This window comes from Plecotus auritus (genome assembly GCF_963455305.1).
Source record: "Plecotus auritus genome assembly, chromosome: 15".
Lineage (NCBI taxonomy): Eukaryota > Metazoa > Chordata > Mammalia > Chiroptera > Vespertilionidae > Plecotus > Plecotus auritus.
The window spans coordinates 5,490,617-5,629,562 of record NC_137781.1 but is presented as its reverse complement, the minus strand read 5'-3'; the positions used below and the strand labels follow the sequence as shown (position 1 = coordinate 5,629,562).

The 138,946-nt window shown below is 52.5% G+C and overlaps 7 protein-coding genes across 11 annotated transcripts in view; 3 read left to right on the top strand and 4 right to left on the bottom strand.

The window, feature by feature from the left end:
• Positions 1-9,349: 9,349 nt before the first annotated feature.
• On the bottom strand, positions 9,350-18,738 carry MRPL46 (mitochondrial ribosomal protein L46). The gene is made up of 4 exons (XM_080651702.1): positions 18,467-18,738; positions 15,440-15,626; positions 13,853-14,026; positions 9,350-9,731 (listed from the first exon to the last, which is right to left on the bottom strand). Exons 1-4 carry the CDS (start codon positions 18,686-18,688, stop codon positions 9,481-9,483), a joined length of 834 nt encoding a protein of 277 aa, XP_080507828.1. The 5' UTR covers positions 18,689-18,738; the 3' UTR covers positions 9,350-9,480.
• A 15-nt stretch (positions 18,739-18,753) lies between these two features.
• On the top strand, positions 18,754-29,297 carry MRPS11 (mitochondrial ribosomal protein S11). The gene is made up of 6 exons (XM_080651703.1): positions 18,754-19,081; positions 19,209-19,349; positions 25,183-25,281; positions 26,177-26,306; positions 27,276-27,341; positions 28,058-29,297. Exons 1-6 carry the CDS (start codon positions 19,017-19,019, stop codon positions 28,163-28,165), a joined length of 609 nt encoding a protein of 202 aa, XP_080507829.1. The 5' UTR covers positions 18,754-19,016; the 3' UTR covers positions 28,166-29,297.
• A 14,935-nt stretch (positions 29,298-44,232) lies between these two features.
• DET1 (DET1 partner of COP1 E3 ubiquitin ligase) lies at positions 44,233-56,588 on the bottom strand. 2 transcript variants are annotated; one of them, XM_080651700.1, is made up of 5 exons: positions 56,451-56,588; positions 53,562-54,654; positions 49,880-50,067; positions 48,115-48,306; positions 44,233-44,895 (listed from the first exon to the last, which is right to left on the bottom strand). In XM_080651700.1, the coding sequence occupies exons 2-5, from the start codon at positions 54,642-54,644 to the stop codon at positions 44,706-44,708; spliced, it is 1,653 nt and encodes a 550-aa protein (XP_080507826.1). In that variant the 5' UTR covers positions 54,645-54,654; positions 56,451-56,588; the 3' UTR covers positions 44,233-44,705. The 2 variants fall into 2 exon arrangements, with proteins under 2 accessions (XP_080507826.1, XP_080507827.1); XM_080651701.1 differs by lacking the exon at positions 56,451-56,588 and adding an exon at positions 55,435-56,248.
• Positions 56,589-80,330: 23,742 nt separating this feature from the next.
• On the top strand, positions 80,331-88,193 carry AEN (apoptosis enhancing nuclease). Of its 2 annotated transcripts, XR_013959680.1 has the most exons (5): positions 80,331-80,423; positions 81,949-82,552; positions 83,909-84,109; positions 84,605-85,045; positions 85,081-88,193. XR_013959680.1 is itself a non-coding variant. In XM_080651642.1 (4 exons), exons 2-4 carry the CDS (start codon positions 82,013-82,015, stop codon positions 84,836-84,838), a joined length of 975 nt encoding a protein of 324 aa, XP_080507768.1. In that variant the 5' UTR covers positions 80,370-80,423; positions 81,949-82,012; the 3' UTR covers positions 84,839-86,028. The 2 variants fall into 2 exon arrangements, 1 of the variants encoding a protein (XP_080507768.1); XM_080651642.1 differs by having other exon boundaries at positions 80,370-80,423; positions 84,605-86,028.
• Positions 88,194-90,228: 2,035 nt separating this feature from the next.
• LOC308239069 (protein FAM169B-like) lies at positions 90,229-115,678 on the bottom strand. Its single transcript, XM_080651639.1, has 7 exons — positions 115,638-115,678; positions 106,397-106,527; positions 105,210-105,309; positions 98,220-98,305; positions 96,345-96,522; positions 92,391-92,573; positions 90,229-91,019 (listed from the first exon to the last, which is right to left on the bottom strand). The coding sequence occupies exons 1-7, from the start codon at positions 115,666-115,668 to the stop codon at positions 90,874-90,876; spliced, it is 855 nt and encodes a 284-aa protein (XP_080507765.1). The 5' UTR covers positions 115,669-115,678; the 3' UTR covers positions 90,229-90,873.
• A 4,360-nt stretch (positions 115,679-120,038) lies between these two features.
• PGPEP1L (pyroglutamyl-peptidase I like) lies at positions 120,039-129,007 on the top strand. 2 transcript variants are annotated; one of them, XM_080651640.1, is made up of 6 exons: positions 120,083-120,130; positions 122,236-122,288; positions 122,996-123,118; positions 124,572-124,798; positions 125,672-125,820; positions 127,403-129,007. In XM_080651640.1, the coding sequence occupies exons 1-6, from the start codon at positions 120,097-120,099 to the stop codon at positions 127,450-127,452; spliced, it is 636 nt and encodes a 211-aa protein (XP_080507766.1). In that variant the 5' UTR covers positions 120,083-120,096; the 3' UTR covers positions 127,453-129,007. The 2 variants fall into 2 exon arrangements, with proteins under 2 accessions (XP_080507767.1, XP_080507766.1); XM_080651641.1 differs by lacking the exon at positions 122,996-123,118 and having other exon boundaries at positions 120,039-120,130.
• Positions 129,008-135,267: 6,260 nt separating this feature from the next.
• The window catches only part of IGF1R (insulin like growth factor 1 receptor), a 132,790-nt gene continuing 129,111 nt past the window's right edge, over positions 135,268-138,946 (bottom strand). For both annotated transcript variants that reach the window (XM_080651636.1, XM_080651637.1), the window contains exon 21: positions 135,268-136,404. In XM_080651636.1, coding sequence (XP_080507762.1) covers positions 135,879-136,404 — 526 coding nt within the window. In that variant the 3' untranslated portion in view covers positions 135,268-135,878. The remainder of the gene's footprint in view (positions 136,405-138,946) is intronic.

Here is a 138,946-nt window from a genome sequence, read left to right as displayed (position 1 = left end):
AATACCAGCCACAGCCCCACACTCAGGACAGCCTCTGGACACGAGAACCTGGTGCCAGGCAACCTTCACACTCATTTAAACCTCACAACAGCCCACGTGTATGTCCTATGTGTATCCCCATTATGCAGATGAGGAACGGAGGCACCCCGAGGTCAGGTGATTTGCCCAAGGCCAAGCTATTAAGAGCTAAGTTCCAACCTGGCCAGAGACCAATGAAATGCTTCACCCCGATATGACACTGCCCTTCTCCCCTTCCCCTTCGAACGCTTCAGGGGGCTCTGGGCTTTCTGTCAGTCACAAAAGCAGAGCCCAAACTCCCCGCTACAGAAAGCCTGACTCCCTTCCTCTCCCGGGAGGCGGGGAGGCCCAGGGCTTCAGCAGCCAGCTCCGACTTCTCAAGGGAGCGGGAGACCTTTGCATCTGATCTTGAGACAAACCTCCCTCCCACCACCCCACCCCAGCAATGTGCCTAATGATGCCTTCTAAAATGCAAGGCTGCGTTTTCATTCCAAAACCGGGTGGACCGTCCTGTCGGTAATGAATGGGTTTCCCCCTCCCTGCTCAGGCTGCAACTGCCCTGCCTTGCCCGCCTTCCCCTCTGGGGCCCTGGGGGCAGAAACCACTCGGTCCCTTGGAAAATCCTGGCCTGGCCCCAGGCACAAAGAGCATGCCCCGCCCTGGCCCCCGCCCTGCTCAGGGGCAGAGGCCTCTGGGAGGTCCTGGCTAGAGTGCCAAGAGCAGATGGCCCGGGAGAGGACGGCAATGCGATTTCCACATAATCCATAAACTTGGATGAGCTGGCGTTCCCTCACATGCATTACCTTGTAATCCCAGGGAAAGCCGTGCTGAGCAGAGCCGGCTCTCCCGCCCCACACGCCCCCGTGAGCTGGGCGAGCCCTGCTCTGCTGAGCTGGGTTGGGAGGGCCAAGGAGCCCTGCCAGGGGGCCGAGCAGAGGCTTCCACCAGGGCTATGCTGGCTCTGACATTTGTGAGCAGGAAGGAAGGCCCGTAAGATCCCAGAGACTTCCAGAAGCACCAGCTCTCACGCTGGGACCAGGCGAACCCCATGTGGCAAAAGCCAGCGGCTAGGAGTCAGGACTCCCAGGGTCTCCCACCTTTTTTTAAATATATTTTATTGATTTTTACAGAGAGGAAGGGAGAGGGATAGAGCGTTAGAAACATCGATGAGAGAGAAATACTGGGGATGTGCAGGCAACCAAGGTACATGACCTTGACCCGAATCGAACCTGGAATCCTTGATTCCGCAGGCCCACGCTCTACCCACTGAGCCAAACCGGCCAGGGCGCGTCTCCCACCTTTGCCTCTGGTTCTGCGTGAGGCCTGAGACAAGAGACTTCCTCTCTGGGCCTCTTCACTCCAGATGCAGAGAGGACGTGCAAGCACAGTGATTTCGGGAGCTCCCCTGCTTGCCTGGCACGCCAGGTGCTGCTCGCCAGATAAAATCACCCAAGGCCACCCGGAGGCAGGTGGCCACCCTACTGACTGTTTCGGGTACCCAGGGATGTCCTTCCTGGCTCATTAGACCTGGACTGAAGTCCCAGCTCTGCCGCTGACGAGGCGTGTGACCAGGACGAAGCCACTTCACTCCCCCAGCTCTTGGCTCCCCTTGTCTGTCAATTAGAACACTGCCACCACCCTGCTTTCCTCGGGCATATTATACAGATCACACCAATTCAGGACACGGGCCTACGGGAGACTCTGGCATCGTCGGTCTGCTCAGAGTACAATATATTAAACTGAATCAAATATGTGTGAAAATCCTTGGATGTTGGTGTTATCACTTTTTCCCTGGCTCTGTCTTCCCTGCCAAACTGCACGTCTCCTGCGTTCCCACACCCTCTTCATGATTCTGCGTAACCCTGGGAGCTCAAGCTCATGTGCTAATGACTCGGTTAGTGACTGGTGCCCGCCATGCACCCGCACACAGGGAGGCTCTGGGGACGGGACGCTGGGCTTTCTGACCCCTGGGGCAGCGCAGCTTCTGGCCTGCAGTTCCCCGGGCGGGAATGCATGTGTGTGGTGCCTCCCTGTGGACACCACGCGTACGGCCTGGGACCCACCCTGATCACAGACCCATCCCAGCCCTCACTGGCATTGCTGAGGAAACCGAGGCCCACGGGGGGACACATTGCTTGTCCAGACCAAACAGCTCCTTAGACATTTTACAAACAGAAATAAATGGCGGGTAATAGTCCCCCATGATTCTACACTGAGTGGCCAGATGATGATGATCTCTGAATGCATAATAATCTGGCCACTCAGTGTGTGTGTGTGTGTGTGTGTGTGTGTGTGTGTGCGTGCGTGTGTATTAGAGGCCCGGTGCATGAATTCTGAATTCTGGCCACTCAGTGTGTGTGTGTGTGTGTGTGTGTGTGTGTGTGTGTGTGTGTGTTAGAGGCCCGGTGTATGAATTCTGGCCACTCAGTGTGTGTGTGTGTGTGTGTGTGTGTGTGTGTGTGTGTGAGTGTGTATTAGAGGCCCGGTGCATAAATTCGTGCATAAGTGGGGTCTGGCCAGCCTGGTCAGGGGGAGGGGACATGGGCGGTTGGCCAGCCTGCCTGCTGGTCGAACTCCTGGTCAAGAGGACAATTTTCATGTTAGCCCTTTATTATATAGGATATACTCTGAGTGGCCAGATTAGTATGCGTTCAGAGATCATCATCATCTGGCCACTCAGCGTATAAGCACGAATATTGAAACAAAGAACCGAGTGCCCGAGTCCATTTTAGAACCAAATTTGGGGGCTGGTGTTCAGACCACAGGTGCCCCCGAATCTTTAGGCAAAGAGGAGCACCCCATTCTTTCCTGTTTATCTCAGGCTCTGTGAGTCTCTTGCTTCTGAAACCACATCTGGCTACTGAGGCTCCGTGACAGTCTCCCCGACTCAGGTGAGGCCGCTCACTCTCCACTGCCCAGTGGCTCTGGCTGGGGTGACCCGGCCCTCCCCGAGGCTGGGCTCACTGTTGTCACTGTGACCCATCTAGAGGGGATGGAGGATGCCCCCGAGCCACCCAGTTCAAGGATACAAGCTCCGCCCCAGGAAAATCCCGGAACAGCGAGGGGGCACTGTCATCATTCATTCAGCAAACACTGACCGAAAACCTACTCTGCACCAGGACTGGAGCCAGCAGAGGTCCCAGCAGTGGATAGAGGTGTCGGTCTGGGAGGAGAATATCCTGAGCAGCAGCCAGGGTCCAGTTAGGGAAAGTCGCCCATGCCAGGTATTTCAGAAGAGGGAATTTAAATACAGGGAACTGGCTGCAAAAAGTATTGAAAAGACTGAAAACACAAAAACGGGGGGGTGGGAAGCGACCCCGAGATTAGCAGGAGAAGCCACTACCACCCCTGGAGCTGGAGGGGCATAGGGAGGAGGCGGTGCTGCCAGGAGCCTGACCACCAGCGGGGACTGGCATCATGAAGAAGCCTGGCAGCAGGCGGGCAACAGGACCAGAGGGGATGGATGCGAAGAATGAGGAGATATACCCCGCTTCTCCCTTCATCCCCCCCTCTCTCACCAGCACCTCCTACTGGCCAAACCCAACTGGAATCCAGTAGCAAGAAAGCTTGGAAAAGGTAATTTTCAGGGCTCAGCACCCCCCTCAACACATGTGCACACGCAGGCACACACACACATTGCAGAGCTCAGTGGGAAAGGGAGGGCGCAGATCTGAGAGCAACAGGCAAATGACCTGAACCGTACGTGAGGGGAATATTCAAGCGTCTGTGTGACGTGAATGCTCAAGGATGTTCGGTGTGGTAGGGCATCAGTGTCAAAGGTGTGAGTGTGTGTGGTGAGTGTGTGTGTGTGTGTGTGTGTGTGTGTGTAGAATGTGCAGGTGTGTGTATTGGTGTATGTATGTATCAGATGCACTTCCAGGGACTGTATAAATGTGTGGAAGGAGCAAGCATTCAAGGGTGTGTGTGTATGTGATGAGAATATCGGCAGCTCTTGGTGTGTGTGTGATGTGAATATTCAAAGCCGTGTGACAAGATGTTCAAGGATGTGGGGGGAGGCTGTGTGTGGGGCTGTGAGTCGGAGATCGGGGAGAAACGGGGATGGGAGAAAGGGAGTGCAGGGATGTTCTCCATGGATGTGGTAGGAAACATAGTCGCGGGTCTTTGTTGGAAGACAGATACGTATAAAACACTTCTCACTCTCACATATGCACAATAATGGCTAGGAGGATGCTGTTCAAAAGCGTTGTGCACCAGGTCTGACTACAATATCCTTTTAACACACACACTTTTCCATCCAAATGAGTGCCATTTGCTTCAAAGGAGTCATCTTAAAAAGTCAAACTCTCATTTTATTGAGGGTGAACGAAGTTTGTGGACCTGCTTTCAGTCGATTTACATGCCATCTACGAAATCCACAGCCATTACTACAAGCATCATATATTCTTAGTGGCTAAGGCCAGAATTACCCAACTTAATCACTTCATCACTGGCTTGACTTAAGAACTTTGCCAACACCCGGATCTCTCCCCTTTAAAAAAGAAAATGCTAATGTCACCTGTGGGCCCAGCCTCCTTTGGGTATATGGGTTAAAGCAGAAGCGTTACTGCTTTGATGATTCGCTGCTGCGGGTGGGAGGGTGCAGGCAGCTACCACGGAGTCACATCACGTGCACACTGGACTTTCATGAATGCAAAGTGTTGTCCTGGGATTTCTACAGGAGAGACTAATAATCTGTTTTTGGGCTTTCCCTTCCACTGGGTACAAGCTCGCTGCCCTCAGGCCCAGCTCTCAGGTGAGTGGGGCACTCCACCCTGGATCCCCAATGCCTATCTTTGTGTGAGCAGCTCATGGTGCTGAGGTCACGTGATTTGGAATCCCCTTCATCTTCTCCCAAACTGCCCTCATTTGGGCCTTTCCTCGGGGGGCAGAGACCTGCAGTCAGTCAATGACCCCTGAGAGGTATGGGCATCCTAATATTTTATACTGCATGGCCCCTCCACGGGGTAATCTTGTGCTCAACCAAATACCCCAGGTTTGGTCCCACCCCTGGAGGAAACTGGCCATGTTCGATTCTCCCAACAGGCCTGCGCCAGTCACCGAGGCGATGCCTTTCTAAGACACAGCACAATGGTAACTGTGAACGTGAGCTGTGACTTACGCATGGGCTTTTATTGTATTTTATCATTTTTATTGATTTTTAGAGAGGAAAGGAGAGGAAAAAAATTGACTTGTTTTATTTATTTACTTATTTATTTTTGTTGAGACAAAGCCACCAAAAATTTTGGCTGCCTCCCCCCGCAAAAAAAAAAAATTGGGAGAGAAAGAGATTGTTCTGCTTGTTTATGCGTCCCTGTGTGCGCCCTAACCGGGGATGGAACCCACCATCTTGGTGTACGGGGACGATGCTCTCACCACTGAACTACCAGGCCAGGGCTGCGCGGGCTTTAGAATCCAGCCCCCCGGCAAGATTGGGCTCCACTGTAACAAGAGACCACAGAACTCACGGTCTTGCCTTCAAAGAAAACAACTCCTGGGCTGTCTTGGACAATGAAGAACTTAGAACTGCGCTGGCCGCTGTGGCTCAGTTGGTTGAGCGTCATCCAATGCACCGAAAGGTTGCCGGTTTGATTCCCAGTCAGGGCACATGCCCAGGTTGTGGGTTCCGTCTCTGCAGGAGGCAGCCAACAGATGATTCTCTTTTACATCAATACTTCTCTCTCCCTTTCTCCCTAAAATCAATAATCAATAAACACAAACATATGTGTGTGTGTGTGTGTGTGTTTTAAAAACCTTACAACACTGTAAAATTCCCACAGGCAGTCCACTCCAGCCCCACAGAACTTCCTTCAGGCCTCTGGGGGCACATACTCCTCCCCCGGCTCACTCCCCTATTCCTCAGGCCTCAGCTCAGCCCTGACCAGCCCTCCCTGACCCGCTGCCTGGGTTGGGTGCACAGCACATGTCCCTATGGCATAGTTTGCCTTTCCTGATTGGTGGGTCTGTTTCTTGCCCCGCCATCATGAGGATATTGGCAGGAGTTTTTATTATCATTATTATTTTTTTTTAATTCTGACCCGAGGTTATTTTTTCCATTGCTCTTTAGAGAGACTGAAAGGGAAGGAGGGAGGGGGGGAGAAACATCGATGTGAGAGAGACACATCGATGGGTTGCCTCCTGAATGCACCCCCAACTGAAGCCAGGGATTGAACCTGCAACCCAGGTACATGGCCTTGAGCAGGAACCCCCGACCCTTTATTCCGAGGGACGACACTCTAACCACTGAGCAAAACTGGCCAGGGCCGGCCAGGAGCATTTTGATGACCATTTCCTCACAAATTCTTGTTGAATGGTAACTGCAATGTCTGAGAACGTCACTTAAATGCTGAATAGTCCTCAATGTCAAAGAATTCTTCCCATGTGGCAATTTCCCAGGGTTCCTCCTACTGCATTTCAAGCTCCTGCCCGTCACTGACAGGAGACTGGCCAGCACGCCCTGTGTAAGTAAGGTCCACACTTGGAGACTCCGTCTCTCTTCATTCCTGTCTCCAAATTCAGTAACTTCAGTCTCATTGCTGTCTCCTCCAGATCCTCTTCATATTCTCCCCAAGTGCTCCAGCTCGGCCTTTCAGGGGTCCGTGACCCTGCAGCAGGTTACCTGGAGGGCAGGTGTGCAAACTCGATGATTCAAAGGTGATCGCCCAGACAGCAGGGGGGCAGTGGGTGGCTTTAGTGTCACACAGCTCAGTCCAAACCCATAAGCCTAAATCCAGAGTCCCTTCACCGCCCTGATCAGCACGTGGCAAGAGGAAGTCTCCACACACGGCTGACTTGAGAATCACGGGAGGCGGAGTAAGGGGACGGGCCCACGGATGTCCTGGCTGGCTACACGTCAGCTTCGGGCCGCCCCTCCGGCCCACGGAGCAGGGCACAGGGGGGCTCTTCTCCAAGGCAGGGACCTCAGGCCAGGTGCGGCGAGGCTGCGAGGAACCTGGTTGTCAGGCAAAGCCTGCCACCTTGTGGCGCTCATGCATATGAGCCCAGCCCACCAGCCCTGCAGCCCTGCCTAACCCCCTCCACCTCCTCCAGGCTTCTTCGTCTGGGGTATCCTCTCTGAGCCCTGAAAACCCCAAGGCTCCCTAGCCTGGAGGTGCCCTCCCGAACCCCGTTCTCAGGGTGTTCCCCATTTTGTCTTCCCTACTAGCATTGGGGCTATTTTTCGAATGGTGAACCTGGAGGTCTCTCCCTCCCACCTCAGTCCCTTCTCAGCCGCTCAGCAGTGACTTGGGGCCTGGGTAGCCAGGTTTTCAGGAATCGGTGGTGTTCACGCACTGCCAAACCCTCAACAAACCTGCCGCCGGCTTCTCTGGCCCCTTTGAGGATGACTTGGGGCAGAGTGGCTACTGTGCGCGTGTGTGCATACATGCCAGGTACACACACGCACCTATTCCTGGCTGTCCCCACCCCGGACTCACAGGGGCCCGCCCTCAGCTGCAGCAGCGCTGGCTGCCTGGGCCTACGCCTGCACCTTTACAGCCACACCTGCTCAGGACCCCGCTCCTGGGAGCAGGGGGCAGAGCAGTTTCTTCCTTCACTTCCTGTGGTGTTGGACTTCCCAAGGCAAGTGGAAGGTGACAGACAGCCATGATGACTGGCTCCAATCCAGGCTTCCAGGGAATAAAGCCGAGAAGGGGGGGAACGGGGCTGCCCTAAGGTTTCCAGCACACGGGCTTCGTCTTGCTCTGCACGCCTGCAGCTTAGCGCTCTTAGTGACTGGATTGGCAACCTTTCTGCTGTTTCTTTCTCCCCTGCTGGTGTAATAGAATGGGTCAGTGGGTCTACTCTGGCTTTAGTGCCCCATAAGCCTGTGCTAACAGTGGCTCCGGATTTCCTGGCCCGGGGTGGGGCGGGGCTGACATGCCCAACCCGCTGGCTGTGATGATGGGGCTGGCCTGCCACCCACGCATTTTGAGATTGGCTGTGGAATGAACACACTAATGTCCAAATTACCCATGTCCCTTATCAGACAAGTCAGACAGAAACTCTTCGTTAACATAAAGCCTGGAAAAGGAAAGAATGGGAGAAGAAAAGCGGAAGGTACAGCTGAATCCAGAACGTAGGACTCTAAAGCCTCTGGAAGGAGGAACCACTCGCTGAGTGTGTCTCACAAGCCGCACACAGCGCTAAGTACCTTCACATAAATTCCCACATCCTCTGAGAGTCTCATCAGCGTCTTCCAGATGAGAGGGAAAGCTAAGAATGGCTAAGAACTAGCTTTGCACACAGATCGGGGTTCACTTTGGCCCTGCTACTTGCGAGTTACCCTAACCAGGTTAGCGCCTCCCTCCGAGTCTATGTTCTCATCTTTTACACGGGACGACGGCGTGATGATGCCGGCCTCGCTGGTTTGAATGGAAATGTGTGTTGCAGGTATGAGCCTAGCACTCAGGGTCACACCACTGTTGCTAACAGTGAGAGTAGCTGTAACCTGCTGAAGGTCAGGCTTTCTGACTCCCAAGTTCAGTACTCATGGGGAAAGAAGCCAATTCAGGGCCGGCTGGTGTAGCTCAGTGGTTGAGCATTGACCTATGAACCAGGAGGTCAGGGTTTCCCACTCAGGGCACATGCCCAAGTTGCCAGCTCCATACCCACTGGGGGGCGTGCAGGAGGCAGCTGATCAATGATTCTCTCTCATCACTGATGTTTCTCTCTCTCCCCCTTTCCTTTCCTCTCTGAAATCAATAAAAAAAAAAAAATTAAAATAAAAAATAATGAATAGCCCTGACCGGTGTGGCTCAGTGGAGAGAGCGTCGGCCTGCGGACTGAAAGGTCCCAGGTTCGATCCCGGTCAAAGGCATGTACCTTGGTTGCGGGCACATCCCCAGTAGAAGGTGTACAGGAGGCAGCTGATCGATGTTTCTCTCTCATCGATGTTTCTAACTCTCTATCCCTCTCCCTTCCTCTCTGTAAAAAAATCAATAAAATATATTTTAATAATAATAATAATAATAATAATGAATAAAACAAGAGAAACAGAAAAGAGTGAATGAATTATTCCCTAGGCTAGACTGATACTTCCATCTACCAAGTAGAAAGGGAGAAAATAACCAAAGGGGAAATGGTTAAAAGAAAACTATACAGATTTTGTCCCCACGCGCGCACACACGTGCCTAGAAGCTGTCACAGAACACAAGCCTTTTGGATTCATTTCCTTGTTTTCTCCCTGGCCCAGGAAGCCAGCTGATTCACTACAGCAATGTGACACCCAACCACCAGCTGGGAGAGAAAAGGGAAAGGCACCCTCGGAGCTGGCCCTCTATTCACAGGGAGAGAAGCCAGTCCTTCTCCAAGGACAAACCAGCCAAGACCACACAATGATCAACTCATTTATTTCTCAGAATTGTTTGCTTCTTGAGATCCCCTGCAAAGATGGGGAACCACAAAACGTCCTTGAGGCCCCAGTTGCAGCCTTGTCCGAGCATCATCCACAGGCAGCCGAGTCCATCAGAGGTCCAACAGGAACCTCCTCACCTGGACCAGGTATTTGGGCTGCAAATAGTCACCCAGCTCCTCCTTGCTGACCCACACATGCTGGCCCTTCTTCTCGGCCTGGGAAAAGTCTCCAGTGAGGAGTAGCGCTTTGAAGAAGAATACTTTGGCCCCGAGGCTACTTTCTGTCCGCACTGCCTGGGGGAACTTGAACTTGTAGTGGCCACAGGGTGCGTTTCCCAGGAACTTGGCTTCCATGTTGTGTTCTGAGGGAGGGGGAAAACAGAATCGCAAGATGAGGACACACCCACCTGTTGATTCCGGCCAAGGTCAGAGTAAGAGAAATCCCGGGGAGTGCGGAATCCCCGCGGTCATTCCTCAAGAGCCGATTCACTGGGTCCACTCCATGTGCCAAGCCTCTGCTTTCAGACTGAAGCCAGCAATGCAGCTCCAATACCACTGCTGGGAGTCACGGCGCTGAGCTTCTAGACTCAGCCCCGTCACCGTCTGCTGGTGAAGGACCAAGTCACTTGGTATCTGGAAAGCAAAACTCATCAGCCTTTTAAAGGAGTGTCTCACGGAAAGCATGAAAAGGACCTGATTTGACTTCTGTAGGGTGAACACACCATAACCAAAGTTAAAAGACAAAGGTAGGTAGATAAGTCCTGCAATGTATAACAAAGGGCTTAATAACCCCATCCCAGTATTTCCCCAAAGGATGGGGAAATGATGGGTTACTGAAAGGCATGTGGAGAACTGGCGAGCTAAACAAGAAATAGAAAGCTGGATCTCAGCCCTCATGTCAAAATTGATACCGCACAGACAAAAGATTTAACAACAGAGACTTAAATGTTTCATTAGATTTTTATTCATTTTTGATGGTTTCATGGATATTTAATATTTTCTGAATGTTGCCATATTTTTAAATTTTTCATTTAAAAAAAAAAAGAGACCATAAGAGTACTTTATTTTCTGCATCATTTTTAAGAGAGGAAGGTCTAAACAAAATACAAAATTCAAAAAGACATTTACATAAAAATTAAACCTTTCTTCAAGGAAAAAAACACACCACCATAAAAAAGTCAAAGACAAAATGACAAACTAGAAAAAATATTTCAACACATTCAAAGAGAAATACCTTAAGGTATAAGAAGTATTCAGAAATCAATGAGGAAAAAAAAAACAAATCTAAAAGAAAAATGAACAAAGCATATGAACAGGAAGTTCACATGGAAGTCAGTATCAAACTCATTAAAGTAGGCTCAATCTTATTATTAAACAGAAATTAAAATAACCTATTATTACTAAAGTTCAAAAACTGAGCGGTACACAGCTTGTCGAGGTTAAGAAAACATGGGTACTCGGCAATGGATGTAAATGAGTATGATTGCTCTGTTTGTCAAGGTATCAATTTTACTTACACAGCCCCTGTGATCTAGCAACTCTGCCTGCCCGTGTGAGCAAAGATGAGTGTATAAGGATGTTCACTGCCCCTTTATTTGTAAAAGCGACAGACTGGTTAAACAAATGACAGTACGTGCACATGTGAAATAGCACGCTGGTGTTAAAGTGCGAGCTATGTCTTCGTGTACTGATATAGACAACTAAAGGCTCTATATGAGAGGAGAAAAAAAGTATGTAACTGTATAAATATGCTCTGTGTGGGTAAAAGAAACAGATACCATATGTGCAATTCTAAAAACATACCAAAACTGCTGATGGTGGTTGCCTCTGAGAAGGGAAAACTACTTCTTACCCTGTGATCCGTTTACTAGACACTGTTTGATAAATTTTTCACCATCTACAATGAATTGTCATTCTCCATATTAAAAAACAGTAACACTATATACAAAATGTCAATAGTGGGTATCTGTGAGTGGTGAGATTATATCTGTATGTTTCTTTGTATCTTTCTGAAATTGCCACTTAATTTCTATAACCTGGGGAAAATGGATTAAAAAGTAATCAAATCAAGAAAATAAAAAAGAAACAGTTCGTTACAAACATGAACAAAGAATCTGAATAGGTAGTTCATGGAAGAAGAAATACAAACAGCCAATAAACATGAAAGGATGGTCACTCTCACCAGCAATTAGGAAAATGCCAATCCAAAAGCAGTCATTTTTACTGACTGGATAGGCAACAATTAAAACGGGACTATTTTATGTTGGCGAGGCCTAGGCAAACAGGCACTTCTTTACAACACTCCTGAAAACTGCAAATGTTAGGCTCATTCTGCAGGACCACTGGGCACAGCAAAGTACCCCCACCCCCCGCCCCTTCTATCTGCGTGCTCCCTCTCCTGCAGGCCACACAGGCCCCTCGAGGGAAAGGGTACTTAAGATGGTGGCAGGGCCCGTAAAGAGGCTGTGCACTGATCCTGCCAAATCCACTTTCTCAGAAACACTCAGGAGATATCTCCTCGGGCCAGATACTCTGCTGAAAGCTGGAGGATGGAGAGGAATAGATACTGCACGTACCTTCAAGGCAGTCAGAACTCTGGCTGGGGAGGGAAACGTGTTAATAAACAATCACAGGGCAATGGGATAAGTGAAAGAGCATACCCTCCACCAGCACAGAAGCTCCCAGGGAGCAGGAGTAATGTCCTGTGATGTCATCAGGGTGACCCCACTGCCTGCACAGGGCCAGCAAATGGAAGGCAGAGTGTTTGCTGTACACACTGAGTAAGGCACACGCAGTGCTACGGAGCCCTCAGGGAGGCGTAGCTCTCCCTCCCCGGAGGCCAGGACAAACCTCCACCACAGCATGTTTAACCAACGAGCTGAGACTTAAAAACTGAGCAGTCAGACCAGAGGAGTAAAAGCAGCCAATCGGGGACCAGCATGCGTCAAAGCAGAGGTGCATGAAAGACCACATTATTCAAGGAACGCAAAAGGTTTGCTAGGTTAGAACTTAGACTACACATTAATGAGGTGAGACGGAAGACTGATGAGCTCGCGATCAGAACAGAAAGGATTTGCAGGCCATGCTTGAATGTCCGAACTTCTATGGGAAACCCTGTAAGGATTCTAGGGAGAGAAGCCACAGGGATCTGTTTGAGCAAGCTCATTCCGGCAGCACGGAAGGGTGTGACACAAAGGGGGAACGCATTCGGAATCTACTTCACCCGTCCAGCGCAGCAGTTCTCACGCACCGTGATTTCGCTCCCCGGCTATTACCTGGCAACGTCTAGATCAGTGGTTCTCAACCTTCCTAATGCCGCGACCCTTTAAACCAGTTCCTCATGTTGTGGGGACCCCCAACCATAACATTATTTTCGTTGCTACTTCATAACTGTAATTTTGCTGCTGTTATGAATCGTAATGTAAATATTTGTGTTTTCCAATGGTCTTAGGCGACCTGTAGCGACCCACATGTTGAGAACCGCTATTGTAGAGCCTAAGACCATCGGAAAACACAGATATTTACATTACGATTCATTAACAGCAAAATTACAGTTATGAAGTAGCAACGAAAATAATGTTATGGTTGGGGGTCCCCACAACATGAGGAACTGTATTAAAGGGTCACGGCATAGGAAGGTTGAGAACCACTGCTCCAGATGGTTCTGGCTATCATTTTGGTTGTCACACTACAGGGGGTGGGGATGGGTTAGTGCCACTGGCATCTAATGGGCACAGGCCACAGATGCTGCTAAACATGCCACAGGGCACATCACAGTGCCCACAAAGAATACTCTTGCCCCAAACACCAACAGGGCAAGGCTGAGAAACCCTGGGGAGAAGTCACGGTATCAAAGCCCAAGCTGTGGGAATGAGAATACTTAGAGCAGCCCAGGTAGGTCTCAAGAGTTTATGGACGTCGGAATGCGCTCAAGGATCACTCTGAGGCTTCTAGTTGGGTGAACAGGACAGTGGCGGTGCCAAAGAGCAAGGATACGAAGATAAGCAGGCTGAGAAAATGGCAGGAACAACAACGTTGAATGTACAGTTGATCCTTGAACAAAGTGGTACCCCCCAGGCAGCCACAGTCCACATATAACTTTGACCCCTCCCAAATTTAATTATAAAAGCCTACTGTTGGCAAGAAGCCTTACCAATAACAGTCAATTAGCACATATTCCGTATGTGTGTGGATTATATACCGTATTTTTACAATAAAGTAGACTAGAGAAAACGTTATTAAGAAAACAATACATTTATACATACTTGTTCAAGAAAACCAGCATATACGTGAACCTGCACAGTTCAAACCCATGTTGTTCAAGAATCAATGTACTAAGTTTAAAAATCTCAGTGGGACAAAGACACACTCTCACCTGATCTAAGGAAAATCCTTACCTTTAAACCGTCCTCGGTCAGCCTTTAAATCCTCTGGCTGAGTCCAAAGTGCACCTCATGGGGTTGAGAGGGTGGCGAGAACTCACCTGCCAGCGTGGCCAGGGTTCGCTCAGCTGTTGCTCGGAGGGTCTCCCCCGGCTGCCACTCTGCCTGGGGCAGCACCCAAACATCCTGGTCGCCAAACTTCTCTTTAACCAAGAGAACAAGGTTCCTGTCTAGCTTCCGGTGCAGTGAGGTCCGGTCGTTCTTTTCATCGGCATCTGCGAAGAAATGGGGGTCAGAGGAGACGAGATCATGTGATCTGCCAGAACCAAGGAGATTAGAGCTTTACAGTCTTCCTTTAAGGTAGAGCCACAACGCTTGCTCTCAACAAAACTTAGAGTCCCTCTCCATCTGTGGTTGTGCTTTCTGCCATTTCAGTCACCCGCAATCAAATCATAAATGGAAAATTCCAGAAATAAACCAGTCAAAAGTTTTACATTGCACCGCATTCCTAACAGCAAGATGAAATTGGGTGCCATCTTGCTCCATCCCTCCAGGGATATGAACCATCCCTTTGTCCAGCGTCTCCAGGCTGTATGCTCTCCTGGCCCGTCAGTCACTCAGCCATTTCAGTTATCAGATCAACTGTCACAGTGCTTGTGTTCCAGTAACCCCTATTTTACTTAATCCTAGCCCCAAAGTGCAAGAGTAGTAATGCTAGCCGTTCAGATATGCCAAAGAGAAGCCATGCAGTGCTTCCTATACGTGAAATGGTGAGTACAACACAACAAGGTATTTTGAGAAAGACACACCACATCCACAACTTCTATTACAGTATATTGCTATAATTATCCTGTTTTATTATTAGCTGTTGTTAATCTCCTACTGTGCCTAATTTATAAATTAAATTTTACCACAGGTGTATATGTATAGGGGAAAACACAGTATATACAGGATTTGGTACTATACAGTTTCAAGCACTCACTGAGGGCGGGGGGGGGGGGGGGGGTCTTGAAATGTATTCCCTGAGGATGAGGGGGACTACTGTAATTAAATTACAATCCTGTCCTGACCCATCTCTCTAACTCTGGCCTCGGCCAAGGTAAAGCCTCACAATCTTGAGGAAACTAAAATATAAGAAGAGGAACCCAAAAGCTGAACTTCTCCTTTAGAGAGCAAACCACGAAGTACTTTCAGCTTCTGAAAAACAGGCAAATACCCACACTAATGCAAACCCTGCTCCACTGGTGTTGACGCTGTTTCTGACTTCACTAGCCCCTTTCTCTGTGGCACCCCTCTGTGAAACAGGACAGGAGAACTCACCCCGTGCTTCAGGAGGGTTTCAGATCAAGCACGGGGAGCTAGTGGAAAAGGCTTAATTTCCCCCCTCTCAGTCCACACTAGGAGATAAATTCAGAAGACATTTCTAACGTTTAATTGAGAAAGAAGACTATCCCAACGTCCTTATCTCGTATTCAAAAATACTATAGGCCTTAAAAAATTATAGTAGGGGCAGATGTGAGGAACTGGGGGCAAAATTGTTTTTCTCCCACCGGAAAGACGGATGATTTGTCATTTGCGATTATCTGTTATTTAACACACTGAGCAGGGCTAAGCAATTGTCTTTGTTTGGGAACCGGAACACGCTTCTTCTACTCCTCTGTCCCTTTTCTCCTGAAGAGACCACAAACCTGTTATGCGAGCTCCAGGTTTGAACTGTAGGAATTTCTGCTCCCACATTTCTTCCAAATCCTGTACCAGCAATATATTCCGTTCATCTTCATCGTCATCGAGGTCAGCTTTCCTCTTTGCCAGGCGCTGGGCTTCATCCAAAGCACGAAGCTCGTGGTCTGAATACCGGCTTCTCTCTATCTCGATCTGGGGAAATTAAAAGAGGCAAAATAAAACAGAGTTACAGCATACCTGACAGACTCAGAAGTTTACCACCCAACACAACCAGACATACAATCAAAACACCACGGCGGGGGGCGGGGGGGGGGGGAGGAACGGACAGAGAAAGCACTGCGGGCTTGAGTTACATTTGCTAAAATGTGATCATGGGATTGGAGGTCAAGATGGTGAACAACAGCCTGGCCAGCGTGGCTCAGTGGTTGAGCGTTGACCTATAAACCTGGAGGTCACAGTTCGATTCCTGGTCAGGGCACATGCCCGGGTTTGTGGGCTTAATACCCAGTGCGGGGTGTGCAGGAGGCAGCTGATCCATGGTGCTCTCTCATCACTGATGTTTCTATTTCTCTCCCTCTCTGAAATCAATAACAATACAGTTAAAAAAAAAAAAAAAAAAAAGATGGCGAGTAACAGAGGCCACGCTGCAGTCATGTCAGTCTTTGATGGAAGCCTCACTCACCAGGGACTTCCCTGGCCCATGGAGTTTACAGACGCCGCTCTTTCTTCCTAGTTTTCCCTCCAGGGAGATTTCCTACTCCTCCTTCCGATCTCAGTTTAAATACCACTTTCTTGGAGAGCGATGCCTTGACACCTCTCATAAGATTAAAATTAGGCGTCCCTGTTAAACTCTCTTACAGCACTGTGCATTTTCCTTCCCAACACTTCCCTGCCTCTGCGATTACTAGGTGTACCGGTTAATAATGCAGGTTTTTTCCAAAAGATGGAGTGGCACATATGTTGATATACAGTATATGCGATTTGATATGTATACTATTTTGTTGTATTGACAGCAAGCTTCAAAACTTCATATGTCAAATTTTCTGAAGGTGCTAACATCATAGATATTTTTACGCTTAAAAATGTCGAATTTCATGCCCAAAAAAAAGAGCATTTGCGGGAAGTTTTAATTCATTATTTTGAAGAAAAGTGCTGCTGAAAGTGATCGTATACTTCGGGAAGCTTATGGTGAACATGCTCCATCTCAAGATCCCTGTGAACGCTGGTTTAAACGCATTAAAAGTGATGATTGCGATGTGAAAGACAAAGAACGTCCAGGTCAACCGAAAAAGTTTGAAGACCAACAATGACAAGCATTATTGGATGAAGATGCGTGTCAAACTCAAAAACAACTTGCAGAAAGATTACACGTTGCTCAGCAAACAATTTCCAATCGATTACCAGCAATGGGAAAGATTTTAAAGGAAGGAAAACAGGTACCATATCAACTGAACGGAAGACAAATGGAAAACCAAAAAGCCATCAGTAATATGTTGCTTCAACGGCACAAAAGAAAGTCTTTTTTGCATCGAATTGTGACTGGCGATGAAAAGTGGATTTATTTTGAGAATGCCAAACACACAAAATCATGGGTTGATGCAGGTCAACCATCAACATCGACTGCAAGGTCAAATCGCTTCGGAAAGAAGACCATGCTCTGCGTTTGGTGGGATCAGGAAGGTGTGGTGTATTATGAGCTTCTAAAACCAGGTGAAACCGTTAATACTGATCACTACCGACAACAAATAATCAACTTGGACCACGCTTTGATCATGAAACCACCAGAATGGGCCAGAAGACACGGCAAAGTAATTTTGCTTCACGATGACGCACCATCACACACTTCAACACCAGTTAAAGACACGTTAAAAGATCCTGCCTGGGAAGTGTTAACCCACCTGCTGTATTCACCAGACCTCGCTCCTTCAGATGACCACCTGTTCCGATCGATGGCACACGCACTTTCTGAGCAGCCCTTCAAAACGTACGAAGAAGTGGAAAATGGGGTCTCTGAATGGTCTGCCTCAAAACAAGTCAAGTTCTATTGGGACAGTATCCACAAATTACCCGAAAGATGGGGGAAATGTGTAGCTAGCGATGGACAGTACTTTGAATAAAGCACTTTTGATGTTTCTCTTGAAATTATCGTGTTTTCTTTGATTACAAAATTCTCATTTAACCGGTTGAGACTCAATCCACATTTTTAACCGGTTAACAGTCAATCCGCATTACTAACCGGTACACCCAGTATACAGTCGTGGGATTGATCATCTGGTTCCTGACTGGCCCTCCCCGCCAGCGTGAAGCGCTGTGTCTGTGCACAGGAAGTGCTCCGTGCTTCTCTGTGACTAATGTCTCACTTGGAGAGGAAAGGCGTACACCGAGTACAACGCACTGAACGGAAGCTTTAGCTCTCAGCGGCGAAGACGAAAACCATTTCCGGTTCTGGAGAAACAGGCCACTCCTCGGCCCCCATCTGTGGGGACTGGAGACCCTCGCCGCCTCTACACCCAGTTCCTGCCCACGGCTCCTCACTTGCCTCTCACGTCAACAGTCCTGGGAGGACAACGGCTGGCTCTCTCACGGGCATCTCACGGATGGGCCGCTGCCTTCTCCTAACACGCCTCATAGAGACTTTCTCCTCAAAAAAAAAAAAAAATCCCAAACAAAGACCGTCTCCTCTCCGAACTGCCAACTCTGCTAGCGACCGAGTCCGTCTTGTTCACCACCGCTTCCGTCGTGTGCTGAACGCAAACCAAAAGAAGCGTCTCTAAAGAGCTGCCTAAGGAGACAATAAAGAAGACCGAGGAAAACAAACTACCTTTTACTGAACGCCTGCTATGCACCAAACCAACCACAAAAGGTAGGTGCCATTTGGCGGGTGAAGTACACTGAAGGTCCGAGTGGGGAGGTAACCGGCCCAAGGTCACACAGACTCATTGGTGCCAGAGTCGGGATCGAACCCGAGCCCGCGCGTCTCTGTTGGTTCCCTGAAGGCACCCCGGGGCCCTGACCCCGCGCCTCAAATCTACCTGCTGTAATAGAGCCGCCATCTCCTCCTGCAAAGGGGTCAGCGCCTTGGAGACCACCGGTGGCCGCTGCAGGCACAGTGCACCCCACAGACGCCATGGGGACTCGCCGCTCGAGGGGGCGGCCGCCAGGGTCAGGCTGCGAGAACCCGGGCCGCCGGCCCACAGCGGGCGCCGCCAGCCCCTCGCCAGCCCTAGCAGCGCGCGCGCTCCCGGCGCCGCCATCCCTGCCCTCCCGCGATGCACCGCGGCCGCCGCCTGGCCAATCCCGTGTTCCCACAAGGCAGCGCGGGGACGGCGCATCCGGAAGGGTCAGGATGAACCATTTCCATGCGGAGGGGGAGCGAAGGGCTCCTGTTAGAATTTAGGGGAAAGGAAAGAAATCCCCAGCTGAAAACCACAGCGATGGTTACTATGGAGCACATAAACGCGGATAAGAGACTTCAACGGTCCCGGCGAAGAGGAATCAGGTGACTTTCCCTCGGGGCTCTCCCCCACGGGCGCTCATGGTGCTGGCGCCGCGGACGGGAACTCGTTGGGGTCAATTCAAGTCATGCAGGCGGTAAAGAACGCGGGGTCTCGGCTCCTGTGGTCATGGGCTTGGCCGCCCACGAGCAGGTAAGAGTGATCGCCCCTCCGAACCCACGGCCACCTCCAGGGTACGCTCCTGCCCTCGTCCCGTGAGTCATGGGGACTCCGGTGGGCGGTAGGCCTGGGGACCTCAGTGAGCTGTCCGTCCCCGCAGGATTGTGGCCCGGGTGCCGGCCGCCACCATCCACACGGGCGCCCAGCAGCTGCAGGACGCGGCGGCCAAGCAGAAGGTGGAGGAGAAGACGGCGGTCCCGGCTCCGGCGGCGACCCCGGCTCCGAGCAGCAGCAGTTTCAGGTGAGGGCCGCTTCGGTCCAGCCCTCCCGAGACCAGCACCACCCTCCAGAGCCTGGGAACCAGTGAATTCCCAACTCTGTCTCTTGCCATCTGTGCCACTTTATGAAAATTAACCTCTAAGCCTCCGTTTTCTCGACTAAAAATGGATAAAGTGCCGACAGAGATTGTGAGAATCAAAAGAGATGCTTCTTGAGCATTTGATGAATGAGTGGATGTCAGAGGCGCACAGTAAGATCAGCTCTCTCCCCCTCTGAGAGGGGCGCAGGTCGCACAGACTAAGCAGACGCAAAATGGGACGAGAGAGGGCGCTACACTATGGTATTGATTATTTTACACTTTGGTCTAAGATCTAGGGAGATTTCGTGCTCAGCCCTAGGGACTGGCATCTTGCTTGCCACCACCCCGTGAGCTAGGTGTACTTCACATCCATTTAACGAACATTTACTGAGAACCTACTGTGTGCCACGCACCCATACAAATACAAAACATCGCTCCTCCCCACAGTAGGGAAGGACAAACCTGCAAACATCTTCACCGGAATCTGATGAGGGATAGACTGGAGGTAAGAGCTGGCTGCGGGGAAGTGTGAAGGAATGCGTGTCTAACTCCAGAGTGTATCAGGTGAGACTGCAGAGAAGAAAGTGTGGAGCTGACACCTGTACCGAATGGGAGTTCAGCTGGACAAGATGAAAGGGGTTGTTTTAGGCAAAGCTAACAGGGCATGTGTGTAAAGGCATGTGGTGTGAAAGAACATGGGATACTCAGGTGTGTGTGTGTGATGGCAGATGAGGTCAGCAGGACAAGAAGGAATCAGAATACCAAGGGTACTGTCTGTAATTGGGGCTTTTGGGAGCCTCTAAAGGAGTTTTAAGTCAGGATTCTGTTCTGGTCATTCAACATTGCCAGACACTGTTCAAGGCGTTAGAGACACATTGGTGACCAAACACACAGAAATCCCTGTCCCCGCAGAACTTAAATTATAGGGGATAGGGGACAAGAAACATAAAACAAGTAAAACACGGGAGTATGACAGACAGCAGGAGTGTCTCTAGTGTTTATAAGCAGTAAGGCCAACATGGAGTGAGGAGTAAAAATAGGAGGTGGAAGCAGAGAGGCCAGCAGTGTAGTAGGTACACAGGGCGACATGAGGTCATCGTCCGGACTTCAGCTTTTATTCTGATGGGATGGGAAGCCACTGGAGAGTTGTGAAGAGGGTTGACACAATCATGCTTACATTTTTTAAAGAGTCCCTTTGGCTGTTGTGTTGACATTGAACTGTAGGGAAGCAAGAAGTCTTTTAAGCAGTTAGAAGACCATTGAAATAATCCAGGCAAGAGATGATGGTGGCTTGGACCAGAGTGACAGCTGTGCAGATTGTATAAATGGTTGGACTGATACATTTAGAAAGTAGAAACAATGTGATTTATTAATGTAAGGTGTAAAAAAAGGAGAGGAATGGAGGAACACTCAAATTTGGGGCCTACACAACTAGAAAAATGGAGTTAAGATGGGGAAGACTATAGGAGCTTGGGATTGGGTGGCTAAGTTGGAGATGCTTAATTAACATCCAAGTGGAGATACGATGTTGGCTATTAGACATGGAGTTCGGGGGACAGATCTGGGCCACACATGCATGTGGAAGACGCACCAGAGATGATGATGAGACTACAAGATCATCAAGAGAAGAAGAGAAGCTCAAGAGAAGTCCAAGGACTGAACCCTGGAGCCCTTTGACATTTAGAGATTTGGCAGATGAGGAAGAATCAGCAAGAGAGACAGAAAAGAGGTAGTGGAGGCAGCTGATCAATGATCTCATCATTGATGTTTCTATCTCTCTCCTCCCTTCCTCTCTAAAATCAATAAATATATTTAAAGAGAGAGAGGTAGTGGGGGGAAAACCTGGAGAGATTTTTTTTGTGTGGTTCAAGTGCAAAGGTCAGTTATGTCAAATGCTGCTGATATGACAGTTTGATAGGCTGAAGACCGACTTGCTCCTTGCATTAAACTTTGTAAGTTGGTCAGTGACCTTGAGCACAGCATTTTTGGTGGGGTGGTGGGGGCTGAAGTCTGACTGGAGTGGGTTCAAGGAGCATAGAAGACGGGAAGAAACAGCAGGCACAGTCAGTTCTTTAAGGGGGACGTGCTGTAAGGGTCACAGAGAAATGGCAGTAGCTCAAGGAGGCTTGGGGAGCGAGAGGTCTTTGTTTGCTTTTTGGTTGGGGGAAGGCAGCCTCTTCTGCTGATGGGAGTGATGCAGCAGAGGGGAGAGAGCGATGAAGCCGGGGCGGAACACTGCCGGAGAGATGTCCTTGAGGGGCGCACACACAAGCGAAGGATCAAAACAGGAGAGAATGCGAAGCTCGTGGGCACAGATGTTCGGTAGCGGGAGCTGGAGGGAGCTCCGAGTGCTTCCATTTCTCTGAAGGCCATCAGCTGGCAGTGAGGAAGCAGGTTTGAGGAGACAAAAGAAGGTATGAAACAGTCATCTGGGAGACTGGAGGGACGATTGAGGGGGAGATGTGCTGTGTGATTGCCAAGCAGTGCTGAGGGCCCACTTGATGTTAGAAGCCATTAAAATGAAGAATGGCTCTCAACCTGGGGCGATTTTGCCTCCAAGGGGACTTTTAGCAATGTCTGCAGACATTTTTGATTGTCACAGCCTGGGGGACATGAGGTAGTGGGTAGAGGCCACGGTATGCAGGACAGCCCCCCACAACAATGAATTATCTTATTCAAAATGTCAGTAGTGCTGAGGCTAAGAAACATGATATAGGAAGACCAGTCAGCATTGCCGTCTATTTTTTTTTTTCCAGCCAACTGTGCACGCACAGGCTCAGAGTGGCTGGAGAGATGGCTTTAACCAGGGTTAGGGGTTTGCCCGGAGAGTGCCATGAAGTGGGTAGGGGTGAGGGTGGGGATGGAGGGTGTGTGCAAGGGAGTGATTGATAATGACTGGCCATATAATTCACTTAAGGTCAGGGAAGAACAGAAAGCATCAGGGGTGTCAGGGAAAGGGAGAAGCTGGTAGGATGAGTGGGATTGAAGAGTTCCCAGTAGAGAGAGCCAGTGGGTGCGCCAGGAGGTAGTGGGTGCGCTAGGAGGTGGTGGCCAGCGTGTGATGCTAGGAACCGAGGTTGTGATGGGGTTGCAGGAATGGTAAAGGCAGGGCTAGTTCCCGCGGGAGTAAGTAGCCAGGGTAGGATAGAGGACACAGGATCACGGGAGAAAGGGAAGTCAAGGAACAGAAGCCCAGGGTTAGAAGGCTCTTACTGAAAACATACATAATTATGATGGGGGTAGTGGGCCACGAGCTCGGATCACTGCATCTTTCTACACGTATCTCCGTCTCTAAAGTGCCTAGAGCCGCAGGTAGGAAATAGGCGAAGACCCTGAGGCAGGGCCTCCGCCTTCGGGGCGCAGAGCTGCAGCGTACCCAGAGGAGATTCCAGCACCTGCCACATGTGTCAGGGCCCCTGGGGCTGGATTGGCCCGGGGCTCAGCAAGTTCTCACTCCTGAGGGACAGCAGCAGGAGTCGGCCCTCCTCGCGGACCCTCAGCGGGGAAAGGCGGCTGATGTCCGTCCATCCGCAGCCGTGCAGAAGCGGTGCCATGGGTGGGTCCCCGGTCCACGTGTCCGTGCTCTGAGGATGGCTGTGAAGAGGCGGCAGCCCGTTGCTGCTTCTGTGGGGTGAACCACGGGTTCATTTGTACTGGTCCTGGGAGGTTTCCAGGCCGACCTTATCCGTGCCTTCACTTAAATGACTCGAGTTCCAAGTCCTTGCTGGTTCACAAACCTGTCTTTCTGCATAAGGCCGTGGTCGGCAAACTGCGGCTCGCGAGCCACCTGCGGCTCTTTGGCCCCTGGAGTGTGGCTCTTCTACAAAATACCACGGCCTGGGCGAGTCTGTTTTGAAGAAGTGGCGTTAGAAGAAGTTTTAAGTTTAAAAAATTTGTCTCTCCAAAGAAATTTCAATCGTCCTGTTGATATTTGGCTCTGTTGACTAATGAGTTTGTCGACGACTGGATAAGGCATTGCACTGGTCCATTCAGACTTTAGTCGGCTTAATCATCTTCACTCCCACGTCCATGGGGGAAGCTATCAATTGGGAAGCGGTGATGTTTTAAACATGAATGTCATCTCGGCCTCATCCGTGTGTGTGGGCTGATAAGCCAGAAACCTGCTGAGGTGCTCAATCATCTCTTAGATCAGGCCTAGCAGGAAGGAATACACTTGTAACGCTTGTATCACTGTTTGGTTTTTTAAAAATGTCTCTAGGAAAGTAGGTAGGGCTGAGGGGAGGACTGTTCTCAGATAAGCGTGTCTTTTCTGAACCTCAGTCTGTTGAATTTCATGACGGGAGCAGGTACAGACACAGACCTCATTTGCACGTGTAGGCGGGGGGGGGGGGGGAACAGCGGGTTTGCTCACATCTCAAGGGCTTAATGACAGCTGCGAGTGCGTGAATAAAAGAGCACAGCATGGCCGAAACCGGTTTGGCTCAGTGGATAGAGCGTCGGCCTGCGGACTGAAAGGTCCCAGGTTCGATTCCGGTCAAAGGGCATGTACCTTGGTTGCGGGCACATCCTCAGTGGGAGGTGTGCAGGAGGCAGCTGATCGATGTTTCTCTCTCATCGATGTTTCTAGCTCTCTATCCCTCTCCCTTCCTCTCTGTGAAATATCAATAAAATATATTAAAAAAAAAAAAAAAGAGCACAGCATGGTAAGCAAAGCTCTGACCAGTTCCCAGCTAGCCCTGTGTCCCTGTTCCCACCTCAGTTTCTCCAGCTGAAGATGACGAGTGCTGACCTAGGGCAGCCAGAGAACAGGCTGGGCTGAGGTTGCAGAAGGTCATGAACTCATTGCAGTGTCTGGGCCAGTGTTCTCAGCCCTGGGTTCACCTGGGACTGGCCTGGGGCGTCGTGGAGATAAGATTCCCAGGCCTACCTATCACAGTAACAGGTGCTTCTGCTGTTCAGAGAGCGAACCATTGGTCTAGGGCAGTGGTCGGCAAACCACGGCTCGCGAGCCACATGTGGCTCTTTGGCCCCTTGAGTGTGGCTCTTCCACAAAATACCATGGCCTGGGCGAGTCTGTTTTGAAGAAGTGGCGTTAGAAGAAGTTTAAGTTGAAAAAATTTGGCTCTCCAAAGAAATTTCAATCGTTGTACTGTTGGTATTTGGCTCTGTTGACTAATGAGTTTGCTGACCACCGGTCTAGGGTAGGGGTTGCAAACTACATTCCATGGGCCAGATCTGGCCAGTTGCAATAAAGTTTTATTGGGACAGCGACGTACATTGATTTACTGTTGTTTACAGCCTGCCGTTTTTGCGCTACAAAACCTCATGGCCAACACAGCCTACAATATTTACTTTACGGAAAACGTCTGCTGACCTCTATTCTAAGGGATACTGGATTTTGTTATAGTCATGATAAGTATTATTAAAGTTTCGTTGCCCTTTCTTTATAGAGTCGAATGCCATCTGCAGGTGATGAGATAATAGGGGTTGAACTGCATTTTTAAGTTGCAGAAAGCGGATCCTACAAAGGATTGAAAGTACTGATCTGGTTGCACCAGAAGGGACAAGACGGGTGGAGGCTGGGCTGTATCTCTCCTCTCCTCGCAGAGAGCAGCTCCCTGCGCCTGGTCAACGAGGCGCTCAGACAGGGCGGCAGCCCCAGGACGGAAAGGGAACGCCGGGCGGCCACCTCGGGGGCAGGTCGGGGCTGCTGTTTTCGTTGAGTTTGTCTGTACTGCTGGGTTATTTTCAACCCGGATGGATTTCTTTGATTTTTAAAAATAGGACAACTTTACATTAAATGTTCTCATTGCAGCATTTACCCGCCAGTTCCAGGCCAGGAGAGCCCCCTGAGGTGGGCAGGAAAGAAATTTGAGGAGATCCCCATCGCACACATTAAGGCCTCCTACAACAAGTGAGTGGGGAGGGGGCACCTGGGCAGGTCTGGGTGGGTTCCTCTCCCCTCCACAGGGAGGGCAAGGTGGTGCCCATGCACGTGTCCCCCAGGCCCCCTCCTCTTTATGACGTTCACTCAGATTTCATGAAAATGTCAGCTGGGTGGGGCATATCCTATTGCTGAGATTTGCTTTCCTACACACGGGTCCAAGGTCAGGGTGCCAGCATGGTGGGTCGGTGAGGGCCCTCTTCAGGGTTGCAGATGGCCGGCTTCTCGTGCCCTCACACGGTGGGAGGGGCGAGAGAGCGCTCTGGAGTCCCTCGTATAAGGGCACTGATCCCATTCATGAGGGCGCCACCTCACAACCTAATCACCTCCTAAAGGCCCCACCTCCAAACACCATACTATTTGGGGTTAGGAATTCAACGTGAATTTGGGGGACACAAACATTCAGTCCATAACAGAGCTCTCTAGATTACATGACCTGTCAGTTTTCAGTGTGGCTTAGGCCCTAAGTGGTCGGCAAACTCATTAGTCAACAGAGCCAAATATCAACAGTACAATGATTGACATTTCTTTTGAGAGCCAAATTTTTTAAACTTAAACTTCTTCTAACGCCACTTCTTCAAAATAGACTCGCCCAGGCCGTGGTATTTTGTGGAAGAGCCACACTCAAGGGGCCAAAGAGCCGCATGTGGCTCCCGAGCCGCAGTTTGCCGACCACGGGCTTAGGGGATTGACTCTGACCCTCCCTGGCGCCTCCTATAAGAGTTCAAAAAGCATTTTACTGGTTAAGTTCAGAGGAAAAGCAGCTGACGTGCTTTCTCACTGGGGCTTGTAAGGACTTCAGCTAGCGCTCCCTAACGCCCCTGAATAGTCCCTTTTCTCTTCTGTGCCTCCCCTGCTCTCCTAGCACCCAGATCCAGGTCGTCTCTGCCGCCAACCAGCCCCTCGCCCGCACCTCCTGCGGCACCGAGGGGTTTAAGAACGCCAAGAAGGGCACGGGCATCGCGGCGCAGACAGCAGGCATAGCTGCCGCAGCGGTAAGTATGCGGGGGTGGGGGCGGGTGAGAGTCGTCCCCGGGAAGACGTGGCGTGGTGGATCCCTCACGCAGGGCGCGTCTGAGTGTGAACGTGGCAGACCTTTCTAGACGCAGACTGGCAGTGTGCGCTACTGGCACGTTTATGACCATCTATGGTACTAGGACTGCAGACACTGGACGCTCATTATCTGGAGTCTTCGGAAGACGCCGGTGCTGTCCATGTTTTGAGCCAGTTCACACACACACTGCGACATGCTCAGAGCCACGCAGTCGCTGTAGCTCCCAGGTGTGGTCTGGGACCAAAGCTTGTGCCCAGGTGCAGTGGCACAGGCCTCCAGAGGGTCACACGCTTCTGCCAAAACACGGTGTTTCCTGAAGGAAAACCCTGGCCTGCACACACCGCTCAGTGCCCCAAGCCATCGGCTGCTCTGCACTAATGATCCTCACCGTGTGCTCACGTCCACCCAGGGGCAGGTTAGACCTTGAAAGACGCGTGTCAGTGTTAACAGGGCTTCTGCGGGGCGGGTTCGGTGACATCTGCGTGTTTCCCGGCTTTCCATCACAATGCCTTTGTAATCAGTGAAGAAAAATGTAACTTTCCCTAAATTTGTAAAATGGTAAGAGGACGCTGGCTTAGTGGGTATTGAAGCTCTGCCTGCAGGTCCCGGGCTCCTGGCGGTCTGAGATTCTGCGTCCACCCTCCTGAGGCCCATGGGAGCGATGGTTAGAAACTCCACTAGGTGGCAGTGCTGTCCTGGGCGAAAGGCGGTCGTGGCTGACTCGCAGTCTGTGATTCGAGTGCTGTGCTCCCCCCTGTCTGCCCGCACCGAGGCATCTGTCCCATGTCCTTGCTGCCTTCTGCCTGCTTACATTTGGGGGTGCCTTCCCCCGGGAGCTCCAGGGGCAGGAGCTAGAGGCGTGGATGGAGCAGCTCCCGCTGAGCACTAACCACTTGTTGCTCCTCTCCAGAAAGCCACAGCGAAGGGCGTGACCCACATCCGCGTGGTGGTGAAGGGCCTGGGGCCAGGGCGCTTGGTAAGTGGCAGTGACTGTCCACACTGGTGCACGTGCTTCTGTAGACAAGTGGGCTGGAGCGCGGGTGGGCGAGCGGAAGGGCCTTGCGGTGGATCTCCATGAGGGCTTGGCTTTCTGTCGTTACAACCTACTGAGCTGAAAGCAAGCCCAGGCCACTTAGGAGTTCCGCAGACATTCACTGGGTACCTGCTGTGTGCCAGGCCCGGGGAACAGAAAGGGGGTCCCTGGGGACCATCACAAACGGGACTCTCAGTACAGACTAGTGGGTGCACTGGTAAAGCTGGTGCCCCGGGTGCTGGGAGCCCATCGGGGATGATCAGGAAAGCCCCCCAAGGAGGTGACAGTTCTGACTTTTCAAGAGTAGCGTGGCATTGTCCAGGTGAGGGGGCATTCCAGGCAGAGGAAACAACTTGGTTATAAAGCTGCAGCAGTGTGAGCCTGAGGTGTGCGGGTCACAGGCAGCCTTCATACGTAGGTGGTAGAGCGCACGCAGGTGGAAGTGACAGGTGTGACTACAGTGGGCGGCACTGAGCACCTGGTAAGGGGCTTGGTCGGGAGACCTTTGTGAGTAGGAATCAAAGCCAGGGAACCTCTCCACTCACCCCCACCCCCACCCCCTCCTCCCACGCCCCTTCTCGCTGTCCGGGCCCTGCCTGGACACACGAGGCCATCACTTCCGGCACCAAGCCATCCTCCCGTTCCTCCGCTCCTCCCAGTCTGCCATCCAGGGCCTGACCATGGGGGGCCTGGAAGTGATCTCCATCACAGACAACACCCCCATCCCGCACAACGGCTGCCGCCCCAGGAAGGCTCGCAGGCTCTGATGGGAAGGAACCTGCACCTGAACCTGACCGTGAGGCCCACCTCCAGACCTGCAGAAAGCACCCCCTCGGAGCTCCCTGCAGGGGGCTGTTGGCGGCGCTCAGCAGGAAGGGACAGCTCTGCCTCCTGGCGTGGCACCTGCTTCTGACTGGAGACCCGCGTGCCCAGAGTGAGGCCATCTTCTCTTGGACACATGGGGGCTGTGGCCCAGACCCCAACCAGTAACTGCTGCTCTGCCTAAACCAATAAAAGATCTCTACCATCTGAAGTGACTGTCAGACTTCTGCTTCCAGACTGGCAAACAGTAACCCCCACGTGCTCCTGTAAAAGGTTACGAATTGAGCTGAAACCCTAGGTTGGAGGGTTGAAATATAAACCAGACACCACTCAGGGAGACAGGCCCGCCACGCAGGCTGACCATTACGCAGTCTTGTTTACCTGAAAGCCAGCTGCCGCCCGCTGCCTCTGCCCCTCTCAGCAGCAGCCGGGGTCCCGAGAACACAGGTGGGCCGTGTGCTCGCACTTCCCGCGGGCAGAGAAGAGGCAGAGCCGAGCATCGGGCCCGAACATGGGCACGAGCCAAGTGTTGGCACAGCTTGTGTGGCACGCTTCCTTGTTTCCTGGCAGCGGGTTCTGGATTACTTCTAAGTGCATCTGCAGTTTTGCTTCTGGCGGCTCAAAGCTGGTGGCACAGGCCTGGCTGCATAAGGGAAGCTTTTCTCCCTCCCCTCCCCTCCCCTCCCCCCTCCTCCCCTCCTCAGGCAAAAAGACAAATACAGTGTCTTCCCTTCTTTCAGCCAAGCCATCACCTGACATCAGGTGCCAAACACGCCTGTTGAACACTCTCCCTGGGCGCAGGCAGAATGTCACTCGGCATGTCAAGGGAAACCATTTCCAATTGCCCCAGCTGACATGTCCATGGCTCAGTGGTTGAGTGTCAGCCTATGAACCAGGAGGTCCCAGCTCGATTCCCCATCAGGGTACATGTCTGGGTTACAGGCTTGATCCCCAGTAGGGGGCGTGCAGGAGGCAGCCGATCCATGATTCTCTCTCATCATGGATGTTTCTCTCTCTCTCTCTCTCCCTCTCCCTTCCTCTCTGAAATCAATAAAAATATATTAAAGAAAAAAAAAAGCATGGATCCCTTTCCCTGGGCTCCCTTATTGTTTTCCTCTATTCATTTTTCCTCTATTCTGGATACACACATTGTTTCTGAAACCTGGTATTATCAGCCCAAAGAGATAGAGCAGTCACTGCCACAGCAGAAATTGCCCATTCGACCAGACCGAGCAAACAGGGGGACTGAGCAAACAGGCCGGGCTCCGGGGAACAAGCAGCTGTGACTGTCCCTGCTCCCCCCAGGCCCACGGTCTAAGGGAGCTGGACATGCCTGTGGCGGGCCAATGAGAAGGTCCATGAAGGAGGCATGAGTGCTCCCGGTGTCAGTGAAAGGTGCTCCCCGCAGCTGAAGGGATGGAAGGGAAGCTTTGTGGAGGAGGTGGAGGCGAGACAACCAAATGGGCCAATGGGTGTCCTTAGGGTTGGAAATGCAAACCATGAAGATGCCCATCTGATCAGGGAATTAAGATGCATGACCATCGGTCCCCAAACAGTGCTCACGAATCGAAGCCATGGTGGGGGCGAGATGGCTCGGAAGAAAGCAGACCGCAAGGAAAAGAAGATGGAGTTGTAAATGCTGCCAGGACGAGACTGCAAAGGACGAGGGGTGGAGCGGTTAGACTGCAGGTGCAGTTCGAGAAGGAAGGGGCAGCCCTAGCCGGTTTGGCTCAGTGGATAGAGCGGCGGCCTGCGGCCTGAAGGGTCTCAGGTTCGATTCCACTCGGCACATGCCCAGGTTTCAGGCTCGATCCCCAGTGGGGGGCATGCAGGAGGCAGCCGATCCATGCTTCTCTCATTGATAGTTCTATCTCGCTCCCCCTCTCCCTTCCTCTCTGAAATCAATAAAAATATATCTTAAAAAAAAGAAGGAAGGGGCACAGTGCAGAATGCACCAAGAGGAGGACCGGGCAGTGCCCGAGGGATCTGGCGATCTGGATGTCACTTCACCAAAGGGAGGGAAGGGGGAGAGGGTGGGAAGTGAGGAGATGGAGACTGGCTGTGTCAGGGTGACAGGGAACGCACGAGGAGACAGCACTCTCCCCCGACAGGGTGGACATGAGCCAGGGTGTGGAGGGGCCCTGGACCTGGGGGAGGAGAGGCTGTGAACGAGCGGGGGAGGGGGGGGGGCGGGAGGCAGGCCTCGGACACAGCGGTGCGGGGCTCCCTGAGACAGGTGTGCCCCTTGTAAGCTGAGAACAGCCGTGTCTGCCTGAACAGCACAGTGTGGGCTGCGACTGCAGAAACACAATGTCCCTGCATCAGTACTCACAGACCGCTTCTTTCCTCTCCTCCCCCACTCCCCCCCCCTCCCCCATTCCACGTAATTGTTTGGGCTTGAAAGTGCTCTCCCTGTCTGAGCCCTGCCTGGGGCCTATAAACAGCGAGGGCCTCTTCACAGGGAGAGCTGGCAGCTGTCCACACCCAGGATGTGCAGGCCTCTGGCTCCCGATTCCCTCCTGGGAGCGCGGCGTGCAGAGCGCGTTCAGCAGAACCCTGCCCCGCGGCCGTGCTCAGTCCTGTGACCCCCGCACTTGAGTTGAGGACCTGGACTTGCGGTTTCATTCATTCGAGTTCATTTAGACGCAAACACCGGCATGTGGCTGGCGGCCGGCAGCCAGCTATTCCTTCCCGTGTGCAGCAAGTACGCAGAGATGTGTGCTCACTGAGAACTGCCGTAAACAATGGGAACCCAAATGTCCGTCAGCGGGGGCTGGTTAAAGGAATGACGCTCCAACCATATAATGGAATGTCAGCCCGGACACAAGTCAAGACGTACTGCTAAGTAAAAATAGAAGCGGGAGGGGTGCCTTGGCTGGGTGGCTCGGTTGGAGCATCGTCCCACCCACCAAAAGGTTGTGGGTCCGATTCCCAGCCTGTGCATCCAGGAAGCAAGTGACCAATGTTTCTCCCTCTCCCTCTGCCCCCCTCCTCTCTCTCTAAAAATCAAAAGGGGAAAAAAATCCTTAAGTGAGGATTAAAAAGGGAAGGGAAAAAAATGTAAAAAGGGCGGGAGGACAGTGTGCACAGTACAGCCACCGGTGTTTGCAGGGAAGGACAGGATATATGTGCCTAAATGTACGTGCATTAAGACTCTGGGAAGACATTCCCCACGTGGTAGCGTTCTCTCCAGGGAGAGAAAATGAACGAGTGGGAAACGGGCGGAAAGAAGGCGTAACTTAAGCCTTTTTAACTTTCAGGAGAGGGTGCTGAGGACATTGTTGCTTAGTCAGATTAATTAATGAACCACTTAACTACAATAAAAACAGGAAAAAAGAGCTGGCTTGTGAACCCGTACAGAAGCTGCAGTCAGGCATTATGGAAATTACGGAAGCGTGCACCTAGCATTGTGACAGCCGTCTGACCACACGGACCCTGTACGTGCCCCCACCGCCCCAAGGGCGGGCCACTGTTTGGGGGCCGACTCCGACTTGGCTCGGAAACGGGCTCTGGCAGTTCATCCGGCTCCCCCCGCGCCCACCCAGGTTAAAGTTGAATTGCGCACATGCTCTGCGGTTTAGCACAGCCAGCCTTGCCAGGAAGGCCAGCCTCGGTGTCACGACTGCTGGCGGCAGGGAGGGGAGGGAGGGGCGGACAGCACTGTGCTGTTTCCATAGAGCCCTGAGCAGCTTAGCCGCCTTGGATTTGTGTAATCCCCTTGAACCGGAGGAAATGTCAACGGAGGGTCAGCGTGGTGTCCCGGGCCTGGCCGGCACCACACCTGCTGTCTAGACCCAGCTGAGCACAGACTCGGGGCGCAGGCTGCCGCGGGCCACACGCCCCTCCCAAACTGGGCCTCAGTTTCCCCTCAGGACAGAGGCAGCTGGGTGGGATGGGGCTCTGGCACTCAGGAATGAGGGGCGTGCGGTGCAGCTCATTCACGGCTGGGAGGACAGTCCAGGTCCTCACGTACGAGTGACTGCAGCAGGCGAGACCCTCAGGGGGGGACGGAGGTCTGATCGGGTGCCCCGGAAATGCAGTCAGCTCTCCTCTGTGCCCTTGCCACGGCTCCCCGGCCGCCCCTTCCTTCCAGTCTGCTTGGGGGTGAGGGCTGGGGTGGAGACACGGCCTGGGTTGGTATCCCAGCTCTGCATCAACCTGAACCTCAGCCACGCCCACCTCCACGGCCCGTTAGTCATTTGTTAAGATAACTGTGTACTCTGCTGTATACAGCTGGCGCTCATCCAGGGTGCCTCTCACACTGCTCCTCAGACTCCGGTGGGGACAGAGTGTGAATGCAGATGCACAACCATCTTGCTGCTATTGTTGTTGTTATTATTATTACTATTACTACTACTATTAAACCTCATTTTCCCTGTGATTTTAATCAGGAAATGTTATGTAAGAAAAAGAGAAAATGTTATGTAGAAGCCCATCACCCATCCTCCGACATCTTTTGGCCAGCCAACTGTAGATTAAGCCAGATGGTTAAAATCTGCAGCCAAAAATGAAGTTAAAAAGCCAAATGACTCAAGAATCGTTCCTCAGGAGTCTTTCTCGCCTTCCTCCTTCCTCAAAAATCTATTGACACTCAAATAAAATATGTCCAAAACCTGGTAACTGCCCTGAGTATCTTCGAGGCGAATGGGGAGAGAGAAATTTTTTAAACTCCATTTGAATACTACCAGTGCTAACACAGAACAAGGCCGTGTGTGTGTGTGTGTGTGTGTGTGTGTGTATGTAAGAAAAATAAAGAGAAGGTGGTGAGAAGAGGTATCCAGGAGCCCTTCCCAGAGGAAGTGACACCTGAGCTCAAAATAAGAGGGAGTGTTGAAGTAGCAGTGAGGGCCCAGGGCGATGGGGGCCGTTTCCAGCGAGGGGGTGGCGTGGACAAAGGGCAGATGCAGAAACGGCACAGACGGTGCAGCGACGTGCAGACGGCATGATGTGAAGCGAGGTGGCTGCACAGACAGGGTAACGGCCCCCAAGGATGTCAGACCCTAACCTGGAACCTGGACACGTCGCCCTCCGTGCAAACAGGGTCTCTGCAGGTGTGTTGCAGGCCACATCCTTAAAATGGGGAGGTTATCCTGGATCACCTGGGGGGACCCTAAAGGAGATCACACACGTCCTTACGAAGTGGAGGCAGCGGGTCTGACCACACTGACAGAGGGGGAGGCCATGTGACCACGTGGGCAGGGATGAAGTGATGGAGCCACAAGCCCAGGGCCGCCTGCAGCTGCCAGAAGCTGCAGAGACATGAACAGAGATGATGAGACGAGGGAGGAGAGGCAGGCGGAGAACAGCAGCAGGCGGGACTGTGGGGCAGGGCCAACCTAGGAGAGGTTTAGGAGGCGAAACGGCTCTATTTTGTTGTTGTTTTTGTTTGCAACTGCTTTTTGGTTGAAGAGGGACAAGAATCACCGAGGCTGCCACAGGGACGTCTAACAGAAGGGGCGTCACAGGCGCCCTGGCTGGGTGTGCCCTGCCTCTGGGGGGGCCGATGGGCCCCTTCCCTGGCTTGGCATACTGGCCCTCAGTCGTCGCAAGGACCCCACCCCAGCCGTGAGGCTGTGGAGCTGGGCACAAAGCTAGTTCCGGGAAAGGACACTGGGGATCCTGACCGCACGTCCCTAGGAGCAGGCAAGAGACGTGTTTTGTGCTGGTGGGGGTTGGGATAATTGGGGCACTGACAAGAAAGCATTTCTCGCCGTTGTCTGTCTGATGAAAAAGTACGTGGCGGGGATTTAGAGCCCTCACAGCCCTATCCTCAGAGCTCACATCGCCCAGACAGCGGCAGGAGACTAACTGGGTCACCACGTGGGCTCACAGCCAAGACACAGCGAGCAGAGGGCAGGCCCTCGGCCTCCTGCGCCCCCCGCTCCCAGGACATAGGCAGCCCCCTGCGTGAGGGACAAGTTCCGGAAACATGCTGACCTTGGAGCACTAACAGCATCCAACTTTATTTTTCTCCTGTCACTGCCTCAGATCAACTATGTCTGATCGCCCTTTTTTTTTTTTTTTTTTTTAAATATATTTTATTGATTTTTTACAGAGAGGAAGGGAGAGGGAGAGAGTTAGAAACATCGATGAGAGAGAAACATCGATCAGCTGCCTCCTGCACACCCCCCACTGGGGATGTGACCACAACCAAGGTACATGCCCTTGACCGGAATCGAACCTGGGACCCTTGAGTCCATAGGCTGACGCTCTATCCACTGAGCCAAATCGGTTAGGGCTGATCGCCCTTTCTATCTCCCCGAACCTCCATCTCAGGAAGAGTCCACGGCAGGAAACAGAATAAGATGAAACCCTGAGCCCCAAATCCTGGGGGGACAGAAGCCATGAGGGAAGTGCCAGGAGAACACCCCAGTTGCAGGCTCGGTGCCCAGCACCCTAGTCTCACACCTTCCTTCCCAGGAGGCCGAGGTCCTCAGCATCTGGAAGCAGCTCATGGGCCATGGGCCATGGGAGGTGGGAGATTCCAGAGCCTGGGATGGCCCTTCACCGCCTGCTGCCATGGGGACGGAGATTAACAAGCACTAAGCGGGCTGGGAGGGCCCGTCAGAAGGGCCCACTGTGTGTCTCCACCCAATGGTCACTGCGGTTGCTAAGTACACCTAATCCAGCTGTCACCAGGCACCCACCCTCCTCTGCAAACAACAGCTGGTCAGGGCTGGGCCCGCGGCTGCCCATCTGCCACCAGCCCTCCCTGGCCAGAGCTGTGCTGTCTCTAAGACAGCCCTTATCCCACGGACCATCTCCCCTCGTTCCCGCCGGTGTGGCTCAGATGGGGATTTTCCACCCCACCCACCTGGCCGCTGCGGGCACTGAGTCCCAGATATGCCATCTGTCCTCCTCTGTGCCCGGTCCCTCCCCGGGCCCCGCACCAGGCTGAGTGACAGGCTCTGACGTCCGGTTTGGATTCCGGCACCGATTTTGTGACCCTTGGCAGGCTGGTCTCTCTGTGCCCAAGCTCCTTCTCATGTATCATGTATAAGGTGGAGACAACACGGGCCGGCGACTTTCAACCTTTTCCTTCTCATGGCACACATAAATTACTAAAATGCTGCAGCACGTCAAAAATGTATTTTTTGCTGATCTGACAAGAAAAGGGGTATGATTTTGATTCACTCACTGGGTGCCTATGGCTGCGCTGGCCATGGCCCCTCGTTTATTTCCCAGCCTGAGGGGAAGAGCTCCGTGTTCCTGATGAAAGGCACCTGTTGCACGTTTTAGCCACGCTGTGGCACACCAGGGGCAATCGCTGACCGAGCACGGCAGAGCCTGGGAGGCTCAGCCAGGTCACAGGCACAGAGCATCTTACGGGGTCTGGCTCACGGGCCCAGGAAACACAAGCTCTTTTTCGCCACCTGCAGGCCCTCTGCCCCTCCGGAGGTACCCCGGCAGCAGACCTCCCTTAACTCAAACAGGGCCTTCACCTCCGTCTGTTTGCACTCAGATAAGGAGAGCAAGACGCAGTTTTACAACGCTCCTCAGAAAGTGCCTGAAAACTACGAATGGACCTTAGGAATCGAGTGGAGCCTGGACTGTGTGGCTTAGTGGTTGAATGAGGAGGTCACGGTTCAATTCCCGGTCAGGGCGCATGCCCGGGTTGAGGGCTCGATCCCCAGGAGGGGGCGTGCGGGAGGCAGCCGATCCAGGATTCTCTCTCATCATTAATGTTTCTCTCTCTCTCTCTCCCTTCCTCTCTGAAATCGATAAAAATATATTTTTTTTAAAAAAAAACACTCACAAAATGTAGAATCCACAAACCCTGAAAGAGGTCCGAATGCTGGGAGACTGAACAAATGACAGTGTCACTCGGGGGTATGAAAAGGAGAGCCTGGGGGTGGGCCCACTCATGTCATTGTTTAGGTGGACGAAGGCATGAACTTGACACTGTGGGGAGCCTCTTGACGCGGGTGGCCTCACTGTGTGGTGCTGCCGTGTGAGACGCCCTCGGTCCCGGGCCCCGGCAGCACCGAGTGGCCCGAGCACAGCCACACCCTGTGCTTCCAAGAGACGGTGTGGGGAGGACACGGCCTCCCACGGCCTCCCCCGGTACGGCTCCCTGTGGCGCGGCTCCCGCAGTGTGGAACGCACACCTGGAGGGCAGGTGTCTGCAGGCTGAGGCACGGCGGCCTTTGCCTGCACAGCGGGGACCTGAGAGGTGGTGGCTTCCTATTCTCACCTCATCGATAAGCAGCAGCTGGAAGGGGAGCCAGAGCAGGGGTCTTCATTTCCCATGGCTCACGAGAAAGGGGGAAAGCGAGTCCCTCTCACCACGGGGAGACGGACTTGAAAATGCCAGGTTAACCCTTCAGACACTCACTTGCATCTGCCCAGACCCAGGGAGAAGCCGTGTGGCCCTGAGAGAGCAATGCCTGGCCCAGCGGACCAGCACTTTCTACCCATGTGTCAGGGGCCAGACGTGCAGCCTGTGTGTGTGTGTGTGTGTGTGTGTGTGTGTGTGTACACACATGGAGAGGGGGAGAGAGAGAGAGAGAGAAACATCAACGATGAGAGCATCTCTGCCAGAAGCCTTCCTGGGCCCCACCGTCAGGGCCGGTGCTCTGGCCTCCTGTGTACTGCCCGGCACCTCCTCTCAGTGAATCCCCAGCCCGCCTCCTTGTCCGCTCCCCCATCCTGTCCATAACCAGGGACTTGCAGAGACACACCTTTCAAAAGCTCAGCCTCTGCTCCTCAGAAGCACCTCAAGAGATGCTTGTGGACCAAATGAAGGAGGAAATACCAGGGGACCCCGCAGACGCAGCCCCACTCACCACGGCGGGTGGAGGGGGTGCAGGGGCCACCCCTGAGACAGGCCGCTGGATGGGCGGTGGGCTGTGCAAGCCGGAGGCTCACATGCTCAGTCCGAAGGGGCCCCACGTGGGACGGTGGCCGCCAGACGGCAACATGAAGCAGCAGCTGCCCGACAGTCTTCACAAGTGAGAACACCGCGTATGCCGAACGCAGCGTCACTGAGCGGCACCTCCTCTGAGGCTCCAGCTGCAGCCTCTGCAGAGGCACCTGGGGAGAGTGGGGTCTGAAGTCTGTCCCTGAGCAGCCATCGCTCAGATGCCCTGAGGACTGGCAAGTCCAAGGGCCACTGCGGACATTGCCCTTCCCGCTCCCTCTTTCCAAAGCCCCTGCAGCTCACAGCAGTTGAAGTAAGGCTTTCCGCCCTGGCCGTGTGGCTCAGTGGATAGAGCGTCGGCCTGCGGACTGAAGGGTCCCAGATTCAATTCCGGTCAAGGGCATGTACCTTGGTTGCGGGCACATCTCTAGTAGGAGGTGTGCAGGAGGCAGCTGATCGATGTTTCTCTCTCATCGATGTTTCTAACTCTCCCTCTCCCTCCCTTCCTCTCTGTAAAAAATCAATAAAATATATTTTAAAAAGAATGCGTTCCTTTCCCCATGTCCAAGCCAGAGTGGCCCAGGGCCCCCCCACACACTCACACCCACGTTCTGAGGGGCAGGCTCTGCCTCCTGTAGGGCGAGACTCTTCCCTAGCTGCACCCCATCCCAGTGGACTTCCCTGGACCAGGCTGCTCTGTGCTGCAGCTGGTGGCATTCCTTCTGCCTGCTCCAATCATGAACTTGAAGGAGACGGGTGGGGAAGGGCGTTCAAGGCTCTCTAGACTCAGCTAGAGGCTTCAGCACTGTGTCTGGCTTTGCAGGACTAACAGGTTCAGATCACTCACTTCCTCTGGAAAATCAGCCCTAGACCCGGGATCCCACACACACACACACACCACCACCACCACCCCCCCAGCTGTGACAGCAGGTGGGCCAGTCACCCCCCTTGCCTGGAGAGAAGCAATCAGATGTGAGTGCTGCATGTTGCTAGGAAGCAACCGGCAACAGCTGGCTGAGAAATAAGTCGTGTCCCTGGGAAAGCATGTTCCTGGCTGCTAATTAAATGTTGCCGAAGCGTCTCTTCCTTCGGGGAGCTATAGAAATGTGCCGAATTAATGCGGGCAGGAGCAGGCAGGGCGCAGCGGGTCCGCCCGCCTGCCAAGGCCCCTCCTGCCTGAGCACAGGCAAGACTCAGGGGGCCGGGATGAAATGGCTAAGCCCCCGGGAGGCTGGTGAAGTAAAACCGTGGCCTCAGACTACTCAGCGGGCCCACAGTGCCTGCCTGTCCCACCTCTACGGCTGCGGGTGAGTGCACTGGGTAACTACGTTTTAAAGCTCATTAAAGCCCACTTCTGGGTATGTCTCCAAAAGCAATGAAAGGATCTCTAAGAAGTATCTGCACACTCGTGTTTACAGAAACACTCGTCACAACCGTCAAGGAACGGAAGCGACCCCAATGTCCTTTGATGAATGGATGGGTAAACAAAATGTGGTCCTGCACACAATGAAATGCGATTCTGCCTTTAAAAGGAAGGGAATTCTGACATGCTACGACAGGGAGGACCCTTGAGGACCTCATGCTCGGTGGAGTAAGCTGGACAAAAGGAGACAAGGGCTGTGGACTCCACCTGCATGCGTATGCAGTATCCCACGTAGTCAAATGCGTGGAAGCAGAAGGCAGAATGGTGGTTACCCGGGGCTGGGCGGAGGCAAATGGGGAACTGTTTCTGGGTATAGTTTTAGGGGGTTTTTTTTGTTTTGTTTTTTTGTTTGTTTGTTTTTTAAAATATATTTTATTGATTTTTTACAGAGAGGAAAGGAGAGGGATAGAGAGTTAGAAACATCAATGAGAGAGAAACATCTATCAGCTGCCTCCTGCACACCCCCCACTGGGGATGTGCTCGCAACCAAGGTACATGCCTTTGACCGGAATCGAACCTGGGACCCTTGAGTCCGCAGGCCGACGCTCCATCCACTGAGCCAAACTGGTTAGGGCTATAGTTTTAGTTTTGCAGGATGAAAAAGCTGTAGAGATTGCTTGCATAACAAGGAGAATATACTTAACATGACTGAACTCTCATCATCGATGTCTCTCTCTCTCTCACTCTCTGAAATCAATGAACTAAATCAATAAAATAAAATAAAAACGCATCTCCAAATTGATGAACTGACGCCCCTTCCCATGTGAGGTGCACAGCACAGTTCCGGGCCATCGTGAGCTCTTAATGAATGTTCACCATCAACGACAGCAAGCTCTCTGCAAACAAAGCTCCTGCCAGCCAATGCGTCTGGCTGCAAAGAGGGTCAGGGACGCTCTGGTTTTCTCACGCCTGGGTGTGCTGGGTGGCACCACCGCAGGGGCCGCCCGTCTCTGGTGGGCGAGCAGGGGCTGCGCCTGGAGAAGCGCCACGCGTACGGTGCTGGGTCATCAGGGAACGGGAGCCGCTCCGAGGGTTGCGCACGCTCCCTGTGACACTAAAGCGGCCAAGAGATCTGGAGAGAAGGAGGCGGCGGCTAGCATTTACGGAGTCCTCACTGTGTGAAGCGCTTTCATTACCACGCACTCAGTGCCCACGTCAACCCTGCAACGCAGAAGCCGTCCCTCTTTTACGAGGAGAAACAGAGTCTCAGTGAAGCCCTTAGGACACAACTAGCAGGTGAGGGAGCCAGGGTGTGCACCAGGCTCACTGCGAGCCCGAGGCGTTCCCGTAATTCCACCAGGACACGCTGGGCCAAGAATCCGCGGCCTGCTCTGCCTCCTGCATCATGTCTGCCTCTGGATCAAATGCTGCGTGATGGAGGCTTCCGAGTTTTGTTTCTTAAAAACAACAGAGCGTTATAGCTATAAAGGGTATCCACCGAGCAGATTAATGTTGTTAACAAAATTGCCCCCTGGAACATCCAAATCACTTAATGTGCTCCGCTGCTTTCAGAGCATGCATTGCAGAGGGCCGTTATGCTGATTACCAATAATTATCATCTCCTCATTAAGGGACGTCCCAAAGGGCTTCTACAGAGGCACACTCGTGGCTGAGATGGAGTGACTCTGTGTACTTGAAAATAATGAAGCTGCCGTTCTTTTAAGAATTATCTAATTTAGGGTTCTCGCTGATTTATGCCGTGCTTCTCTGCGGGGACTCTGAATGGAAGGGCTTCTGCTAAATTTAAAGGAAACCTTTCTCTCAAAGGGCCCGAGTAGCTTCGCACGGGTCACACTGACATGTCAGCTCCCCAAAGAGTAGGAGTGAGCGGAGAGGGGTTCAGGGAAGAATCTGGATCTGGAAGATATCTTCCCCCAAACTTACTGCTTTTCTTAAACATTTTGGTTCCAGCCCTAACTGGTTTGGCTCAGTGGATAGAGCACTGGCCTGCGGCCTGAAGGGTCCTGGGTTCGATTCAAGTCAAGGGCACATGCCCGGGTTGCAGGCTCGATCCCTAGTGGGGGGCGTCAGGAGGCAGCCGATCCATGATTCTCTCTCATCATTGATGTTTCTCTCTCTCTCTTTCTCCCTCTCCCTTCCCCTCTGAAATCAATAAAAATATTTAAAATAGAAAAACATGTTTGTTCCAAAGATCTTTTTCTCCAAAGATTCTTGAGATCCACGGGACATACGTGGAGAGAAGACACCAGACTGACTGAGAGCAGCCTTGAATCCTTTAGAAACAACGTTAACATAAGCAAACACGTAGGAATTGAGAACTTAACGTGGGCCAAGTACTCAATAGGCTGAGTGCTTTCTCTCCCATTTTAGGGAAGTCCTTTTAGCGACAAGAAACTTCCAGGCCAGCTCCGGTATGGCTGCAGGGACTATGGGAGAGCCAGGCACCTTACAGAAACCCCAGGGCAGGAACTCCAGCACAGAAATCCCAACTGGGCCTCCTGAAAACTGGAACGGAACTGGTGCCAGCCAGCAGGAACTTCAGGACGGAGATCCCTCCTCCACTGGGGGACCTGCCTCCCTCTCCGCACCTACTGATTTGCTTTAACTGCAAGGAGCAGAAAGCCCGATCCAAAACGGCGCCAACAGCAAGGAAACGCACTGGCTCACAGGCCTGGAGAGCCGGATGTCAGCTGGTCTGCCAGGGTGTGAGCTCATCGTCCTTGTCTTCGGTGGTCCGGGCTTCCCGAGTATGATCGTAGGGTGCGGGATAGAGGAAACGGGGGGCTGTGTGCTCAAAGAGAAACGTTGCGCCGAAACCGGTTTGGCTCAATGGATAGAGAGCGTCGGCCTGCGGACTGAAAGGTCCCGGGTTCGATTCCGGTCAGGGGCATGTGCCTTGGCTGTGGGCACATCCTCAGTGGGAGGTGTGCGGGAGGCAGCTGATCGATGTTTCTCTCTCATCGATGTTTCTAGCTTTCTGTCCCTCTCCCTTCCTTTCTGTGAAATATCAATAAAATATATTTAAAAAAAAAAAAAAAGAGAGAAACGTTGCCCCAAAAGTCCCAGAAACCATTACCTCGCGGTAGCACTGACCTGAATGAAGTCACGTGATTGCTGAACTAACCCCTCATGCTGGCTGGCTTTGGTCTGGTTCCAATTCTCATCACTAGCAAAGAGTGCAGGACGATCATAATCGGGTTAGAGTGCTCAGGGCACATGCCTGGAGTGAAGTCACCCATGTGGGTGGTGGAGGGGAAGGAGGGGGGATGGGAAGAAGATAATAATGCCTAAGTTGTTGGCCCCAGTAAATGGGTAGACACTAAAGCCATACGGGAAATCTTAGGGGAAAAACAGGTCAGCTCTGGGGGTGGGAATCAGGAGCATTGTTTTGGACATGTTAGTTGTAAAATGCCTATTAGACTCCAAACGCAGATGCCAAGTAAGCTATGGGATAGATGAACCTGGAGCTCAAGGAAGGGGTCAGGACTGGAGCCATGACTGAGAGTGACCAGCATGTAGCTAGGAATGGAGAAATCCACTAAAGGAGGAGTACACAGAGAAAAAGAGGTGAGGACCCAAGGCAAAGGCAGAGCAGAGGAGGCGGGGAAGCCAGCAAAGGGACCAAGAAGCAGAGTCCGTAAGGCAGGCAGAAAAGCAGAAACGTGTACTGTCCTCAGACCAACAGAGGCAGGCATTTCTTGACACTGAGAGAACTCAAGAATGTCCTGTGCTGGGGGGCTGAGTAAGAAAGGGACACGAGCCCTGGCTGGTGTGGCTCAGTGGATAGAGCGTCGGCCTGCGGACTCAAGGGTCCCAGGTTCGATTCCAGTCAAGGGCGTGTACCTTGGTTGCAAGCACATCCCTAGTAGGGACTGTGCAGGAGGCAGCTGATTGACTGCCTTACTGACTCTCTCATCGATGTTTCTAACTCTCTATCCCTCTCCCTTCCTCTCTGTAAAAAATCAATATATTTTTTTTTTAAAAAGGGACACGAGGTGAGCCTATACTGGCCACATGGACTCGCTGGCCACGTGGACTCACTGGCCACCTAGACACCTCAGTTTCAGTGGATGGTGAGGACAGAGCCTGCGTGGAGTGGGCCGAGGAAAGACAGAATGTGAGGAAGCGACAACATTTCATTTGGACAACTCTTTCGGGAAGTTTTTCTGTGAAGGGTAGCAGAGGAACGGGCAATAGCTAAAGGCAATGGTGGGGCCGGAGCAGGAGTCTATTTAAAACAGGAATATCCTCCAGCACACTTACATGCCAACGGGAATGACCTATCGAGAGATGGAAGATGCAGGAGAGAGAAAATAACTACAGGAGCAAAGAAGCCAAAAGGTGGCGCGAGCAGGTGCAGGAAGGAGCTGGCCTTTCAGAGAAGCAGGAGGAGAGGCAGCCCATGAGCACGGACAGATGCGAGTCACGTGGCTGAAGGGCTGAAGAAAACCAAGAGAGGTAAGTTCAGTCCCACAGACGTGTGACTGCTTCTGGACCGGATTGTGTCTTGACCTACAAAGACCCTCGGAGTCCGTCGCAGTCCAAGTCCTCCCGTTCTCCTTTGGATTCCCACCCGGGACTTGTCGGGCCTCCCTGCCTCTGGACTCTCTTCCCTCCAAGCCGTCCTCCTAGACTGGCGAGAGCTGCCTCTGTTTCCACTCCTGCCCTCCCCTGCGTAAAACCCGAGCGCACGCACAAGGCCGCTCTTCAGGCTCCAGTCCATCGCCCTGCCCCACCCCCAGGCGGTGCTGCAGCCGCATTCCCGTCGCTTGCCGTTCCACGATCTTGACAGCCCTCTTCAGGCTTCCATGCCCTTGAACATGCTGGCTCTCCTTGAAATGTCCTCCGCCCTGGCTCACACGCTCCACGCCCATTTACCCAGTGCCGGCACCCCGTCCCAGCACAGCTGTCCTCCTCGCCTCGTCCTCATCCCCGCCACGGTTCCTACATAGACAGGACTGGAGCGTTCACTGGTTTGCACCGTAATTCCCTTCATCTGCCTATTTCTCTCAACATCTGGACACAGCACCTCCTGACTCATAGCAGGTGAACACAGGTGCTCAGATCCTGTGTTGAGTACTAAATGACAATGAGGAAATCAGCCCAAATGTTTTGATGGGGCTTAGCATCTCCTCTCCCATTCCTCTGTCCCCAGGGCAGTCACTGTGGCCGCTGAAGGGTACAGGACCAGCTGTCTGTAGCCATGGCTCCTTCCAAAACTACCTTCGCACTCAGATGTCACCAGGCAAGCTTGCTACGTGAACGGTGGCACATTATGAAGATGAAGCGGAACGGCCTGACAAGCCCTCCGGAGGAGACAGCTGAGAATGTGACAGCGGCTGGGGGCTGGCAGGTGTTTGCAGGACAGCTGTGATGGCTCCGCCATCCAGGAACAACCAGTCTGATCCCTCTAGGGACAACTGGCGCTTGCCAGCTCCCACTACCCCAACTGCAGTACGTGCTCAGCAGCGTTTGTCTCTGCGGTGGCCACAGCGCCGCCCGCTCTCCCACCTGCACAGCACAGACGGCACAGATGGGCGCATGCTTCCGCGCGAGAATGTGCAATTACACCCAGCCCCTCCAGCTGTAGCAGTTCCCAGGAGAAAGCCCGAGGGAGGGAAACAATCCTGGCAGATGACTGTCTTCCATGCTGGCACACACACTCAGTTCTCCCAAGAGCAGCTGCTGGATCCACGGCCTCTGACGCCTTTCACGGTCCTTCCTGGGACCCGTGTATTTGAAAAGCATTTGGTGAGATCAGAACATAAGGCAGTCATCAAACAGGATATATTTACGTAAGAAAATACCAAGGCTTTATTCTGTTTTCTTATAAAGATAGCCCTGCTTGCTGGCTACGTAGAAAGGGTGTACACAGTTCTCGTGAGTCAACATGAGTTACCTGCTACAGAATGCACACATAATGCCAAGGAAGGGGCACGAAGGGGGTAATGCTCTCATCTTCATAGCAATGAAATGCAAATTAAAACAAAAATAACTGAACTTAATTAGTGCCGGCCATTCCCACGGGGAAAAGCAAGAGGGTTCTAGGACAATCAGTAGTTTTTTCTGGACACAACAGACTTCGGACAGGCTGAGCCGCCGCACTGCCCTCTCAGCCCGCCCCGGGTGAGGCGCACGGCCCGTCTGGAACCCGCAGAGCTGCTGCCAGGAGCGTGTGCTTTCGTCCATGGGCAGGGAGGGCAACGTCTTGGAAGACCCGAGCGCCGGGCTGCGGGAGGCCCTACGTGCAGCAGTGCCGCATATGGAAGTTGACGACGTACTCCGCGTTAGTCCTCTGCACAGAAATAGCAAAGGGCTCAAAGGGGTGGAACGTGAAGGCCACGAGGCGGCGCACTGTGTGGTTGATGGGGCGGCCCAGTAAGCCTGCCTGGATCTCAAACTTGAGCAGACCAGAGTCCCGAGCATAGAACCTAAACAGAGAGAGAGACAGAGAGGACGGTGTCCATACTCACCACCACCTTGAGATGGGCCTGCTGGGGAGTCCCTTACACCAGCCCCAGCGCGTCAGAACTGCAAAATCACCTCCGGCTAGTCAGCTCATTTTGGGGCAGGGAGACCACGAATTTTACTATGTTGTCCTAAGCCAATAGGTCGCTTCTCTTTCCCAAGACAGCCCTTAGCTACAACCTCAATTACAGCCTCCCCGTTTCCCAAAGCTATCCACCCCAAAACTGTCTAGGCGAGGGCTAGAAATGAAATGTGAGCCATGAGCCCTGGCCGGTTTGGCTCAGTGGATAGAGCGTCGACCTGCACACTGAAGGGTCCCGGGTTCGATTCCAGTCAAGGGCATGTACCTTGGTTGCGGGCACATCCCCAGTAGGAGGTGTGCAGGAGGCAGCTCATCGATGTTTCTCTCTCATTGATGTTTCTAAACTCTCTATCCCTCTCCCTTCCTCTCTGTAAAAAATCAATAAAATATATATATTTTTTAAAAAAGAAATGAAATGTGAGCCATGTATGCAATTTAAAATTTCAGGTAGCCACATTAAAAAATGTTTAAGGTGAAATTAAGTTTAATAATATATTTTATTTAATCCAATATTGACATCCGAAATATCATTTCAATCTACAGTCAATATAAAATAGATTAATGAGATATTATACATTCTTTTTTGTACTGAACCTTTGAAATTTGATATGCATTTGACATTTGAGCAAATCTCAACTTGGACTGGCCACATTTTAAGTGCTCAATAGTCACATGTGGCTAGTGGCTACCATATAGGACAGTGCAGATCTACACTCATACTTGAGTATTTCATTTTTAAGAATAAATTATTTTATTAAATTTACTGAAAATAAACTATTTTGAAAGACTCTTCACACACAAAAACAAAATACTAAGTAGTTTTTAATTTTTCATCTACTATAGTAGATTCAAGACACACCCTCCATCCCAGTTCTTAAATACCCATAATGCAAAGTAAGTGCCCTGAGGTACTGAGCACTACAGATGATCAGCGGGGTTAGGGGTTAATTGAGGGAAGGTCTAGAAAATGAAGAGCCTGAATTAAATAACTATAATTTCCCCTTTGGGAAGCAAATATATAATAGACATAAATATATTCATATCCTTTGACTCAATAATTCCATTTCCAAGAATTTATAACCTCAGAATTTAAATGAAGTCAATAGTGACATGAATAGAGATGGCTACTACAGCATTAGCTCTACCGGAAAAAGGCAGAAAGAGGATCAATGCTCAGTAACAGGGAACAGTTAAGTATGGTACATCTACTTGATGGAATAATGTGCTGTCATTAGGACTGTAACTGTGAGGACCATGTAACAACACGGAAACCCATTTATGAGATAAAAGCCGACTACAAAGTATCATGCTGACCACCATACAACTGTGAAATGCAGACATGCATGCTGACAAAGACTAGAATGGAATGCCCAATAAAGGTGTCATGGCATTACCTCTTCAGAGGCTTCTAATACCCTCACAGTTCCCACTTTAAATTACAAGTCAATAAGAATCACAAGAAAAAACCCTTTAGTCAGGAGCAATGGCATTTCCAGATGTGTTAATTAGGTTAACTTTTCAAATTAGAAAGGGGAGGAAGTCAGAAAGGAGAGGAGTTGATCTCATGCTATTTGACCATATCAAATGAGACCCACTACATGCTTTTAGTGTGTGAAAAGTACATTCACCTTACCCACATAGTCCCCAGCACACAAGAGGCTTATAATTTAAAGTGAGTTGTCTGAGCTTCTAAATCCAACTATCAGTTTACAGGGAAGATGGCGGAATGAGAAAGACAGTAAATACTACTCCAGGGATGCAATGAGCAAAATCTAGGATGTGTGGGACTTTACAGGATGAGCAACCTGGTTTCCCCGGCACTTCCGCTGTCAGGAAAATAAGAGGGAAACAGTACAGAATAAAAAAGACAACAAAATAGCGACCAAATGCAATGCGGGCACCTTGTTTAGATCCTTATTTGGAACAAACAAACTGTAAAAAGAAGACTCATGAGACAACAGGCAAGTGTGAAATCTGCTCAGATATTTGGGGTTCTCAATCAAGTTTTCCTCACTTTCTCCAGATGAAATAATGGTAATGAGCTTGCATGTTAAGTCCTTACCTTTTAAAAACGCATACTGCAATATTTAAGAGGAAAGTGTTATGACACCTGCGGGTTGCTTCAGAATAATCCAGGGTGGCACATCGCGAGGGAGAAAGGAGGTGGTGGTAGAAAGAGATGAAACAACCCTGACCACCAGCTGACACTGCTGGAGCCGGTGATGGGCATATGGGGTTTATTACACTCTTCTGTTTTTTATGGGGTTACATTTTTCCAGAATAAAAACATTTCAGCTGGGCTTTGGAACTGGCCTGCAATTGGAATGATTACTCATACAGAATCACTTTACACAAGCCTACTTATGAAATACTAACTACACTGTTTCCTGTGGAAAAGGCTCACACTCCACCTCTGGGCTCCAGGAATACCCAGCTGCCCTGAAACAGCCCCCGTGGCGACAATGGTGCCACCCCGCCAGCACCCTTCACAGCCCACAAAGCCACACACGCTCCCGACGTGGAGCCAGGTGGGTCTGTGAACTGGGCGTCTATGAGGGAAGGGACTGACTGTCGGAGGTTAGATGCGCCCCTCCAGCAATAACACTGAGATATTTACAACTACATTCCAAATCTACGTCCCCAAATTCCCCAAATGAGGAAGCCTGAGTTTCTCTAAAACCTCCTGTTCCCCATACTGTCTCTGCTATCATTCCCCGTAGGTAAGTGGGCGGATGAAATCATTTGAGCGAGGTAAAACTTCAAAAGCTGAGCCATAAACGTCATTATGAGGTAGTATTAGATTACTAAATGGAAAAGTATGGTTTCCTGCCCTGAATGCCTTTCAAAGGAAACACGTACCTGAACTGGGTGTTTTGGTGAGAAGCAGAGTGGGAGTTTTACATTTATGCGACTACTGCCTATGTGATCAAATCACCCACCACGTTACAGAAACAGGCTCCCCTCCCAATTCAGCCCACGAGTAGAAGGGACACAAGCACATAAAACGATGCCCAAGGAGAAGAGGAGAGAAAGCGGCCATGACCAGCCCCTGACCACGCGCTAAGGACTGCCGTCTGCAGCTGCAGCGGAGACGCTGTACCTGATCGGGTGATCGCCGCACGTCTTGGGCCGCTCCATGACTGACACCCACTTGTCATCGTAGCTGAAGAGCGACAGGTCGAGGTAGGGGCTGCCGCTGTAAGACTGGGCGCTGATGGGGAGCTGGCCCAGCAGCCGGCGGACTGCCTCGGTGTGCCCTCCATACTTGGCGTTTACGATAGTGTCTTTAAACCTGGAAGAAAGCACCAGTGATGAAGGCTGTGTTTGCGGACACATGTTTTTTTAAACTGACAAACGTATGTCTAAAAACAATTCATTCTGCCAGTAAAAGTCCGGATATTGACTGAAGTCAGAACTCACACATATCACAAGCCTGGCTAGCTTCAAATACTCTCAAGAAGCAGAAAACAGAATTAGAAATGGGGAACATTACTTTAGAAAAGTAAAAAAAAAAAAAAAGACTCTACACACAAGTTTAAACTGCGTATAACTGTTGTGGTTGGTGTTTGGCTGCTGGCCTGTCACTCTGGAACTTCCCTTTCCCGTCGTCCTTGGAATTCTCTCTGCTGCTCTCCACTGTCAAACTGCACCATTCTTTTGTGTTTAGTGGTAAAATACATCTTCCAGATGCTTCCTCAGAAAAGGTGGGTGGGAGGTAATTATTTGAGACAGCATGTCTGAAAATGTCTTTGCTCCATTGATTATTAGAATTCTAAATTAGGAGTCTTTTTTTTTTTTTTTTTTTTTTGAGAAGTCTGAGGGCAGGATTTTACTGGCTTCAAGCTTTCAATGTTGTTGATTGGTCTGTCCAATGCCATTCTGATGATTTATTTTTATTTTTTAAATATATTTTATTGATATTTTTTACAGAGAGGAAGGGAGAGGGATAGAGAGTTAGAAACATCGATGGGAGAGAAACATCGATCAGCTGCCTCCTGCACACCTCCTACTGGGGATGTGCCCGCAACCCAGGTACATGCCCTTGACCGGAATCGAACCCGGGACCCTTCAGTCCGCAGGCCGACGCTCTATCCACTGAGCCAAACCGGTTTCGGCGATTTATTTTTTTATATGTGAGATTTTCTTCTGAAAATCTTTACAATTTTCTCTTTATCCCCAATGCTTCGAAGTTTCATGACCACATGCCCTTCACTTTGATTAATCCTTCTGGAATTTGCCAGATGGTGGATCGCCTGGGCAAACCCTCTAGCTTCCATCTTTTCTCTCCCATTTTCATTCTCTTATCTTTTTACATTACTTTCTTAGAGAGTTCTCCAACTATATCTAAGGAATTTTAAATTTCTAAAGTGTCGCTGTTGTAGGAATGTTCCTGTTCCTATAGCTTGAATTACTTCAGTGACCACAATGTTGTTTCTTTATTCCGTCTGTGTTAGTTTGGTCTCTATACCGTGCAAGACAAAGACTTTCTTAAGTGACTCAGGATCCTTGGTAACTTATTTTCCCTGAAACATTTCTTCCAACCGATAACGGATCCATTGTCATTTATCGCCACCAAAAGATTTTTGAAGACTATAAAATTGAGCATTTAGAGCCATGCGTTGCCAAGAAATAAAAAATAATTTTAATTTATATAGACCTTATATTTTTGATGCAGCGAAGTATGGTAAGATGATAAATAAAATGTTACATTAGGAGAGGATTCTGTGGGGGAGATGACATAGATATACGGACTGGAGGAAAAGATTGTCATATGGTTTTCTAAAGTAAATGCCTATTGATGTCACTGCCACAGATTAAGAAGCTTTAAGAAGAATCAGGCCTGTGCAGCGGGTGGAGCAGCTTACCGGCGTTGGATCTGCCTCGCAAAATTGTTGCTGGAAGCCGAGCAGGGAAACTGGACCTCGCTGTGCAGCGTGGCGTTCCGGAAGAGGTCACAGAAGTTCTCAAAGAGCTCCAGAAGCTCATCGGACGTATTCTCAAACACGGCGATCACCTCTGTTGTCACCATATTGTACACCACGAAGAAAGATGCCTGCAGGGAACAGAGAGCGCTAAGGGGCAGCGGAGTAGAACGCCATGCCTGGCCAGCATCACTTGGCTGAAAATTCAGGCTACCCCGGGGAAACATGAACTGCCTCTGCTCCAGCACCACGGCTCCAACGTGGCTCCCAGTGTTTCAGGGGGAGGTGGAGGCGCGGGGGGCTTTCTTAGCCAAGGGCTTCGTGTGGCCAGATGTCCCACTGTATCTGTGCTGCTGAAATGATTGAATTGGCCGGCATCTATGTATGAAAAGGCTTTCAATCTTTCATTTCCAACTGTGCAAATCCAGTATTTTTCCTTCCAAGTGTTTACTCCCCACTTGCTCCCAGCCCACCGTGAGATGGATAAAAAATGCTTTCTTAAAATGCCAGATTTAATTTCCTCCCTGCTGAGAAAGCGATTTGCGGCCTGTGGTGGCCTGTTGGCAGATTATGTTCTCCTGTATACATACATACAGCGGAAAGTTCAATGTCGGGGCATCTGCTTTTCCTCTGACCATTTCTAGCATGCAGAGAGCCGCCTTACGTACGCTTTGCCCTAAAACTGCCCAGGCAAATTGAAACCAAGCAGGGAACTGCTGCTGAGCAAAGGAACAATCAGAGAGGATTTTCCAGTTCTGTCCTAAATGTTCTTTCAGCCCAGGCACTTGTAAGATACATTTGGGACTGATAGCGAATCTCAGAGGGGGGACCTCACAAGCACTCAAAGGCCATGAAGGACCCCTGGGTGACAAGCCCTCTCCCTTTAAACCTCCAGGGCTCGGCTCAGCGGACAGGGAAGCACCGGAACCCACCGTTTTTGTCAGCGAATGGAACAGTGTAATCCATCCGCAAGCTTCTAATGGGACTCCAGACGTTCTCAGAACACTGAGATTAGTAGTCCTCCTCCTCTGATTAAGTTTAAATCTCCATTAACAATTTCTGGTGCCATTTGGCCCACCTGTTTTACTAGTCATTAGTCCTTCCCAGAGCTTGTATTACATGACTTTTGTGAACCCCTGGAAATTAAATTTGGCTGCAAATTAAAGAGGCTGGGGGGTAACCTGAGACTAATACCCCTCATATTAGCAAGGCTTGGTTTGGATGCACTTTTTACTCATTAGCCTTATTGGAACCCAGCAAATTAAACTGAGGAGGAAAGACAGCGAAGGCAGAGAGACTGGGTTTAAAGTTACAACCTCTGGGAAGCCAAGCACAGAGCCCTAGTAATGTTTCTGGCTGCAGCTTATTATGGCTTTCAGAAGTAAATAGGTCATGGGTTAGCAAAGGAAAAACGGATAAGCTCAAAGGCAGCAATTACAGACATCTTATTTCCTCCAAAACAAAAAGGCAGATCAGCTCAGACCTACACAAACATGGACTCGTGTTCTTTCTGCAGACTGGGACCACACTTTGATCCTATGAGGGCTTCACCAAGATCTACCATCATCATGTGACTACAGAATTACACAAGCATCTCCTAAGCCTCCCTCCAGGACATTGGGAAGCACAGGACAGGAGGCTACAGAAGTCGAGGTCTCACCGCCAATCTCCCAGGACAGTAAGATGAACTAGTCAGGGGTCCTCAAACTTTTTAAACAGGGGGCCAGTTCACTGTCCCTCAGACCGTTGGAGGGCCAGACTATAATTTAAAAAAAAAAACGATGAACAAATTCCTATGCGCCCTGCGGGCCCGGGACGAGTCGGCTGCTAAGCAGGACAGGCAGCGGCACCCGGCGGGCCGGATAAATGTCTTCGGCGGGCCGCAGGTGGCCCGCGGGCCATAGTTTGAGGACCCCTGAAGATGCTACCCCATGACGGCTCCACAGGTGCCTTCATCACGGACACGGAAGAAAGAGAGTCCAGAACAAAATGATCTCTAAACCACAGCACTCCCCATTTTTTAAACAATTCATAAACTACGACTCAGAAGAAAAATGTCAGAAACATTTTACCCCGGATGGCTGGTAAGGCCTTAGGAGTAAGTGCCCTGTAGACTCTCTTAATGGTAGAATCAGCTGCAGGTCAAGGAGCGATACCAAATTCAGATGACTTTGTGGTTTACTGGTTTGCTCTCTGTACAGAATTTGCAAACTAGCATCTAAGCCAGGAGACAATCTGGAGCCAGGAGCATGGGGCAAAGGTACAGAAAGGTGGTCTCTTACTCGGTATGGAGAGCTTCTTAAAGGGAAATGCCCTTGCCCTGGCCAGTGCTGCACACTGGTCAGAGTGTGGGCCCATGCACTGTAGGGTCCCAGGTTCAATTCCCAGTCAAGGCCATGTACCTGGGAGGCGGGTTCAATCTCCAGCCCTAGGTGGGGTGTGTGCAGGAGGCAACTAACTGATGTGTCTCTCTCACATCGATGTCTCTCTCTCGCCCCCTCCTCCCTTCCTCTCACTCTCTAAAAAATCAACGGAAAAAATATTCTTAGGTGAAGATTAACAAAACAAACAAACAAAAAAAGAGAAATGTTAAGATTACCCCGAGTTTCAACACGATGTTTCAATCCAAGAATCTTAAAGGTTCCCGTGCTCTTACCAACATCTTATTCCCGTTTGAGAAATGCCTCTCTCCCCTACCAACATCTTTCACTCAAACTGAAAAAGACCTCAGGACCTGGAGTCCTGATGAATCACTTGGGGGATCCAAAATTTGGGATCCTTTTGATCTTTCACTGCTCTACAACCTACCTTTCAGCACATGGGCAAGGTCAAGGTAACGTCACAAAACTTAACTCTGAAATGAACTTGCCTAGTAGTTATCTTTTAAAGGAGACTTAGGAAGAAGTATAAGGGCATTAACCATTTAAGCAGGAAAGAGCGGCTAGATTTCCAGAGGGTTTTCTTTTTGCGTGTGGTGGGCTCATCCTTACTGCCAGAACTAAAACAGCCGGACTAACGAGGACAGTCTTACAAAATCAAGGCAGGATTACCCATAGGCAGTCCACACGTTAACCTCGGAGCATTTGGGCTTCCACCTCAAGGGTACTAAAAATGGTCTGCCGTCCAGCCGGCATGGCTCAGTGGTTGAGCATCAACCTATGAACCAGGAGGTCACGGTTCCATTCCGGTCAAGGGCACATGCAGGCTCGATCTCCAATAGGGGGCGTGCAGGAAGCAGCCAATCAATGACTCTCTTTCATCATTGATGTTTCTCTCTCTCTAGCCCTCTTTCTTCCTCCCTGAAATCAACAAAAATATTAAAAAAATAAATAAATAAAAATTAAAATGCTCTGCTGAAGGTAGAGGGAAATAATTACAGAGGTGACGATCTACATGTCAATGGCTTGAGATTTAACTTGCATTTATCCAAAGAAATATATGTGGCCAGAGAAAACCAGAGCTGTTTTAAGTTTGGCTGAGCCCTAGGATCGCAAATATTTAAGATTACAAAAAACGTGCATTTCTGAGAAGTTGGCTGTACACCAAGGGAAAATCCGTCACGTTCTGCCGAGGAGACTGGGGCAAGGGGGGGGGGGGGGGTGACAGGCAGGACAGCACCTCCTACCTGTGACGGGTCTGTGACCCGCAGGGTGACCACGTCCTCGCTAGTGTACTTGATGAACAGATGGTTCTCGTCCAGGAGCTGCATCTTCCACATGCGCAGCTGCCGCAGTTGGTCAAAGTACTGGAAGAAGCGCCGCTTGGCCATCGCGCTCCCATCCTGCTCCGCCCGGCGCCACAGGTAGACGAGCAGCCGGTGCTTCAGGGAGTTGATGAAGGGGTCCCTGAAAGGGTTGGCCATGCCCGTCTGGCTGTCCCGCTGAACCTCCGGGAACACGGCGGACACCGTGAGCAGGTCGTCCTCATAGCAGAAGCGGCCAATGGTCCTCACGTCGATGAAAGTGCCTTCGGGAGTCACCTGGAAGACGTGAATGGTCTGCTGCTGCACCGACAAGATGGCCAGGATGTTTTTGTACAAGTACAGCCCCTGGTTGTGAGACAGGACCACTTTATCACACTTGAAGGTGCGCGTGTCACACAGGCGGCCAGTGTGGAGGTCAATGATGTGAAGGGAGTAGTCCTCCAGAGGGGACCGGGGGTTGGGGGTCACGGACTCGCTGTTCCGATACACCTCATAGAAAGGAGGGTGGGGCTCGTCCGGGAGGTAGGCAGCTGAGCCCACGATGACACAGCGGCAGTCGTCGGTGAAAAGGCTGCACTCCCGGTTCAGGTGCTCCCCGTTGGCCGCCACGTTGGTAATGTGCAGCAGGACAAAAAACCGCTCAAAGAGCCGCCCGCGGATGTTGACTGACCGCTGGTCATTGCCATTGGACAGGATCTCCCCCTCGTAGCCCTGCAGCAGGTCCTCGGCGGCCTGGCAGCCCTGGTACTCATAGATTTCAAGAGACGTCTGGTCTGAAGAGAAAGCAATGAAGTAGCGCCCGTCGGGTGAGAATTTACGCAAGAAACAAGGCGGCTTTTCCACGTTGACCACTGTGAAGTTGGGGAAGACGTTCTGGTGGAAGACTCGGACCTGGTGCCAGTGGGTGCCTGCCTTGCCGGAGCTGATGCGCCGGCGCTCCAAGCGGTGGATGACATTTTGGTTCTGGATTCTTCGAGGTTTGATGGTGGAAACATGATGATCCATTGTCACATCTCTACATGGAAAAGTCAAGCAGAAGAAAACAAAATGTAAGTTACCAAAACCTATACAAGTCGTGCCGAAACCGGTGTGGCTCAGTGGATAAGAGCGTCAGCCTGCGGACTGAAAGGTCCCAGGTTCGATTCCGGTCAAGGGCATGTACCTTGGTTGCGGGCACATCCCCAGTAGGGGGTGTGTAGGAGGTGGCTGATCGATGTTTCTCTCTCATCGATATTTCTAACTCTCTATCCCTCTCCCTTCCTCTCTGTAAAAAATCAATAAAATATATTTAAAAAAAAAAAAAAAAACCTAGACAAGTCAAACAGAACCCCCTCCTTGTACCCTGCATCTAGGAGCTCCCAAGATGAGAGGGATCAGCATTTCCCCTTCTCAGATTATAATCAGGAAGCGGTCCTGACATTTCTGAGTCTAGAAACAGATTTGAGAGGAGGACCTCATTCAACTGGAATATCTTCAAAACATGCTTAGCTGTTGGGAACAATCAACAGGAAGAAAAAAAAAACCTACATCTGCATGAAATTTGTCCAATGTAAGAGTCACATTCAATGTCCATTTATTTTAAAAGCTTTTATTTATTTACTTATTTTAGTATTGGGCTCTTAAGATGTCCATACTACCCAAAGCAATCTACAAACTCAATGTAATCCAGATCAAAATCCCAACAGCATTTTTTGCAAAAAAAAAAATAGTAAAACGCATCCTAAAGTGCACGTCATCTCAAGGAACCCCAAAAGGCCAACAGTTTTCTAAAAGAAAACAAAGGCGGAGGACTCACACTTCCTGATTTCAAAACACATCACAGAGCGAAGGTCCTGGACAAAGTGTGGCACTGACAACATAGAGCCCAGAAACACACCCTTGTGGATATCAGCGTGAGGGTCACCAAGTTCAGGGAACCCTAAACTAGCTAACATGCTCCTATCCTTCCCTTCATAGGCTTGGCCTGCCTGCAACTTTCTCTCTGCACTTGGCTTAAGTCTATGGCGCATGTGATGAGCGCGCGCCTGCCCAGTCCATACAGACATTACGGTCTGTAGGCCCGTCACAGCCCTGGGCACACCTTAAGCCTCCTGTCCTGAACGCTGGCCCTGCCTCACGTCCTCAAGTTCTTTGCCAAGTCAAGGACCCAACGGCACGGGGCTGTGCCCTCTGCCAAGGATGTATCTCCTCTGGCGCTGGCAGCTTACGGGCCACCACCTCCAGGAAGTCTTCCCGGACCACCCGACCTAAACCGGGCCTCCCATCAGGTTTGTGTCCGCCTCCTCCAAAGGAATTGTCCCCATGTGAACCTGTACGTTCGCTTGCATGGCTCTGTGCTTACTGCTGGGCGCCCCGACTACACTGCACGCTCCAGGCAGGAAATAATCACATCTACTTCGGTCCCCTCCGTTTTCTCGGGGCCCCGCCCTGGCACACTGTGCCTTCGGCAGGGAATTTAGGGAACAAATGCGAGCCTGGCTGGAGCGGGCCGCTGGCTCCCTCTGTGTTCCTCAGCAAACCTCCTCCCTGGGCTGGGTCCCAGTTTCCCCCTGAGGGCAGGTGCACACAGCCCTCAACTGCTCATGACGGCTTCCAAACCTGCAAGGATCGAGGGGCGGGTACACCCCCGCAGGGGGCGCCCCCGGAAAGAAAAGCCAGGGGCGGGGCCTCAAGGGGAAGGGCAATCTGAGGGAAGGCGGGGGCTGCAGGGCCTCCCCGTCAGGCGGCGGCAGCCCCGGGCGGTGACCTGAGGCGGCCTCGGGGAGGGCTTGACGGGCTGGGAGGCCGGGCTTGGGAAGGAGAGGTCCTCACCTGTGGGTCCCGGCTCAGAGGGCCGGGGTTAGGGACCCCCAGCCGACTCTGCGCGCGCCTCCCCCGGCCCCGCCCCCGCCATGCTTTGGGACCCGGCTCCGCGACCTCAGGCCCTCGCTTCCGGCATCCACCGGAAGTGCGGGGTAACGAGAAGCCACTTGAGGATAGCGCGCCATCCAGCCGGGACCTGGGAAGCGCTACAGCGCACCCTGGTGTCCGGAGGGGGGTAGAAGCCAAAGAGACCCAGTGACTGCCAAGGAAAAAATTCACTCAGAGCTCCTAGCAGGGCACCCAGGGCAATGTCTCTGCGCCCGCTGGGCACCTTTGCAAAAACAGACATACAAGCCGGTGTGGCTAAGTGATTAGTGTCGGCCCACGCACCAAAGGGTCTCGGGTCTGATTCCTGGTCAAGGGCACATACCTGGGTTGCAGGTTTGACCCCGCCCAGCCGTGGTCCGGGTACACGCTGGAGGCAACCAATTGATGTCTCTCTCTCACATCGATGTTTCTCTCTCTCACTCTCTCTAAAAAAATAAAATTAATTTTTCGCCTTTTGATTAAATGCACCATTTCATTAGCTGAGGAACCTAAGTAACTGTGAATGCTTTTGCTCAAAAAGCAATCGAATATTTGGATTGGGCTACGCCCGAAGTCAGCGCCACCAATATAGGGACCATTTCTGTATTGCAACTATTGATCCCCGAGGGTTAACACAGTGCCAGGCACACAGGCACCCAAGAAAGACTTGTTGAATGGGGGGTGGGAGCAGCCGGGGAGAGGTCAATGGGGGGAAAAGGAGACTCGTGTAATACTTTAAACAATAAAGAATTTAAATTTTAGTCCTAACCAGTTTGGCTCAGTGGATAGGGCATTGGCCTGCGGACTGAAGTGTCCCAGGTGCGATCCTGGTCAAGGGCATGTACCTTGGTTGCGGGCACATCCCCAATAGGGAGTGTGCAGGAGGCAGCTGAATCGATGTTTCTCTCTCATCGATGTTTCTAACTCTCTATCCCTCTCCCTTCCTCTCTGTAAAAAAAATCAATAAAATGTATTTTTTTTAAAAAATAATTTAAATTTTAAAAAATATATTTGCTGAATGCTGATGACAGTCTTTTGTACGCACAGAGCGGGCCTCGGTGGTGGGGTCACCTCCAAGCACACCAGATGTTCCATTGTGCTTCCACAGCTCCTCAGCCCGCCTCTCTCAGACGTTCCCGTGTCTAATTCCCTGCCACTCCTCCCAATGTCCTCGCACCCCGGGAAGAACACTGAGTCCTGAACGGCCGCCGCACCCCCTGGCTCCGGCCTCCTTTGTCCCTCTCAGGAGTCCCCGAGTGAGTGGGATGATGGAGGGACAGGGAGGGAGCTGAAGGACTTGAGAGCTTTCTCGCCGCTCACTCCAGTCCTCCTGTGGCTCGTCTGCTTTTAACCACTCTGCCCGTGATCTGCATTAGCCACGAGGAGAGGGAGTGGCGGCGCGGCACGAGAGCCTCTTGTTCTGTCTCCCTTCCTAGAAGAGGCTGGCAGAGCTCTCTTCACCTCTACACGGTGGCAGACATGCCTTGCCCTAAGTATGACACCACCCCCACCCCCATCACCACCACCACCACCACCAATCCTTTAATCCAAGCAACTGCACCCTTGGGTACATAGGTACTGTATGCCAGACCCTATGCCAATTAATTCACCTACATTCTCTCAGTTAATCTCCTAGCTGACGCTGTGAGTTAGGTATTATTATTCCCACTTCACAGATGCAGAAATTGAGGCTCAGTTCCACTTGATGCCCCCCCCAATCCTATATTTGCTTTTTAAGACTCACTTCATCATAATAAGCTATTTGCAGGAAATGTTCGGTTTCCACTTGCAGTTCTTCAGTCTTCAGATTTCAAACCCAAGTTCGTATCAACTGTCTGCACAGGTGCCTTCCCTCCATGCTCTTGGCTAAATGCTCCCTGCCCCAGGTCCACGTATTTCTTTTTTGTTTTTTAATAATGTTTTTAAATATGTTTTTTATTGAATTTAGAGAGAGAGGAGGGGAGAGGGATAGAGAGATAGAAATATCAATGAGACATCAATTGGCTGCCTCCTGCACACCCCCTACTGGGGATCGAGCCAGCAACCTAGGCGTGTGCCCTGACCAGGAATCAATCCATAACCTCCTGGTTCATGGGTCGACGCTCAACCATTGAGCCAAGGTGGCTGGGCAAAACAAGTCGGTTTTTTTGTTGTCTAGTGCAGGGGTGGGCAAACTTTTTGACTCGAGGGCCACAATGGGTTCTTAAACTGGACCGGAGGGCCGGAACAAAAGCATGGATGGAGTGTTTGTGTGAACTAATATAAATTCAAAGTAAAGGAGCGGAGGGGAGAGCAAGAGAACCGGATAGAACAGCCGGATCCCGCCCCATATGTATTTGCGGAATGAATGAATGAATGAATGAGTCAAACCTAGTGTCTGGTGCGCTCCTCTTCCTAGATGTGCCTGGGAAGTGGGGTAGGAGGGGCGGAGGAGGCAGGGAACACTGCAGCATCGTCCCTCCTGCAGCCGGAGCGGAGCCCCGTGGAGCATGTCCCGTGAGCCAGGGTCCCGGGGCACCTCGGGGCCACGCTGTTCCACCTTCTCCTCTCAGGGCCAGGACAGAGGAGAACGGCTGGAAATAAAAGGAAGAGGCTGGGGCCCAAGGAGCCGAAGCCCAGGGAACATGAGAAATCTTCGCTGCAGGGAAAAGCACTCTTCTTCCCATAAAAGCAATGAAATTAGAGGTAATTGTGAGACACCGAGATTCGATCAAACCAGGGAGGCGCTCAGGTGAGGGGGGCTGGGGCTGGAACAGCTGGTCCCCCGCCAGTGCCGGCAATCGCCCTCAGTCTCGGTGACTGAACAAACAGTCCCTCGGGGCCCCGTCCCCACACTGCCCTGTAATGGGGGTGGCTGGAGGAGCTGGGTGGCCTGGCCCCCACAAGGCACAGGTCTCCTCCCAACCACTGTCCCAGCCTGGGGCCTGCTCAGAGGGCAGGAGGCTAACAGGGGTGGCTAAGCTAGGTTCACCGTCCTGCCTGCCTTAGGCCACAGGCACCAGGGGGCCAGGGAGGAGCCAGAGGGTATTGGAAGGGAGGGACGGGGCATCCTTCCTTCTCCCTTCCCACCCCTCCTTTTTAAAAATATTTTTGTATTGATTTCAGAGAGGTAGGGAGAGGGACAGAGACCTAGAAACATCCATGATGAGAGAGAATCATGGATCGGCTGCCTCCTGCACGCCCCACATTGGGGATCGAGCCCAGAACATGTGCCCTGACCGGGAATGAAACCTGGGACCCTTCAGCCCGCAGGCCAACGCTCTACCCACTGAGCCACACCAGCCACGGCCCCTTTCCCTGCTTTGCTCTTTTTACCCGCTGAGAATCCAGCGGTGAGAACGCACGCCGTAAAACAGAGAATGGGGTGCAGAAAGTGCTGCTTAGGGAAGCACAGGGCCCGAGGGGGCCACACAGCAGGGGACAGCCAGCCCAGGTGTTCCTTAGCAGGAGGCATGCATCTGCACCCCTGTGTGCATTGCAGCGTCACCCTCAATAGCCCAGGCACGGAAGCAGCCTCAGCGTCCACCAACAGACGAGTGGATAAAGAAGATGCGGCACACAGATGCACCATGGAGTATTACTCAGCCATAAAAAAGCAGGGAACCCTGCCCTGGGTGGACCAGGAGGGCATTATGCTAAGTGAAATGAGTCAGACAGAGACAAACCAATACTGTATGATCTCGCTTACATGTGCAATAGAAACAGAAAGAGACCAACTCATGGATACAGAGAAAGATAGGTGACCGCCAGAGGGAGGCGGGGAGAGGCAAAATAGGTGAAGGAAGTCAAAAGGTACAAACTTCCAGTCATAAAATAAACACGCCTAGCCCTGGCCGGTGTGGCTCAGCGGATAGAGCGTCAGCCTGTGGACTGAAGGGTCCCGGGTTCGATTCCGGTCAAGGGCACATGCCTGAGTTGCAGGCTCCATCCCCAGTGGGGGGTGTGCAGGAGGCGGCCGATCAATGATTCTTTCTCATCATGGATGTTTCTCTCTCTCTCTCTCCCTCTCCCTTCCTCTCTGAAATCAATAAAGAACATATTTAAAAAAAATAAATAAATAAGACCTTGTCTTCGTTTCACTGGAATATAAGATGGAGGGAGGACATTCAGTTAGAAAGAAAAGCAGGGGGGCCGAAACCGGTTTGGCTCAGTGGATAGAGCGTCGGCCTGCGGACGGAAGGGTCCCGGGTTCGATTCCGGTCAAGGGCATGTACCTGGGTTGCGGGCACATCCCCAGTGGGAGGTGTGCAGGAGGCAGCTGATCGATGTTTCTCTCTCATCGATGTTTCTAACTCTCTATCCCTCTCCCTTCCAGCGGGACCTTTTGGGGGTCAGGGTGACAGTCAGCAGCGAGGCACCTCGGATGGCTCTCTGACCCAAAGGGGCAGGTGGAAGAGATGCGAGGAGGGCACAGAGGAGAGAGATGCCTCCCTCTGCCACCTTAACAAAAACATTCCTGTCCGCCGGGGGCTGGGCCCCTTGGGCATCTGATAAGGTTGTTAAGTCACTGGAACACCTGGCCCGCCATCTGGCACTTCTGTCCTCTGCGCGGGGCCACCCAGGCCTCCTTGCCCACCTCCTGGAAGCCAGCGAGCTGCAGGGGCTCCTAACAGTGGCCAGCAAGCACGACACCGCCCCCCACCTGCCCCCCGCCCCCCAAGTACCAAGGGCTGTAGGGTAGATTTCTGATTCACAGGCGGCTTTGTGAAGAGATGGTCTCTAAAATGACGTGGGTGGGGCCTCTCTAAGGCTCCCGGGACTTTACGTGCACTGAGATAACAGAGCAGGGTAGTTGGGGCTGGAACAGGGGAGGCTTTAAACAGGCTGCCCTCTCTCCCCATCAGCCGCCCAAGGACCATCCATCATTTCAAACGCTGAGCTTCAGGAGCTTATCTGCTGGGCAATCAGCCCCCAGCCCCTCCCCCTCTTCCGGGCTCTGGAAACCATAGCATTTGGGGAGAAAGCACAATACCTGTGTCAGCACATCTTGTCAGGCTCTGTGGAGCGGCAGGTGACCCACGAATGCATGTATGGAGCTGTCCCAATGGTGTGTGAGGGGAAACAACACAGCTGGGGCGGCGGGAGATGTGCTGCCTGCCAGAACCACCCAAACCCTTCCCTGCGTTTCCCAGCCTCCAAATATTTAAAGACAGACGTGTGTCCGGCCACGGTGGCTCAGTGGTTGAGCGTCGACCTAGGAACCAGGAGGTCACGGTTCGATTCCCAGTCAGGGCTCATGCCCGGGTTGCGTGCTCGATCCCCAATAGGGGGCATGCAGGAGGCAGCCTATCCATGATTCTCTCTCATCATGGATGTTTCTCTCTCTCCCTCTCTTTTACTCTCTGAAATCAATAAGAATACATTTTTAAAAAAATAATAATAAATAGCCCTAGCCGGCTCGGCTCAGTGGATAGAGCGTCAGCCTGTGGACTGAAGGGTCCCAGGTTCGATTCTGGCCAAGGGCACATGCCTGGGTTGTCGCTCGATCCCCAGTGTGGGGTGTGCAGGAGGCAGCCGATCAATGATTCTCATCATTGATGTTTCTATCTCTCTCTCTTTCTCTCTTCCTCTCTGAAATCAATAAAGAAATACATTTAAAATAATAATAATAATAATAAATAAAGACTGTCATGTCTCCATCCTCAAAAGGAGCCTTCTCTGGTGAACGATCCCCCGTCCCTTCAACAGTGGCTCAGACAGGCGCCTATGAAGTTCAGTCCTGGCTACACGCTGCCCTGGGTCCCTTCCTGCAGGCGGGAAGGGGTAAAATGAAGCCATGACAGGGATCTGCTCTCGGGCCCCGGAGTGCCCGCCATCCTGCACCCCCGCTCCTCAACCCCCGTGATTGATTCCCGGTTCACACTAATTAGGCCTTGCCTGGCTGGGGACAGGAACAGCGCTTTGCCATTTTCTTGAAGGAAACCGAGTGACAGGCCGACCTGCTGGTGGTTGCCAGGCAACCTTGACGATCCTGCAGGAAAGGCAAACTCGAGAGAGGCCAGGGCCAGAGCCTAGTTAGCAGCTATTGAATGGGAGCCTCTGCTCCGTGGAGAGGTGCGAGAAAGGCGTGGCTGGCGTGGGCTCCCGTGGCTCCAGCTGTCTTTTTAGATAGAGTGTGTGTGTGTGTGTGTGTTTGTGTGTGTGTGTGTGTGCCCGCACATGCGTGCACATGTGCTGGGAGTGCCTATGCAAAGTGAACTGGGAGAGAAAAAAAGTAATGTTCTTCTTTAAAGTGAAATCATGCCCGGCCACCGTGGCTCAGTGGTTGAGCGTCAACCTATGAACCAGGAGGTCACAGTTTAATTCCGGGTCAGGGCACGTGCCCGGGTTGTGGGCTGGATTCCCAGTGTGAGATGTGCAGGAGGCAGCCGATCAATGATTCTCTCTCATCATTGATGGTTCTATATCTTCCCTCCCTTCCTCTCTCTGAAATCAAATATCCTATATAATAAAACCCTAATATGCAAATCGATCACACGGCGGAACGACCGGTCGCTGTGACATGCACTGACCACCAGGGGGCAGACGCTCAATGCAGGAGCTGCCTCCTGGAGGTCAGTGTGCTCCCACAGAGGTAGCACCGCTCAGCCAGAAGCCGGGCTCACAACTGGCGAGCACAGCAGCCGTGGCAGGAACTTCTCCCGCCTCCACTGCAGGCGGGCGGTAAGGAGTGAGGGATCCCAGACTGCCAGGGGAATTGGGCCTAAGCCAGCAGGCGCACATACTCCGAGGGGTCTCAGACTGCAAGAGGGCACAGGCCGGGCTGAGGGACCCCCCAAGTGCACGATTTTCGTGCACCAGGCTTCTAGTATATATATATGAGCTTATATCCACACAAAAACCTCCACACAGATGGTGATAGCTGTATTCACAATTATTCAAACTTGGAAGAAACCAAGATGTTCTTCAGTAAGTGAATGCAAGAATAAGTTGTGGTCCGTCTAGACCAGTGGTCAGCAAGCTCATTCGTCAACAGAGCCAAATATCAACAGTATGATTGAAATTTCTTTGGAGAGCCCAATTTTTTAAACTTAAACTTCTTCTAACGCCACTTCTTCCAAAGAGACTCGCCCAGGCCGTGGTATTTTGTGGAAGAGCCACACTCAAGGGGCCAAAGAGCCGCAGGTGGCTCGCGAGCCGCAGTTTGCCGACCACGGATCTAGACCCTGGACTATTACTCAGCATATTACTAAGCAAAAGAAGCCAATCTGAAAGGTCTCATATTACATGATTCCAACTGAATGCTATTTAGAAAAGGCAAAATGGAGGCAGTAAACAAAATTAGTGGTTGCCCCGTGTTGTGAGGAGGGGGGGAGGAACAGGCGGAGCATGGAGAATTTTCGGGGTGGTAAAACTATTCTTTGAGATAGTATAATGACGAATTCATGTCATTATACGCCTGTCAAAACCCATGGAAGGTACAACCTAATGTAAACTATGCACCTTGGGTGATAACAATGTGTCAGTGTGGGTTCATTGATTGTAACAAATCAATAAACTCTGGTGGGGGATGTTGGGAGTGGGGAAGACGATGAGGATGAGGGTGTGGAAGCAGAGGGGTATGGGAAATCTCTGATCAAGTTTGCTGGGCACCTAATACTGCTTAAAATATAAAATCTAGCCCAGCCCCGAAGGTTGAACATCGACCTATGAACCAGGAGGTCACGGTTTGATTCTCGGTCAGGCTGTGGGCTCAATCCCCAATAGGGGGCGTGCAGGAGGCAGCCAATCAATGATCCTCTCTCATCATTGATGTTTCTATCTCCCTCTCCCTTCCTCTCTGAAATCAATAAAAATATATATATTTTTTAAGTTTTTAAGTAAGAAATAAAATAAAATAGCCCTATCCAGTTTGGCTCAGTGGATAGAGCGTCGGCCTGCGGACTGAAGGGTCCCAGGTTCGATTCCGGTCAAGGGCATGTACCTTGATTGTGGGCACATCCCCAATAGGAGGCGTGCAGGAGGCAGCTGATCGATGTTTCTCTCTCATCAATGTTTCTAACTCTCTCTCCCTATCCCTTCCTCTCTGTAAAAAAATCAATAAAATATATTTTTTTAAAAAGAAATAAAATAAAATATAAAAACCTAAGCGATTATATGTGTGTGGATTTGCTATAAATTTCAGACCTCTGGTCCACCCCTGAGTATCCTGGAGTCAAAAACTCATGAAGGTGCCCTAACCGGTTTGGCTCAGTGGATAGAGCGTTGGCCAGCGGACTGAAGGGTCCCAGGTTCGATTCGGTCAAGGGCATGTACCTGGGTTTCGGGCACATCCCCAGTAGGGGGCGTGCAGGAGGCAGCTGATCGATGTCTCTCTCATCGATGTTTCTAACTCTCTGTCCCTCTCTCTTCCTCTCTGTAAAAAATCAATAAAATATATTAAAACAAAAACAAAACAAAACAAAAAACTCATGAAGGTCCTTGAGCCCCAGAGCCTGGAGCAACAGACATTTTTTTTTTTTTTTTTTACCAAGAGGAAATGTTATTTTAGAATGAAATCCTGGCCAAGGCTGCTGTGAGCCGTGGAACACAATTCCATAAAATCAAGGTCCTGGGAGCGCTTAACAAGATTTCCACCTGATGACAGGCAAACAATGACTTTATCCCCATTCCCCCCAAGGAGGCAGGAGTCCCCCAATCTCGCTGAAAGGCTGAGCTCAGGTCAGTAATAACAGTGCGGATCCTAAGCAATCCCTCAGCCAGCCTGAGTCTCTCTCCCCCCCGCCCGCCCCCCCAATGTTAATTAACTCCCTCAATTTCCTTCCCAAGGGCAGGACAGGATGAGCTGCTGGAAGGAAAGGCTGGCAGGCCCTCTCCTCCCAGGAATGCCAAGAACTCACCTGTAATCTCTCTCAAACGACGGCCTTTGTGACAGAATAACCGATGGCTTCTGCGAGCTGCCTTCCGTGGCCGCCTCTGCCATTTTCCACGGAAGGCTCCACTTGATGGATGGCCTGGTGGGCCGCCGACGGGGTGATGAATGCTCCCCGTTCAGGCAGGGACCTTCTCCCCCACCGCCCTGGGCAAGCGGCCTTTATCTGCAAGGCTTAGAACACCCTGGGGACACATGAAGGGGAAATTGAATGCCTTCTCGTTATCTCTAACCTAATTCAAAATTAGCGCGAGCTCTCCTGGTAAATCTCAGGTTGAGCCCTTCGGAGTTCATGATGTTTCTGCCATTTCATTCTGCGTGACAGCAACGGCATCAGCCTGAGGCAGGGTTTATCGCTGGCCATGTGCTCTCTGGTGTGTGAGCGGGTTTGAGGCTCACCAAAACGCTATCAGGTACGAAAGGAAGGTCCGCCATCCTCACTGAGTAAAGAGAAGCTGGGGCTCAGAAGTGGTCCCCAAAGCCAAACATCAATATCTATCGTCAAACAATTTTGTTGCCGGGGATTTTTAAAAATACGCTTTTATTGATTTTTAGAGAGGGGAACCTCCGGGATGAGAGAGAATCTCCCTAAAAGGAAAACCTGCACCCATTAGCAGTCACTCCCCTTTTTCCCCTTCCCTAATTAGGGACCCCCCGGTCCCTAATCCGCTCTTCGTCTGTATGGATTTTCCTAATCTGGGAATAAGTTCGTATAAATGGAACCATAAAGTATGTGGCCTTTTGCAAATGACTTCTTTCACTTAGCACAATGTTTTCAGGCTCCATCCATGTGGTAGCATGTATCAATTCTTTAGTCCTTTTTAAAATGTTTTTATATGTTTTTATTGATTTCAGAGAGAGAGGAAGGGAGAGAGAGATAGAAACATCAATGATGAGAGAGAATCATGGATCGGCTGCCTCCTGCATGCCCCCTACTGGGGGTCAAGCCCCCAACCCAGGCATGTGCCCTGACCGGGAATCACACCGTGACCTCCTGGTTCAATGCTCAACCACTGAGCCACACTGGCCGGGGTAGTCCTTTTTTATGACTAAATAATATTCCATTATGTGGATATACCACCTTTGCTTACTCATCTATCAGCTGATGGTCGATTCCACTTCGTGGCTATTCTGAATAATGCTGCTATGAACATGTGTGTACAAGTTCTTTGTGTGAACATATGTTTTCAAGTAGGTTGGAAATATACCTAAGCAGGGAATTGTCGGGTCCTGTGGTAACTCCAGGAACAGCCTGTTTTCCAAAGTGGCTGCAACGTCTTCCATTCCTACTAGCAATGGACGAGTACGCCAATGTCTCCACATCCTTCTTCCATTTGTCACTGTTCACTTTTAAAAGTATAGCCACCCTTGTCCTCACCCAGTGGTCGGCAAACTGCGGCTCGTGAGCCGCGGTTTGCCGCTCTGTTGTCTAATGAGTTTGCCGACCACTGGGATAGGGGCTTAATCACAAGGAACAACAACAGCCTGTAATTATTGGAATCGAGAGTCTATCAGTGGTCGGCAAACTCATTAGTCAACAGAGCAGCAAACTGCCCTAACCAGTGTGGCTCAGTGGATAGAGTGTCAGCCTGCAGTCTAAAAGGTCCCAAGTTCGGTTCTGGTCAAGGGCATGAACCTTGGTTGCGGGCACATCCCCTGTAGGGCGTGTGCAGGAGGCAGCTGATCGATGTTTCTCTCTCATCCATGTTTCTAACTCTCCATCCCTCTCCCTTCCTCTCTGTAAAAAATCAATAAAATATATTTTTTAAAAACGTATAGCCACCCTGGCTATATCTCATTGTGGCTTTGATTTACATTTCCCTAATGAGTAAGCACACAAAGTCTTCTCATGTGCTTGCTGGCTATCTGCAAACCTTCTTTAGAGAACTGTATATTCACACCCTCTGCCCATTTTTATTTTATTCTTTTGTTGTTAATCCACACCCGAGGATTATTTTTTCCATTGGCTTTTAGAGAGAGTGGAAAGTAGAGGGGAGAGGACAGGGATAGAGAGAGATAAGAGTGTGTGTGTGAGAGAGAAACATTGATGTGAGAGAGACACACAGATTTGTTGCCTCCTGCACACTCCCCTACCAGGGCCAGAGATCAAACCTGAAACCCAGGTACATGACGTTTACCTGGAAGTGAACCCAGGACCCTTCGGTGATGAGTTGTGAAAGTTCTTTAAGGATTCTAGGCCCTTCTCAGATACATGTTTTGCAAATATTTTCTCCCATTCTGCGGTTGTTTCTTCCACTTTCTTAGTAGTGTCCTTTGAAACACAAAAGTTTTACATTTTAATTAAGTCCAATGTATCTATTTTCCTCCCGTTGCTTGAGCCCTAAGGGTCATAGTTTAGAAATCTGTGCCTAACCGAAGTGCACAAACACTTACACCTACGTTAGCTTTTAAGAGGGCTGCAGTTTCAGCTCCTGCATTTAGGTCTTTGTTCTATTTGGGGTACATGTTTGTATGCGGTGTAAGGTAGAGATTTTTCTCTCTCCTGCCCATCCCTCCCCAGCGCCGCTCTGCCTGGCAGGGGACGACAGACAGAGAGGTGGGGCCGGGGCCAGCTCCAGGGCCTCCTCCCCTGAGGGTGAGTCTGGCTGCAGCACTGCCCCAGGGGAGCCCAGATCCCAGGGAGAGAGAGAAAAGGTGGCTAGCTGCCAGCCCGCTTACCTCCCAGAGCGGTTGCCATGGCCACAGGGGACTTTTGTGGTGAAGCGCACTGACACCCCCTCCCCCCCGACTTCCCTTCTCCACTCGCCTTCTGGGTGACGTCATGGACGTCCCTGGCCCTGACAGGCCACCTGTGGGTTGGTCTCGGCTTTAAAGCAGCTGTTCTCCCAGGCCCGGCCACAGTGCCCGCACCGGAAGGACCACACTGGACTCAGAGTCTACCTCCTGCGCCGCCGCCGCTTGGGACAGAACGGAGAGGCGAGTATTCAAGGGATGCTTCTCAAAAATATCTTCATCGACCCCCCACCAACGCCCCTGCCCCCGCCCCTGCTCTGCAGCCGGGCGGCGGGGTGGTGAGGTGCTTGCAGAAGGACGTGGAGAGCAGCCGTCCTGTTTCTGGGCGGTGGCGACCGCGGCCAGGTAAGAAGACAGGACCTGGGTCCGCGTCCAAGCCTCCCCACCCAGGTCAAGGGCTCGGGATCCGGGGCGCAGCCCACAGGAGCTGGGACTCGCGAGCCTCAGCCCGGGGGAGAAGGGGGAAGCGGGACTTGGCATCTGCCGAAGGGGCCCGTGCCCACCGCCAAAGTCACCACGAGGCGCGAAGACGGGGAGGGCGCCTGGGCAGAGGGAGGGCGCTCCGCAGCCCGGCGGCTGGCGCTCCTAGCGGGTCCTCGGCCAGCTGGAGCTGTGGGGCACTTAGCCCTCGTGCCCACCCACACGCCGATGCTGAAACCCTAAAACCCGCTTGCCGTTTGTGTGGCTCGGTCGGGCTCCCCGAGATGCGCGGCACCGCAGCCTCAGGGGCACGCGCGCCAGGTCCGGACCCAGACGCCCCGAGCCCACCGCTGCCTCGCCTCCCGCGCTGCTCGCTCCGCAGACCCAGATACCGCAGACCTGTGGTTGCACGCAGAAAAGCGGCGGGCTGGGGGTTCCAGTGCTCCCCTCCCTTCCTTACCCGCCACAAGATCTGAGCGCCGGGAGTCCCCGGCTCAGCCAGCTGACGCGGGAGAGCCCGGTGCAGCAGAAGCGTGGGAAGTGCCGGGAGGCATCTGGGTAATCACCGGTGTGCGAAGGGCTTTCCCCACCCTCTGCTATTGCGGCAAAGAATTCCAATAACCCGGGAGGGGCAAGGGGAAGCGCGCGGAATGCGCCCTGGAGGGAGCCCGGTGTGCAGAAAAAAGCGCATCTGGTGCAGGTGCAAGCACGTCCAGCCTCACCTTTTCCCCCAGGCGGACCGAGCGTCTGCCCCACGGGTCCCTGCCGCCCCAGCCCCTCCAGGACGAATCAGAGCCTCCAGCTTCAGCACCAGGGGCTGGACAGCGCCAGGGTCGCCGAGCGCACAGGCTGTGTTCCGCGCGCCTATACGCCGCCCAGCTCCACGCTGTTCGGGCTCGCGGTCCCCCAGACACCACGCCGACGAGGCCACGAGGTGAGGAAGGGGAGGGGGAGTCACCTTCCCTGTTTCTCCAGGGGTTGAGGTGTCGGGTCATCGGAGGGCATCCTATCTCCCCTTCGCTAAGACCAGTTGGAATAACTTGGTGCCCAAGAGCAAAGAGGCGCCTGTCAGTGGTGAGTGTAGGGGCCAAGCGGGATCCCCAGACCCTGTGTGCTGTGAAACATCACCGCATCCAAGTCGTGTTCTCCGCCTCCCCGCCCCCATTCCTCCCTCTCCCCTTCTCCCCACAATCTCCAAACGCCTTCGCGGATGAAAGGATAATTGAGGCATGGAGACCAAAAATAAGAAGCGTATTTGATCTGGGTGTAGATGAATTCTGTCCAAAATGAACACTAAGGTCCGCATTTTTAGCCAAAGGAGGCCACGTTGCCCTTCGTAGGAGGAACAGAATGACTGCTTTGCCCGGGAGGAAACGGCCAGGGAGGAGGGGGAGACCCTATCACAAAAGGGCTAAAGGAGGTGGGGAGGAGGAGAGCGGACAGCGCTGGAGTGTGGTTGCCAGGCAACCATCCGCAGCTTCCTGTTGCCTGGGTTACAGTGAATGGAGGGGCTTGGGCCACTAATTATATGCGAGCACCTTGATTCTGCAAAATATCTGCTGGGGTGAATTTTTCCTTTGGAGTCAAGGTGCTTGGGGACGCAGCTACTACCCTGACCCTCCCTCCCCAACCCTCCCCTTCAGAGAGGTAATCAAGTCCTCCTCTGCCATTTCTTTGGGATTTACAATTAGGGTTTTATTGTTCGTTTAGTCTTTTCTTTAGATGGAGGGATTGAATCTCACCCCTTCCCTCCCCCCCCCCCCCCTTAAATGAGAAAGACACATTTGCTCTTGGTGGATGAACAGGAGGGAGACCAGCAATTGTCCCCAAGGTATCTCTGGTTGAGGGAGGTGTTCTCCTGGGTTTGGCTCTGGTTCCCATTGAGGGGAGGGGGGGGGTCAGGGTACTAGCTCACCAGCACCTTCATAATTAGCAAATGCAACACTTTCAAGCTTCTCGTCCTCTGATCTTTTCCCTCTGATTGACAAACACTGACTCCACCTGTCAGCCTTGCCTCTCGGTGGCCATCTGTAATACTGGGGTGGGAAATCATTTTACTCCTACTTCTCCTAAGGCGGCTGTGCCATTCAGCACGATTTAAGGGGGGGTTCACCAATAAGTTAATAGAACAACCTGTGTTCGGTGTACTCTTTCATCTAGAATACTTCTTAAATTTCTCTTTCCGGAACAAAAACCTTGTTTTAAGCTGGGCTATCGCTTGACGACACAGGAAGAGAGGAAATAAATGTTGTCAGCAGTAACTAGCCTATTTTTATCTGGGATGCCCTGTGTCAGTAAACACACGTTTCTTTCCTTTTCTCTTCTTCACCCTTTCGTTCACCTATCGCTAATATAAAGAAAAAGTTAAATCATTATCATTTCAATCCGAATTAAAGGCTAAGAAAAAAAAAACCTCCAATAATTGTCTAAGTATCATTTTGGGGAAGATTTACATTAAAATACTTTTTCCCCCCTCTCATGTTATATAGAAACTTTTCAATCCAGACCAGACAGCTGGTGTGCTTTTTGTATTTTTTCCAAAGAAGTGCCTGCCTTTATGAATTCTCTATCATTGATATCACATCAACGATGTCCCTAGCAACAGTGGCTTTTAAAAAAATGTATTATTATTCCCTCTCTGCTCATTTTCTTTATAGACAAAGGGTCTACTTTCCTTTCAAGAAGAGAACTGAGATCTTATTGGCCAGAAAGGGAGAAGCCTTCTTTCATTGGTTGGTGTGTATTCCCTGGTCAACCAATCAGAGGATGCCATTTATCCCTCTCTGACTAGCAGAATGAGCAGGGTAGCCGCAATGACTGCATCTGCCTTAGTTCCGTGCAGTAGCAGAAGGTGGAACCCAGCGGTTCTGGGACCCAGGATCTGGGATTAGCTTCAGCCAGTCTGGGCTACATCGGATTTGCAAGAATAAATTTGCTACCTTGTTATTTGTAGCTTATTTGAACACACCTGAGTAATACCTTGTTCTGTGGGTTTTTTTTTTTTTGGTTTTTTTTTTTATCAGTTTAGAATATACCAGGATTACTTTTCCAAGTCAGTGCAAGTGACTGGGATCAGCCCACTGAGGATCCAGGACTTCTGGCATCTCCTCAAAGCCCCTGGGGAATTTGGTAAACACATCTGGGGGATGAGGATGGGAAGGTGGGAGAAGGAAGAGCTGGGCTCTCTGTGACAAAGAGACATCTCAGCTTTGGACTTCACTCTGCTGAACTCTGGGGTCCCCGGGGAGTCTTATTTGTTGGTGTCCCTACGCTCCTTCTTCACAGCCACCCTGCTGGCCTGCATTTGCAGTGGCGAGTGGGAAAACTGGATGGATGGAGGCAAGGACCCTCTAATTCAGTGGCAGCGCAGCCCCGTCACTCCCCAGGGAGGCTGTGGCAGGCAGGTGATGGAGTCGTGGGAACTGGAGATTAGGGGGTCCCTTAAGGCGCTGGAGGTGGGCAGGGCAGGTTTTTGTGGTTAATCCTTACCCGAGAATATTTTCCCCTTTTTTTTAGAGAGTGGAAGAAAGGGGGAGAGACAGAAAGAGAGAAACATCGATGTGAGAGAAACACATTGATTGTTTGCCTCCTGCACATGCCCTGACCAGGGCCGGGGATTGAGCCTGCAACCGAGGAACGTGCCCTTGACAGGAATTGAATCTGGGACCCTTCGGTCCGTGGGCCGATGCTCTATCCCAGTGGTCGGCAAACTGCAGCTCTCGCAAGCCGCGGTTTGCCGCTCTGTTGACTAATGAGTTTGCCAACCACTGCTCTATCCACTGAGCCAAACCGGCCAGGGCACCAGAAGAGCCCTACGGAGGGCTGCAGGCATCAGTCTCCACATCCCTACAGGGAAGGGGCGTCCAGGCCTCCTCTCTTCCAAGACAGAAGCTCCCTGACGAAGCCCCGGAGACGCCCTGATGTGAGTGTAGACGGCTTTGGTCCTGTCTTTTCTTGGTTCTTGGCTGCAGGGGATGCTGGGAGTGGACAGGTGCTCGACCATGATGGTGCTATCAAGAGCCACCTCCCATCTGTGCCAGCGTGTCAGTGGGAACATGGGCCCCGCTGCCAGACGGTAAGCCCTTCCCTGTCAGGGTTGTGTCTTGTACACCTCTGGTTCTCTAGAGCGTGGTCAGGCTTAAAGGAGGGGCTCAACAAGCGTTTGAAACGAATCTTACTGACGAATATTAGAAGTCTCTCGCTCTCTCTTTTTTTCTCTCTCTCTAAGTATCTTTATTGATTTCAGAGAGGAAGGGAGAGGGAGAGGGAGAGAGTTAGAAACATCCGTGATGAGAGAGAATCATGGATCGGCTGCCTCCTGCGCGCCCCCTACTGGGGATCGAGCCTGCAACCTGGGCATGTGCCCTGACCAGAATCGAACCGTCACCTCCTGGTGGACACTCAACCACTGAACCATGCTGGCAGGGCTAGAAGTCTCTTAACTTCCTCTTCATGACAGTGGCAGCTCTAGCCCTGGACCCCCCTCCACCCCCCCCCCGCCCACCTCTCCCTTCCAGATGCTTCCTATGCCCCAGCCTTCTCCACAAAAGATAAATGAAGGCTCGGTTCATTGTTACCATGGTTATGTGGAGTGGCCGCACTGAGGATCCCTATCCCCCGTTACTGTCAGGAAGAAAAAGAGAGGAAGGGCTCGGGGATCCCTGTCAAGAAGGAAACCATGGCAACAAGCGTTGCTAAGGGGATGGCTCTAAATGCAGAGGCAAGAAACGACAAGTGGGGAGAGGGAGATGGGGGGCTCGAGGGCAGGTCACGGCAGCCTCTTTCGACACCTGTATCTTCCCCCAACCCAGACAGAACCCGGAGTTAAAGAATGTTAGAAAGCGGGGGCCCACTGTCAGGTTCAAGGGCATCTTCCTTGGTGCGGCAGGGAAGAAGCCACGGGGAATGCGTTTACTGCGCTCACACCGCGTGGTCTTCTCGACCCCTTAGCTCCGTCTCCTTGCCAGGCTGTGCTGCGCACTGGCTTACAGTAATAAGCAGAGTGGCCCTCCTCTCCTGGGAGCCTGCAGCAGGATTCTGTGCAAAGTCTCTTTGTAACACCTTTCAGCTTCTCCGTCACCACCTAGAAGCCGAACCCAGCGCTCCCCGGGAAAGGCCTGTTTCCCTACCACACCCCCAGGCTCCCACCTCCGCTGGCTCCCACCTCGTACCTTAGTGAGCCCCGTTCCCTCCCAGGAGCACTCAGGCCTTGGTCTCTGAGACCTTACACCGGAGGCGGCTCTTAACAGTGCCAAAGATCGGCATTTATTTTTCTAAATATATTTTTTATTGATTTCAGACAGGAAGAGAGAGAGAAACATCCATGATGAGAGAGAATCGCTAATTGGCTGCCTCCTGCACGCTCCCTGCTGGGGATCGAGCCTGCACCCCGGGCATGGGCCCTGACCGGGAATCGAACCGTGACCTCCTGGATCATAGGTCGACGCTCAACCACGGAGCCACGCTGGCCGGGCAGTATTTATTTTAAAAGAAACCAAAGGTAACAAATTCCTCTCCATCCTTTGGTTAGACAGGGTCAGGGTCGGGGTCGGGGGGGGGGGGGGTCCTCCGCTCCCTGCAGCTTGGAGTTGGACAGCTAGCACCCCACCTTGGGGTGGAGAAAAGGGGGTCCTAGCCTCCTGGGGAGTGCCTCTCCTAAACTCCCCACACACGAGAACCCTCGGGCTTTCTCGGGCCCACCTGTCTAGGGCTGCCCGCCGAAGGGCTGGGCACTGCCAGTCGCCTTCCGGTGCCCCTCCAGGGGTCCAGGCAAGCCCTTCCTTCCGCTCTGGATGGAGAGAACAGACAGAGGGTGGAGGGCTGGGCCACAGAGGGAGAGTTTTCAATTAAAAGGAGAAAAAAATTAAAAGCAGCACCAATAGGGGAGGGTAATTATCCTTCAGCTGCTGCAGAAACACAATTAGGGCCCTGCTCTCCAGGCCACCAGGACACTGTGGCTTTTGCTAATTAAGAAGCGGATACGCCCCGCTAGTGCAATTAGACTTGGCTCGGGCTGAGGGGCCTGGCCTTTCCCCCATCCGTCCCTGGGCTGGGGACATTAACCAGGCAGCCCAGCCCCGGCCTGGGGTGGGTGGGGGGACTGGGGGTGCAGGGACAGGATTCCACCCTCCCCGGACCCACAACCCTTTCCCCATTGCCTCTCCTTTCGGTTCTGCTGCCCCACACCCCCTCTCCATTCTGAACTGGGGCTCCATGGGCACTGGGAGGGTCTGTAGCCCTGCAGGTGGGGGGGGGGGGCTGATAGAGTTAAGGGGGGGGGTCCTGGAGCTCCTCCTTCCTTCCCTTCCCCATGATGGTCGGTTCTTTATGATCAATGAAGAAAGGTAGGAAAATGAGTCCACCCACCTGCCTCCTTTCAACAATAAGATCTCCTTATTAAAGGAAGTGAGCGTGGACCTATGAACCAGGAGGTCACAGTTCGATTCCCAGTCAGGGCGCATGCCTGGTTGTGGGCTCGATCCCCAGTGGGGGGCGTGCAGGAGGCAGCTGATCTGATCCATGATTCTCTCTCATCATTGATGTTTCTATTTCTCTCTCCCTCACCCTTCTTCTCTGAAATCAATTTTAAAAAACAAAGTATGTTAAACTCTGGAAAAAAATCAAAATAAGAACTCCTCGCCTGAGCAGAGGCGGTAGAGAAATCTGAAGTGGGGGAGAAGATGGACCGGGTGGTGGGGGCGCTGGGCGGCTGACCTGGGGGACGGGGAGGGCCCCGGGTCCCCCGCGCCACTGGAAAGCAGCGGGGCGCCCTGGACGGCCAGCCCCATCTGGAAGACTAGTGATTTTGTTGTTGTCTCGCTGCATCAGCAACAAGTCCCAGTCTGCCGCATGGTGTGGGCCCTGGCAGCGGGCAGCGGTGGCGCGGGTCCTGGCTGGTTCCCCTCCCTTCTCTGTCTCCTAGAAAACACCTGTGGATACCGCCCTGGACGCCCCTGGGCAGCGCACCCGGGGGGCACCTCCCAGAAACAAGGACAGAGGGGGTGCGAGTGCAGAGCCTGGGACGGGAGGGGGGGGGCAGGGTTGCGTCCTGGGAGCCTGGGCTGCTACCACAGCACACCCCCCCCCCGTCCCCACCCCCCCCCCCTCCGCCAGGAGAGCTTTCCCCTCAGTGACTCACTGATTTGCCCAACAGCTGGCTGGGGTTGGGCACCCACAGTATGAGGCGCCCTGCAGCCCGCACCCCGGGGCTCGCGGTCCGGTTTGGCAGGAGGGACCGCTGTGTGTGCTCCTGAAGGACACACTGGGATGCCGGGTGTCTTAGCAGCAGCATGGAGGACTCCCCGGCCTGGAGCTGGTCGGGCGCCTCCACCCGGGCTGAGAGGGGACGTGTGCATAGGGAACCTCTTGGCTCCGGAATCTGCCAAGGGAAAAACGGGGGTGGGGAAGCCTAGTCCCCTAACCTGTGTGGGGCCGCTCCCCGCGGCAGCAGAAGCAGCGATCATAAACCCCACTTCCCGGCCTGTTTGCGTGCGTCCCCTTGCAAAGGGTGGTCGTCAAGGCCCAGGGAGGAGGCCCTCCAGGGACACAGTTTTCAAATAACAAACACAAATGCCCTCTTTGCCCCTTTCCACGTGTATTGTCTCCGCCACCCGCATGCCAGGCACAAGGCACCCCAGGGGCCCTGAGGCCAGAGAAGGGAAGGGCTGGTCAGCAGCATCCAGAGGCAGAGAAGTCGGGGAAGTCTTTCCTTTAGAACACTAACGCATCCATCGATCAATCAATAAAAAAAGTTAAAAGATGCAAAAAAAAAAAAAAAAAGGAACACGAAACCTTTTATCCATCTAACTTGGCTGGGAGTTGTATTCCTTTAGGGAACCCTAACACTGCGACCAGGAGCTGAGCTCCGCCCCCTGTACCGCTTGCTCGCTGTGTGACCTTTGGCCAGGCACTCAACCTCTCTGAGTCAAATCAGCCCTTCACTTCTGCTGTCACTACCTCATGGCTCCTTCAGCTCCAACAAGCTGGCTCTCTGCTTCCCCCTTTCCTACCTCTCACATGTCCTCTTTCCTCCTCGCCCTGCCTGCAGCATCCAAAGCTGCTGTGGAGACAAAAGGGGGAGAGATCCTGCCTCAGAGAAACACCTGGGAAGGAAATTGGGGTGCACTCCTGACTGGAGAGATGGATAAGAGAGCCCCTGTTGATATGAACCAGGGTGTAAAACAGGGAGCTGGTCACTTCCCGGGGGGGGCCAAGTTGGGGAAGAGGGAGTCCTGGCTTTGAATTCAGATACATCTAAGTTCCAGTCCTGCCTCGGGCTGTGTGACTTTGGGCCAGTCACTTAACCTCTCTGAGCCTCAGATTCCTCATGTGTAAAATGGAATGCGTCACATCGATCATGCTAGACACTATGGTAATTAAGAGGAGAGTCATAATATGTAATGGCATGTGTACATACCCAATAGTCGTCTGCCTCCTCTTCCGTGATGTTCAGAAATTCAGGGGGTGGGCCCAGAAATGTGACTGAGCTGATTGACAGCTTCCTGACGCGTGCTCAAGGCACCCACGGGAACCCTTTCATGAAGTAGGAATGAATGAAAACCACCATCTCTATTCGTCTCCCCTATCATGGCGGAGTCTTATCCCATTTGAAGGCTTATCTTTTCCATATCCACATCAGCACCTTGTCCATTTCACAAGACTCCATGTATACTGGAAGAATGAATGTAGGCCAAGCCCGTCTCTCCCCCCCGCCCCCGGTTTTAAAAATGCAGAAATCAAGGCTTAGAGAGGTTGTGTTGCTTACTTCTAGGTCAATCAGCAAAATAGACATTCTCAGAACACAAAAGGGTTGGTAATCCAGGTGTCGGGCACCTGGTAACCCCTTACCTTAACTGCATGGGCCAGGTCTACCAGGTGTACCGGTTAATAATGCGGATTTTTTCACTAGATGGAGTGACACATATGTGTATATGCGATTTGGTATGTATGCTATTTTGTTGTATTGACTGCAAGCTTCAAAACTTCCTATGTCAAATTTTCTGAAGGTGTTAACATCCTAGATATTTTTATGCTTAAAAATGTCAAATTTCGTGTCAAAAAAAAAAAGAGCATTTGCAGGAAGTTTTAATTCATTACTTTATTCTGAAGAAAAGTGCTGCTGAAAGTGATCGTATACTTCGGGAAGCTTAGGGTGAACATGCTCCATCTCAAGATCCCTGTGAACGCTGGTTTAAACTCTTTAAAGGTGATGATTTCTATGTGAAAGACACTATTAACTGGTACACCCAGCAGTCATCTTTCCATGCTCGCATCTGCCTCCCCAAATGAGCAGGGAAGCAGCTCCCTCTAGTGGACTCTATAGGTAACTGCGCCTTAGTGGCGCTTCCTGACCTTGGCAGCAAAGGATAACCTAGAGAGCTTTGACAATAAGTTCAGGGCCCGCCCAGACCAGTTAAATCAGAATCTCGGGGTGTGGCTCAAGCGTCAGTATTCTTTAAAACTCCTCTAGCGATTCCAATGTTGTGCCGAGACTGAGCCACAGATTTCATGTGTCAAGAAACTGGAATGGAACAAATGTCGGTAGAAAATAGGGGGACAGGCTGTATCCAGATAGGTCCAGAGTCACTGCTGGGTCAAGAGTGCAGACAGAGAATCTGCTTGAATAGAATGAATCAATGATTTGCATTTGGCTCCCAGAGTTTTGTCAGCTTCATACTCTCAACAACAAATCTTACACGTGAGTGTGTGCTGGGAAGCTGTCAATCAGATCGGTCAGATTTCTGGGCCCACCCCCCGAATTTCTGAGTCAATAGACCCAAGCAATTCCCAGGTGATGCCCAGGCTGCTGGTCTAGGACCACACTTAGAGAAACTCTGCTCTGAAAAATGGCCAGATTGACACCCCTTCACGTCGGCACCTGATCCAGCAGCAACCCGGATAGTCCTCAAAACAGATGCACAAGGCAGGCAGAATGGCGGTCGGACTGTGGCAATAATGGTCTGTAAGCGCAAAACAGATCGAGTCCTTTGTCTCGAATGCTTCTGGGTTGATAAGGTGGGGGAGGAAAGGGTGGGTTCATTCGGGAAGGGCTTGGGTTCTGGGCTTTCTCCCACCAAGTCCCAGCTCAAAGGGGGCTCTGCTCTCTAGGAGCCCCAGTCTTTGTGGAAGCAGGAGATATTTTCACCCCAGGAACGAAAGGCTGATGGTGGAGTTGGGAATACTGGCATCCACAATCATGAAGCCAGTATTGGGCCATCCCTATTGTATGCCTGGGGAGTTTTAACTTTTTGGCTTTATAATATTTTTTTATCATAAGCCTAAGTAGTTTCAAAGGATGTAGCATCTGTATTGCCATCTTTTTGAAAAAGTGTCCTCAAATGAATGCAATGAAGTCTGAATACCGTAGCAATTGGATACCAACATTATCCATTTTAAAAGTGCATCAAAAGGATCTGAGGCACTAGGAGAAAGCCACATGACAAAGTAGCACATTTAGGAACTGAGATGGAGCCCAGATTGACAGTGTGCAGAATAGGGGCCCAGTCCAACTGTAAGAAAGTGAATTCAGCCAATAGCATGACTGAGCATGGAAGAAGGCCCCACGTTTCTGGGGAAAAGGTTGGCCATGGGAGCTTTTTTTTTTTTTTTTAAGAGGAAGGGAAGGAGGGAGAGAGAGATTTGCTGTTCTACTTATTTATGCATTCATTGGTTGCTTCTTGTATGTGTCCTGACCAGGTCAAACCCACAACCTTGGTGTATCGGATATCTTGGGATATCTTGATCTCGGTGTTGAGAAACCCTGAGCACAGAACCCGGACTTCTGACCCACACGGACACCTCTATTTTAGTAAATTGCAGGGACCAGCAGTTCCAGTTCCTGTCCAGAGAGATGACCCACCACAGGAATTCGGCGGATGCAGAAGGATTCAACATACTGACACCAAGATCTTTGTGGGAACCAGCAAGAACACTGCCTACACCCCCCTTTCCTTCCCCCTCCCTATAAAAGCCCACAACCCAGGCATGTGCCCTGACCAGGAATGCAACTGGCAACCTTTCAGTGCATGGGACTGCGCCCAACCAAGTGAGCCACACCGGCCAGGGCTCTCCTTAATTTCAAGTGTCATTTCCTTAGCTGTGAACCAGAAATAACAATAGCACATATCTCATATACTGCCTGACACACGGTGCTCACAATAAATGTGAACTGTTTTTTATTATTCTCATTATTTTTGGGGTTGCACTGGATTATCTGTTAAACACGCTGTTACCGCCCCGGATCTAAGCAACTAGTCAGGCACTGTGTATCCTATTCTGTGTATCCCAGTGCTCAGCCCATAGTAAGAACTTATGAATAAAGTATTGCAAAAGGATAAACTTTAAAAAAAAAATAGCGCCGAAAGAGCAAACCCGACTTTAAAAATCTTTCTTTAGTGCCCATCCTGTATATTATTTCACTGAATGCCCACAACCGAGGAGGTAGCGTTGTGAACTCTGCAAGCCATCCTGCCTTTGGTCGCACAATGCTCACAGGAGTCCAAGTCCCGACCCAGGGAGCGGGGTGCCTTGGAGCCGGGGGACAGAGATGGGAGAGGACCACGGGCAAGGCGGCCACCCTCCACTCCGGTCTTTTTAGAATTTCCCGCGGCCGCGGCCGGCTGGAGGTACAAGCCACGCCCCTCCAGGAATCCACGCCCCCTTTCCTATCGTGCGCCAATCCGCAGAGAGCTAGGTTCTCCCGGAGCGCCAATCAAAAGAGATCTTAGGCGGGAGCTACAGTTCAGCGAGCCAATCGGCGGGCAGGCGGAGCGGGGCTTGCCCGGGCAAGTGGGACCTGCCGGCAGACTGGACGCCACGTGCGGGACGGAGGGGAAGTGTCCAGGCTCCAGGTGATCGCGGGACCTTTCTAGGGCCGGCGGGGCCGAGCGGGCCGGCGTGGCGAGTCCCCGCCGTGGGGCCCCGCGCGTGTCCACCCCAGGTCTGCGGCGGGGGACGCCCGGACCTGGCCAACCGGCTCCCCAAGTCCGCGGGTGGGTAGGCCGGGCCTGGGCGCCGCCTGTCCCGAGTCCCTGCTCCGCTCGGGGGCTGGAGCCTAAGGGGTCGGCGATGGGCCTCAGCCTGGCGGGGGCCGGACCGCCGCGGCCCGGGAGTGACCAACGCCCGAGCCTTCCCTGGGCGTGGCCAGGCCTCCCATGCGTCACTCCGGGGGATGGGGGTGGGGGGACGCCGGCTGCTGGAGGGGATCGGGCGGCGCTTTGCTGGGACCGCCTTGTCCCGCGAACTTTTTAGGAGCTCGGGGGTCCTATTCAGCCAGGTTCTCCAAATCCGGGCGATTGTTTGACCCTGGCTGGGGGGCGGGGCCGCGCGCTCTGAAACACCCAGATACTCAGCCCCCCTTCCCCAATATGACGGTTACGAAGGTGCGCGGGTAGGTCTGGGAATGGGCGTTTGAAACCGACGTCTTGTTTTTGGTCACCAACTGCTTTGGGAACGTGCCTAACTAGTTCATCTCTGTTTCATAAGCAAACCCTGGCTGGAGGGTCCTGGGCCGGGGCACCTCGCTTGTAGTGGGGGGCCTAGAACCGCCCAGGTGGGTGGCCCTGATGCCCCTGGCGATTCTGACTTGGGGCCATTGCTCCGAGGGCTGCGGCCTGGCGGCTGCTGACCGGACCCCAGCTCGGGGCTGGGGAGGGATGCGTGCTGTCCTTCCCCTGAGGGCTGTGTGTTGGAGCAAAGCCTCTCCCCAGCCTGGCTGAGCTCATCGGGCCCAGGACGGGGACTGTGCCCTTGATTACTGATGGTGCTGGCTGCTTCACCTCTTGAAACACGGCGGCGGAGACCTGTTCTCAGGGAACTGTTTCTGGCTTTGAAACTTAACCGCAGGGTCAGGGAGGCCAGGGACCCAGGTTCCACCTTAGCTCCTGACCTGCATGCTCTCCGCCCCTTAGGCCCCCCACAGGGGTCAGCCTCAGTCTGGACTTCCAGGCCTTGTCCCCTTGGCTGGGCTGAGGCAGAGGGATGGGTTCTAAGTTTCTCTGCTGAGTGTGTGCCTTGTCAACAGGAGGAAGATGATGGTAGGTAGGCGCCCACCCAACCTCTCCCCGCTGCTGGCCAGACCCCGAACAGCCTTGATTGGGGTGTGGGGGGGGCAGCTGGACCCCATCAGTGCACGGAGGCGTGCACAGGGCCTCTAGTGGGGATAATCATACTTTGTTGAGGTTGTGGGAAGATTGAGTGATTCCATAGAAAGGTTTGCATGTGGTATTGACTGCATGAGGGCAGTTCTTAAGAAAATAGGTTCTCGGCTCAGTCCTGGAGCCTGGGGCAGGGGCAGGGAACACTGCAGGAGGGAGGAGCCAGGGTGGCCTGGCCCATCCTCACCCAGGCCCTCTGCCCTGTGCTTTCTCTCTCCAGGGAGCTGCCCCGTTGGAAGATTACCTCCCAGGCCTCCTGTGCCCTGAGTGGTGAGCAGATTGGGATGGTATCCAGGGAAGCCCCTGAGCCTGCCCAGTGCCTGTGCCCTCGGCTGCCCGGCCCGAATGCCAAGGATGTGCTTCGGAGAAAGCACAAGCGGAAGAGCCGGCAGCACCAGCGGTTCATGGCCCGGAAGGCCTTGCTGCAGGAGCAGGGGCTGCAGAGCTCACCCCCAGAGCCAGCATCCTCCCCACCGCCCGTGCCATCGGAGGCATCGCCAGGCACCGAGGCTGCCAGCCTTGGGAGGCAGGGTCCCAGAGCTGACTCTGGAGGTGCCCCATGCGACAGGAAGCCCTCCCCCAGGGAATCCGCAGGGCCCTTGCCTAGCAGATGCGTGGCTATCGACTGCGAGATGGTGGGCACCGGACCCGGCGGGCGGGTGAGTGAGCTGGCCCGCTGCTCCGTGGTGAGTTACCATGGCGACGTCCTCTATGACAAGTACATCCGGCCTGAGATGCCCATCGTGGACTACCGCACTCGCTGGAGCGGTATCACTCGGCAGCACATGCGCAAGGCCATCCCCTTCCAGGTGGCCCAGAAAGAGGTGAGGGCCGGTGGGGACTGCGGGTTCAGTGATGGGTGGGGAGAGTGGCCCTGGGGTTGAGTCACCACTTCGCCCCTGGAAGCGAGAGCTTGGGAAAGTCACTTAACTTCTCCAGACAAGGGATTCCTTCTGACCTACCTGCGCATGCGGACCGCTGAGGAGAGGCTGTTTACCTTCCACATTTTCTCATAAAAGTAGTACATCTCTACAGCATTCCTAAGCCCACAGACAGTGCCGTCCCTCAGGGGTCAGTACTTTGGTATATTTCCTTACGTTCATTTTTCAGGGCTTTGAAAAAAATGAATGAATGGTTGGGACCACCTGACATGCCAGGAATCCCCAGACGTGCCTAAGCATAAGAAACACCTCAAGCCTTGCTAATCTCGGCTCCTTGTCCCAGATTCCTCTGGGAATTCTGATTCCTTAGGTCTCTACGCCTGCGGAGGCTCCGGTGTGTGGGCCTAAAACTCATCATGCTGTGTAAACTGGCACACTAAAACCTCAGAGCCTGTGGGGAACATGGGGTTAGGGACACAACACTCAAAACATGTCATAGCGACACAGCAAAAACAAACAGGCCTGGCCTGCACACGGGACAACGGTACCCAGCTTGGCACATGTTAAATGGTTAAGAAATGCATGCGTACAACCGATACCAACACGTACCCAATAGCGGCGGCACTCTACCTTGAAAGAGACCTGAAGCTTCCTCGTGGAGGCAGCTGTCAGAAGGGCTGGGCGAAGTGATCCAGGAAGTTACCTGAAATCATATGGGAAGTGGGGACACCAGGTGAGGTGGCTGTGGCCTCTCACACAGGTGACCAGAGCTCCCTGGTGGGTGTCTGAGGGGTGTGCCTTCCCCTGAGGCTCAGTTCACCCGAGTGTGGCTTCCTGCATTCACTTAGTGTTTCTCAAGGGCAAAATCACACATTCTCAAATCATGCTCTAATATAACGATCATGTTGGGACATTTTGCATTTTTTAAAAAATATATTTTTGTTGATTTCATTGGAAGGGCGAGGGAGAGATAGAAACATCAATGATGAGAGAGAATCATGATCGGCTGCCTCCTGCACACCCCCTAGTGGGGATTGAGCCTACAACCCGGGCATATGCCCTGACCGGGAATCGAACCGTGACCTCCTGGTTCCTAGGTCAATGCTCAACCACTGAGCCACACTGGCTGGGCGACCCTGCTTATTTAAGCAGTAGGTATTGGGGCTGGACTCGCACTTGGCAGCGTGGTGGACTGAGCTCCTGGCCGCCCCCGTCCATGCTGCCTCCCTCCAGAGGGATCTGCACCCACCAGGCTGGGCCGCCAACAGTGGGGCCTTCCTGACTCCTCTCTCCGCTCAGATCCTCAAGCTCCTGAAGGGCAAGGTGGTGGTGGGACACGCCCTGCACAACGACTTCAAGGCCCTCAAGTACGTCCACCCTCGGAGCCAGACCCGGGACACCACTTATGTCCCCAACCTCCTCAGCCAGCCCGGCCTGCACATCCGGGCCCGGGTCTCGCTTAAGGAACTGGCCCAGCAGCTGCTGCACAAGAAAATCCAGGTGTGTGTGTGTTTGCGGGGTGAGGGGGGAGCAAGCAGGCCTAACCTCCCTGCAGGTGGGCCTCAGGCTGGGTGGTGGGGCTGCACCTGCAGCTCCCCATCATTCCTAACCATTCCAGGCCCTAGGTTCGCATGCGCATGCAGCCCTGGGGGCGGTCCCTCCGCAGCCCCCCTCTTCCCGGGGTACACCTCTTTCACGCTCCTCTCTCTGGATCTGTCCCCCAACTCCAGGCTCGGTGCCTGCCTTTGCAACCAGAGAGGAAGCCTTGGTCAGGGCGGCTCCTAACTCCTGCTCCTACTGTCCGTCACCTCCAGCGTCCCCCTGCTCTTCAAGCCCAGGGCGGCGATTTTTATCTTGTTTATATTTGAGGGAACAGGAAGCTGGCTTGTGCCGTGGCGGAGGTTCCGGCGCTTCTGCCCGGAAAACCCACGCCCTGTGGACACGGCCATTCTGACAGTCTGGGGCCTGGAGTGACGCGTGGGCTCTCGTCCGCAGGTGGGCCAGCACGGACACTCGTCCGTGGAAGACGCCGTGACGGCCATGGAGCTGTACCGGCTGGTGGAGGTGCCGTGGGAGCAGGAGGCCAGCCACCTCTGGACCCGCCCCGAGGACAGGGAGCCTGACAGCGGCGTGGACGTGGAGCAGTACATGCAGGACCAGTACTGGCCCGAGGACCTGGGCCCGGGCTCCAGTGGGGGGCAGGGGCAGACGCAGGACAGGAGGGCGTGAGGGAGGAGAGGCTCGGGGTGGCCTCCAGGTGGGGAGTGGGGCCACGAGGGCCCTGGGCACGTCACCTGGTCTGAGTGGGATCATCTGTCCTGACTCCTGTCCCCCAGCACAGCCCTTTCCTGGGCTGTAGTCACCCCTCAACCCCCTCGCTTTGCTGATGGCACTTTACAGACACCATGAAATGTCAGGTGGACCAGCTACCAGGCCGTGGGGACAGGGTCTGTGCCAAGGGACTGTCCCAGGCTGTCACTTCCTACCCCTGGGAGGAGTGGGGTGCGTGTCGGCAGGGGCTCCAGCAGTGGTGAGCGAGCCCGCCCTGCTTCAGGCACTTTGGTTGACAATCACAGTGGTGGATGGGTTTTCTCCAAATTTCACCCCCCACCCGTTTCCTTGTTCCCTAAGGGGCGGTTTGGGGTACTGGGGTAACCGAAAGCTCAGGTCATACAGATCTTGGAGCCCCTTCATGGCTTGTCCCTGTCACTTCATAGTTTTGAGACCTTAGGCACCTGTGTGGCTTCTCCCTTGAGCCCAGTCCCGCACCTGTAACACGGGGACAGTGGTACCACCTACCTCAGGGTGGTTATGAGGTCGGAATGCCAGCACGCAGCACGGTGCCCGGCGCACGCAGGCCCTGCTCCACGTGAGCTGCTGCTGTCCCTGCAGGATCGGTGTCAGCCGCTTCAGGGTAACGCCCGAACACGCCCCCGGTGGAAGGACTTTGGCCCGGCCCCGGCCCGGGCTGACGGTCCTCGCTCGGCTGCTCCAGCAGGTGGGGCAGGGCCCCCGTGGTGAGGGCACCGCGTGGAGGTTCCGGGTGCTCACCGCTCTCCACGGCTGGGTGACTCGTGTGTCATCTGCGTCCCTCTGCTGTGTGCTGGAGGTGATGGTGGTTGCTCATGTGGGTCTGAGCAGAGCGTCAGGGCCAGGAGGAGACCCACAACCACACTACCGTGACCCGGGCTGCAGGTCCGGCTGTCACCATCTCCTTCCCCGTCTGCAGCGCAGGGAGTGGCTGAGTCATGGACCCGGCTGGCCCGGCTCCAGCACTGTGTTCTGGATTCCTCAAAAGTCTAGACGCACAGCTGGGCAGTAGCTTCTGTTCCTTTGCCTGTGGGTAGAGGGAGATGAGGCCGTTATTGGTGTTCTAGAAATGGACTGGGTTCTGAGTCAGCAGAATAAACCTCAATTGGAAAAGCAGGTGAAGAGGCCTTTTTGTGACTCCTCAAGCGGGGCGGGGGAGGCCTGATGGAGGAATGGGGGGCGGTGCTGGACACCCAGTCTTGCTGGGAGCTTTGGCCCTCTCGGTGGGCGGCTTTCACGATGCTGCTTTGGGAGGTGGTGGTAAGAACATGAGAGCTATGAATCTGTACAGTAGACATGTTGTAAGCATTTTGTAACGGCCCTATTAAATAGCGCACGTTTTAATTGTGAAATACACAATGTAGCATGTGAACCATTTTTCAGTGTCCAGTTCAGCAGCAGTAAGGACATTCACACTGATTTGCAGAACTGAAACTCTGTCCTCAGTAAACTTGGTAACTCCCCATTCCTCCCTCCCGCCCCTGGCAACCACCTCCTACTTTCTGTTTCTATGAATTTGACTCGATACCTCATGTAAGTAGAATCCTACAAGATTTGCTTTTTGTATGACTGTCTTGTTTCATTTAGCATAATGTCTTTAAATTCATGTTGTATGTGTCAATTTCCTTCATATATACATATATATGTGTGTATATACATGTGTCTATATATATATATTGGTTTCAGAGATAAAAAGGACGAGAGAAACTTCAATGATGAGAGAGAATCATTGATGGGCTGCCTCCTACTGGGGATCGAGCCCGCAACCTGGACATGTGCCCTGACTGGGAATTCAACTGTGACCTGGTTCACAGGTCGACGCTCAGCCACAGAGCCACTTGGCCAGGCCTCACAGTTTCTATGTAATGCAGCAGGAGTTGCCCGTGGGATTTTCTTCACAAAAACATAAGCTCATCAATGAGCTCAGAGACCGTCCCCTTTACTCACTGCATCCCTGTCACCGCAGACAATGCCTGCTGTCGGCAGGTGCTCCAGTAACAGCAATCAGCGGAACGAATGAGCAAATACATGAGTGAATGAAGGAAGTAGGTCATCCAGTATCATTTTTCTTTCCTGATGTATGAAATTGTTTTTCTGTGTTATGGACTAAAGTATATTAGTTGCTGTTAAGTGCTCACTTGTATTTTATTCCTAAGCAGTGAAAGTTCAGTACGTTTTTTGTGGTTTTTTAAATGAATGCACAGATTTGAACTCAAGGCTAAGAATCTGAGAAGCAACCAAACAGGTCAATGGCAAACACCCCAAGTTGCCATGCAGGACACAGTAGGCTCCAATGGCCACTAGAGGGAGACAGAGCCTTTCAGAGCAGCATGAGACAGGAAAAGCCATCCAGCATGGAGGGTGCTCACCGCACTTCCTGGCCGAGCTCGCTGCCATTCAATTGCTGTTGCTGTTGCACTGTGTAAGGGCCAACTCCCCAGGACAAGCTGAGACAAGATGAAGAAAATGACCCCACCTCCCAGCTCAGGCAGTTCATGTGTCCTTTATACACTCCCCTTAGCTTTAAAAATTTAATGTAAATGGAAGAAAAATACTTCCCCTGTGGATGGCAATTGAATCTATTAAAAATTCACCTGGAAAAAAGCAAAACTGTAAGCTCAAGAATGGAAATATTAATTTTTAAAGCTGTGTGCAATTATCTCCTGCCTCCAGCAACGTTTTTGTAAAAGCACTGTTGACATATTCAATTTCATCTCCCCGAGTGAAGAAGCCTAAGGTATGTGCAAGCTAGCCGGGGAGTCACAGCTGAGAGTTATGATCCTATTGGTCAAGTTTCAAAGGCTTCGTATGCAACCGAGTGTAGTGAGAAAAACATTTCCCGCAAACTCCTCTCAAAAGATCAGAATAACCCCATAAATATTTCCAGGACCATGATAAGCCCCAGATGTTATCACAGGCAGGATCGTGCAAACTTTCAAAGCCCCAGTCCACAAATGACGCTGCTTCAGAAACAGAGTTTAGAGCATTTGTAAGGAAGACCAATTTCTCTCGGGAACGCCGAGGAATGGCCATGCCTTCCTTCCATATAAAAAGCTATCGGGCCGAAACCGGTTTGGCTCAGTGGATAGAGCGTCGGCCTGCGGACTGAAGGGTCCCGGGTTCGATTCCGGTCAAGGGCACGTACATTGGTTGTGGGCACATCCCCAGTGGGAGGTGTGCAGGAGGCAGCTGATCGATGTTTCTCTCTCATCGATGTTTCTAGCTCTCTATCACTCTCCCTTCCCTCTCTGTAAAATATCAATAAAATATGTTTAAAAAAAAAAAAAAAAAAGCTATCGGGCCCTGGCTGGTTTGTCTCAGTGGTTAGTGCCGGCCCACAGACTACTGTAGGGTCTTGGGTTTGATTCTGGTCAAGGGCACACACCTGGGTTGCAGGCTCGATCCCCAGCACCGGTTGGGGCGTGTGGGTCAAGAGCATGTGCGGGAGGCAACCAATCAATGTGTCTCTCTCACATGGATGTTTCTCTCCTCCTCCCTCCCCTCCATGCTCTCTAAAATAAAATAAAATAAAATAAAATGCTATCGGCTCCACTGGTTTCCTGCTTATTTCTAAGGCACAGGACATGGTAGGAAACCTCCAAAATCACGCTCAGCAATAAAGGGACAAAGGATAGAGCCTGAAGACCAGAACAGTCAGCAACTCCAAGAATAACTGGCTGATTAAAAACTGAAACCACATTAGGTGGCCTAGTGGGTTCCCCCGAGTCTGCACTGCTGGGCGACCATGGACCGTTTCATGGGCTCCTCTCGCCCATTTCTTGGAGGCAGAAGCCGGCGAGGGAGGAACTGCAGGGTCTGGGCCCTCACTCACCACCTGAACCACCCTGAGATGTCAGCATTGAGGACAAAACCGCGGCAAGATGAAGCTGAGTGGCCGCATTACTCCCCCCCCCCCCCCACCCGCCGCCCCAGTGAATTAAGACCTGCCTGGCCCTGGGAGACAGCTGGGGGAACTGGGAGCCAACGCTGACCTCACCGGCAGTGAAAGACCGCAACTTAAAAACCTTTTTAATGGGAGAGCTTCCATAATCTAATGATACCCTAATTATAATGACGCCCCTTCTTCCTTCAAGGGCTCACACGTGCTTCTGGAACATTCTCCGTCAGAGTCCCCTCATTTGCGGATTTAGAGAGTTGGTGAATCTCAGCCTGAGTTAAAGTGGCAGCTCTGGCATCTGACTTCAGCTAGGTTTGCCCTGACCAGACCGGGCCAACTCTGGGCTCCTGAAATAACAGACCGCCCCCCACCCCCCGGTCCTCCCCCACACACCCCGTGCAATTCTCCTGAGAGGACGCCATCTCCCCAATTACGCAGACACATCCTTGCCCTGTGCCCCCCTCCACCTGCGTGGTGTCCACGCTGCTTCCACGTCCTGACATGCGAGCCATTAGTCACTTCCACCCCCAGCCCCCAAGGAACTACGACCTCCGAGGCACACGGCTGTGGCTGTGGGGGGGCTGCGGGCTCATCTGTGAAACCGCCCACAAACCCGCGGCCGCCCGCTCAGCGCAGGGGCTCAAGGAGGCTCGCTGCCTGCATGTCTAACGCTTGATGCCACAGGGCAAGTGACTTAGCCGCCTCATTAGGACCACAGCCACAGCCCTGCCATGGCCTCCTTCCCAGGTGCCTGGTCACCCCATTAATGTCTGTAAAGACCCATTAAGCCTTCTCGCTGAAAGGCACCGTAAAAGCCAAAATGATCACTATTATCACCAATAAACTCCAGGGCACTCTCCCTGTCACCGGCTGAGGAAAATCAGGGGGAGACAGAGCCAGGCCTCGCGGCCCACGGCCTCTAATGAGCTCCCCGCAGCCTTGGGGGCGGCTTTGATGCTGACGGGCATGGGCACCACGAGGGAAGGAATGCCAACGCTTTCACTTGGCCAGAGAATTTAATCAGCACCTCCTGAGTCTCCTGGCACCCCCACACCGGCAGCGCGGAGGCCCCGCACCCCCCAGCCCTGCCCCAGGCCTCACCTTTAGGGCTGAGCTGCTAACAGCCTGCAGGGTGGGAGGCGGAAGGGACACTGGCAGAAAGCAACGTGGAGACCCAGAGGGTGCGTCTGCCCTCTGGCTGCATAAAGGTCTTCCCACCCCCACCCGCCCCTGTGGGAGCGACCAGGCAAATACCTCCCATGGAAACCCACCGGCAAACTCCACGGTACACCCAAACGGAAGACAGTGAGTGAGTCTCACCGGGCTGCCCAAGTAGAAAGGACATCTCCACACGACGTCGTCCCACACTGCCCATAAAAAGACCCAGCACCTCATTTGCAGAATGTTGTTTACGGGGTGCACACCCCCCTTTTTAAATATATATTTTTATTGATTTCAGAGAGGAAGGGAGAGGGAGGGATAGAAACATCCATGATAAGAGAGAATCATGGATCGGCTGCCTCCTGCACGCCCCACACTGGGGATAGAGCCCACAACCTGGGCACGTGCCTTAACCGGAATCGAACCGTGACCTCCTGGTTCATAGGTTGAAGCTCAACCAGTGAGCCACGCCGGCTGGGCCAACCCCTTTTTCTTATTCTCCCCAAGGACAAGGGGCAGGTGGCCAGCTCTTCACAGTAAACCTTGTGTGTCTTTTGAAATAATATGTTCCAACTGATCTTCTGCTGGATAAGGAAATTCACGCCTTCCCGGTCGCAATGATCCGCTCAACTGTTAAAAGGGGCCCTTCCTCGCAGGGAGCTTCCGAGTGGCTGAGCCGGGGGTGGGGGGTGCCCTTCCCTCTCCTGCACCCCACCCCGCTCTTCTTGGGCAGGGGGTTGGCGGCTGCGGTTCATTCAGGAAGGGAAGGTGGAGGGAGGACAAGATGCCAGCACCAGGTGCTGCGGCGGCTGCGTCCCCCTCGGGCCTGACTCCATCCTGCAAAGTGATCTGTGCTTTGGCGGGACGTGAGGATAAGGAGATCCAAGTGCACACTTCATGCCGACTCTGGGTCCGGGAGCCCCGCCTGTTGGAGCTGAACCTTCAGCCAGATGCTGCCTCGCTGGCCCCAGGCTCCTGGGGGCTCCACCTCCCACAGGCGCGCCCGCTCCTCCGGATGGGCCAGCAGGAACTTCCTGCAGACTGGAAAGGGGCCCTCATGAGTAGGGGAGGCCGCCTGCCCCACACACAGGCCAGCCCAGCCTGGAGTCCGTGGGAATGGCCGGTTCCAGTCCTTCCTGCGGCCCAGCCCACCGGCGCTCTGCTCTGACCCTTGCTCCACGCAGCCCTGTCATCATCCTTCCTACCCGTCCTGGCCCCTTCCATCCATCCTGCCTGCCTCAGCTCAGGAAGCCACAGCACAACGCCACGACGGACCAGAGGCTTCAACAAGTCACTTATCTGCTCGACTCTGGAGCCTGGAAGTCCAAGGTCAAGGTGTTGGCAGGGCTGCCTCTCCTCGGCGTGCAGCCGCCTTCTCACTGGCCCTCACCGGGCCTTCCCATCTGTGTCGCCCTCCTCACCAGTCCTAATGGATCAGGGCCCTTAATCACCCTTTAAAGATCCCATCACCACATACAGCCATGGGGGTTAGGGCTTCAACATGAGAACTGGGGGTACCAAGTTCACCCCATAACATCGCCCACCTCAGCACTGTCCCTCCTCTCCCTCAGCACCTTCCAGCTCATCCTCTGTGGACGCCTCGAGTCCCAAGTGCCCTCAAGGCTGGGGGCTTTTATGGCCACGCTCACAGTGAGCACTGTCACCTGACAGTGTCCCAAAGGCCGCCCAAGGGGAACCTGCTCCTGGTCCCCCAGGGCGGGGAGCCTCCATTGGGCCCTCTCCTGGCACTGCGGCCAGCCAGCAGCACAGACGGAAACCTGGGCAGGGGGCCCCTTGTCCAGCCCAAGGGCAGCCGGCCTGGCCCCAGCCGCAGCCACTTCTCTCTCCGCACTCTGCCTGCTCCCCACGTACCGGGCACAGCCTTTGCACCCCAGCCCTGCCCTCCCTCCAGCCTGGGCGCCTTGCAGCCAAGGGAGGATCCACACCCTCCAAGTGCAGGAGCGCGGCAGGCAGAGGCCCAGCAGCAGATCGCTGGGTCCTGCGCTCTGACCTTGTGTGGATTTGCTGTTGTTTTTTTGAGATATTTTTTTTTATTGATTTTAGAGAGAGAGGAAGGGAGAGGGAGAGAGAGAGAGAAACATCCACGATGAGAGAGAATCATGGATCGGCCGCCTCCTGCACGCCCCCTACTGGGGATCGAGCCTGCAATCGGGAATTGAACCGTGACCTCCTGGTCATAGGTCAACACTCAACCACTGAGCACCCTGGCCGGGCTGTGTTGATGACATCTAAACCCAATTATGTCCCAGGCTGGGCAAGGCCTGGCCCTGGTGATGAAGGCTCGTTTGTGTTCAAGCCTCAGAAGGAAGAGGTCACCCATATGTGTCCCCTGGAATGCACGGGTACCCTCACCCTTACCCACACGCTTCCCCCGGACACAGGTGGGCTTACCTTGGTACATGGCGGGAGAAATCGGCCAGCTGACCCCGAGGGCCTCGTCGTCTCCGAATGTCTCGCAGAAGTCCCGCAGCATGGCCACGCCCAGGCCCTGGCCACGGTGTCCCCTCCGGACAAACACGGTGTCCAAGACGGGCAGCAGGTAGCACGTGCCTGTGCCATCGCCGCACAGGCTGCCTGCAGCGGGAATCAAGAAGCAGACTGTCCCTGGGCTGTACCAACCTGCCAGGACCCTGCGCGCACCTGCATGGCCAGGTCACAGGTGCAACCTTCACAAACTAGCCACCGAAGCCAAAAGGACATCTCTCCCCAGCCCGCCAGTTCTCCTGCTGACCGACTGTCAGCCCACGTTATTTTAGTTTTTGTTAATCCTCGCCTGAGGATATTTCTCCCATTGATTCTTAGAAGGAGTGGAAAGGAAGGGGAGAGACAGACAAAAGCGTCGATGAGAGAGACACACACTGATTGGTCAACCTGGGCCCGGGATCAAACCTGCAACCCAGGTACCTGCCCTTGACCTGGAATCAAACCCAAGACCCTTTGGTGTGCGGGCCGATGCTCTAACCATTTCAGAACACTGGCCAGGGCTATAGTCAGTATTTTAAAAATGAAGTTGGACCCTTACCTCACATCATATACAAAAATTAATTGAAGATGGATCTAGACATAAATGTAAAGGTTAAAACCACAAAGTTTTAGGAAAAAAAACAAAACTTCACCATCTAGCCTAGGTTAGGCAAACAGCTCTTAGATTCAACACCAGAACCACAAGCAATGGGTCAATCTGACTTCACCAAAATAAAAAACCATTGTACTTCAGAAAACACCACCAAGAAAATGAAAAAACTAGCCACAGACTATAAGAAAATGTTTGCAAATCACATTCCTGATAAAAGACATATCCAGAATATATAAAGAACTCTTACAATTCAATAAAATGAAAACAAACAACCAATAAAAAATGGACAGGTGATCTGAACAAACATTTCTCAATCAATGGAAACATACTCAATACCCTTAGTCACTAGGAAAATGCAAATTAAAACCACAGTGAGCCTGGTCGGTGTGGCTCCGTGGTTGAACGTTGACTTATGAACCAGGAGGTCACGGTTCGATTCCCGGTCAGGGCACATGCCCAGGTTCCTGGCTTGATCCCTAGTGGGGGCGTGCAGGAGGCAGCTGATCAATGATTCTCATCATCAATGTTTCTCTCTCTCCCTCTCCCTTCCTCTCTGAAATCAATAAAAATATATCTTTAAAAACACCACAGTGAAACAGAACTTTTCACCTACTAGAATGGCCATAATGAAAAAGACATGCAATACTTAAGTGCTGACAGGATGTGGAAAAATGAACCCTCATATACTGCTGATGGGAGTACGTAATGTTACAGCCACTGTGTCAAATAATTCAGCAGTTTCTTAAAAAGTTAAACTTAGGCTTACCAAACGACCCAGCCATTCCACTTCCAGGAATCCATCCAAAAGAAATGAGAGCACACACCCACACAAAGGCAGGTGTCTGAATGCTTCCCGCAGCGTTATTCAGAACAGCCCCAAACTGGAAACCGTTCCGGTAAACGCACAAACAACAATGCGGTACATTCAGAGCATGGAACATTACTCAGCAATAAACAGGAATAAACACTCATCTATGCTGCCATTTGGATAAGCCTCAGAAACACCACGCTAAGTGAGAGAAGCCAGATGTCAGGAAAGAAACCGCAGCGTGCATCCGTCCCTTTCTATGAAATGTCCAGGAAAGGCAAATTGACAGACAGAGCAGAGGGGTGGCTGCCTAGAGCTGGGTGGGAGCGGCCACTGACACCGCACAGGCCACTTCGTGGGGTGATGGTGACACAACTCTACATTTGCTAAAAGTCCCTGAATGGTACACTTACATCGGCAGCTTTTACGGGATGTAAAACTGACTTTAAAAGGATACAATGAATTGTATTAAAATTGTACCTAAGAGATGCAATTAAGCATCTCATTCTTTCAGGAGATGACAGAAGAGGAAATAGGACTATGTTAAGTCCTGCCCCTTTAAGGCAAGTACAGTTGGAGGCCAGGTGGGCAGCATGGCAAACGGAGGTCGAGGTTATAAGGAAGCAGGGAACATAGGGAGTAAAGGAAGCTGGTTTGCAGAGGTGGTAACAGAGCAGGTGCTGGGTACCCGCCCAGCATATGAAGCCAGCTGCACCCCATGGATCAATCCCCTGCACCCGTCCTATACCCCCCGTCTTGCTAGCCCTTGGGGGAACAGCAATCCCGTTCTCATCGGGTGGTGGAGCTGGAATGTGAACCAACACCACACTCTTGCCTCTCCACTGGTTTCTGCTTGTGTTTCTGCTAAAGGCCAGAAGGTGACATGAGGGTCCCCTGCCTGATGGACAATCGGACAGGAGGCGCCTGTGGCACTGGGTGTCTGGGGGAGGGGCGAACAGGAGGCCCTGGGGCCACTTCTAGCATCCCCGCCATGCCCCAGGCCACATGCCTGTCTGGGTGCAGATCACCTAATTCAATGCTTCCCAGGGCTGCTCCAGCATGAGCACTGGGCTTGCAGGAGCCTGAAATGTGAAGTTGTTCTTTTTAGATTTTTATACAAAAGCTTACTGGTCACAGGGTGTAACGCCACCCCCAAAGCTACAGAAAACTGTGGTGGGAAAAGTTGAAGCCTTACCAGCTAACGGTGGCAGAGATGGCATTTCAGGACAAGGAAAGCAGCTGCAATTTAAAGGGGAAGTCTTAGCCCGGCTGGTGTGGCTCAGTGGTTGAGCGTCCACCTATGAACCAGGAGGTCATACTTTGGTTCCCGGTCAGGGCACATGCCAAGGTTGTGGGCTCGATCGCCAGTAGGGGGTGTGCAGGAGGCGGCCCATCAATAATTCTCTCTTACCATTGATGTTCCTCTCTTTCTCCCTCTCTCTCTTCCTCTCTGAAATCCATAAAAAAACTTTTTTTATTTTTTTAAAGAAAGCACATGAACAGATGGGTACCAGAACTAGTGGGGTGATCACTTTGTGAGGTATATAAATGCCTAATCACTATGCTGTGCACCTGAAATTAATATAATATTATATATCAACTATAATTTAAAAATTAATTTCAAGAAGTTAAAAACTATTAAAGAAAGCAACACTAAAGAAGAGACCGAGCCCTTTGGTAAAATGGCACTTGTCGCCCTGGCTGGTTTGGCTCAGTAGATAGAGCGCCGGCCTGCGGACTGAAGGGTCCCAGGTTCGATTCTGGTCAAGCGCATGGACCTTGGTTGTGGGCACATCCCCAGTAGGGGGTGTGCAGGAGGCAGCTGATCGATGTTTCTCTCTCATCGATGTTTCTAGCTCTCTATCCCTCTCCCTTCCTCTCTGTAAAACATCAATAAAATATATTTTTTAAAAATGGCGCTCGTCGCCAGGCATTTCTTGCCACAGCCCAGGACACTTGAGCCCAGCCCTCTCCCTGACCCTGCTGTGGTGGCGACCTCCCCTGCTCCCGAGGTCCCGGTCCATGACTCTTAGCATGCAGTGTGTTCTGCCCATGTGAGCCACCGGCAATGGTACTTGTCCTGACAGCTAATGGGAACATTCGAGAGAAGAAATGAAGAGTATCGTGCTTGCGAAGTCCCTCTGCACCATGAACTGCAACAAGTACTTTGGGGACGTGGCCGGGCCTGAGAATCCAAGGCGCAGGTTTCCAGCCCATCCCCAGCACGACGAGAAGCGGGTGAGAATGAGACCTGTACCGTGGGGTCGTGTACCTGACAGCTGAGTCAGTGATAACTGGTGTACCCGGAGATTCTCCCCAAGCAAGGCCCGTGCCAGGGGGCCCCGCGGAGGCAGGAGGTCGCCCAGAGCAGCGGTCGCCAACCTTTCGGACCTCATGGACCACCGGGTGGCGACCGCGGACCCAGAGAGCCTGGATGGCGGGGCCCGGCCCTGCCCCTCACCTTTCGCTTTGGTTGTGTAAAATCCGACCGCTGCTCCGTCCCTCCACAGGATCTTAGCCTGCTCCTTCGCTGAGTGAGGCAAAAAAAACACGGCGTCGTCATCCAAGTTCCTCTCCAACCTTCCAAAAATAACGACGTTGAGGATGAAAAGCACAATCCTTTCCCCAAATGACTGAACCTTTGAAGGAAAGCAGAAAGAGCAAGTGAGGCGAGAGGGGAAAGCAGATGCGATGAATCCTGCCCTCGGCATCGACCCGCCCATGATGCTTCCCGTGCTTCCCGCGAGGCCAAGATGTGCATCGGTTCTCACAGAGGGTTCACTCCCGCCACCTTCACACCAGTCGGCCCCACCTGCTGCCATTCGGTTCTCACCACCTGCCGGGCGGTCCGGCTTTACAGGTGAGGAACCCGAAGCTCAGAGAGGATAGGTGATTTCCTGCCTCACTGCAAAGAGGGCTTATGGCAGCCGATGGGGACTCTGCAGAGACAGGCAGGCCCCGGGACAGGCCGGGCCGGTGCACCTACTGAGCCGGCCAGCGGCTGCCTCCTGCATGTCACCCATTAGAACTGAGACTCTGGGAAAGGGGGGTTTCATACAGCTATTGATGTTGGGGTTTTTGTGTGTGTGTTTTTTAAAGATATCTTTTTACTAATCTCAGAGAGAAAGGGAGAGGAGGAGAGAGAGAGACACAACGATGATGAGAGAGAATCATTGATAGGCGCCCACTGCAACCCAGGCATGTGCCCTGCCCGGGAATCGAACCGTGATCTCCTGGTTCGTAAGTTGATGTTCAAGCACTGAGCCACGCTGGCGGGGCTGCGTGTTATATTTAACACTTGACCCTTACGTTTTCTTCACCATCGTGATCATCATCCTCATTTGTGGTTGCGGCGTCTTGGCTATATTTGCAACTCACAACCTCTTTGAGCCTCAGTTTCCTCGGCTGGTCTAGGGAAAAGACCACCTAAGTGGCGTCTAAAACACTGGTCTGTTTTTCAACTGCTCTGCTCCTAAGAAGGCAGCTTGCAGAACCCCAGCACATGGTACAAAGTGTTCGGAGCCAATAAACTTATTAATTGGCCCAGAATGTGAAACATTTCACCTTTATCTGGAGCCAAATCTTAGATGAGAAAAAGATTTGTGAAAACTTCACCAGCTAATTCTTATTTTTAAATATGTTTTTTAAAATTGATTTTTAGAGAAGAAGGGAGGAGGATAGAGAGAGAGAAGCATTGACCAGAAGAGCATCACGGATGTGCTGCCTCCTACAGGCTCCCTACTGGGGATCGAGCCTGCAACCCGGGTATGTGCCCTGACCGGCAATCAACCGGCGATCTCTTGGTTCCTGGGTTGATGCTCAATCACTGAGCCACACTGGCCGGGCCACACCAGCTAATTCTGAGAAGCCACCCCAATTTAATATCTCAGACAGCGACAGCCAAATCAAGTTCAGAGTTAAGCATAACAACGCAGTCACTACACCCCGTTGGTGTGATGTGGGAGGTTATAGTTGTCAACTTGAGGGAAACATCCAGTCAAAAGCTGGCAGCAGAAGAGGAGAGAAAGAAAATGCATTTCATCTGTGCAGGTTCCTGACGGGGAGAGGGGCGGGGGGGGGGGAAATAATGTGGGGAATGAGATGCTGACTTAGAAACGTTTCTGGAAACACGAAAACAAGACCCCGTTCTAATTCCTCAATTAGGGCCACTAATTTATGTTAACAGAGAGAACACTAAGCAAGCTTGTTTTGGTAACTGGTGGAGAAGAGCTAGCAAAGAAACAACGTGTAATTAAAGGGTCGGGGATATTAACATGGTAACAGCATGACGATTCCAAACCTCCTGCAATGTCCACTCTAAAGGGCAGCCCCTCACCTTCAGGAGGCCTTCTCTTGCAGGGTCGGAGGTCCTCAGGACGTCTTCGGTGGCCCACCAGGAGTCCTTTAGGTAAACAGCCACGACTAGAGAGAAAGCCGAGAGGAGGTGATGACAACGCACACGGCCAGCTGGTCACCAGACGCGGTTTCGACGCATGCAGCCACGGTTGCCGTGCAAGGGAAAGGTTATGCGTGGTCGGCATTTACGGTTCCTCCGTGTCTTTTCGTGGCTGGATTTCTCAACGTTCTTTTTTAGCGCCGAATACTATTCCATTGAATGGATGTACCCCCGTTTATTTCTCCTGTGGTACTTTCTCTATACCCCTTATATTGCCATTTTTATTTTCTTAAATACATTTTTATTGATTTCAGAGAGGAAGGAAGATGCAGAGAGACACAGAGACATCCATGATGAGAGAGAATCATGGATCGGCTGCCTCCCGCATGCCCCCTACTGGGGATCAAGCCCACAACTTGGGCATGTGCCCTGACCAGAAATCAAACTGTGACCTCCTGGTTCATAGGTCAACACTCAACCACCGAGCCACGCCGACTGGGCTTATTGCCAATTTTATACCTGCTTCTCAAGCCGGGTGTCTGAGCCCAAGGAGTCCAGAAGCCACAAAAGAAGAAAATACATCTTCCCGTCAAACTCTGTCAGCTGAAGGTTGGGAGGAAAATGGCAGCACGGAGGAGAAAACAAAAGTCTTCAACGTTTAATACCAGCTCCCAACGTGGAAGCGAATGCTGCGGGCCATTCCGGGTAAGCTGCCGCCACGGTCCTCCCTCGGTCTCCCTGCTCTTTGAGGACGTCTGCTGGGAAGCTCTGTGAAGACCAGGCCACAGCGGCATTAGCCAGACAGTAAACATAACTTTGTCCAGCCAGCCCCTCCTCGCCAAAGACCAGCGGCATCTAATCCACACGTCAGTTGCATGTCATTGGTGAATTGTATCATGCCCAACCACAGTCCCCAGATGGACGGAGCCGGCTGGGAGAGAAGGGCCAATTAAATGCTTGACATCTGCCTTATTAATTCCACGAAATTCATGTTCAAAATGGCACCTACTGGAACGCACAGGAGCTTTATAAAGCCCCAAGGATTCTTCTTCTTGCTTAACAAGATGAATCAATAAGAGACGTCCAATTAACTCACAGTGTATTACTGTCACACAGATGTTGGCTGTACTAAGACGTTTCAAACAGGAAAGCTGTTAGGTCTCGGTGTCTGGGTGCTGCCTGAGAAGTTTCACGGTGGGGGCAGGGCATTCATTAGTCACACAAGTTGTCACCAAAGAGACTGAACTGCTTTTTTCAAAATGAATCTTAAGCTGCTACACAACAATGAAGAACAGGCCTAAAATACACTGTCCTCAAAACTGGTGTGGTTGAGCATTGACCTAGGAACCAGGAGGTCACGGTTCGATTCCCAGTCAGGGCACAGGCCCGGGTTGCGGGCTCATCCCCAGTGGGGGGCGTGCAGGAGGCAGCGGATCCATGATTCTCTCTCATCGTCGATGTTTCTCTCTCTCTCTCTCCCTTCTTCTCTGAAATCAATAAGAATCTATTAAAAAAAAAAAATCTCTTGGAAAGTAGAATCAGCCCTTTGGAGAGTGGCAGCGTTTGGTCAGAAAAGCACGATACCCAGTTGAGAGGCGACAGGAAGCAGGGACGCGGCACAGCCCTGGGAGAGAGGCTGTGCCGCTGGGCAAGGACGGGCGCAGAGCTGGGGCTGACATGCTGCAGACCCCGCCGAGGGCTGCTGAGACCCCCGGGGCCAACGAGATGGGAGAGTCAGAAGGTGGTTTTGCAGGGAAAATGCGATTCTGATCAGCGTCCCCGGGCTCCAGACACCAGGTACCTGAGACGATGGCGTGCGCAGCGGTGACAGCCACCAGCTGGGCACGCCTCGTCAGGGAGGTCAGCCTTGTGAACTAATTTAATTTCCTTCTCCCTCCGGGTGACAGGTGATGCGGGCCACAGAGCAGATGTCAGGAATGGATTTCATTCCGTGACACTCCAAGGTTCCCCAAACGAGTAAAGACGGCGAGGTCCCGAAGGCTAACTCCCAGGGCCCCGGCTGCCCGGAGGCTCGGCATGAGCCACTGAACTCAACTCCCGAATGCATGAACGGTGCTGTCCCGGGCGCCCGCTGTCCCAGGTGCCCGTCCTCGCCCCTGGGAGCTGGCAGCCGGAACGGGAAGAGACCTAAACCAGCCCTCCAATACGGGGCAGGGCTCGGAAGGTGCGGGATCGAGCTGGGAGCCCAAGTGTCCCGAGGACCCAGAGGGGTATCGGGAAAGCGTCCCTGGGAGGCCCCCAGCTTGGGCTCTGGCGTCACTGGGTGAGGGTGGCCAGCAGGCAGGTGGTACACAGCCGGAGCTGAGCAGAGACAAAGAAGGCCCATGCCCCATCCCATCCCAGGAACCAAGGAGGGGGGAGTTCCCTCTCTCTCTCTCACACATACACGGATAAACACACATGCATGTGCACACGTGCACAAACACACATGTATGAGCACAGTGTGCGCACACAGCATGAACACGCACGCACAGGTCTTATCTCCCCGCACTAACTGCGAGTGGTCCATGGACTGGCCCATGATCAGAACTCCCTCAATCACAACAGAAGGGGCTTCAAGTCCCCCTGCTGCCTCCGTAGCTCCCCCGCCCCGGGCTCCCCCTCCCTGCCATTGCTCCCCTGCAGTCCAAGCCACCACTGCCCCATTACAAATCTAAGAGATATGAGTCCTCCCCCCCAAACCAGCACAGCTACACCAAAGTGACGGGCCGTCTTCACAAAGCAAAACACACGTCCGTCCCGAGGACTGTGGGGCTGCACGCAACACCGGCCCAGCCCATCAGTAACTGAAGGGAAGGGGACACACATGTTGACAGAGCAACTGTCACATCGCATTACGTGGGTACCATTTCCATGCAGATGTCTTCCTTCAAGGGAAGTCTTTCCCCAGATGCCCGTGAACTTGGCGCCTCTCTGCCACGGAGAAGGAAACATCTGGCTCGCAGTGTGCTTGTAGCATCCGCCTCCCTGCGGTTCTCCAGCAGAAAGCAATGTGGCCGCCGTGAGCCTAGATTTGAACTCGAGGAAGATGGGGCAAGATGGGGTGCCTGGATCTGGAGGTACAGCTCGACTACAAGATGTGGGGGGCGGAGAGAAACCCACACCAAAGCTAGTCTCACTAGGAAGGGAGTCTTAACCCCGTTGGGTTGGGCCACGGCACGCACAGCGAATGCCTCAGGGCTGGGGACAGCCCAGGCTGCAGGGGGAAATCCTCAGAAGCCTCGCGACACCTCCAACCCCCAGACTCCGGCTCCATCCTTTTTTTTTTTTTTTAAATATATTTTATTGATTTTTTTACAGAGAGGAAGGGAGAGGGAGAAAGTTAGAAACATCGATGAGAGAGAAACATCTATCAGCTGCCTCCTGCACACCTCCTACTGGGGATGTGACCGCAACCAAGGTACATGCCCTTGACCGGAATTGAACCTGGGACCCTTCAGTCCGTAGGCCAACACTCTATCCACTGAGCCACACCCGTCAGGGCTCCATCCTTTTTTTTTTTTTTTTTAATTAATATATTTTTATTGATTTCCGAAAGGAAGGGAGAGGGAGAGGGAGAGGGAGAGAGAAACATTAATGATGAAAGAGAATCATCGATCGGCTGCCTTCTGCACGCCCCACACTGGGGGTCGAGCCCACAACCCAAGCATGTGGCCCGACTGGGAATCAAACCATTGACCTGTGGGTTCATAGGTCGACACTCAACCACTGAGGCACTTGCATAAACACCCGCACAGACACGCACACACGCACAGGGCAGGGTGGTCAGCAGGCAGCTGGATACAACCGTCAACTCGGAATCCATCCCTGACACTCGGGATATTTTCCTTGGCCCTTCCCTGCTTTCCACTAGTCCCCTGGTAAGAATGACATGCCTCTGTCTGTGGGAGGCTGTTTCTCCTACGTTTACATCCAACTCGGTGCCATAAAGTAACAGGGAATAAAGAAGGAACCATAGCCAACATGTGTTCCTAGAGGACAGAGCTGTCACGGTGAACGCCCCTCCCATCGGGGCCCCTCACAGTCCCTGGGAAACAGAATTCTGTTTCCAGCATGAATACCCTTTGCTTCTATGAGCCGGAGTGAGGGGCGTCACAGAAAGGGCCCCCCAGTTCTGAAGTTCCCTGGGTACTGCAGGGGCACCCCTCACTCTCCACCCTCCCACCCCTCCTGACCCACCACCCACCTGCCCCAAACGCAGCCCCGAGGAGGTCTGGCCCCAGGCCCTCGGTGTCGCAATCCCGCCAGGCCCAGGACAGCTTCCTCCGAGTGTTTGCCTTGGCTCTGCCGTCACTGCAGGCCTATAACGGGAACGCTTTTCCAGGAAAAAAATCATCATTTTTCGACTCCCTGCTTGTTTTTCTCAGGGTGCATATGACATGCAATCACCAGACACGGAAAAAAACTTAGCAGCCATTGGAAGGACGAGTGCTATGCTCGGGCACAAAGCGTCCTGGAGGCGGGCTGGGGGGGAGACGGTCTAATCAAGGGTTGGGAGGGCTGCATGTGGCAACACCTGCCCAAGGGCCCCCTGCAGCCCCCCTTCTCCTGGAGCCCTGTGTCCTTTCTGTCCCTCAGCCCCCCACCTCCCCTGCCCTCGTCTGTCTCCCCTGTGAGCGAGCTGAGGAGGAACCACCAAACAGCCTCTGGGAAGACCCCAGAAGATGTAGGCGACCGGATCCCTCCTGACGAGCCAGGAGAAGCAACGGTGTCATTAGGAGCTTGGAACTTTCCGTCCGTCCCCTGGCGTCTGAGGAGGGAAGAGGGGTCTGGCCCCTTGGTGACATGAAGCAGCCCCTGGTCACAGAAACAGTCAAGAAGGAGACTCAAAGGGGGCCCAGGGCGTGTGCCTCTCAGACCACCTGTTTGGGAAGTGCCTGCCCAGCTTCTTAAGGGGGTTGGGAAGGTGCAGTACCAACGTCCTACCAGCAGTCGGCGCTGAGCCAGGACACTCGCAACCTGGACGCTTTTCCTTTGCTCACGGGGTTATGGGGAGTCCCTGGGATGGACTCGACCAGCTTATCAGCCGCTCACTCACACCCGGGCTTATCGATCAGCTCTGCTCCTTTCACTTCCATCTAACCACGAACACACACACACACACACACACACACACACACACACCCCACCTGTACAAATACAACAGATACAACAGCTCCAGGAAATTCAGAGCAACCAGCGTCGGCGACCTCCACGGTCACGGCTAAGCACGCGGCGAAAAGACACACGTTGAAAGCTGTGGCCAGGTGCTATGCCACCACCGGCCCCTTCCAATTCCACCTGCTTCAAGCCACGGAGGCACGCTTACACGTCGTGTCCGACTCTAAAGACCAACGGAAAGGGCACAAGGGCTGGGGAACACCTGAGATGCCTTTTGGGAATCTCGCAAAAATCGCAGCTACCACGGCAGAGCCCTGCCGTTTGGGAAACATCTGGCAACTTTATTTAAAGTCTATCATCCGTATAAGGAAAGGTCCAGAGTGAGCCTTCTTGGAACTGATGAATATTTACTATACTACATTCTTGAAAACAACCAACAAATTAAGGAATTAATAGGAAACAGACTCACAAGAGTCAGTCATATGTTAACATTATGCAAACTATAGCTAAAGACCTACACCCAGAATATTATTAAATGCTGAAAAAAGGCGGGGGGTGGCGGGGGACTTGCTGGAATTTGATGTGTTCTTCAAGTTGGCAAATGACATTTTGGGCGTGTTTGACAATCTGTTCACCAAGGGGTTCCTATGGGCACACCATGTTACTAATTTGTTCCTTGTCTCTAGCCTGGAGCTGGAGTCCAAGTTCAAGGCCATGGTGAAGGTCTGGTGTTATCACAGACCCTATGTTCATGGAGACCAGGTTTTGCCAGATGGAAATGGATGTCCTAACCTTGACGGGGAAGCCGTCACACACAGCTCAGCCACCCCAGGCTCGCAGTCAACACGCCTGCAACCCCCAGACAGCCAGCTGAGCACTTGCGTCTCGGATCGGCAACAAGAGATACCTTCCCCTGCTCAAGGCTGTCACCAGACAGCAAAGCCCAGGCTGACACGCAGGCGAAAGGCAAGCTTGTATGGGGGTGTGTTTGTGTGTGTGTGTGTGCGCGCGCAGAGAGCTGATCAGGCCCCGTTTGCAAATTGCAGTTAAAGACCTAAAACCCACACTTTCACCAGATGTCATTCAAGGAGGGTTGACTAATTAAGGGTTGGTTTGGGTTTTTAAATTCCTTATTAAAAAGACCATACATGCCTGGCCAGCATCGCTCAGTGGTTGAGCGTCGACCTATGAACCAGGAGGTCACAGTTCGATTCCCAGTCAGGGCACATGCCCGGATTGCGGGCTCCATCCCCAGGTGGGGGCTTGTAGGAGGCAGCTGATCACTGATTCTCTCTCATCATTGATGTTTCTCTCTCTCCCTCCCTCTCCCTTCCTCTCTGAAATCAATAAAAATATATCTTCAAAAAAATCAGGCCTGAACACTATCACTGTGGGCAAGAGTGTATCTAGTGCAGGGGTGGGCAAACTTTTTGACTCGAGGGCCACAATGGGTTCTTAAACTGGACCGGAGGGCCGGAACAAAAGCATGGATGGAGTGTTTGTGTGAACTAATATAAATTCAAAGTAAAGGAGCGGAGGGGAGAGCAAGAGAACCGGATAGAACAGCCGGATCCGGCCTGCGGGCCGTAGTTTGCCCAAGGCTGATAGTGTCTTTAACACAAGTAATGAGTGCATGTCATGAATAGAAATAATGCATTGTTTCCTCTCTAAAAGCTGAAAATGTGCCACTTCTGCTTGACGTTCTAAGTCCAGCCCCAGCACACCACCACCCCCTCCTAGGTGTCTGGTTCCATCAGTCATAGACGGAAGCCTGAATCCCCGTTTTTAAATCCAGCAGTAACTACCCACCTGTCTTTGTGTCCTGGGGCCTGACCAAGACCAAGAGTTTGTGTTGAGGCTCATCGCGGTGCACCGTGCAGAAGCAAACGGACGAAGCTTCAAGTTTAACCTGGAAAAGAGGATAAAATGGCCGTTGGGTTCTTTGATCGTGGGAGGCGAGGAAGTCACGTACCAATTAGCCCGGTACGCGCTGAAAGGTCGCTGTGACGCGGAGGTAACCTGACAGGATGAGGCAACACCTAAAGGGAAGACTGAGCCGCTCTGGCTGAATGCAAAGGGTAACAGGTAACATGGCAGAGGCCCTGGGCTGCCGCCTCTTTCTGGGTCACCTGCCCACCCACTCAGCACGGACTCAGCACCCACTCAGCACGGACTCAGCACCCACTCAGCAGGGGCCCTTCCAGTCTCCCCTCCACACGCTTCCCCGGGCCTCAGCCTAGGAGAGCAGAGGGCCTCCTGTCCTCCTGGGGCCTCTCTATGGACGAGCCTGGTGTCCACCCACAATGCCACTCGGGCTGCCAGCTGCCCTGGCTGGGGTCGCTGCAAGCAGCCTCAAGAGATCTGTGCCCCCCGGCACCCCTGGGACAGAGCCTCAGTGCGCATGCCTGCTTGCTTACGAATGAGAGGAGCACCCGGCAGCATTCAGGGTCTCTGACTCACGCTGGGGCTGCCCACATGCCACGCCCTCTCTCTGTGGCCACGGCTCCCAGCGCCCTGAGCACAAGGGTCAGCACACTCCCCGGCAAAGTCCGTTTTGAAAACCGAGGGGGGAACAACAAAGTAAGGACAGAGTGAGGCAGGCAGGTTGCTTGCAAAAGTTTGTGGCAGGCCTCACAGCATCTCATTTAATTCTCCCAACCACAGTGCAGAGCAAGTTTCCTCACTGTCCCAGCTTTAGAGCTGAGAATACCAAGATCAGAGAGGTTAGGACACTTGCTCAAGGTCACAGAGCTAGTAAGTGGTAGACATGGCATTCCCAACAGGCTGTGGGGCTCCCTGCCTCGCAGAACTGGCCTTACATCCGGGACTCCAGAATCCCAAACCAGGAACCTTTCTGCTTCTCAAGGTGGAATTATACAGTCTTCGCTCCAGACGGCTTTTCTTTTAACTCTGTAACACATGCTCACTAACATTGTACTTTCTAGAAAATATATGAGTTTTCAGAGCTCTCTGCCAACAAGGAGGATCAGACATACCTGCTCCCCGGTGGGCAGAGAGAAGACGTCTGGCGCGGACTGCGTCCCTTCCCTCAGCGCGGCATAGTAAGCCAGAGCTGCTTCCCGATGACCTTCGGGGTCATCTTCCAAAACATCCACCGGGTAAATGCCTGCGAGGGGGACGAGGAGGCAAGAAAAGAAATGACATCAGTTTGACTCTTTTGTTAAAGGGAAAATTATTTATTTCTTGAAGAGTAAAAAAAAAAACCCAAGCTGGCTCAGTGGATAGAGTGTCAGCCTGCGGACTGAAGGGTCCCAGGTTCGATTCCGGTCAAGGACACGTGCCTGGGTTGCAGGCTCCGATCAATGATTCTCTCTCATCATGGATGTTTCTATCTCTCCCTCCCTCTCCCTTCTTCTCTAAAATCAATAAAAATATATATATTTTAAAAAAGCACCCAAAAGAACACTTTACAAATTATTCTCACTGCAGATTCCCCGCAGGCGGCGTGCAGGAGGCAACCTATCCATGATTCTCTCTCATCATTGATGTCTCTCTCTTTTTCTCCCTCTCCCTTCCTCTCTGAAATCAATAAAAATACATTTTTTAAACAAAACAAAAATTCTGTACAAGTGATATCTACTCTTAACCATTTTTAAAAAAAAGGCAAATGCTATTTTATAATTTTTTCACAGCATCAGCAAGAATTGTTGTAAGAATTTAAATAATTTTAAAATGACAATCCCCATTACTAAAAAACGTAAGTGATTACAGCCGGGTGGCTCAGTGGGTTCGAGTGTCATCCCCATCCTGAACACCAGAAGGTGACGGGTTTGATTTCTGGTCAGGGCACATACCTAGGTTACGGGTTTGACCCTGTCAGGGCGTGTACAGAGGCAACCAATCGATGCTTATTTCTCACATCAATGTTTCTCTCTCTCTCACCCCTTCCCCTCTCTGAAGTCAATTAATTAAAAAAAAAATTTCACCTATTTTTTAATGGAAAAAAAAAAAAAAAAAAAGGCATTCCTGATGGCAGGGTTGGCACCACCCCAAGATGTGAGGTTCAACAGCAAAACCACAATGACACCCTTGGGCAGTGCAGAGGGACGTGAGGAAGTAAACGAGTCTGGGGGTCTTACGCATGTGCTGGAGGCCGAGCCGGCCTGCCACACTCACTCTGCTGGTGACGGAAGGCAGACCCGGGCAGGGGCTCCCATTCCAGATGTGAAATGCTAAGAGGCTTTCATGGCTTCCACTGAACAGGAAATATTTCTCCAAAGCCCGAAGAATGTAATCTTTCCAATACAACGTAAGATGCTTTTATGAAAAAAGGCCCACAGTTGCGATGATAATTCATTGCAGACTGTAAAGAAATGGGAATCCCCAAATGAGCCCCAAATTGAAAAACGCACTTTAAGCATATGTTTGCTGTAGTCATCCAAAAAGCAAAATACTTCAATTTTTGTTTTCTGGGGAAAATACTTAAATCATTCAGGATCTTTGTGCCAAAAGCTTGAGGGCCCAGGGTTGGCTGAAAGGCAGGCCACACACATACACACCCCGGAGCCACGGCCTGCCCCCCACTGGGACCAGCCCCCCACTACTGGGTAAGCCACTGCTGGTGAGTCCGGTAAGGCCGATGCTCAAGGGCTTTCCCAGCACTCTTTGGTCCTCCCTATGTAAATAGCAATGCCAATAAATGAAGACCTTCACAGGGGTCGTTGCTTGCACCTAATCATTGACTCAGTATAACTTGCTGAATATTCTTTCCAAATACCACTTCCCTACAATGATTAAGGAAATCCTTTCATTTTAGCGAAGTGTGTCTCACGTGAGAAACATTAATAAAGATATTTTCAGAAATCTCCTGAAAGTCTCTACCCACAGGTCACTGCACAGCATTATGCACTGGAAAAGCTGGCTGTAATCACTTGCATTTTTCAGTAATGGGGATTGTCATTTTAAAATTACAGAAACAACAATTCTTGCTGATGATGTGAAAAAATAAAACAGCATTTGCCTTTTGTTTTTTAAAAATGGTTAAGAGTAGATAGCACTTGTACAGAATTGTTTTGTTTTGTTAAAAAATATATTTTTATTGATTTCAGAGAAGAAAGGAGAGGGAGAGAGAGAAACATCCATGATGAGAGAGAATCATGGATAGGCTGCCTCCTGCACGCCCCCTGCTGGGAATCGAGCCTGCAAACAGGGCATGTGCCCTGACCAGGAATTGAACCGTGACCTCCTGGTTCATATGTTGATGCTCAACCACTGAGCCACACCGACCTGAGAACTACTTTTAACTTAAAGCGTGAATACATTCACCTATATTTTCACAGGGCTGTTGCGTACAGCGGGAAACACGCTAATACCCGCAGTTGTGCGAGGCAGTGCCTGGCACATATAGAGAATCGCGGAGTCCACGGTGTGTGCACCTTTCGCCTGGTCGTATGCCAGCATTGCCCCAAGCCTATCCTGACGAACACAGCTCCACAGCTGTGCCGTGGAGGGAGCGCTTCTGAGGCTGGAACATTTCAAAAAGGGGGCTGCGGTGGCGCTCGGCTCCGAGACGGGGCGTCCCGCGTGCCTGTCGGGACATTTAGCAATTCTGCAGCAATGGAATTTGCTTAACCCAGCACTTACTTCCCAAACTCATTTAACGAGGGACCCCTTGTTCCGGAACACTAACTGACAGATGACGAAACGCACCTGCAAGGGGAGCCCTTTGACATGATGTCAGGGACCGACAGCAGACATGCAGATGCTGGCGCGCAGGGCCCCTCATCCGGAGAGGGGGCCGGGGGGTTGGCGCGCTCCCCACACGGAGAGGAGAGAACAGAAGGGAGGCGAAGACACACTTGGATATTTTCGCTGGTTCTTGATGATGAGCATCTGATTGCCAAACTATTCTTAGCAGAGCATTGAAAAAAAGGAAAGTTGGAAGACAGGATGCAGAACATGTCAGAGGGTTTGAGCAGCTGAGGACGCTCTGGGGAGGGTCTGCAAGTGGCGGCGGGGAGTTGCGTTCCCGCTAAGTGACAGGGAGCCTGTTGCTCTGCTCTCACATACTTAGTATTGGCCAGTTCGCAACCTGTCATTGACTTGGCTGAGAATAAACCTTGTCCAGAATCTGAGATGGTAAAATTGTGCAGATGACTTTCTGTGCCACCCACGCAAAGGTTTATGTAACTCTAATGGCTTTTAATACGAACGTCCCCTAATCTGAACTTCGGGGAGTCTGACTTTCAGGCAAATGATACAAAGATATGCCCTAACCGGTCTGGCTCAGTGGATAGAGCATCGGCCTGCGGACTGAAGGGTCCCAGGTTCGATTCTGGTCAAGGGCATGTGTGCAGGAGGAAGCTGATGGATGTTTCTAACTCTCTATCCCTCTCCCTTCCTCTCTGTAAAAAATCAATAAAAAATATATTTTAAAAAAAAGATACAAAGGTAACACTATTCCCGCCCCCCCACCCCCCCGGAATCATGCAAAAGGCTATGAGGTAGGACTGAAACATACTGCTCATTGTGCATGCAGAGGTGTCACACTTGGGGACACATGTGGAGCCCTATTTGGGGCAGGCGGGAGGAAACGGCATCAGCTATCTGCTTCCCGTCACACCTCCCCAACAACAGGCAGTGAGGTTTGGTGATGGGGGCAAGGGTACTAGCTTTCAGACCTGATTTTAAAAATCTCTGAACATATAAAAAGTAGACCGTCATGACATGCCAGCATAAACCACAGAATCAGACACACAACCACTGCAAATACTGACACTGTCCAATATAGAAGATACAGATATTAAATGAGTTAAAGAAGTTCAGCTCTGGCTGGTTCGGCTCAGTGGATAGAACGTCGGCCAGTGGACTGAAGGGCCCAGGGTTCGATTCCAGTCAAGGGCATGTACCTCGGTTGCAGGGTAGATCCCCACCCAGGTCGGGGTTTGGGGGAGACAACCAATCAATGTGTCTGTCTCACATCGATGTTTCTCTCTCTGTCTTTCCCCCTCCCTTCCACTCTCTTTAATAATAAACGGGAAAATATCCTCGGCGAGGATTAACAAGAATAACAACAAAAAAGAAGTTTAAATAGCCAAGTTTTTTTCATTTGCCCAATAAGATTCTAGGGGGAAAGATAGTATATCTAGCAATAAATGTCCTAAATAGCCAATGAACTGAAAAATAATGTATGAAGAAATTACCCAGAATGCAGCATAGAAGCAAAACATGAAAATCAGGTTAAGAGACATGGAGAGTAGAAGGATGAGCTCCAGGAAGAGTATAACTGAAGCTCCAGAAAAAGAAAAAGAATAATAAAGAAGAGTCGAGATTTGAAGAAATAAAGACTGAATTTTTTTTTTCCAGAATTAATGAAAGACACCGATCCTCAGATTCTGGAATCCCAACCAAGCCAAGCATGCTAAAACCTTAATACAATTCCAGAGAAAGTTTAGAATTTATTAACTTCAGAATTAATTGGAGTTAATACGTATACTAAAATTTCCAAGTTCTTCCCTGAAAGAATAGAAACATAGATATTAAATTTCAAAATAGGAGAGAGAGAGAGAGAGAAAAAATGGAATTAAGAAAGGCAAGAATCGGGGGAGGGAGAATCTCAATGTAAAAGAAGGCAAGAAATGAAAACAATATGATCTGTGTTCAGCTAAATTCATACTAAATTGTTATTTAATTAAATTCATTTTTAATTCTGTATTTATTGGTTATGATCAAAAACAGATATTCATCAACAAGTAACTACGCTATGTTTTTGCAGGACAGATGTTGTTTTATTAGTGTTTTTACCCCAAGTATTTTTTAAAGACTTTAATGAGATGTTTATTCAATATTCATGTATTATGAAAAACATTAAGCAGTACCTTACCTTCTGCATAGCTTAACCCCCCCGCCCGCCCCCCAACCGGGGATGTTCTAATAGCACCGACACGGGCACCACACAGGCACCACATAAATCACTTACTGGAAAACATAAAGGTCAAAATGAACAACTGACTATAATTCACTGGGCGTTTTACCCCTCTACCCACATACACACACATCAAACACAGCGCACGAAGCTGCAGGCAACAGAGAAGGGGGCAGGGAGACAGCATCGTGAGGGGCGGGCTCACACAGTGCGGACTCCACAACACGGACTTCTCAAGCACTTACACTGAATGACACATCCGGGAACTCTGAGGAGAGTTTATGTCAGCAAAATGCAATAAAGCGAACAGGGCTGTCTCTCATGTTAATGGAATTTGTGAGTAGTGGGGAGAGACTTGGTTTCTAAGCAGAACACATTCATCTTAATTCCTGCAAGTCAAGGAAACCCAGCAGTCTAGGAGGGTGTGGGGGCCTGGGGAGCCCCCATCACGCCTCATGTGGACAGGCGCTCTCCCTCAGCCCCCCCGCAACCCAGCCCTCAGCCTCAGGTGGGGCCCAGCAGCCCCCGGGCTGCCCTGCTCTGAAGGAGCAAAGAAGCATCAAGACGTTTCCAGCCCGGCCAGCGTAGCTCAGTAGTTGAGCTTCAACATAAGAACCGGAAGGTCATGGTTCGATTCCCGGTCAGGGCACATGCGGGCTCCATCCCCTGTAGGGGGCGTGCAGGAGGCAGCCAATCAATGATTCTCTCTCATCACTGATGTTTCTCTCTCCCCCTCTCCCTTCCTCTCTCTGAAATCAATACTGATTTCAGACCAACTGACAACAGGTCTTGGTTTAAGCAGGAAATGAGGGCACGGACTGGGCACTGGAGTATGACAAGGCTCCCGTGGGCCGGAGAAGGGGATGGGGAAAGGCAAGCCTGGATTTCAACAGACAGTGGCCTTCAGAGTCACACATGCTGTGTGGTGCAGCCCCACCCAAGCCTGCTGATTGCTGGCCTTGGAGCGGAAACGCCACAGCTGAGGTTGGGGTGCACTCTAAAGCACGGAGTTTGCAAATCACAGCTGCTGCATCATAATCATCATCATCATCATAAGCTGTAGGGAGCGGTTATAGGGTTAAGCCTCAGACTGACCTGCTGGCAAAGCCAAAACCAAGTCCCAGCTTAGAGGGCACAGCCCTGTTAGCATAATTAAGCTTGATCTTGTGACTGCTCCCTAGATCTTTCCTGGGTAGCTAATGGGTGGTGGGAGGGGCAGCAAGTGCTGCCAAAACAAGTGAAACTCACAAGAACGTTGTAAATTACCTTGTTTACCTCTGACTATAAAATATAGGCTCAGCCTGCAGTCTGGATCTGTTCTGTGGTCTCAGTCACACACAGAAGATCCCCTAGACCCAGCTTATTCTCTTTGCCTGTCTTTTCTTCATCCTTTGCCGGCACCCCTCAGGCTTGCCAAACCCTTGGCTGTGCTGGCGCCACACAATAAGCGTGAGTTACTCAAAGGCCCCAGACTTTCAATGGTTACTGACAGTCACCTAACTGCACTGCCACACCCCCAGGAACCCTGATTTAAGAGTCACATGGACTCTAGGCATCTAACAGCAATCATGATTGAGTTTTGCCCGGAAGTAGGCTCCTAAACTACACAACACAGCAGAAAGCACAGGCCCTTCCTAGGACCCTCTGATGGGAAGGCCCCCGGGCTGAGCTACAGTAAGGATGTCAGCAGAGGAGCAGGGAGCCAGCTGCCGGCAGGAGTCCAGCCCAGGCCAGTCACCTGGTCAGCAGACAAGCGTTTCAAAGGTCATAAAGACAACACCTCAGTGCCCACTGCCCTCCCACTGCCCAGCCCGAGTCCTGACCACCGGGTCATTCACTCTGTCCTGCCAGGAAAGGGTCAGGAACCAGCTGTCCCTGGCCTTGTCTCATGCAGTAGAGATCCGTGGAGATAATACAGCCCTTGCTGTCTAAATGTGGGGGTGGCCCGGCCGGCGTGGCTCCGTGGTTGAGCATCGACCTATGAATCAGGAGGTCACAGTTCGATTCCCAGTCAGGGCACATGCCCAGGTTGTGGGCTCCATCCCCAGTAGGGAGTGTGCAGGAGGCAGCAGATCCATGATTCTCTCATCACTGCTGTTTCTCTCTCTCTCTCTCTCTCTCTCTCTCTCTCTCTCTCTCTCTCTCTCTCTCCCCCTCCCTCCCACCCTCCCTCTCTTCCTCTCTTCCTCTCTGAAATCAATATACATGAGTGGCCAGATTATTATGATCTCTGAACGCATAATAATCTGGCCACTCTGTGTGTGTGTGTGTGTGTGTGTGTGTGTGTGTGTGTGTGTGTGTATTAGAGGCCCAGTGCATGAATTCGTGCATGGGTGGGGTCTGGCCAGCCTGGCCAGGGAGAGGGGACATGGGTGGTTGGCCGGCCTGCCTGCTGGCCGAACTCCTGGTAGAGGGGACAATTTGCATATCAGCCTTTTATTATATAGGATTATGTAGGATATACACTGAGTGGCCAGATTATTATGCGTTCGGAGATCATAATAATCTGGCCACTCATTGTATTTAAAAAAAATAAAGAAAAGCACCATTGTTAGACTAACGCTTCCCTGCTGGAGAAAAAAGGATTCCCGGGCAGATGTGATTTGCTCAAATGGCTTTTGGAGACGGGCTATGAAAGCTCAGGCAGCGGTTCAGCTATGCAGAACTCTAGGATCTAGCGCGTGTGGACATGACTGACGGGCGACTGCTGTGTGTCATCTGGGCCATCAGCAACTATGAACGCCACAGCGCACACTGAAATAAACAGGAAAATCCTCAAACCGTTTTGGCTAACTACACTTTCTCAGAAGACGAAACGAACCATTACTTTTCCCGTAACGGTGAAGTAGGCCTGGGGGAGCCACACAGCAGGGCGGTGGCTGGGAGGAAGTCTCTGACTCAGGGTACCAGTGGGCAGAGGGAAGGGAGGAAGCGTGGGCTAGAAACTCCATTAAAATGTGAGATATTCCTGTAATCTCCATTTTGTACACAAGGAAGATGAGATGAAAAGAGTAAGTCACAGCCCTGGCCGGTTTGGCTCAATGGATAGAGTGTTAATCCAGGACAAAAGGGTCCCGGGTTCGATTCCGGTCAAGGGCGTGTACCTGGGTTGTAGGCTCCTCCCCAGCCCGGGCCCTGATGTGCAGGAGGCAACCAATGGATATTTCTCTCTGTCTTTCCCTCTCTCTTCCACTCTCTCTAAAAACCCATAGAAAAATACCTTTGGGTGAGGATGAAAAAAAAAAGAGTTAAGTCACTTTTTCTCTTGCCACAGTTTTCAAACATCCACAGCCATGACAAACAACATTCCAGAAAGCATTAAAAAAAAAAAAAAAGGAAACAATATCCCCCCCTCTAAAGACAAAACCCTTTGGCAACCTCTGACCCAGGAAAACTTTCAGGAGGAATGTAACTAATGCACACAATTGGCTGGCGGCCACCTTCCCTCCTTAGCTCACCTGCAATGGGAGAAAGCAGCGCAGAGGCGCGCAGAGGCGCAGCCCCTAGGTACAGGTCATGAACACAAGGACTTCACCTGGGGCCATGAACAGTTCTAGGCTTACGCAATGCACTGCAATCGAGCCAGTTTTGCCATAGGCTGCCTGATATAAACAAGAGTTCGGTTCCTACCGCACCTCATCACCATTACGATAGCGACGTGGTTTCTAATCGAGGACCAGGTAAGGAGGGGGTGTGTTCTGAGAAATGTGTCCTCGGGCCATTTCAGGTGACCCTACGTAGAGACCTCGCACTTCCTCAGTAAGCAACGCCCCCTAAGCCTGCTCCCTGCAAACACTCCCCCTTGGCGGGACTCGCTGAAACGCTCTGCCTGTGTTTCATGTGCTTTTTCTCCCAACCCAGAGAGAGCTGGGCACAGGCCCCAGGGCCCTGGGAGACCTGCCTACGGTGCCCAGGGGTCCCTGGCAGTCCCCGTGGATGGGGCCACAGGGGCGCCTGCGGGAACCTGGTAACCCAGGTGCTGTACTGACTTCTCCCTCACTGTGCGCTTCCCATCGCACAGACTGTGCCACCAAGGCGTGGAGCCACCAAGGCATGGCCCAAGCCAGCAGTCCCTACGTCGGGTGGCCCCCCGACAGGGAGAGTCAGGGTCCGCTCCTCTGGGGGTGAGCGCCAGAACCCCCCTGCCCATCTCCTTCCCTGGAGGCGACAGGTGCGCGGATCAGGAGCCCTTCCCTGTCCCCTGGCCAGCACGCTGTTTACCGTCAGTTTTGCAGCGCCTATCGGCCAGCCCAGCCACTGAAACCCGACACGGGGGTGGGGGTGGGGGGCATCGGGCGGCCCACAGCGAGAAAGGCAGGTGGCTGGGGCTGGCCGCCCCGGACTCTCCTTACCTGTGGCTCCCCAGGCCGCCCCAGCCTCCATGCTCCGGCTCCGCGGTGATGCGCCCGCCCCCTGCCTGCCCGACTTCACCTCCCGCTGCTCCCGCCTTCGCCCCCGCCCCGGGGCTGTCCAGCTCCTTCCCCAGCGGCTACCCCAGTCCCCTTCCCAGGGGTCCCCCTCCCCTGCACTGGAGTCTTCCCGCTAGTGACACCCGGCTCCCAAGTTTTGCAAAGCCAGTTCGCCACCTTAAAGAACCATTTAATTCCCCTTAATTCTTTAGAAAAGGATACCGTTCGTGCCCCCACCACTCGCCAGGGTCCCGGGGCACCCCCTCGTCATGCCCCTTCCCACTTCCTCCTATTTCTATAGACAAGAAACGTTTGCATTCTCTCTTTTCGAAAATTTACACATTAGAAAAATGAAAACTTACACATTAGAAAAATGAAAACTTACACATTAGAAAAATGAAAATTTACTTGAAAAATGAATGACACATACAACAGAGGACACTCAGTAACATCACTGCCCACTGCAAGGTCTTGTTACCCTGACAAGCGCAGAGCTGCTGCTTCTGCTGACAGCCTCTCTTATTTATTAAGCTTACACGCTCGAAATAGAGAAACTCAGCAAGAGGCCATTGTTTCTCCAGTATTTCATCTTGGCCTGTTTCAAGGTGCTTCTTTACAGGGGAGGTGGGCAGCAGGGCTGGTTTTAAAATGCCACCAGCCTTGGAACCCACAGGCCTGTGGTCAGTCAGCTGGTGCCCCCCCCCTCTTTGGTTGGCAGCTCTGAAGTTTGTGCTCCTGGACCGTCCCCCTTAAATGCATCCTAAGCCCTTTTGGGCCTGTCCCCACATGGATCCCAAACGCATCTGCCTGCCTTGTCCCTCCGCCCCAGCAAATAGTGGCTGGGGGGGGGGGCTCCCAGCTGCTCCCCCATCTTGGGAGCAACCTATCTAAGGAAGGCCAGGGCACCCCCAGTTCTGCTCCCACTGCACAGGCTGCAGATGCACTGACGGCACCCCAGTGCCAGAGGGCCCCTCACAGCCTTCCTAGTTATCCCTTGGAAGCTGAGGTTTCATGTCTCGTGATGGAAACAGAGCCACCTGGGCCACAGCGTTCAGCACCCTTAGCTCCTCCAACACCGGCCGTCCTCCACATTTATCAGGCTCTGCTATGTGCCCAGCGAACGCGAGGACACCTGCATGTGGGAGGGGAAATGGCCAGGGCTACTGTCTGGCTCCTTGCCCACTGTGAAGCCCCTCACCATCATGGGTGTCACTTAGGCTTCTGGCGTGGAGGGAGAAAGGTGTATTAATCTCTGCTTTAAAACCTACTTCTTCAAGGCCTTGTTACTTTTTAGAAAAGGTTTTTAAAAGTATGTTTTTATTGATTTTTTTTAGAGAGAAAAAGACCAAGTTTAATCCACGTCTAAGTATGGGAACGCTGTATACATGAGAGAATCACAGACCCACATACATGAGAGGTTTAAAGACAGAAAAGGGCTCAGCCGGTGTGGCTCAGTGGTTGGGTGTCGACAGATGAACCAGGAGGTGGCTGTTCAATTCCAGGTTGGGACACATGCTTGGGTTGCAGGCTCGATCCCCAGTGTGTGGTGTGCAGGAGGCAGCCGATCAATGATTCTCTCTCATCATCGAGGTTTCTCTCTCCCCCTCTCCCTTCCCCTCTGAAATAAAAATACATTTAAAAAAAAAGACAGGGAAAATGAGATATATATGGAATTCTGAGCTAAGGGTCACCTTGGGACTGGAGAGAGGAGGGCGGTCATTGCAGACAGTAAGAAAAACAGGTGCTTAGTAGTTAGAAGTCCACCTGCCTTACAGGTAAGTCAGAAAAACGGTCTCTGATAATCTCTGATTATGGGCAAGGCCCTAATTTAAATTCCAGGCGGGCCTTTCTCTGGAGCCTGCAGGGTTTTGGTTGCCTTCAGCTCAAAACCATTTGCATACCACAGAGGCACATCTTGGGGTGACTGGTTTGGAGCCCCTACACCACAGAGCCCTATCTTGCTTCCTAGAGGAGGAAAATGGTATTCTGGTGCTAGGTTTGGCAAACTACAGCCCGCTGCCGGTATCTGTATAGCAGTCTGTGAGCTAAGAATAGTATTTACAGTTGTAAATAGCTGGGGGGGGGGGGGGGGCGGGGAGGGAGATCAGAGGAGGCATAAAAAATAAAAGACATTTGTGACACTTGGGCATTATATGAAGAACAAAACTCAGCATCCATAAGTAACTATTGGAACCAAGCCCCGCCCTCATTTGCATATGGTGGATGGCAGCTTTGCACTACAACATTAGAGTTGAATAGCTGCAACAGAAACCGCCTGGCCCAGAAAACCTGAAATGCTCAGGGTCCAGCCCGTGACAGAAATCGTGTGCGGCCCCTGCTGGAGTGTTAAGCTGAAAAGGCAAAGGAGTAAGGGCGGGTGAGTCCAAAAGGCTACCTTGGGGGTGGAGGAGGGCATTTTGTGAAAACCTGTTAGGACTTTGACAAGAGGCAGGTTGGCTTGAGTTCTGTGTTATGGTAATAAGTAACTGATCTGGAAGCAGTGATGTTTGAGACAGGGAAGCGCTATTACTATTATTTTATTTACTTTAAAAAATATGTTTTTACTGATATTTATTTATTTATTTATTAAATATATTTTATTGATTTTTTACAGAGAGGAAGAGAGAGGGATAGAGAGTTAGAAACATCGATGAGAGAGAAACATCGATCAGCTGCCTCCTGCACACCTCCTACTGGGGATGTGCCCACAACCCAGGTACGTGCCCTTGACTGGAATCGAACCTGGGACCTTTCAGTCCGCAGGCCGACGCTCTATCCACTGAGCCAAACCAATTTCGGCTGTTTTTACTGATTTTTAGAAAGAAAGGAAGGGAGAGGGAGAGAGGCCTCCTGTACACCCAACACTGGGGATCGAGCCCGCAACCCTGACCGGGAATCGAACCGCGACCTCCTGGTTCCTAGGTCGACACTCAACCACTGGGCCACGTCAGCGGGACTTCTTGGGGGGTGGTAAGTTAACTCTAGGAAATACGAGTTACACAGCAGACCTCATTAGCTAGTGTTGCTATCAGAATTTGACCCTCAAGGCCGCCAACCTTACAATGTGGGCACTGCTAGTGGCCTAATCTTGTTTATAACTGACAGAGCGAGGTAAGAGTCGTGCACTTGGGGAGCCATCGTTCATGAGAAGGGGGTTCAGATACCATCGAGAATGCCAGAGGGAGTATGAGAAACCGGGTCACCGCTCTCCAACTTGAATTGGGGGACGGCATACTTTCATCTCCAGCTGAGGTGACGTGCACAGGCCGCGGCATGCCCTGCAGAACAAGGTGGGCCTGCCTCTCTGAGCAGGCCGGGGAGGCCACGGGGGACAGACGCCACTTCCCATCCGTTCTCTGCAAATGGCCTGCAACCCACACCAGCGGCCAATGAAAGGGAGTGGCTGTGGGCTCAGCGTCCCAGGAAGGCTTCAGCTGGAGCCCAGCCCTTGGCAAAGATCCCAGTTTAGGGTGGGGGGCTATTTTCAGCAAGGGGCCAATTAAGAAGATGGGGCCACGTGGTCACGCCCTCTAACACAGGGCCCTCTGCGCTTGGGGAAGCTACCTGGTACTGGGGGAGCTCCCGGGCTCCCCCTGGCTACACCCAGATGGGGAAAAAGAATTGTATTTTTTTGTAGCTCATATCAACCAGCGTTTTAGAAAAGTATTTGTAGTTTTATAAAAGGGTGCTTTTGTGTTTATTTTTTGTTAAACCTAATGGTTTGTGAATGTGCCTTAGGACCCACAGCTTATAGGCAATGGGGCTTCAACCAACACTGTTAATCATAACCATCATCTGGGGTTTGGTTTTGTTTTTTCTTTCTTTCATTGTGTTCTTATTTTTTTTCTTAACATATTTTGCAGAATCAGTTTTAAGAGCAACCTCATCAAGTCATAATGGCCAAACACGAGCACTCTGGGGCAGGTGGGGGGATTACTCAAGCAAAGAAAACCTAACCGAGCAACTTGTAGGGTCACCCACCTTCCTGGTTTGCCCAGGACTGTACCAATTTCAGCGCATTTTAGTCCCCCCTCCCCCATAATCCCAGAAACCCCTCAGTCCCAGGCAAAGCAGGACAGACGGTTGCCAACCTCCCCTTTGAATCCTACCAAGCAGCAAACTGGCCCAGACCCAGTGGCCAGCAAGTCCCAGATGGCTCCGCCTCTGCGCCCTGAGCTGGCTCTTCCTGCTTTCAAGGGCATCGTCTTACCACCCTCCCCCACCCGAGTCTTCAGGAGTTAGGGGCCCCAGAATGCTGAGGGACCCCGTGGCTAGATCCCCCTAGAGGAGAGGAGGTGGGCACCCCCATCATAGGAGGTGGGTGGCCCTGTGGGAGGCGCACCCAGTGTGCGTCACGGCCATCTGACCCGGAGGCACGGGGCACTCGCCCCGCTCCGGTTTCATGGAGCCGCGGCCCAGCTGCGTGGTGGTGACCGGTAAGCCTGTGTGTCTGCTTTCCCATGTGCCTCTGCCTTTCGCCTGGCCCTGATTCTGGTCACAACCGGTTCCCCAGTGGGGAAAAGAGAGCGGCCAACAGTGGTGCCAGTAACTCCAGAAGGAAGCTAACGCCCAGCTCTGCCTGTTCAGAAGCGGCAGCGGACAGAGAGGCGTTTGCACTCTGTCCTGCCGTTCGCTACCAATAGCTCCTGAATGGCAGGCATGTAAGCGCCCATCTGTGGCGGAGGCCCAGACCTTGACCTTGAGCCCATCAGGGAGGAAGTCAGTGGGCCCAGGTGGCATCTGCCAGAGTGCAGTTTCTTAGCCAGGAAGGAGCTGGGGGTCCCAGAAAGGACAGGGCCTCATAAAGCTGGGGCAGTCCATCTGCAGTGACCACCCCCCAAAGGTGCCCCCCCACACCCCCAGACCAGAGAGCTTTGGGCCCCTCAGAAAACCACGAGGCACCCTGAGCCACCAGTTGGAGACTCTGAACCCAAAAGGCCACCTGGGAAGGAATGGTAGTTGCCCACTCCTGCCCAAATCCACCCAGCACACCCCAAATCCACCCCAGCCCCCCAAGTCACTGTCGCAGCTGGGCTCCTGGAGGGTGTGTTTTGTGGGGTTGTTTTTTTTTGTTAATCCTCACCCGAAGATATCTCTCCATTGATTTTTATTCTGGTGGTGGTGTTGTTAATCCGCACCCAAGGATATTTTTCCATTGGTTTTCAGAGCGAGTAGAAGGTAGGGAGGGCGAGAGAGAGAGAAACATCGATGAGAGAGGCAACACTGATTGGCAGCCTCCTGTATGTGCCCCAATCAAGGCTGGGGATCGAGCCTGCAACCCAGGTACATGCCCCTGACCAGAATCGAACCCGGGACCCTTCAGTCCGAAGGCTGAGGCTCTATCTACTGAGCCAGACTGGTTAGGGCGAGGGTTTGATTTCTCTACAAAGCTCTTTCTTTTTACTTAGACATAATTGGCACATTTTAAGTTTTTGGAACTGTGTTGGCTGAAGGCAACAGAGGAAGACAAGGATTCCTCTGTGTGGCAAATCACAAGTTACCTATCTCAACATTTTCAGACTATAATCAAACTCCTCTTAACCTTCTGAGTAAAAGACCGTTCTTTTGAAAACCTTTCGTCTCCCCTGCTCTCACTGTGGTATTCTGGGTGTGGAGATTGAGTGGTTCAAATTACCCTTGAATTCCTAAGGAAACTATACCTCTGGTAAATGAATGCTTGTCACCAATGAACTATGAATACCGAAGCGCCAGGGCAGGTCTTAGACCAGGGGTGGGCAAACTTTTTGACTCGAGGGCCACAATGGGTTCTTAAACTGGACCGGAGGGCCAGAACAAAAGCATGGATGGAGTGTTTGTGTGAACTAATATAAATTCAAAGTAAAGGAGCGGAGGGGAGAGCAAGAGAACCGGATAGAACAGCCGGATCCGGCCCGTGGGCCGTAGTTTGCCCACGGCTGTCTTAGACTCACGCGGACCCGTTTGCTGGCCAACCTGAGACTGTTTGCTGAAGTACCTGTCCATCGCTGTGGCTTCCAGAGTGTGGCCTGCCTTTATTGAAAATGCTGAGCTGCCAGGGGCAGTCTTTTCGTTTAACTGGATTTGCTTCGTGTGTGAATCTGGCCAAGACAATTTGGCATGGAGACAGATGATGGGAAGACAAGGGCTCAAGATCAAGGTGTGTTTGCCCAGCTGGCGTGGCTCGGTGGTTGAGCATCGACCTAGGAACCGGGAGGTCACAGTTCGGTTCCCAGTTGGGGCACATGCCTGGGTTGCAGACTCGATCCCCAGTAGGGGCGTGCAGAAGGCAGCTGATCCATGATTCTCTCTCATCATAGAGGTTTTTCTCTCTCTCTCCCTCTCCCTTCCTCTCTGAAATCAATAAAAACAGATATTAGGAGAACAGTGCCTCACATTCTGTGATGCTCCCAGCCTGGCAAGGTCGCAGGCCTCCAAGGAAGGGAAGTGGGAGTTCCAGGGGACCCACAATGGCTCCGGGAGCAGACCAGGAGAAGAAACACCCCACCTCACCCCCCACCACCCTAGGCCTGGCCTGAACCAACCAGAACCTCCTTGATTTCAGGTTTCGGGCCCTTCCGGCAGCACCTGGTGAATTCCAGCTGGGAAGCAGTGAAGGTAAACACCTGCCAGGCCCAGACCTGGGCCCTCAGGGCCAGGCCAGCTCCTCTTGGGGCCAGCTCCCTGAGGGAGGGGCCCTGGCGAAGGGCTGGCCTCTGGTCCTCGGGTGGGTCCTCGCCTGCCCCAGGTGGCCCTTTTGGCTGTGTGGTAAACAACAATAAAGCTAGCCCGGCCGGTGTGGCTCAGTGGTTGAGCGCTGACCTATGAAACAGGAGGCCACAGTTTGATTCCCAGTCAGAGCACACGCCCGGGTTGTGGACTTGGTCCCCATCGGGGGGCATGCAGGAGGCAGCCGATCAACCATATTCTCTAATCATTGATGTTTCTATCTCTTTCTCCCTCCCCCGTCCTCTCTGAAATCAATAAAAATGTTGTGTGTGTATGTGCGTGTGTGTGTGTTAAGTGGTTGCCAGAAAAGCTGGTTGCTACAGTAGGAGAGGTCCCTGTAGACAACAGAGAGAAGGGGGGGGGTCTCATTTTTTTCTCATGCTGGTTATTATTATCTTAGGCCTTCTCATATTAACAAGAACACAAAATAAAATCCACTGTGGCTTTACTCACTAGCTCCGACCGGTGATCGAACCCAAAACCTAGGTACATGCCCTGACCAGGAATCGAACCCAGCACCTTTTGGTTTTGGGATATGGGATGATGCTCCAACCAATGGAGCCACATGGGCCAGGGCTGCCTGCCTCTTTCAACAGGAGCTCTCCAAGCTGGGCCTGGGGAGGGACACGGAGGTGGAGCTGCGGACTCTTCAGCTGCCCGTGGATTACAGGGAGGTGAAGCAGAGAGTCACCAGAATCTGGGAAGATCTGCAACCCCAAGTAAATGACAGCTGGGGAGCCGGTGGGGGGGATGGGGGGGTTGCTGATGATGAGATGGAGCCCCAGAGCCTGTGAACCCCTGGACCCCAGTTCTAGAGTTGATGGCTTAAATGCACCCCCGCCCTGCATCTCACCAGCACCATCCCAGTGGGTTTTATAAGGTTCTGGGCCTGTTTCTAAAAGTTTAAGCTGTAATAAATGCAGCACAGCTGGCATGGCCCAGTGGTTGAGCGCCGACCTATGAACCAGGAGGTCAAGGTTCGATTCCCAGCCAGGGCACAAGTGAGGGTTGTGGGCTCAATCCCCAGTAAGGGGGTGTGCAGGAGGCAGCCGATCAGTTTCTCTCTCTCTCTCTCTCTCCTCCTTCCTCTCTCAAATCCTATATAATAAAAGCCTAATATGCTGTTTCCAGTTGTCCGTTCAACCAATCAAAGCATAATATGCTAATGATATGCTATGGCCACTCAACTGCTTGCTATGACGTGCTCTGACCACCAGGGGGGGCAGACGCTCCAACCTGTAGGTTAGCTTGCTACTGAGTGAGATACAGGCCCTGGAGCCCTCCCGTGGTCCCGCCCTGGCCCCGATTGTGCACTGGTGGGGTCCCTTGGCCTGGCCTGCACCCTCTCGCAATCCGGGACACCTCAGGGGATGTTGGAGAGCTGGTTTCCTCCAGGTCCCGTAGGCCAGGCCAAGGGACCCCACTGGTGCATGAATTCAGGCCTCTAGTCAATATATACGTCTTTTTTTTTTTTTTAATGGAAGCTTTATTCCCAGCCAGGACTCAAAAGATAGTTACCCCCTAGCAGACAGGCCTCGGGTTAGTTCCCAGCCAAGCCCATGCAGGGAAGGTGGCTGTGAAGTGGGCCGCCAGGGCCGCCTGCCTTACACCCAGCCCATTTTATCCCAACAGTTACCAGATAAAAAAAAAAAATGGGTACACAAATACCCCGCAAATACAGAGCCCAGACGATGAGAGGAGCAAAACACACACCTCCACCCCAGTAAGACAACGCCCCAAAGGCTTCCATAAAACGCTTCGCTGTGTTCCCAAGAGGAAAACCAACCAGTTCCAGAAATGCTAAGAATACTGTATTCGCTCAGTGACCGACTTCCTGCATCAGCGCTGCCAAGGCAACGCGGGGCGTCCCCTGGGGTCTCAGAGAGCAGCTGGACCCCCCGGGGGACACAGAGGAATATTCCACCGTGTGCAAGAATATTTTCCAACACAAAAGCATTTAAATAGACGACGCCTCATGGTTTTTCTATGCAGCGGCTTTCCCGTGCGGCCTATGAGTGAGGGGAAGTAGGGGGGAGGCCCGGAAGCGCAGTGGCGGTTTGAGAGGTTTTTCCCGCCTCGCACTCGCCCCCGCCCCCGGCTGGGCCTTCAGGATAGATGGGGACAGACAGGCCTCCGTTGCCCTAAATTCCCCGCCGCCCCCTGTTCACACAGCTCACCGTGCACGTGGGCGTGGACACCGCCGCCAAGGCCGTGGTTCTCGAGCAGCGCGGCAGGAACCGCTGGTATCGCGAGACCGACGTCCGTGGCTTCCGGCCCGAGCACGGTGCGTGCGTCCCGGATGGCCCGGAAGTGACTGAGTCGCGGGTCAACATGAAGGCGGTCAGCAGGCGCGTGGCCGTGGAGGGCGTGGAGGTGATGTTTTCCCGCGATGCGGGCAGGTGCGTTGCGTCGCGTCACTGAGCAGGAAGGGGAGGCTAACCCACCTTTCTTTTTCTTTTCTTTCTTTTTTTTTTATAAACATGTTTTTATTGATTTCAGAGAGGAAGGGAGAGGGAGAGAATCATGGATCGGCTGCCTCCTGCAGGCCGCCCACTGGGGATCAAGCCCGCGACCCGGGGCATGTGCCCTGACCTGGAATGGAAAGGTGACCTCCTGGTTCACAGGTTGAGGCTCAACCACTGAGCCACGCCGGCAGCCCTGACCCATCTTTCTTCTAGGAAGTCTCCCTTCAAAAAGGCCACCGTGTGTCCTGCCACTGGGCACGTGGGCACCCAGTGCCACCCCAGGATGGTCCTTGCAGACCGGCTGTTGTCCCCCCACCCTGTGTCCCCAGGTCCCCTCCCCCTAACACAGCCTTTGGTGCGTTGGTAGAAAAAAGATGTGATGGCATATTTTGAGAGCCACTAATAGTTTGGGGGTGCTTTATTTTTACTGATTGCAGCCAAAGTGGGGATGGAACTGTTCTGATAGATTTACCTTTGTTTCTCCAAACTCTTGACTCCCAGTAGGTGGTTTCTCCTCCCAGCAAAAAAAAAAAAAAGAATGAATGAATGTAGACACCAATGAGAGGGGTTCACAGGTTAAAGGTGAAGCCACCTCGGCCACTTGCTGGTCATAAGACCATGAGGCTAAGAGCCAGTCTCTCCCCAGCTTATTCCCAGTAATACGGCCTTTCTGAGGCAGAAGGACAGAACCTCCGTCTCCCTGGGTGGCAGTCCTCCCTCCTCACGTGCTGGGGATGATGCTACAGCACCACTGCTGCTTGCCTTTCCCTGGTCCAAGGAGTCACCTGGGGTTCCCTGCCTTTGCAGATACGTCTGCGATTACACCTACTACCTGTCTTTGCATCTTGGGAATGGGCGTGCGGCGCTCATCCACGTGCCCCCGTTGTCTCCGGGGCTCCCCGCCAGCCTGCTGGGAAAGGCCCTGCAAGTCATCATCCAGGAGATGCTGGAGGAGGGTGAGAACGCCCAAGGTCAAAGCCTGGTGCCCAGAAAACAGACCTCGGTGGTTCCAGCCCAGGAGAACCGACTGGGGCTCTGCTCTTTTGGAGAAAATGGGATATTTCAGTCCCGGGTGGAGAGTTCAGCTGTGCTTCGAGAGGCTTTTAAAAAACTGCTTATCACACAGTTTACACAGAGGGACAAGTTCCGGATTAGCCCCAGGAAGTCACAGAGTTATTTTATTGTCAGGAGGCAGGACAACACTCTGAAAGGCAGACATTTCACCCGGAACCCACCAGCTTCGGTTATGGTTTTCATGACAGTAAAATGAAATCCTCATTTTTTTTTCTCTCTCTTAGACAAGATGATGTAGCGGTGGGCTGGTCCCTGACCCCCTGGCCATGGGGACATACAGGCGTGGTCACCGCTGGGTGCCCCATTCCTGACCTTTAAGCTCTGACATCCAGGTGCTCTGGGCTCCTTTGAGCCACTGAGTCTCAAGTGTTTTTTTTTTTCTTGTCCTTTTTCAACTTAAAAAAAAAAAATTGTGGTAACATCATGCCGTTTTCTATGACAGCTGCACCATTTTCTAGTCCTACCTGTAGTGTTTGGTTTTAACGCAAAGGTTAATAGCTGGGTTTGCTTCTTGCCTCTTTTCATCCTTCATTTTGCTCTCATGACACTGCCCTGCTCACAGTCACGTTTTCCTTGCCCCGGGTTTCCTTGTAAGCAAATGTCCACGGGAGCCGCATTAGCAACGTGTTTGGAGGAAAGGATCGAAGGTGGCTCAGCTCTGGGAAATTCCTTATTGTCTTGGTGTGCTCACAGCTATTACTTTTCACTTAATGATGTTTAAGAAAATGGTCACTAGTGCTCAGATTCATTCACAATAAGAAACAGTATCTGCAGCTTAATAACCACGGAGCTGGACAGGCCTTGCTTGTTTTAGCACCAGCCCTGTAGCACACTTGTGCGTTTGGAGCAGACGTTACAGGACCTCTTTTGCAAATGAATGTGATCGCTGGACATAACACAGATCCAAGTCACGGTGTAGCCTATGAAAAGCCAGCAAGTGGGGGTGGGATGGTCTGGCCAGAACAGTTGTTAATGTGCAGATCCTTCTGTATTTTGTAGGCAAACACTGCTCCCCAGAGCCCTTGATGCCCCCGCCCCTCCCAATTCTAGCTCCCATCTCAGGACAGTAGCAGGCAGGGGGCCTCCGGTCCCGGCTCCTGTGTTAGTTCACATTGCTTGGCACCAAGCCATACACATGTCACGAGCTTTTAGATGTGATTCTCTGGGGAGGCCCAGAGCTCCCTCGTGATGAATGCATCATGTCTCCCCCCTCATGGCCTCCGAAATTCTTAAGGGAGAACCCCAGAGGCCACATCCCGGGCTGAGTGGCCTGCCACCTCACGCCCCCTCTGATACACCCCGGGGCCTGTTTAGTTATGAACGTGCGGCACTTCTGAGTCGGTTTGAAAACTACAGCGGAAAAGGCTGAGCCTTGGATTGGTCATTTAATAGCTGGGGGGCGGGTCTTGGGCCTGGCTGCCTGTTTGCTCATCTCTAAAACTAATAAGAACCCCTCCCCTGCAGAGTTGTTACAGAGACGCAGTGCGAGAATGGAGGTGACGGCCCCTCAGTGATGGGAGACCATCAGGCTGCTGCTGGACCCGAGGTCTTAGGAAGTGGCCCGGTGGGGACAGGTCCTCCTCACACTGCCGAAGACCCAGCGCCTTCACGCTTCTGAGGACAGGTGCAGAGCGCACCGCAGCAGTCCGGGAGGCAGCACGAACCCACCCGGGGACGTGGGAGAGGCGTGCTGGCCTCCTGTGTTCACCCTGCCCGCAGCCCAGACATCCCCGGAGCCTTGGAAACAAGCCTACCTTTAGTCATTGGTCGGCTAGAAACGGTCCCCTGAGGGCCAAGCACTTCCTGCCAATGGTGAGCAAAATCCCAGGGACAACACCAAGCTTGAGAGTTTTTTTGTTAATCCTCACCCACAGATATTTTTCCATTGCTTTTTTAGAGAGAATGGAAGGGAGGAGAGAGACAGAGAAACATCGATGTGAAAGACACACATGGATGGGCTGCCTCCTGCACGGCCCCAACTGTGGGTTGAGCCCGCCAAACGGGCATGTGCCCTGACGGGGAATTGAACCGTGACCTCCTGGTTCATAGGTCGACGCGCAACCACTGAGCCACGCCAGCCAGGCACAGCTTGTTTGCACTAAATGTGTATTCACATTTCCCACCGTGACCATTTCCCTGGCAAAGATAATGCTGCCTGGGCTGTAGAGTCCTCGGGGCTGGCTGAGATCATGAACTTGTAAGGAGCTAACATTTGTAAACACCTCCAGCGAGCCACATCCTGGATGTGCTTACTCGGCTCTCCCTGCCCCCTCTGAGTAGGTGTGCTGGCTGTGAGGTGCCAACGATGACATGGAAATGTGGAGGTCAAGTCCTTTGCCCCAGAGTCCCCCAGATCAAGCTGCCCCCCTTGGCCTGACTTTTGTCTGCGGAAGGTGTAGGAAAAATCCACAGATCAGTGGAAACAAGTACAGATTTCTGTATTTTAGGTATTCAGATTTTCTCATAGCTGACTTAATGGAGTGAGAAACAGAATGCTCCCCTGTCTTCACCAGCAGTTTGCATGCTGTGGGGGTTCAGCTGTCAGAAATAAAACCTTCACGCTGAACACCTCCAAGTGACATGTGTGAACACGCATGCCACACGCAGCTCAGCGCCCCTGCCTCAGAAGCATGGTGAGTCTTGCACGGAGGCGCGAACAAAATTGGAGACCAGAAGTGCATACAGAATTCCTTTATTGAACGTAAACCATGTAATACTTGAACTATTAGAAAAAAGCAGAGTAAGATAAACTAAAGTCGCATTAGCTTCAGCCATTCAAAATAGACAAAGTTTCTTTTTTCCCCCCATAATGTAAAGAATCCAGAGTATATCGCGATAACAGGGATAAATTCTTACAATGGAGTATACAAAACCATTTTGAAATTTTTTTTTAGCTACTGATTTTTTTGTATATAAACAGAGGGAGTTTTTACGAATAATTTGTCCACAGAAAGTCATTTTACGTAACAAATTGGCTGTGTTAATTACTGGTTTTTAAAAACTTTTTAAAAAACTTTTTTTTTAAACAAGAAAACTTGGAAAATAAATGATCTGCAATACATCCATTCCATCGCGCCTTCTGGTTTGATTTCGTTTGCTTCTTTAAAATTTTTTCCCGGAGGACAAACTCTGGCAAACCTCTCCTGGCAACCTCACTGGCTTAGAAAGCACACAGCTGTTTTTGCCAAGCATCTATTCCACCTGTGGATGCGTCTACGCCAACACCCAACACCCGAACGCCACGTTGCAAACAGAAAATACTGTATCTGGACCTTTCTCCCATCTTGTGCAGAACACCCCGTTTCCAATGGTGGGGTTTTTGTGGCATTGTGTAGACGTGGCCCATAACCCACTGGGCGCAAGAGGAAATGGAGTCAGACTTTAAAAAAATTGTGTGTGTGTGTGTGTGTGTGTGTGTGTGTAGCTTTTATTCAAAAGAACTTTGTTTTGTATTGGAAAAATGTATCTTCGGTGTTGTGCCTTAAAAAATAAGAGAGTCTCTGGTTATATAACAAAGCGTTAATCATAATATGAGGCATGTAAGCAAATAGTCTGCCGGCACCAGAATGACTGTCTCGCGTGGTAAGTCTACATGCGGCGAGCGCCGGGACGCCACGAGCTGTGCAGTCAGCCCCTCCATCGCGAGGCGTCCCGCAACCATGGCAACAGCCGCACCAGATGCCGAGTGCCGGGCGCACCGCCGGGCACCGCCGGGCGGCAGCACCTCCGCTGGTTCCTTGGCCAGTGAGGTTCCTTCAGTCTCTTAAAGTAGCTACACTCCCAAGATAAATGACCAGCAAATGATGATCCCCTTCCCGACCAGAAGGTTCAGGAAGACCAAGATACTGAAGATACAGAACTACTTAAATCGCCACCATTCCTTCGCTATAAACTAGGGCATGAAGCGTGGGTGGGAGGGGGTGTGGGGGGTGTAAAAAGGGTTATGCAGGGCATGGGGACAGGGAAAATGCATTTTTGGCATCTCGTAAAGCTAGCTAGTAAACAGGTGTCCTATAAAAAAAAATAAATGGATCACGAGCATACATTTGCACAGAGAACCCAAGTGTCTTTAAATTATTTCGGCGATTACAGACTACAAACGTTGTATAAAATTATTCTATGTCCTTACAAAAATGCAATGAAACGTTGAATTAGTTCTTGTAAACCAGATCTTCGTCGACTGACTACCCGTATCTACTGGACATGAGAGCCCTCTGAAAATGCTAATGTGTGAGTGAGTAAAACGATGCTGACCGGAAAGATGAGGACACACACAAACGTGGCCACACGGATGAGTAATCCAAAAACAACAACAAAAAATAGATGAGTAATCAAAAAAACAAAATTATAGATGAGTAATCAAAAAACCAACAAAAAATATAGATGAGTAATCAAAAAAACAAAGTTATAGATGAGTAATCAAAAAAATTATAGATGAGTAATCAAAAAAAATTATAGATGAGTAATCAAAAAAACCAACAAAATATAGATGAGTAATCAAAAAAAAAACCAACAAAAAATATAGATGAGTAATCATATTCTTGCTTAAACAACAAAAAAAGAAAACAAAACCCTAAAGTCATGCCCCAGAAGCAACCGCTGACGGGCGTGCTGGAGTTCGTGTCCTCAGACGATGGACTTAACTCCGAGTCACAGTCCCCAACGTAGGGCGTTGGGGTATCTGTTGAAGACAAATGCCCATGGATGACTCCCGAGCCTGGACGTGGTCTGACGCATTCAAGAAACCATCCATTTCAGAGCGCGGCCCGCACTTCCTTCCTCCAAGCCCTGGGCCCTTGTGCTCAGCGATTCTTCTCTCCTCGTCCCGCCAGGACCTCGGCGACGACGGAGGCTTCCTCCCGCCTGCTCTTCCCGCCATCAAGGAGTGTTCATCCGCTTTTTCTCTGAGGGGCCAGCTCTGTCATCTGAGCTGGGGGCCAGACGTGACCCCCTCTGGCCCGTCCTCTGTATCTTCAGCATCTCCGGCAACAGAGAGGTTCGGTCCAAAACGACATCCTTTCTCGTTCTCATTTGCGGCGACTGCGTCCCGACTGGAGCCAGGACGCCGGCCTTTCATCACCGCTTCTTCAGAAGAGCGGGTGTCTGGTCCGGATCTCCCGGTGCTGCAGAGCCCGGGAGACGGAGCCACAGCCGATGCGCACAGAGGCAACATGAACCGGGGCACGGGCCCCAGGCCTTGGGTGCGCCCCCGGGACGGGCCCAGGCGGGGCGCGGAGGGCTACTGCCCACCGGGAGGGGCCTCTGACTTGGGAAGGAGCTGCCTTCCATCCTCTGGCCACTCGGGGGACAGCGAGGACGTTGGACCGCGCGTCCTCGCCTTCTCGCCCCTTGAGCTGTGGCCTGCGTGTGCCACGCGCCCACCTGCCGACGGAGGCGGGCTGCCGAGAAAGGCGTCGGCGGAACCAACGGGCCCAGGACTTGGCATTGGACTTGGCTCGTGAATGCGTGGCACCAGCCAAAACACACCAACCAGTTCATGCCAAGCATCTTGCCACTGGGTAGTTCCACCATAACCACTCTTTTCTCTCTTTCCCACGCCGCTTCTCCGACCTCGGGAACCTCATTCGCGCCACGAGAAACCGGCTGGAAGGGGAGGCCAGTGCTGGCCATGAGCCCCGTCTTCTCTCTTCCTCCTCTGAGGAAGCTCATCTCAACGGTGTCCAACGTCACGACACCCCATAAAGGAGACCTGGGCGGCCGGGGTCTCGCCCCGCCGGGCCTGGACAGCGTCTCCAGGACACGCCGGCTTAGCTCCCGCCGCACCCGGGGCGGGCGTCGGCTCGATGATGCTCGATGATGCGCCTGAGCGGTTCGTGACGCTTCGAGCAGCCGGAGCTGCTGTCGGGAGGAGGTCGCGTGCGAAATGCCACAGTCCGGCTCGAGTGAATTATTCGGAGCGTAGGAAAGAGAAAAAAAAAAAAAAAATCAAGGGGAGGCGGGGACCCGGCCTCGCGGCGGGCAGGCGGGCGGGCCGGGGGTGGCTTGGTCCAGTAGGATGACCGCGCCCTCACAGCAAGCGTGTTTCTCTAACTGCGGAAGCGTTGGTTACGATGCGCACTACTACGGTTAGTGTTTGCTTTCTACTTAAAGAAAAACCACCGACGTCAAACGGTAACAGAACCACACCAACAACTCGGACGTTGGAACGAGAGAAACCCTTGGAACCGGCTGGGTGGACTGGACGCGTCCAGTCGTGGAAACCGGAAGGTATGTGCAAAAGAGGGGAGGCCACCGCCCAGGGGTTCCCCGGCAGCGTGGGTGAGGGGAACCCCCATCAGATAGCATTTCTCAGTGACCTCGAGGTCCCAAGGGCGTGGGGAGAGGGGAGGGGTGTCCCTGCGGGACGGGAGAGCTGCCCCCACTTTTTGGAACGCTTCCCCCGTGTCGTGTCGCCCCGATCACATCACCAGGGCCTGAGAGCAGCTGTTGGAACCGGGTAATGCCATCCACCCCCGTGAGCAGCGGGACAGAGGGGCAGAGGCAAGGCCTGGTGGGAGGCGCGACACCCCGACACCCCAGAAGGAGGCTTGGCGCCTAGCACCACCCCCCTCCAGCCCGAAGGCTTGGTACATCTTTGTTTCCCCCTGGAAGGGAGGAGAAAACGAGGGGGGAATTCAGAGAACATTCTGGAGACGGGGACGGGGACTTTTCTCCACAGAACATTCTGGAAGGGATTGGCTGGGAGGTAGGAACCTCCTATTCTTGACAGGAGGCCTGGCGGACGGGGCAGCCCGAGTGGCGCCCAATGGAGGCGACCCACCCCTGCGCCTAGCAGGTGGGTGCTCACAGCGACGGCCGCCCCTGGCCGCCCCCTGCCCGCTAGATCCCGAAACCACTGCTCCAGTGACGGAATAGGCTTGCCATTCTGTCTGCACAAAGCAACTGGGTTCAAGGACAACCGGCTGGGGCAGTCAAAGGGCCTTCCTTCCCACTGAGCGCTGGGTCGGGGGGGGGGTCCCTCCCCTCCCTGCTGAGTGGGGGACACTGGGCCAAGAGGGGGGAATCCTGACACCTCACATCCTCTTAGGGAACCGAGTCAGAAGAAGAAGAAAGCAAGGCCAGAGGAGACAGCTGAGGAAGAGGCAGGCCGTTGGAAAGGAGCGGAGAGGCGGGAAAGTGAAGCTGGGGCCCCGGAATGCAGCCTGGCCTGGCCCCGGTCACGGGCGTGCGCGGCCTGTGCGTGGATGAGGTACCGGTACCAATGGCGTATTGTCAGGTGCTGAGAAATGTGAGATGTATTTTTTGTTGTATATACACATATAAAAAAGAAGTGTGAGGTAGATACATGTTTGAAAAAAAAAAAAAACAACCAAAAAATAAAAACTGTCCCTTCTTACGCACACAAAACCCTCGTGTCAGTATTGCGATCCATCAGGGGGCTGAGCTTCTCGAACAGCGACTGAAACCGGAATCAGAAAATACATGGAAACTCCTCCATACACCTCCTCAATGAACCTTTCCCTTTGACGCAGTTTCTTAAAGGGACGAACTGTGGGGACGGGGGCTAGAGACAGTCCTGGGGCTGAAACTACTCTGAATTTTGGGCGACTAGCCATCACCCTCTCTGAGCTTTGTTCTCCCTCATCATCTAAACGTTTCCATCCCAGCAGCAACTCTGTGTGGTCACATCTATCAATCGCTCCGGTGAGAAGCGCTAAAAACAAAACAAAACAGAAGAACCTAAACAAAAGACCCCGGGGCCCCGAGGACTTGGTTTCCCGGCCCAGGGAGAGTGTGCCAGCGCCCTGGTCCCCTGGGGCGAACACGGGGGGCTCCTGGGCCACTGGGGGCGCTGCCCCAGCCTGGCCCGCTGCCAGCGGCCCCTGTGCCCGCCCCGTGCAGAGGGGGTCCCTGGGGAGTTCCTGGTTCTCAGGACAGACAGGTAGGTCGGTCTGGAGGGTGGCGGCGGAACGCCACTGACCACACTCCACTGCACCCTTAGATTTAGCAGCTGTTTTTTTCGTAGGATGGAAGGATTAAATATCCACTAAAAAAAAAAAAAAAAGATAACAAAAAACAATGTAATTCAAATGACTAGTATCTGCAGTTCAAACTGCTGTTGTACCCGAGAATTAAAAAATAAAAATTACAAAAAGTGTGTCACATCCAAAAGGAAGGGCCGGGGAAAGGGAAGGGAGGCTCCTCCCCACGGCGACGGGAAACACTGAACAGGCGTGGGAAGTACTTGACCTTGAATCCTGACCTGAGGTTGTCTACGGCTCGCACGGTAACAGACTGCAATGCCGGGCGCGGGCAGGCGGGCGGGGGAAGGGAACCCCTCTCCACCCGCCCCCCCTCGCCAGCGTCGCGCCCACAGAGCCTACAGGTTGTAACCGATCTAGCAGGGGGGCCGGGGGAAGCAGAGAGCGAGGGGGAAGGGGGGGGGGCAGAGTTATAAAAAGGCATCACAGGCAGCTCATGGCCAACGGCGACCTAGGGGAGTCCGTTCCTGGGGAGAGAGGAAGAAACGCGTCCAGGACAAAGCGTCAGCTTCGCAGAGAGGGAGAGGGGGACCTGAAAGTTTTCATAGAACAGATCCACAAAGATAACCAAAACACAAAAATAAAAACAGCAGCCGTCTGTGTTCTGTACAGACGTATAGGTGAGTATCTGAACCGTAAAAAAGTTACAAAAGTGACGTGAAAGACGACGTGGATGCCAATGGGTCGAGTCTGACCCAGAACCGCAAGACCCACGGAGTCCTAGGAACGGAACGTGTCCAAGGCTCGGGCAGCTTGCATCACGGACCGCTTTCCCGTGACTGGGGGTGTCTACACTGCTTTTCCCGCAAACCTGCGTGAACCGCTGGGCTCTGTCCCTGGGAACCCCTTCTCCTCTGTGTCCTCGGGGGCCGGGAGGGGCTCTGGGGGGACAGCAGACTAGCACACGAGCCACCTTTGCTCCCTCAAAGGGCCTGTCCGCTGCAAACCCCCTGGGGAGGTGACGGCGGGGAAGCCAGGCCCGCTTCTCCCATCTCTGACAGCACGTGCCCGTCTGTCCAGTTCCCCCAAAGAATAACCCAGTCAAAGGCAAACTGACCTGCGTGGACGTGAGCCTTGCCAAGAATCCCCAGGGACGACGGGATGGAGGTTACCGCCCGCGTGGCTGTCACAGGAGTGACCGGAGACCGCACACGCCCGCGCGTCTGGCCACCAGGAAACGAGAGGGGTGGGGGCGTGGGGGCGAGGGACTGACGGAGTCCCGGGTTTTGGCAGAATTTGGCAGCGTTACAATGGCAACAGCCTTGGATTAACGACGGCCCTTTGTAAATGTCGTGTGTCCCTACACAGGTTAAAGACACAGTTTTTAAAAAAGAAAATGCCATTGCAACATGTTTTATAGAAGGACCCACGGTGACAGGCAGGTGTGCATGGGAGCAAGAGGGGGCCACGGGGGCGGCCAGCCCTTCCCTCCATCGGATAAGAAGGGCGTCCTGGCTGGGCTTGTGGCAAATGTTCTTTCCATGATGAAGCAGAGAGAGAGAGAGAGATATCAGAGAGAGAGAGAGATCAGAGGGAGAGAGAGAGAGAAAGAGAGAGAGAGATCAGAGAGAGAGAGGCAGAGGAGTGAGGAGACTCGATTCTCTAGTGTTCTGTGGCTTTAAGTGTCATTAAGGTTCTTAAAGGCCCGTGTCAGTTAAGGGTTTGGGCAGGGCAATAAGCTGCTTGCATATTGAAAAAAAGGGACATCCCGTGTGTTTGTGTGTGTGTGTGTGTGTGTGTGTGTGTGTGTACGGCAGAGAGGCCTGCCTGTGGGCAGCAGGGCGGTGCCACAGACCCACGAGGTGCAGGAGGCCGTGACCAGATGGTTGGGGCCGCCCCCCGCCCGCCGAGCACACGTGCACACACATGCACACGCGCACACACACACACACACACACACACACACGGGGCCCTGCCTCGCGGGACTGGGTCCCACATCAGCAGGTGGAGGACTGCGGCAGAGGCACGGGCCTCTCGTTCTTGCGCCCCCCATTCATGTGCGCGTAAGCCTGCCTCTCGTCGAAGCTGGCCCGGTAGATCAGCACGCGGTGGCCCAGGCCGTTCTCGGGCCGGTGCGGGCAGTGGCGCTCGCGCTCGCGGCCCTCGTGGTGGCGGTGGTGCGGGCAGTAGCGCTCGCGGCCCTCGTGGTGGCGGTGGCAGTAGCGCTCGCGGCCCTCGTGGTGGTGGTGGCAGTAGCGCTCGCGGCCGTCGTGGTGGTGGTGGCAGTGGCGCTCGGGCAGCGGCAGGGAGGAGCAGGAGGCCGAGGGGTCCAGGGGCACGCACTCCAGGTGGTCGGGGTCCAGGTCCAGCTCCTCGGTGTCGGGCGGCTTGTTCTCGTCGCTGTAGTAGAAGGAGACCTCGATGAAGCCGGGCTCCAGCTCGTCCTTGATGCTGCCGATGATGTCCAGGAAGGAAGGCCGCATCTTGGGGTTGAAGTGCCAGCACACCTGCATGAGCTCGAACCTGCGGGGAGACAGACGGACCGAGATGGGCCCCACCTGCCGGGCTGCACCTGGCCCAGCAGCCTCGGGGGCCAATGCTCGCTCTGCCCACCTCTGCGGGCACAACGGGCACGCCGGTCCCAGTTCTGTACCCTCTCTCAGTCTCTGGCTTTCCCTCCTTTTTTTTTTTTTTAAAAAAAATATATTTTTATTGATTTCAGAGAGGAAGAAAGAGGGAGAGAGAGAAACATCAATGATGAGAGAGAATCATGGATCGGCTGCCTCCTGCACACCCCACACGGGGGATCAAGCCCACAACCCAGGCATGTGCCCTGACGGGGAATCGAACCATGACCTCCTGGTTCATAGGTTGATGCTCAACCACTGAGCCACGCCGGCCAGGCTCCGGATTTCCCTCTTTGGTGGCCCAAGTAGCCCTCAGCTTCTCCTGACTTTTCCCACCACCGGGCAAAACCCAAACTCTGCGGTTCGAGTTTTCCCGAGAAGGACGCAGCCAGGTGCCCAGAGCCCGCTGCAACGCGTTATTATTGGTGGCGACAGCGCCAATACAAGCCCGTGTTGTATTGGGAGCGTCTCTTGCAGCCACCGATTCAATCTTCTCTTCAGATGTAGAACCCAGGAAACCTCTGGTTTCTCACTATGAGGTTGGGGAATGGTCACAGCTTTGTAGACAGTGACCTCTCTCCTAACCTCACCTCGGTGTTCTCAGCTGCCTCCTGGTGGAAGGCACCACCACAGGAGCCTGCGGACAGTGTGAGTGCACGTGGCTAACGGGCAGAGGCTGCTTCAGAGCTGGACGAGACCTCACCAGGAGGGAGAGCCCTGTGCTCAAGTCCCCGCACAAGCCCGGGGCAGGCAGAGAGCACAGTGCAAAGCTGGGTGGCACTCGGACTCACCAGCTGGCCACGATGGCACCCAGGGCTCACCAGCTGGCCACCATGGCACCCGGGGCTCACCAGCTGGCCACGATGGCACCCGGGGCTCACCAGCTGGCCATGATGGTGCCCAGGCTATATAACTCTGCGAGGCCCTCAGTCACCAGGCCACAGAATGTCACCCCAGCAATGGGACTGAACCCCAGGGACAGGAGGCAGCTGCTGGGCAGGCAAGGCTATGACCAGGGCTCAGAGTGGCTGCGGACGAGCCACTGCTGCTTGGTCACCAGACGCCGAGAGAGCCGCGAGGCGGGCCTCTGGGGTGAAAGCATGGCTGCGAGCACACGCCGGGCTGACCCAGAGCGCGGAGGCCGTGAGCTTGGACCCCAAGTGCCTTCTCTGTCACTTCTGTTTGCGCTGGAAAGTTCTAGTCTCTGGCTTAAAAACAAACAAACCAAAAACTGGCTAAAGAGATGCTTTTCAACAAAAATGGCCAACTGAGTCCGCAACCTGACCGGCAAGGCTCAGGGGTTGAGCATCAACCTAGGAACCAGGAGGTCACGGTTCGATTCCCGGTCAGGGCACACGCCCGGGTTGGGGCTCAATCCCCAGGAGGGGGCGTGCGGGAGGCAGCCGATCCATGATTCTCTCTCCTCGCTGATGTTTCTCTCTCTCTCCCTCCCTCTCCCTTCCCCTCTGAAATCAATAAAAATAGATTTTTTAAAAAGGCCAGCTAGAGCTCCTCATACCTAGGAAGATCAAAGCACCCCGAAACGGCTTCCCGCCATCTGTCGGGGTGACCACTTGACCAACAGACCACCTTGTGGCGCCAGGGAGAGAAGCGGTGGGGCACTGACCCCGGCCTGCAAAGAGACAGCGCCCAGGCCGGCCGGGCCAGCTGCCCTGAAAGGCGTGGGGAGAAAGGGGTCGGGGAGGTCAGACGGAAGAGGCCGTGACCCTGAGGGGGGGGGGGGGGGTGGGAGCCCGGCTTGCCGCCTGCTCTGCCGCCTGCTCTAATAAATCAAGTTTGGTGGCAACAGGAACAGGCTTGTTTACAGTGTCTGCGGCTGCACTTGAGCTCCTACCGGGAGTCGAGTAGTTGGAACAGACACCGTCTGGCCTGTGAGCCCGAAACGTGGGCCGTCGTGGCCAGCTGATGAGCCCCGGGTGCCGCACTGACCAGGGCCCGGGGTCGAGCCTGCCATCCAGGTACGTGCCCTTGACCGGAATCGGACCTGGGACCCTTCCGTCCGCCATCCGGCGCTCTATCCACTGAGCGACAGTGGCCAGGGCCTGATGCCTCTTTTAGACCACCCCAGGGTCCCAGCCCTCCCAGCGCTGTCCCTAAAAGGAAGTCGGTCACGCTGCGGGATTCCAGACCTGTTCACACCCTCTCCACAAGAACACTCTGCAGATCCTAGGAGGATTTATGAGCTGATAGAACTCGTCTGTAGAAAAAGCACATTTTCTACAGCCCGTCAGCTCTGGTGTCTGGAGCGTCCTTCACTGAACTCCCCACTGGTGGCGGGGGCTGGCTCCGGCCTGCACACCGCGTGCCTCTGTCTCCCCACCCTACTGCACGCATAAGGTGGTGATCACAGCCAAGGCGCGCAGTGCAGCCCTGGCTGGTGTTGCTCAGTGGATAGAGCGTCGGCCTGTGGACCAAAG

What these genes read in the sequence shown, in the direction of transcription:
- MRPL46 (XM_080651702.1), bottom strand. Translation starts at nt 18,688, where the DNA reads ATGGCGGCGCCGGGAGCGCGCGCGCTGCTAGGGCTGGCGAGGGGCTGG. An exon ending in TGGCGGCTCTATTACAGCAG is followed by an intron (nt 15,627 to 18,466) that starts GTAGATTTGAGG and finishes TAATTTCCCCAG; the next exon opens with ATCGAGATAGAGAGAAGCCG. An exon ending in AACCCTGGCCACGCTGGCAG is followed by an intron (nt 9,732 to 13,852) that starts GTGAGTTCTCGC and finishes CCCCTCCCTCAG; the next exon opens with AACACAACATGGAAGCCAAG.
- MRPS11 (XM_080651703.1), top strand. Translation starts at nt 19,017, where the DNA reads ATGCAGGCGGTAAAGAACGCGGGGTCTCGGCTCCTGTGGTCATGGGCT. An exon ending in GCTTGGCCGCCCACGAGCAG is followed by an intron (nt 19,082 to 19,208) that starts GTAAGAGTGATC and finishes CCGTCCCCGCAG; the next exon opens with GATTGTGGCCCGGGTGCCGG. An exon ending in CCGAGCAGCAGCAGTTTCAG is followed by an intron (nt 19,350 to 25,182) that starts GTGAGGGCCGCT and finishes TTCTCATTGCAG; the next exon opens with CATTTACCCGCCAGTTCCAG.
- DET1 (XM_080651700.1), bottom strand. Translation starts at nt 54,644, where the DNA reads ATGGATCATCATGTTTCCACCATCAAACCTCGAAGAATCCAGAACCAA. An exon ending in GGGTCACAGACCCGTCACAG is followed by an intron (nt 50,068 to 53,561) that starts GTAGGAGGTGCT and finishes TGTTCCCTGCAG; the next exon opens with GCATCTTTCTTCGTGGTGTA. An exon ending in GCGAGGCAGATCCAACGCCG is followed by an intron (nt 48,307 to 49,879) that starts GTAAGCTGCTCC and finishes GCTTTCTTCCAG; the next exon opens with GTTTAAAGACACTATCGTAA.
- AEN (XM_080651642.1), top strand. Translation starts at nt 82,013, where the DNA reads ATGGTATCCAGGGAAGCCCCTGAGCCTGCCCAGTGCCTGTGCCCTCGG. An exon ending in TCCAGGTGGCCCAGAAAGAG is followed by an intron (nt 82,553 to 83,908) that starts GTGAGGGCCGGT and finishes CTCTCCGCTCAG; the next exon opens with ATCCTCAAGCTCCTGAAGGG. An exon ending in TGCTGCACAAGAAAATCCAG is followed by an intron (nt 84,110 to 84,604) that starts GTGTGTGTGTGT and finishes TCTCGTCCGCAG; the next exon opens with GTGGGCCAGCACGGACACTC.
- LOC308239069 (XM_080651639.1), bottom strand. Translation starts at nt 115,668, where the DNA reads ATGGAGGCTGGGGCGGCCTGGGGAGCCACAG. An exon ending in GGCGGCCTGGGGAGCCACAG is followed by an intron (nt 106,528 to 115,637) that starts GTAAGGAGAGTC and finishes TCCCCCTCGCAG; the next exon opens with GCATTTACCCGGTGGATGTT. An exon ending in GCCCCAGGACACAAAGACAG is followed by an intron (nt 98,306 to 105,209) that starts GTGGGTAGTTAC and finishes CTTTCTCTCTAG; the next exon opens with TCGTGGCTGTTTACCTAAAG.
- PGPEP1L (XM_080651640.1), top strand. Translation starts at nt 120,097, where the DNA reads ATGGAGCCGCGGCCCAGCTGCGTGGTGGTGACCG. An exon ending in CCAGCTGGGAAGCAGTGAAG is followed by an intron (nt 122,289 to 122,995) that starts GTAAACACCTGC and finishes CTCTTTCAACAG; the next exon opens with GAGCTCTCCAAGCTGGGCCT. An exon ending in TTTTCCCGCGATGCGGGCAG is followed by an intron (nt 124,799 to 125,671) that starts GTGCGTTGCGTC and finishes CTGCCTTTGCAG; the next exon opens with ATACGTCTGCGATTACACCT.